This window comes from Ranitomeya variabilis, chromosome 2 (genome assembly GCF_051348905.1).
Source record: "Ranitomeya variabilis isolate aRanVar5 chromosome 2, aRanVar5.hap1, whole genome shotgun sequence".
NCBI classification, from domain to species: Eukaryota; Metazoa; Chordata; class Amphibia; order Anura; family Dendrobatidae; genus Ranitomeya; species Ranitomeya variabilis.
Window position 1 is genome coordinate 574,732,514 of NC_135233.1, and position 118,389 is coordinate 574,850,902.

The 118,389-nt window shown below is 44.8% G+C and overlaps 1 protein-coding gene across 1 annotated transcript; it reads right to left on the bottom strand.

Moving 5' to 3' along the window:
- Window positions 1-30,826: 30,826 nt before the first annotated feature.
- Window positions 30,827-117,824, bottom strand: LPCAT2 (lysophosphatidylcholine acyltransferase 2). The gene is made up of 15 exons (XM_077288260.1): window positions 117,715-117,824; window positions 89,718-89,839; window positions 81,091-81,230; window positions 80,319-80,536; window positions 79,987-80,099; window positions 78,824-78,884; window positions 78,126-78,184; window positions 77,157-77,191; window positions 61,344-61,398; window positions 61,156-61,238; window positions 59,715-59,840; window positions 58,781-58,934; window positions 56,735-56,833; window positions 35,873-36,014; window positions 30,827-32,703 (listed from the first exon to the last, which is right to left on the bottom strand). Exons 2-15 carry the CDS (start codon window positions 89,829-89,831, stop codon window positions 32,495-32,497), a joined length of 1,608 nt encoding a protein of 535 aa, XP_077144375.1. The 5' UTR covers window positions 89,832-89,839; window positions 117,715-117,824; the 3' UTR covers window positions 30,827-32,494.
- Between the last annotated feature and the right edge of the window lie 565 nt (window positions 117,825-118,389).

The window sequence follows — 118,389 nt, forward strand, 5'->3', positions numbered from 1 at the left end:
TCATTATCCTTTCAGGGGAGAAGTAATGTCATGTCTGAAGGTAATGAAAGACAACCACATTCAGGTATTATACACATGCAACATGTTCACACTCCAGACCAGAAGGGGGAGCTGGGAGCTCTAAGCATGTTTAGGGTGAACTCCCCTATTTAACATCCTGATCTGGGGGACAAAGAGGAAGACATAACAAATAGAACATCTACAACAGTTGTGAGGACCTTACCGAGAAGCTCAGCAGGGAGGTACTACAACACACAGGCGCTAGAGGAAGGCTACCGATTTCCACCTCTGGGGACTCTGGAATTGCCTTCAGACCGACCAGACTCTGCCTACCCTGTCATCTGGCGCTGAGGAAACCATCTGAAGTCTTCAGTAAACAAGGTAAAAGACTGCAAACCCATCTCCTCATTCTTTACTGCACCTTGCCCATATATAAACTCTTTTACTGGACACCCCTGAGGGCCACGGACCGGGTCAGCCACCGTGACATCCCCAAACCGGAGGACCCGGTACAGAGTACCCCATTGCCCTTATGTGGGGGCGATCCAGTGTCAGTAGAGAAGACATTCTGTGGGTAACTGCGTTCACTCACCGGACTTGCACAATCTTCACCTGTGTCTTTTCAATCTGTTCTGGGTTTCTTACAGGAAGTTTCTGGGCTCCTCGACTTTGGAGGACCTCGCCGAAGTGAAGGCACCTTGCCCTCCAAAACTGTCCAACACTGAGGGACAAGAGAAACGTCGAACTCCCACTCCCCACAGACATCATTCTGACGAGGGAGCTTAGAATCAATTTCAGCAAGTTCCAAACTCACCACCTCTGGGCTGGGGTAGAACCTTCTCGTGTGTATTCATGATTTCAGGAGGCTCAAGTTCCTCATTGAGGACTCTGGGACTGTAATTTGGGGAATGTCAAGAACAGCAGCAGGGGTCACTGGCGCCCCACCTGAGACTTCAGCATAATATCTAGGACTGTTGCTGGCCCTTCAGTCCCAATACTTATGGCCCTCCTCACCGCAAGCATTGCACATAATAGGATTTGTGCAGTCTTTCGCCATATGGCCAGAACCATTGCAATTCCTGCAAGTTGGCATCTCCCGCAACTATCCTGGGTATGCCTGATATTCTTACACCTCCTGCAGTACATCGAGGCATCCAGGAAAATCAAAAAAACATTATTCTTCCCAACTGAAAAATTAAGTGGGGGGTAATTGATGGCCTCCCGGACTTTAGGGATCCATCCCAAATCTCTCAAAAAATTGTACTTCCCGGTCTAGAGCCCTTCTCCATTCAGGGCCCTGTGGGAGTACAGAACATGAATGCAATGTCCCTTTAAAAATAAAGTAATGTCATCCAGGGAAACAAAAGGATGTGTATAGAAACTACAAGTGGGTACCTTAGGGTATGTTTTCACATGGCGTACCAGCAGCGCTTTGAACGCAGTGGATCCCTGCTCCGTCCAAAGCGCTGCCGACTTTTGTACACGCGGTGAACACATGTGGAATCACTGCATCCTATAAATAGAATGGTGCTATTTATCTTGAGGAGACCATGCATCTCCGCAAGATAAATAGACATGCTGCGGTCTATAAAGACACGCCGCATGTGCGTAAACGCAGGTCTGCCACCTGCGTTTTTGCACGCATACTGGAGATGGGATTTCATAAAATCCCATCCACTATGCTGTAACATCTGGGCGCTGCGGCTGTACACCACATGGAAACATACGCTTAGAGTAACGCACAGTAAGGCCATGTGCACACGTTCAGTATTTTTCGCGTTTTTTCGCTATAAAAACGTGATAAAAACGCGAAAAGAATGCTAAGATATGCCTCCCATTATTTTCAGTGTATTCCGCATTTTTTGTGCAAATGTAGCCTTTTTTTCCGCAAAAACATCGCATCGCGGAAAAAAAGCAACATGTTCATTAAAATGCGGAATTGCGGGGATTCCGCACACCTAGGAGTGCATTGATCTGCTTACTTCCCGTACGGGGCTGTGCACACCATGCGGGAAGTAAGCAGATTATGTGCGGTTGGTACCCAGGGTGGAGGAGAGGAGACTCCTCCACGGACTGGGCACCATATAATTGGTCAAAAAAAAAGAATTAAAATAAAAAATAGTCATATACTCACCTTCGATGGCCTCCGGAGTCTTCCCGCCTCTCCGCTGCATGCTGCCGCTTCGGTTTCTATAGCTGGTGTGCGGTGAAGGACCTGCGATGACGTCACGGTCTTGTGATTGGTCGAGACCGGTCATGTGACCGCGAAGTCATGGAAGGTCCTGAACCACACCGGCATCTATAGGAACGGATGCCTGCAGGTGAGTATAAACATTTTTTTTTATTTTTTTTTATTATTTTTAAACATTCTATCTTTTACTATAGATGCTGCATAGGCAGCATCTATAGTAAAAATATGGTCACACTTGTCAAACGCTACGTTTGACAAGTGTGACCAACCTGTCAGTCAGTTTTCCAAGCGATGCTACAGATCGCTTGGAAAACTTTAGCATTCTGCAAGCTAATTACACTTGCAGAATGCTAAAAAAACGCAAAAAAAAATGCAAAAAAAACCATGCGGATTTCTTGCAGAAAATTTCTGGTTTTCTTCAGGAAATTTCTGCAAGAAATCCGGACGTGTGCACATACCCTAAATGTAACTCCATTTTTCAGAGCAGTAAACCAATTCTGGCAAGCAGCCATAGAAAATAGCATCAGCACATACCTGCCTTCCCTCCTGAACTCCTACAGGCATATTATCTCAGACTTCTGAATCTTCAGGATGTCATAACACATCATGTTGACCAAATATCCCCGAGAAAAATGCAACTTATCTTATGTTCAGCTATGTCAATCCTGAATCCATTTTTGACCCGGATATCACCGGTACCAGAGAATTGAAGCTTGACTCCCATCATCCACATCTACAAGATTGACCCTTTAACGAAACTTTCAATATGACTTAGGATAAAAGCCAAATCAGAATCCCAATTTGCAGACACGGTGTATCGAGTTATTTTCCCTCTCCAGTGCATAGTATAAGAACTGATTTGGCTAGGTAAGAGGCTCTGGACTGACATCTAAGCGGTAAGGTTTCTCCTTGTGGAGAGTGAAATATCGGCCCTGGCATGTCAATGTAAGGAGGCTTATTCACCGTGCAACGTTGTGCAACGTTCCTCTGGGAAATGTAATATGCAAAATTACTCTTCAGAGAGGAAGAGGACTTGAACTCTATAGTGCCAACTAGGGTTGAGCGAAACGGATCGGACAAATTAAAAAATCGCCGACTTTCGGCAAAGTCGGGTTTCATGAAACCCGATCCTAGTGTGGGATCAGCCATGAAGTCGGTGATCTGCGCGCAAAAGTCGCGTTTCGTATGACGCTTTCAGCGCCATTTTTCAGCCAATGAAGGAGAACGCAGAGTGTGGGCAGCCTGATGACATAGGTCTCGTCCCCACCATCTTAGAGAAGGGCATGACAGTGATTGGCTTGCTTTCTGCGGCGTCACAGGGGCTATAAAGGGGCGTTCCCGCCGACCGCCATCTTACTTCTGCTGATCTTAGCATAGGGAGAGGTTGCTGCAGCTTCGTCAGAAGAAGGGACATAGTTAGGGAGGGAAGATTAACCCCCAAACTGCTTGTGCTGTAGCGATTTCCACTGTCCAACACCACCTTTTTTTTGCAGGGACAGTGGAGGGTATATTTTTGTGCATCAGCTCTGTAGCTTATTAGGCTGCCTTATAAGGCTCCCTGATAGCTGCATTGCTGTTTGCACCGCTGCTGTGCAAACCAACTGCTTTTTTAAAAGCAAATATCCTGTTGCTCCTTTCTGCACAGTTATCTTGTTTATTTGTCCACACTTGTGTGCAGCAGTCCTTTTTATTGCTGCCATACTTGTCCTGAAATCATTGTAGGGAGATTGAAATTGTACTACAGTCCTTGTACTTTTTCATATATCTTCCAGCCACTTTCTGCCACTTACATTGTGTTGTGTTATACACTGGGCCGGAGTTTTGGTTCAGTCTCCCAAAAAAAAAAAAAGTGAGATTCAAATTCTCACAAAGTGGATATACTACAGTCCTGTTAGTTTGTCGTATATCAGCCAGCCACTTTCTGCCACTTACATTGTGTTGTTTTATACACTGGGCCCGAGTTTTGGTTCAGTCTCCCCCCCCCAAAAAAAAGGGAGATTTAAATTCTCAACAAGTTGATATACACCTTCTACCTTGTTTTACAGTACCAGACAACGGTTGTTATTTAGGTTAGATTTTCCAAAAAATGAGGAAGTCTGGTGGAAGAGCCCGTGGGCGGTGATTCAACACTGACCGAAAAAAGGTCAGTGCTGCTGGTTCAATACTGACCAAAAAAAGGACACGTCTGGCTACCCAAAATGTTGATGATCTAACCTTCATTAAAATGAACCAATCATGGATTTCAAATTATTTTGCCTCACCTTCCCCTGCTGACACGTAGCTTGCCTGAAAAATGTCTTGCTTTTAGCCTCCTCGTACTGACTTCTCCAATTCCTCCATTTGCAGCTGCTGTATGTCCACCATAGGCCATTTTTATACCTCCCTAAATGGGCTGACTCCCCCCACAGGGCCGTGGTCACCACCTGGCGCAAGCACCCGTGTGAGTGCCATTTGCCTGGACAGGTGGGTGGGCCCACTCTTGGGCGACGGCACTGGGACAGGGTCCCTCATAGTACAATGAAGTGTCTCTGACGGTGGTGGTGCACAACCAACGTCAGACACACCGTCGTAATATGAGGGGCCCTGTGCCAGTACCACCGCCCACGAGAGAGTGTTCCCCCCAGCTCGAACAGTGCTCTACCACTTGCAATACTTACCTCTCCCTGCTCCACCACTGTGTAGTCTGTGCTGTTAAATCCTTCAATGGCACTGCCAATACAAATTTGTTGAAATGATAGTTAAAATATACAGGGGCCCTGGCCTCTGCTACTCAGCAGAGGAGCCCACCCCTATACCTAGCTATGCCACCTGTTTATTTATGAACAATTTTTTGGCAGACATTTAGCCCACTTTAATATTTGGGCCTACTAACTGTGTCTGCCACTCATTACAGTTTTCCTCCACTGAACAAAACAATGCCACCTGTTTAGTCCTGTTACCACATTTGAACTGCATTTAGCCTACTTTATTATTTGGGCCTATATCTGTGTTTCCTCCTCATCCTGCCCATTGCCCAGCCACTGCTAGATGAGTCTGCTGGTACATTGACCCAGACCACTACATTCCCCTTGCACTCTACACAGCCAGAATCTGACCCTGCTGAAAGTCAGGTTCCCCTTCCCACATACTATACCACCTTACACGGGGACAAAGAGGAAGGTGCAGATGAAAGTGCAGTTTCCTTCATCAGGTGGGGGGGCATACTTGTTGGCGACGTCACTGGCACAGGGCCCCTCATAGTACTCAAAAGTGTCTGTCAGTGGGAGGCGCCACCCGCAGTCAAACAACGCCGTACTATGAGGGGCCCTGTGCCAGTGCCAACGAGTGGGCCCTCACTGCTTGCTCAGGATCACAGCACTTGCAAAGTTGAAATACTTTCCTCTCCCTGCTCCACCGCCGTGACGTATTCTGCGTTTCCTGGGCCCACGAAAATTTTGAGCCAGCCCTACCCCCCCACAGCTTTAGCCAAATGACCCCCAGTTTTCAATGCCTAACTATTATTATAAAGTAAATTAAAATTGACAAGCTTAAGTAATAAGAATTGATGTTTTGGCATTAAAATGGGCACTGTAGGTGTTTTCCTGTCCTCCACTCACTGCCGACTTTGATTCCCCATTGACTTGCATTGGGTTTCATGTTTCAGTCGGCCCCCAACTTTTCGCAATAAACGGCCGATTTCACCTGACCAAGTCGGGTTTTGCGAAACCCGACTCGATCCGAAAAAAGTAAAAGTTGCTCAACTCTAGTGCCAGCTGTTGGAAGCAGCAATCCTACAAGTCCCTATCAATCTTTTAAGAAGTTTTGTAACATGACTTAGGATAAAAGCCGGTATGTCACTCTCCACAAGTAGAAAAATTACCCCTTAGACCTCAGTCCAGAGCCACTCACCTTGGGAAATCAGTTCTCATACTTTGTACTGATGAGGGGCAAAACACTAAAATACTTGTCTGCAAATTGAGATTGGCTTTTATGCAAAGTCATATTGCAAGAGTCGTTAAAGGGTCGATAGTGACTTGCAGGATTACTGATTCCAACAGGTGGCGCTATAGAGTTCAAGTTCTCTACCTTTCTGAAGAGGCAATTTGCACTATAACAGTAGTTCCTCTTTGGCCATTTTTATAATACATGGCTTCCCATTCAGTGAATGGGTGCTGTTGTGAAATAGTACACTTCTGCATGAGCAGATGCACCAGGATTAAAAGAGCAGGACAAGAAGTGATCAATCTTCAGGCAGCTTCATGACCAGCTGCGACAACTCCATAAGCTTTGGAAAGTCTTTTGGGAATTGTCATTAACAATTCCAGTAACAGGTAAGCAGATCCCAGACAATGTACAGTTTTAACATAGCCATCATTAGAATGTTCCTCTGCAAAATTTGAGGGATTTAGAGTGCATATTTTCTGGTTCTTAGCTGTGCCTCATGTATTCCTAGGTTTAAATTTGATGACAGAATTAATATACACTTTTCAACACAACTTACAACACCAAGGAGGAAAAGTCGGAGAATTATGGAAGGATGGATAGGCATGTTAATGATATGCAAATGATGAAAAATGGAAGCAAAAATGTCATCTATATATTCAGTATTGAGTATAAAAGCCACGAGCAGAGATCCCTGCACTTACATCCTTGGATAGTAATAAATGAAGTTAATAGTTGTCTGAGGAATGTTCTGAATTTGGGCAAATCATCAAGATCCGCTGTGAGCAGATCCCTGTGCAATTGCAGGAGTGGGACAGGTGGAGAAAGGAGGCTGGAATAGAGCAATGGGAGCGATGATAACAGGAGGCTGGTCTGGAGACCACGTGGGCAAAATCATGAAGAAGCCTTAATCCCTTTACCCCCAAGGATAGTTTGCACGTTAATGACCGGGCCAATATTTACAATTCTGACCACTGTCCCTTTATGAGGTTTTAACTCTGGAATGCTGCAACGGATCATGATTATGCTGACAGTGTTTTCTTGTGACATATTGTACTTCATGATAGTGGTAAAATTTCTTTGATATTACCTGCGTTTATTTGTGAAAAAAAAGGAAATTTGGTGAAAATTTAGCAATTTTCCAACTTTTAATTTTTATGCCCTTAAAGAGAACCTGTCACCCCCAAAATCAATGGTGAGGTAAGCTCACGTCATCAGGGGCTTATCTACAGCATTCTGTAATGCTGTAGATAAGCCCCCGATGTATCCTGAAAGAGGAGCAAAAGAGGTTATATTATACTCACGGCGGTCCCGGTCCGGACAAATGAGTGTCTTAGGTCTGCTCCGGCGCCTCCTATCTTCATTCCATGATGTCCTCTTCTGGTCTTCATGCCGCGGCTCCGGCGAAGGCGTACTTTGTCTGCCCTGTTGAGAGCAGAGCAAAATACTGCAGTCCGCAGGCGCCGGGCCTCTCTGACCTTTCCGGGCGCCTGCGCACTGCAGTACTTTGCTCTGCCCTCAACAGGGCAGACAAAGTACACCTGCGCCGGAGCCGCAGAGTGAAGACCAGAAGAGGACGTCATGGAATGAAAATGGGAGAAGAGGCACTGTACCGGACCTGAGACGCCCATCGGAGCGGGACCACCCCTGGGTGAGTATAATCTAATGTCTTTTTCTCCTCTTTCAGGATGAGGGGCAAAACACATTACAGAATGCTGTAGATAAGCCCCTGATGATGGTGAGCTTACCTCACCATCGATTTTGGGGGTGACAGGTTCCCTTTAAATCACAGAGATATGTCACACACAATACTTAATAAGTGACATTTCCCACATGTCTACTTTACATCAGCACAATTTTGTAACAAAAATTTATTTTTGTTAGGGAGTTATAAGGGTTAAAATATGACCAACAATTTCTTGTTTTTACAACACCTTTTTTTTTTTAAGGACCACATCACATTTGAAGTCATTTTGAGGGGTCTATATGATAGAAAATAACCAAGTGTCACACCATTCTAAAAACTGCACCCCTCAAGGTGCTCAAAACCACATTCAAGAAGTTTATTAACCCTTCATGTGTTTCACAGGAATTTTTGGAATGTTTAACTAAAAATGAACATTTAACTTTTTTTCACAAAAAATTTACTTCAGCTCCAATTTGTTTTATTCTACCAAGGGTAAAAGGAGAAAATGGTCCACAAAAGTTGTTGTACAATTTGTCCAGAGTACACCAATACCACATATGTGGGGGTAAATCCTCATGGCAGAGCTTGGAAGGGAATTGACTGGAATTGAGATGGGACGCCATGTCGCGTTTGGAGAGCCCCTGATGTGCCTAAACATTGAAACCCCCCACAAGTGACACCATTTTGGAGCGTAGACCCCCTAAGGAACTTATCTAGATGTGTGGGGAGCACTTTGACCCACCAATTGCCTCACAGAAGTTTATAATGCAGAGCCGTAAAAATGAAAAATGATATTTTTTCACAAAAATGATCTTTTTGCCCCCAATTTTTTTTCCCAAGGGTAAGAGAAGAAATTGGACCAGAAAAGTTGTTGTGCAATTTGTACTGAGTATGCCAATACCCCATATGTGGGGGTAAACCACTGTTTTGGCGCATGGCAGAGCTCGGAAGGGAAGGAGCGCCGTTTGACTTTTCAATGCTAAATTGACTGAAATTGAGATGGGATTGCATGTTGCGTTTAGAGAGCTCCTGATGTGCCTAAACATTGAAACCCCCACAAGTGACATCATTTTGGAAAGTAGACCCCCTAAGGAACTTATCTAGATATGTGGTGAGAGCTTTGAACCCCCAAGTGTTTCACTACAGTTTATAACGCAGAGCCGTGAAAATAAAAATAAAAATTTCCACAAAAATTATATTTTAGCCCCCAGTTTTGTATTTTCCCAAGGGTAACAGGAGAAATTGGACCACAAAAGTTGTTGTCCAATTTGTCCTGAGTACGCCGATACCCCATATGTTGTGGTAAACCCCTGTTTGGGTGCACGGAAGACCTCAGAAGGGAAGGAGCACGGTTTTACTTTTTCAACGCAGAATTGGCTGGAATTGAGATCGCATGCCATGTTGCGTTTGGAGAGCCCTTAAACAGTGGAAACCCCAATTCTAACTGAAACCCTAACCCAAACACACCCCTAACCCTAATCCCAACTCTAACCCTAATCCTAACCACACCCCTAATCCAAACATGCCTGTTGTGAAATTGGATTTTGGGCTCCCCCTGTGGCCACTGGTGGAATTGAACTGGTGTGCATCATCCTCTCTGTTCACCTGTTTCCATCAGGATGTGGGAGTCGCTATTTAGCCTTGCTCCTCTGTCACTTCCATGCCGGTCAACATTGTAATCAGAAGCCTTTCTGTGCATGTTCCTGCTGCTAGTCAACTCCCAGCTAAGTTGGACTTTTGTCCTTGTTTGTTTTTGCATTTTGTTCCAGTTCACAGCTGTAGTTTCGTTTCTGTGTCTGGAAAGCTCTTGTGATCTGAAATTGCCACTCTGATGTTATGAGTTAATACTAGAGTCTTAAAGTAATTTCAGGATGTGTTTTGATAGGGTTTTCAGCTGACCATGAAAGTGCCCTTTCTGTCTTCCTGCTATCTAGTAAGCGGACCTCAATTTTGCTAAACCTATTTTCATACTACGTTTGTCATTTCATCTAAAATCACCGCCAATATTTGTGGGGGCCTCTGTCTGCCTTTCGGGGAAATTTCTCTAGAGGTGAGCCAGGACTATATTTTCCTCTGCCAGGATTAGTTAGTCCTCCGGCCGGCGCTGGGCGTCTAGGGATAAAACGCAGGCTACGCTACCCGGCTACTGTTAGTTGTGCGGCAGGTTTAGTTCATGGTCAGTTTAGTTTCCATCCTTCCAAGAGCTAGTTCTTATGTTTGCTGGGCTATGTTCTCTTGCCATTGAGAACCATAACAGTTTGACCGGCCCAAAAAAGGGTTAAATTAATTGACAGAGAAAGGAGAGAAAAGAGAAGTCTGCTGAAGATTTTTTTTTTTTTTTTCTCAGTTCTGAGTGTGCTTGTAATTGAATCTCTTGCAAGTCTGCCTATATTGCAGCCTTTCTCTCTCTCTCTCCTTCTAATCCTGGAATGGCTCTGTGTTCACCTGTTTAAAATGGATATTCAGAGTTTAGCTGCAGGTTTGAATAATCTCACCACGAAAGTTCAAAATTTACAAGATTTTGTTGTTCATGTTCCTATATCTGAACCTAGAATTCCTTTGCCTGAATTTTTCTCGGGGAATAGATCTTGCTTTCAAAATTTCAAAAATAATTGCAAGTTGTTTTTGTCCCTGAAATCTCGCTCTGCTGGAGATCCTGCTCAGCAGGTCAGGATTGTGATTTCCTTGCTCCAGGGCGACCCTCAGGATTGGGCTTTTGCATTGGCTCCAGGGGATCCTGCGTTGCTCAATGTGGATGCGTTTTTTCTGGCCTTGGGGTTGCTTTATGAGGAACCTCAGTTAGAACTTCAGGCGGAAAAGGCCTTGATGTCCCTATCTCAGGGGCAAGACGAAGCTGAAATATACTGCCAGAAATTCCGTAAATGGGCTGTGCTTACTCAGTGGAATGAGTGCGCCCTGGCGGCGAATTTCAGAGAGGGTCTCTCTGATGCCATTAAGGATGTTATGGTGGGGTTCCCTGTGCCTGCGGGTCTGAATGAGTCCATGACAATGGCTATCCAGATCGATAGGCGTCTGCGGGAGCGCAAACCTGTGCACCATTTGGCGGTGTCTACTGAGAAGACGCCAGAGAATATGCAATGTGATAGAATTCTGTCCAGAAGTGAACGGCAGAATTTTAGACGAAAAAATGGGTTGTGCTTCTATTGCGGTGATTCAACTCATGTTATATCAGCATGCTCTAAGCGTACTAAGAAGCTTGATAAGTCTGTTTCAATTGGCACTTTACAGTCTAAGTTTATTCTTTCTGTGACCCTGATTTGTTCTTTATCATCTATTACCGCGGATGCCTATGTCGACTCTGGCGCCGCTTTGAGTCTTATGGATTGGTCCTTTGCCAAACGCTGTGGGTATGATTTGGAGCCTCTTGAAACTCCTATACCCCTGAAGGGGATTGACTCCACCCCATTGGCTAGCAATAAACCACAATACTGGACACAAGTAACTATGCGGATTAATCCGGATCACCAGGAGATTATTCGCTTTCTTGTGCTGTATAACCTACATGATGTGTTGGTGCTTGGATTGCCATGGCTGCAATCTCATAACCCAGTCCTTGACTGGAAAGCTATGTCTGTGTTAAGCTGGGGATGTAAGGGGACGCATGGGGACGTACCTGTGGTTTCCATTTCATCATCTATTCCCTCTGAGATTCCTGAATTCTTGACTGAATATCGTGACGTTTTTGAAGAACCTAAGCTTGGTTCATTACCTCCGCACCGGGAGTGCGATTGTGCCATAGATTTGATTCCGGGTAGTAAATACCCTAAGGGTCGTTTATTTAATCTGTCTGTGCCTGAGCATGCTGCTATGCGAGAATATATAAAGGAGTCCTTGGAAAAGGGACATATTCGTCCTTCGTCATCTCCCTTAGGAGCCGGTTTTTTCTTTGTGGCTAAGAAAGATGGCTCTTTGAGGCCGTGCATTGATTATCGGCTTTTGAATAAAATCACGGTTAAATATCAATATCCGTTGCCACTGCTGACTGATTTGTTTGCTCGCATAAAGGGGGCCAAGTGGTTCTCTAAGATAGATCTCCGTGGGGCGTATAATTTGGTGCGAATTAAGCAGGGGGATGAGTGGAAGACCGCATTTAATACGCCCGAGGGCCACTTTGAGTATTTGGTGATGCCTTTTGGTCTTTCAAATGCCCCTTCAGTCTTTCAGTCCTTTATGCATGACATTTTCCGTGATTATTTGGATAAATTTATGATTGTGTATCTGGATGATATTTTGATTTTTTCGGATGACTGGGACTCTCATGTCCAGCAGGTCAGGAGGGTTTTTCAGGTTTTGCGGTCTAATTCCTTGTGTGTGAAGGGTTCTAAGTGCGTTTTGGGGGTTCAAAAGATTTCCTTTTTGGGATATATTTTTTCCCCCTCTTCCATCGAGATGGATCCTGTCAAGGTTCAGGCTATTTGTGATTGGACGCAACCCTCTTCTCTTAAGAGTCTTCAGAAATTTTTGGGCTTTGCTAACTTTTATCGTTGATTTATTGCTGGTTTTTCTGATGTTAAGCCATTGACTGATTTGACTAAGAAGGGTGCTGATGTTGCTGATTGGTCCCCTGCTGCTGTGGAGGCCTTTCGGGAGCTTAAGCGCCGCTTTTCTTCCGCCCCTGTGTTGCGTCAGCCTGATGTTGCTCTTCCTTTTCAGGTTGAGGTCGACGCTTCTGAAATCGGAGCTGGGGCGGTTTTGTCGCAGAGAAGTTCCGATTGCTCCGTGATGAGACCTTGTGCTTTTTTCTCGCGTAAATTTTCGCCCGCCGAGCGGAATTATGATGTTGGGAATCGGGAGCTTTTGGCCATGAAGTGGGCTTTTGAGGAGTGGCGTCATTGGCTTGAGGGGGCTAGACATCAGGTGGTGGTATTGACTGACCACAAAATTCTAATTTATCTTGAGTCCGCCAGACGCCTGAATCCTAGACAGGTGCGCTGGTCGTTGTTTTTCTCTCGGTTTAATTTTGTGGTGTCCTACCTGCCGGGTTCTAAGAATGTTAAGGCGGATGCCCTTTCTAGGAGTTTTGAGCCTGACTCCCCTGGTAATTCTGAACCTACAGGTATCCTTAAGGATGGAGTGATATTGTCTGCCGTTTCTCCAGACCTGCGGCGGGCCTTGCAGGAGTTTCAGGCGGATAGACCTGATCGTTGCCCACCTGGTAGACTGTTTGTTCCTGATGATTGGACCAGTAAAGTTATTTCTGAGGTTCATTCTTCTGCGTTGGCAGGTCATCCTGGAATCTTTGGTACCAGGGATTTGGTGGCAAGGTCCTTCTGGTGGCCTTCCCTGTCTCGAGATGTGCGAGGCTTCGTGCAGTCTTGTGACGTTTGCGCTCGGGCCAAGCCTTGTTGTTCTCGGGCTAGTGGATTGTTGTTGCCCTTGCCTATCCCGAAGAGGCCCTGGACGCACATCTCGATGGATTTTATTTCGGATCTTCCTGTTTCTCAGAAGATGTCTGTCATCTGGGTGGTGTGTGATCGTTTCTCTAAGATGGTCCATTTGGTTCCCCTGCCTAAGTTGCCTTCTTCTTCCGAGTTGGTTCCTCTGTTTTTTCAAAATGTGGTCCGTTTGCATGGTATTCCGGAGAATATCGTTTCTGACAGAGGTACCCAATTCGTGTCTAGATTTTGGCGAGCATTCTGTGCTAGGATGGGCATAGATTTGTCTTTCTCGTCTGCTTTCCATCCTCAGACTAATGGCCAGACCGAGCGGACGAATCAGACCTTGGAGACATATTTGAGGTGTTTTGTGTCTGCAGATCAGGATGATTGGGTTGCTTTTTTGCCTTTAGCGGAGTTTGCCCTCAATAATCGGGCCAGCTCTGCCACCTTGGTGTCTCCCTTTTTCTGTAATTCGGGGTTTCATCCTCGATTTTCTTCTGGTCAGGTGGAATCTTCGGATTGTCCTGGAGTGGATGCTGTGGTGGAGAGGTTGCATCAGATTTGGGGGCAGGTAGTGGACAATTTGAAGTTGTCCCAGGAGAAGACTCAGCTTTTTGCCAACCGCCGGCGTCGGGTTGGTCCTCGGCTTTGTGTTGGGGACTTGGTGTGGTTGTCTTCTCGTTTTGTCCCTATGAGGGTTTCTTCTCCCAAGTTTAAGCCTCGGTTCATCGGCCCGTACAAGATATTGGAGATTCTTAACCCTGTGTCCTTCCGTTTGGACCTCCCTGCATCTTTTTCTATTCAGAATGTTTTTCATCGGTCATTATTGCGCAGGTATGAGGTACCGGTTGTGCCTTCCGTTGAGCCTCCTGCTCCGGTGTTGGTTGAGGGCGAGTTGGAGTACGTTGTGGAAAAAATCTTGGACTCCCGTGTTTCCAGACGGAAACTCCAGTATCTGGTCAAATGGAAGGGATACGGTCAGGAGGATAATTCTTGGGTGACTGCCTCTGATGTTCATGCCTCCGATTTGGTCCGTGCCTTTCATAGGGCTCATCCTGATCGCCCTGGTGGTTCTGGTGAGGGTTCGGTGCCCCCTCCTTGAGGGGGGGGTACTGTTGTGAAATTGGATTTTGGGCTCCCCCTGTGGCCACTGGTGGAATTGAACTGGTGTGCATCATCCTCTCTGTTCACCTGTTTCCATCAGGATGTGGGAGTCGCTATTTAGCCTTGCTCCTCTGTCACTTCCATGCCGGTCAACATTGTAATCAGAAGCCTTTCTGTGCATGTTCCTGCTGCTAGTCAACTCCCAGCTAAGTTGGACTTTTGTCCTTGTTTGTTTTTGCATTTTGTTCCAGTTCACAGCTGTAGTTTCGTTTCTGTGTCTGGAAAGCTCTTGTGATCTGAAATTGCCACTCTGATGTTATGAGTTAATACTAGAGTCTTAAAGTAATTTCAGGATGGTGTTTTGATAGGGTTTTCAGCTGACCATGAAAGTGCCCTTTCTGTCTTCCTGCTATCTAGTAAGCGGACCTCAATTTTGCTAAACCTATTTTCATACTACGTTTGTCATTTCATCTAAAATCACCGCCAATATTTGTGGGGGCCTCTGTCTGCCTTTCGGGGAAATTTCTCTAGAGGTGAGCCAGGACTATATTTTCCTCTGCCAGGATTAGTTAGTCCTCCGGCCGGCGCTGGGCGTCTAGGGATAAAACGCAGGCTACGCTACCCGGCTACTGTTAGTTGTGCGGCAGGTTTAGTTCATGGTCAGTTTAGTTTCCATCCTTCCAAGAGCTAGTTCTTATGTTTGCTGGGCTATGTTCTCTTGCCATTGAGAACCATAACACATGCCCCTAACCCTAATCCCAACCACACCCCTAACTCCAACACACCCCTAAACCTAATCCCAACCCTATCCACACCCCTAAATCCAACACACCCTTAACACTAATCCCAACCATAACCCTAACCACACCCCTAACCCTGACACACCCCTAACCCTAACCGTAAATGTAATCTAAACCCTTACCCTAACTTTAGCCCCAACCCTAACTGTAGCCCTAATCCCAACCCTAACCCTAGCCCAAGCCCTAATCCTAGCCCTAATCCTAGCCCTAAACCTAGCCCCAACCCTAACCCTAATGGGAAAATGGAAATATATACATTTTTTTAATTTTATGATTTTTTCCCTAACTATGGGGTGATGAAGGGGGGGTTGTTTTACTTTTATAGCGGGTTTTTTAGCGGATTTTTATGATTGGCAGCTGTCACACACCAAAAGACGCTTTTTATTGCAAAAAATAGTTTTTGCGTCTCCACATTTTGAGAGCTATAATTTTTCCATACTTTGGTCCACAGAGTCATATGAGGTCTTGTTTTTGTGGGACGAGTTGACGTTTTTATTGGTACCATTTTTGGGCACGTGACATTTTTTTGATCGCTTTTTATTCCGATTTTTGTGAGGCAGAATGACCAAAAACCAGCTATTCAAGAATTTTTATTTTTTTATTTTTTTTTTGGGGGGGGGGGCGTGACTATACCGTTCCGCATTTCGTAAAATTGCTAAAGCAGTTTTATTCTTCGGGTTAGTACGATTACAGTGATACCTCATTTATATCTTTTTTATGTTTTGGCGCTGTTATACAATAAAAACTATTTTATATAAAAAATAATTATTTTTGCATCGCTTTATTCTGAGGACTATAACTTTTTTATTTTTTCGCTGATGATGCTGTATGGAGGCTCGTTTTTTGAGGGACAAGATTACTTTTTCAGCGGTACCATGGTTATTTATATCCGTCTTTTTGATCGCGTGTTATTCCACTTTTTGTTTGGTGGTATGATAATATAGCGCTGTTTTTTGCCTCTTTTTACGGTGTTCACTGAAGAGGTTAGCTAGTGGGACAGTTTTATAGGTCGGGTCATTACGGACTGGGCGATACTAAATATATGTACTTTTGTGTTTTTATTTATTTAGATAAAGAAAAATTTATTTATGGGAGCAATATTTTTTTTGTTTATTTAGGAATTTTTATTTATTTTTATTTTTTTACACACTGATTTTTTTTTTTTACACTCTAACATTGCCCCAGAGGGGGGCATCATGTTATAGGGTCAGATCGCTGATCTGACACTTTGTACAGCATTGTGTCAGATCATCGATCTGACGTGCACTGCTGCAAGCTTACCAGCGCCTGCTCTGAGCTGGTGCTGGTAAGCCATCCACCTGCAGGACCCGGAAGTAGCCCCGCAGCCATTTTGGATCCGGGGCCTGCAGGGAGAAGGAGGTAGGAAACCCTCGGAGCAACCCGAGTACATCGCGCTGCTCCGAGGGTCTCAGGGAAGCACGCAGGGAGCCCCTCCCTGCGCGATACTTCCCTACACCGCCGGAACACTGCGATCATGTTTGATCGCGGTGTTCAGGGGGGGTAATGTGCCAGGTGCGGTCCGTGACCGCTCCTGGCACATAGTGCCGGATGTCAGCTGCGATAGTCAGCTGACACCCGCTGCGATCGGCCGCGCTCCCCTCATGAGCGTGGCCGATCGCATATGACGTACTATCCCGTCGGTGGTCATACGGGCCCACCCCACCTCGACGGGATAGTGCGTCCAATATCAGAAAGGGGTTAATGAAGGAATGTCACACTGGTCCGGCTCCTCTGATTATGATGTCGAATGACATAAGGTACAATATCTAGTCCTCTCTCGTCTTCACTCCAGGTTCACTAACAGCTTCATCTTAACATTGATTTGGTTGTGAATCCAAATATTTTTCTTCTTGTTTTAGTAATTTAGCTCAATGAAAACACTTTAAAAAAAAAAATAAAAATACCAACACTCTGCTGACTCAATAGTTTCAGAGTACTGAACTTCCTCTGGCATTAATATCAGCATAAACACTATGCAAAGAGGAGCTTCATGGCCGAGCATCTGCATGCAAATCTTACATCACCGAGACCAATGCCAAGTATTGGATGGAGTGGTGTAAAGTCGCCACCACTGGACCCTGGAGCAGTGGAATCGTGTTCCGTGGAGTGACCAATCACACTTCTCTATTTGGCATCTGATGGATGAGTCTGCATTTGGTGAATGACAGGAGAACATTACCGACCTAACTGCATTGTACCAATTGCAATGTCTGATGAAGAAGAAGTAATGCCATGGAGATGTTTATAGGGGTCATCCTAGACCCCTCAATTACAGTGAAACTTAACAACTGTAGCTTCTATCTTTGTGGGAACAGTTTAGGGAAGGCTCTTTTCTGTTTACAATGACTGTGAAACACTTTAGAAAGCAAGGTCCCTAAAGACATGTTTGGAGGAGCTTGATGAGGAAGAACATGACCAGCCGCACAGAGTTCTGAACTTAACCCCATCCAACACATTTGGGTTGAACTTTAGCAGAGATTGTGAGCCTGGTACTCTATTCCAACATAAGTGTCTGACCTCACAAATGGATGAATGGTGTAGGGATTCATGCTCTCAGTAACATGAAGCACTTGGAACGTGAAGCCACAACATTTTTTATATCACACATGGAATAGAGTTTATTTCCACTGGTTATACAGTACCAAAAACAAGACCAGAAACATAAAAGCCCTTATTCAGGCAGTAACTCAGAGACAGAGTGGCCTTCCGGAGATGGATCCTAGGAAAGAACGCCTAGCCACGAGACCTTGGGATTATAAAGCATAAGGTAATGGGTCTTAACAGGACTGAGGGACTGGGACTAGTGAAGATTCCCGAGTGGGAGTTTCAGGGCACCAGTAGTGAAAGAAATAGAATGTGGAACCACTGAACAAGTAAAGGTAACTTGTTAATCAGGACTGTAGCATTAAAGCCTGGTTGTGGTGAAGTAGGAAGGAACAGTGGTTGTAGAATGTCCTGGAATGTCCTACAGAGGAAAGATACTGTGTGGAGAAGGATTCAAACTGTAAAGTATCCGCTATCCCTTGTACATATGTAATCCTTGTTAAGTTACCGTTCAGTAAAGAGTTTATCTTTGGATGGTGGTCTGTCTCGTTGAACTGTGAACCATCTGGTCCTGGCAAAAAAAAATGTTGAAAATAAGCACCACATCGGCCTTGCGCCAAGCCCTTGGCACTTTACTGGTCACTAGTCTGTTTTTCCTCCGAGAATTTCTCCTTCCTCTTTTGTTCTCTCTCTCACCCTTTTCTCGCTGTTTTATTCTTCTTTTCTTCTTGATTTTCCTTGATTATTTAGCTGCACGGTTGGCCTCTGCACTATTTTAGTCTTTGCTAAGCAAAACAGAAAACTCCACAAATTATCGTTGACGTTCTCTTCACTCAACCACATTCAAAGGTCTTATTGCTCAAACTAAGTTTCCTTTTCTTTATTTAATAGAAAGTACATCATGATCTTATCTGTTATGCATGGAGGCTCTGCTCTGAATATATGTTGAATATAAGTAAGATTGATTGAAAAATAAAAGTGTTCATAGTTTATTTTAATCACTTGAAAATGCAAAGTGAATGAACAAAATAGAAATCTAAAATCACAATTTGGTGTGACTGTCCTTTGCCATCAATTGTTCTAGGTACACTTGTCACTTGCACACAGTTTATGAAGTAACTTAGCAGAGAGATTGTTCCAAACATCTTGGAGAACTGACCGCAGATCTTCTGTGGATGTTCATTGGATAAATCCTTTTGTTGCTTCATGTCATCCCAGACAAATAAAATGATGTTTACAGCAGGGTTCTGTGGGGCTGTATCATCACTTCCAGGACTCCTTGTTCTTCTTTTACACTGGAAATAGTCTTTAATGACGTTGGCTGGATGTTTGGGGTTGTTGAGAATCTGCAGAATAAATTTGTAGCCCATCAGATGCATCCCTGATTGTTCTGCATGTTGTATCTGAATATTTCTTAGAACAGAGGAAACCATTAGACCAGAGCACTTGTTGCAATTTATCAGCACCCCAGACCCTATGTTTTCATGCATAGTTGAGTCACTTGACCTTGGCCACTATTCTACCATGAACTGGCCAGACTTCTCCAAACGGTAGATGGTTGTAGTTTGGTTCCACTGGTTGCTAACAGTTCTGAGCTGATGGCACTATGGACATCTTCTGATTTCAACGTGAAGTAAGCATGATGTGTCTTTCATCCACTGTACTAGAGTTTCCTGGCAAATCATTGTGTCTAATGTCTTCAAAATTGCTTCTCTCTCGATGTTTCTCAAAAAAACCTGAACAGCACATCTTGAAACCCCAGTCTTCTTTGAAAACTTTTAAAGAAACACACCTTGCTGCTGCAGACACTCAATATTGTGTCTTGTTTATGCGATTAGTCTTGCCATGCTGTATGACCTGTGACATGTGTATTAGTAGTAATTTAAAGATCAGCACCAGTTCTGCTATAACGCGTTTGTAGATTGTTCTTCGTCTACATTGCTATCACTGTATTTACACATAGAGGTAAGGTGAGAGTCATGATGCGGAGTGCTGTGAATTGTGATTCTATAGGATTGATAAGAGCAAGATTTATATCAGCATCTTGTCAGCAGCTGAGAGTGAGGAGGAGACCGGTAACTGCTGTATGGAAATCCATGTGATGTAGAGATCTGACAAGTATGTTAAGAGTTAACTCCTCTCTTGCAATGCAACTACTGAGAACACTTGGCCAGGATCTGGTCACATTTTGGTGGTCAAGCTCCATGGAAACCAGTTGTGCATTATGAGGAATAAAAGCTCTCATTGTAAGAGAATGAAAGCAGATGGAAAAAAAACAAGTTAACTGCAAACTTCTTTTTTTTTGCAGGCTGCCTAGCCAATTAAAACAATTTAATAACTTTATAATATCCCTTTAAGTTTGACAACAGATTATTTTTACACTATTTTTGCTAATGTGTATAAGAAAAGTAAAAGACACAGCAACAATCACATTCAACATTTTTCAACCTCTATTACAAGTTAGGTGTCTTAACAATATTTCATCATTTTCAATAAACCAATCAAGAAAAATGTAAATAGTTCAACACAACGAATATAAAAGTGGTTTCTATAAATGCTGCACAAAATGTCATATTTACTAACATGCAGTCTCAGAATTATTCATCCCCTTCATTGTAAGAGTCTTTAATAGTGATGGTTGAACCTGAACAGTAAAGTTCGGGGTCCGTAACGAACACCTACTGTTTGGGAACAGACCCCGAACAAAGACTTCTCCATGAAGTCTGTGTTACTCATCGTGTTCAGCACCCCAAACTTCGGGTGTTTCCCACACTGTCATGACAGCATGAGAAACACCGATGGCTCTGATCAGCGGTAAGATCATTACCGCCGGTCAGAGCATCAGCAGCTGTGACTGGGTGGTAAAATGTTTACCTCCGGTCACATAGGCATCGGCTGATGAGACAGTACTAGTCACTATCAGCCTACGCCTGCTGCTGCTAAAAAGAGCAAAAACAAGCACAGCTGATGGGAGTATTCAGCAGCCGGCATCTGTGCCATAAATAAATAAATTAAAAAAAAAAAAAAATCAGTGGCGGTCTTTCTATTTTTGATAACCAGCATGGCAAAACTGACAGCTGTGGGCTGCAATCCCTAGCTGTCAGCTTGATCATGGCTGGTTATCAAACAGAGGGGTCCCACGCCATTTGTGCGCATTTTTTGCTTCATTTGTACTGCATTTTTGCTGCATTTTTATTGCAGTGGTTTTTACACCAATAATGCAGCAAAAAACGGATACCTGCGGTTTTGCCCATACTCATTGTTTCCTATGGGCAAAACAAACTTTGCAAATACACAGAAAAAACGCTGAAAGATGTGACATTAATCAGTTTTCAAAATCAGTCAGGAAAATAATACCAATGTGTGTGCATGGTATTTCTGAAACCTTAGACTTTGCTGGTTCTGTAAAACACAGCTTAAAAATTGCATCTAAGGGGTCTCCACCTGTTATAAAAATGAGGGTCATCATGCCATTATGCAACATACAGTAAGTGTACAGTATATACAGATGCAATCAAAATTATTCACCTCCAGTGCAAATTCAGTTTCTTAATAAAATGTACAAACTTTCTTGTTTGCGATAAACAAATGAAACAAGAACAATGTACCATAAGTAGCTCACCGCAACTAATGTAACAAGCGGTTTCTCAAAATTCAACACAAAATGTCACCTTTACTGACTTCTGCAGTCTCAGAAACACTAACCCTCTACATGACAGGAGTCCTTAGTCTTTAGTAGAGCCTCTCTGGCTGTCGTGACCTGCTGCAGACATGATAAAGGTGCATCTCAAAAAATTAGAATATCATCAAAAAGTTAATTTATTTCAGTTCAATAAAAAAAGTGAGACTCATATGTTATATAGAGTCATTACAAACAGAGTGATCTATTTCACATGTTTATTCCTGTTAATGTTGATGATTATGGCTTACAGCCAATGAAAACCCAAAAGTGATTATCTCAGTAAATTAGAATACTTTATAACACCAGCTTGAAAATTATTTTAAAATCTGAAATGTTGGCATACTGAAATGTGTGTTCAGTAAATGCACTCAATACTTGCGTCGTAATATTGAAATGTGAAGAAAAAAGGGTAGGTCTTACAAACGGGGATCACCACACAGATGAAAAAATGGAACACAGCTTTATTTCAAAAATACACAAAAGGCAAAGCACAAACATTTAAAACCATTTAAAAGAAGGGGAAATACAGAGTAACCCCATATAAACAACAGCCCCTAATAAGGCAAAAAAGCCAACACAAACCTACAGGGTGCAAAGTAAACATGCCCACCAAAAGATGTCCTGTGTGGACAGCATGGCCATCAATGTGTACAATGACTAGCACAAGTACCTGTGCAGCTAGCAAATCAATATACAAATATCAAGCAGCTTACATGGACTAATGCAAGCAACAAGGAATAAGTAACAGGACGAAGCCACAGGTTTGTGGCGACACGTGTTGGGCTTCCGCATAGCCCGCACTTTTACCTACCAGGGTCCTCATGCTCACATGGTCCTACCAGGGTCCTCATGCTCAGAGGTTTCTGCCCATGGCCGGCTACGGGAGGGTCATTTTGTAAGGCAGATCTGCCGCTCATGCACCTTATCCTCTCCAGTCGCCAGGTCTACTCTTAGGTGTGTATTTGACATTATTATATGTCTGCCATGGTGGTAATACTAGCCCTGTTTGCTTAGGAACTATATGTATTGTGTTCCTTTTACAGTGTCTTTTCATCACTTAACACTGTGTTACTTATTCCTTGTTGCTTGCATTAGTCCATGTAAGCTGCTTGATATTTGTATATTGATTTGCTAGCTGCACAGGTACTTGTGCTAGTCATTGTACACATTGATGGCCATGCTGTCCACACAGGACAGCTTTTGGTGGGCATGTTTACTTTGCACCCTGTAGGTTTGTGCGGGCTTTTTTGCCTTATTAGGGGCTGTTGTTTATATGGGGTTACTCTGTATTTCCCCTTCTTTTAAATGGCTTTAAATGTTTGTGCTTTGCCTTTTGTGTATTTTTTAAATAAAGCTGTGTTTTATTTTTTCATCTGTGTGGTGATCCCCGTTTGTAAGACCTACCCTTTTTTCTTCACATTTCAATATTGGTTTTCCAATAGGTCTTGGTGTGTATCCCACTGACCGTGGTGCCCCCATTTTCTCTATATACATATAATACTTGCGTCGTGGCATGGAGACGATCAGCCTGTAGCACTGCTGAGATGTTATGGAAGCCCAGGTTACTTTGATACCAGCCTTCAGCTCGTCTGCATTGTTGGGTCTGGTGTCTCTTATCTTCATCTTGACAATACCCTATATATTCTCTATGGGGTTAAGGTCAGGCAAGTTTGCCGCCAATCAAGCACAGTGATACTGTTGTTTGTAAACCAGGTATTGGTACTTTTGGCAGTGTGGACAGGTGCCAAGTCCTGCTGGAGAATTAAATGTCCATCTCCATAAAGCTTGTCGGCAGAGAGAAGCATGAAGGGCTCTAAAATTTCCTGGTAGATGGCTGCGCTGACTTTGGTCTTGATAAAACACAGTGGACCTACATCAGCAGATGACATGGCTCCCCAAACCATCACTGATTGTGGATACTTCACACTAGACCTTGGAAATCAAGGTCCCAAAGTCTGGAGGAAGAGTGGAGAGACAGACAATCCAAGCTGATTGAGGTCTAGTGTGAAGTCTCCACAATCACTGATGGCTTTAGTACATTAGAAATGTGGTTCAATTATATAGTTAGACATTTAGTATGAAATTCCCTGTTCGTTTCGGACAACCCCTTTAAACCAGTAGTCTAACGGCAGACGATGATATATAAAGATAAGGACAAGCTTAAGGCCAAATCTAAAGAAAGCCACAAATGAACTTTTCAATCCATAATTGGTATTTGTCATTTCGATTAACATCAGTGTCAGTGACCATGTACTCGGGGGTCAAAGAAAAGGAATCGATGCTTGAGGGTCAAAATGTAGAAATAAGGGTGGTTACAAAGCCTGCCTGCTCTGATTCCTTTGCCATAGGGATTGACAGCTGCCTGCTTACTGATATCATACATAAATTATATATTGGACATGCTTCTTGTGATTTTTTTTGGGAACCTTTTGTAGAAATTCAGTCATTTGCAATTTTTACAGCTTTAATTTAACATAAGTATTTAATAGATTTAACCCATTGAGAAAAAAAAATGTAGTTTTCCGACAAATGTGAAAAAAGCAAAAATAACTAAGTGTTTCGAAAGTTATGAGAACATAAGTATTTGTCAGAAATCAATCTGACTTATATTTTAATATGGACTATATCGAATTATTGCCCTTAACATAAAGGAATTATATTCATTCAGCCCGGTTGTGACAAGGAAAAATTGAATTAAGTTCTGCAATTACTTAGGAAGCATCAAGACAAGCTGTCCCTCAGGCAACGCTGTAACTGGCATATTAGGGTTTGGAAAAAACACAGAGAAGGTATAATTGATCTAAGGTGACCACACTGGCCAAAATTCAATAAAGACATGCTGATAAGCTGGAAGGTTACAAATAAGGAGCAGCAAAAAGAAGGATGGGAAGCTGAAATGAAGCAGAAAGCTTTTAAGGTCCCTTCAAGTCTGACAGCAACTGATAGTGTCACTGGAGACTGGACAGGAGAGATGGAACAGGCCGGTGTGCAAACATATACTTGGAAAAGTTTTAATAAAACTTTTTTCCAAACATAAAATATGGATTATTTAGATTTATAACAAGTCAATAGAATAATTGTGAATCAAGTCAATTTTTTTTTCCAAGCTTGATATTTCCTCTCCTTACCACCCGAGTGAGAATAGATTGACACGTCGTTGTATATTTACATTTCACCAGTTATCATCTAATTAATTTGGGCAATTAGCAATTAATTACCCCAAAGGCCGACATACAATGAGTTCCAGGTGCTTGTCATTTGTAGCAGACCTTTAATGCATGTGCAGCATATAAGTCTCCTTGTCAAGGCTTATGCCAAGTGTAAGGAGACTTATAGGCCATGCAATGCTTTTTTGGGATTTTAAACATGCAAATATCCTTTCACAGAGGAAGAGGACTAGAACTCTAATGTCACCTATTGGAAGTAACAATCCTAAAAGCAAATATCGACCCTTGTCATATGACTTAAGATTAAAACCACACCAGACACTGCATTTGTAGACTCATGTTTTGGAGTGCTTGCCTCTCGTCTGTGCAAAGCAGGAGATCATATTTAGGTCACCCTCTTACTGGGGGCCTAAAAAGAAACATTTGTGGAGAGTGACATGCTGACATAAAGAGACTTATAGGCTGTGCAATGCTTTTGTGGGAAATTTACTATGCAAATAGAGCCTTCAGATCTTTGGCATTGCACTGAAGAGGAGTAATGTCACTACCCACAAGGGTCGGTCCAGCGGATGGCACATCAAACACCAATAACGGAGATGGAAAAAAGGAGAGGAAGTCCCTAACAATAAGGAACAAGGGATGGGCACCTCCTAATACAGCCTGTGCCTATTCCTGAGCTCCCCTAATGCCCTATGCGTGTCCTTACCCCCGCCGCCGTCACGTGTCTAGTCCCTGGCTGTCACCTCCCTACACCCTGGCTAGTGCACTGGCCGGCAAGGATGCTAGCCTCATCACTGCAGATGGTGTAAACAAAGGGGGTAGTGATAAACACGAGACAAAGACAGGAAATAAGGAAACTTACCTTTCAAGCTCCATGCAAGCTCCATGCAGCTGAAGATATGGAACCAGGTCCTCAAGCAGCTGATACATGATGGCACCAGAGAGCTCCCAACTGCTCAGCTGCTCTCCAGAGAAAAACTCTATCACCAACAGTCAGCTGATATATGAGGTGACTATTTAAAGGATGGTGGGAGTGGTCACCACCCACATCAGCTGACCAGCAACACATCAGCTGCCTGCAAGGAAACTGACATTAACCCTTGCTGGCCTGAAATGAAACAAAACTAAATTTAAATTATAGCGGAACCAGAGCTGCAACGAATCCAAACATGAATCGTGACAGGTAAACACCATCAAGTTCACTTCCCCTCTGAAGAGGAAAATACAAAGTGTGAGAAACAAAAAGAAGTGCATTGGGGCATTAAATGGCATTACATGGGATTATTGGTGTACTGTGCAGGACCACTGCATAACACTCTTAGTTCTATTTTCTTGTCACTGTGTGGTATTTTTTATCTTGGGATTTTTGATACTGTCCAGATACTTTATGGCACTATTTATCGCGACACAGATATTGGATTTTCTGTTTATCTGAGCACTGTATGATCACTATTCAGTAAAAAGTGACTATGCACTAAGATAATGCTCATTATGTGAAATATATGGTTGAAAACAATGGGGCAGTATGGTGGCTCAGAGGTTAGCACTGGGGTCCTGGGTTCAAATCCCACCAAGGACAACATCTGCAAGTTTATATGTTCTCCGTGTTTGAGTGGGTTTCCTCCAGTTTCCCTGGTTTCCTCACACTCCAAAAACATACTGGTCGGGAATCTAGATTGTGAGCCCCAATGGGGACAGGGATGATAATGTCTGTAAAGCGCTGTGGAATATGATGGTGCTATAAAAGCCAAGCCTAATAACTAACCTACCTTTTTTGGCAATTTTTAAAATATATCATTTATTAGATGGATTTCAATTTCTTAGCATTTATTTAATGAGAGTATACAAGCCTGTGTAGATGATAGAAAAATACCTGCTACGTCAGGGACATTAGTCAGGGTCACAGAAGTCCCACTGTAGTGTCCAGGAAAGTTTCCATGATTTGGTAGCTTTTACATAAAAAGTTCCGGAGAGGAATGTCAACTATTTATGAAGCAGTTACATTTGTTACCAATTTTGTGACATTTTTCCATCCTTGCCTTCTTCCAAGGTTGAATCTGCACTAGTTCCTGACTTTGCAATTTTTTTTTTACATGGGTTTAAATGCATTATAAGGCATATTAGAAAGTGAAAAATTAGTGATAAAAATGTTATAAATGCATAAATACCAAGAGTTTAAAAAGCTGCAACTGACTGCAAAAATGGCAAAATAAAAAATAAATCAAAATTCAGACATATTTGCATTGTTCTGTAAATTACCCAATGGCCTAATTTTTGGCCAATATCAATATTGTAATATATATATATATATAAAATTATTTCCTATGAATATAGAATATAAGTATTCTTTTGATTTAATCATAGCAGTTAACACTAGGCAGCATTGCTTTGGTTAAGTAATGGATGGGTTAAACTATTCTGTATAATTAGGAGGGTGTGTGTGCATTTTAAGGGACAGAATCAATACTAAATAAATAAAGCGCTCCAAACGTATTTAACCAAGACCATGTTGTGCCTTAGGACATATATCGATCTACACAAGAAATATCAAACCTACGCTCCACTAAACAGCTCTATGAAGACACTGGGACATGTAAAGCTTGGATAAACACAAGTTTGGTTCAAGGTGAACCGGTTTTAAAAAAATTAAAAAAAAGAAGCGCAACAATTTTGCGATTGACTAATGTGTTTTTTTTTTACTTCGTCCAGTTTATGTCACTTCATAGCGGTCGAAAGGTTGTATAGGAAAACAGACCACCCTCTCTCCCAATCTCATTGTCAAATTTTATCTTCTGGAAAGAAAAGTGACCTTTCTAACCTGTGACTCTGCAAAAGCTCTTACTGTAGCTTTTATGCATTCACGTCTGGACTATTGCAACTCTGTGCTATTTTGTCTACCTTTTGCTAAACTCTCCCTTCTCAAATCTATCCTGAATGAGGCTGCCAGGGTCAAATTTCTGTCCAGCCACTACACCGATGCTTTCATCCTGTGCCAGTCATTGCACTGGTTGCCCAATTGGCTAGAGTACAATACAAACATCAATCTCACCCCTGCTTTTCACAGTTTTACACTGCTCTATATCTCCCTTATCTTTGTCTACCACCATACTAATTCTCTCCAGAGTTCTGCACCCCCAACATCTCCTCCATCATTTCTGTCTATCACCCTACCCATACTCCAAACTCTCTGTTCCGCTAATTACCTGAGACTAACGTCCTCTATAATCCGTACCTCCAAATCCCATCTTCAAAACTTCTCATGCTGCACCAGATCTCTGGAATGCACAACCCAGTTAATTCCCAGTATCCACAGTTAACCCCTTCACCACCTTGGGTTTTTCCATTTTTGAGTTTTCATTTTTTGTTCCCCTTCTTCCCAGGGCCATAACTTTTTTATTTTTTTGTCAATCCAATATGGGCATGTGAGGGCTTGTTTTTTGCGAAACGAGTTGTACTTTTCAACAAGACCATTGGTTTTACCATATAGTGTACTGGAAAATGGGGGGGGGGGAAGGAAAGTGCAATATGCAAAAGATGGCGCCATTTTTCGAGACCCGTAGCGTCTCCATTATTGTTAATTCTGAGGCTGAGCTTATTTTTTGCATACCATGCTGATGCCTTTATCAATACCATTGTGGCATAAATACAATGTTTTGATCACCTGTTATTGCAATGTTGTGGAGACCAGAAAAAAGTAATTCTGGCATTTTGATTTTTTCTTTCTCGTTACGCCGTTTACCGATCTGATTAATTATTTTTATATTTTGATAGATCAAGCGATTCTGAACCTGGCGATACCACATTTAGATTTTTTTTATTGGTTTAATTTTGAATGAGGCAAAAGGGCAGTGATTTGAACTTTTACATTTGTAAAAAACTGATTCAAATGGTTCAATTGATGGCCTATATAATAAAGGTGTATCATTACTAGGGAGCTACACTAGAAGCATCTCATTATGGGTAAAACCAGTGAGCTGTCTCAAGACTTTCGCAACCTTACTGTTGCAAAACTGTTGTGAATTTACCTTTTGGCTCCCTCTAGTGGCTACTAGTGATTTGACTCTGGGTATGTCATTCATCCCTTGTATGCTCACCTGGGTCGTTAGGTCAGGGGTGTTGCTATATAAGCTCCCTGGACCTTCAGTTCAATGCCTGGCAACATTGATATCAGAGCTAATCTGTAGTGCTCTTGTCTACTGATCCTGGTTCCTGCTTGATTAAGCTAAGTCTTCTTTCTTGCTTTTTGCTATTTGTTTTTGTTTGCATTTTTTGTCCAGCTTGTATATAATCTGTTTTCTGTCCTTGCTGGAAGCTCTAGGGTGGCTGGTGTTCTCCCCCCGGGCCGTTAGACGGTTCGGGGGTTCTTGAATCTCCAGCGTGGATTTTGATAGGGTTTTTGTTGACCATATAAGTCATCTTACTACATTCTGCTATTAGTAAGTGGGCCTCTCTTTGCTAAAATCTAGTTCATCTCTGTGTTTGTCATTTCCTCTTACCTCACCGTTATTATTTGTGGGGGGCTTGTATCCTACTTTTGGGGTCCTTTCTCTGGAGGCAAGAGAGGTCTTTGTTTTCCTCTTCTAGGGGTAGTTAGCTCTCCGGCTGGCGCGAGACATCTAGCGACCAACGTAGGCATGTTCCCCGGCTACTTCTAGTGTTGGCGTTAGGAGTAGTTATATGGTCAACCCAGTTACCACTGCCCTATGAGCTCGATTTTTGTGCTTCGCAGACTTGCTGATATCTCTGAGACCCTCGCCATTGGGGTCATAACAAAAACATACTGATGATATTGGTTACAGAAGAATTTCTAAACTGCTGAAGGTTCTAGTGAGCACGGCTGGGGCCATAATCCGAAAGTGGAAAGAGCCTAATTTCATCATAAATCGGCCACAACTAGGTGCTCCTTACAAGAATTCAAACAGAGGAAAAGAATTATCACAGAAGAGTTGTCCAAGAGCCAAGAACCACCTGTGGAGAGCTACAGAAAGACCTGGAATCAGAAGGTACAATTGTTTCAAAGAAAACAATAAGTAATGCACTCACCCTCCATCGTCTGTATTCACGCTCACCACAGAAGACTCCATTGCTGAACAAAAGGCATGTTCAAGTTCATTTAGAGTTTGCTCAATAACATTTAGACAAGCCTGTGAAATACTGGGAGAGTATAGTCAGGTAAGATGAGACCAATATTGCACTCTTTGGATGCCATAATACACACCATGTTTGGAGGTCAAAAGGCGCTGCATATCACCCCAAAAACACCATACCAACAGTGAAGTTTTGAGGTGGCAAAATAACGGATGTCAGAAAAGAGAGTTAGACAGCTGTATAACTTGGACAGGATTCATAAACGTAATGCTCAGATTGGCCAGCGGCACTCCCGATCTGAGCATGACACCATGTATTTCTATGCAGCTGTAACACTGGGGTCGGGAGAGGTGACAGTCGGTCTGACCATTATCTTACAATTCTTGTCCAAGTTATACAGCTTCTGACTCTTCACTCAAAGTGAATCTGACACCAAATTTCACAATATAAACTGCATTGCATGCATTACTAAAAATACATAGACCTGATGAAGCTAGTGTACTTATTTTGAAAATCCACAATGGCTCTATAATCATTTATGAAAGGATAACACCAATCTCATTCCACCTAGCCTTATTGAAGGCTCTTCAATGTCCTTCGGTCCTACTGAGGCCAAGATCTTACAAGCTGTTACAAGCTGCAGTGCTCAGCGAGGCTAGGTGGGAAGACACTGGATGTACAGGGACTCATATTTTATACACCAGTGTCATCAGGTCCAAATTCATTTTATCAATGTATACAGTTTTTACTGTGAAATCATACAAGAGATCCACTTTAAAGGGCACGTATCACCAAGTCAAACGTGGACAGTGTTTGCTTTTATTTTATTCCCTCTGCTCCCATGACTACAATTTTTTTGGTTTGTTTTTAAATCTGTCATATAAAATTCCAGAGATATGGGCCTTTTTATTTACTGGTAGTTTTTATGATCTTTATAAGAGAAGGGCGTGGCTCATGGGATCCTCAGGGGCGTGTCTTTCCACATTATAGAGCACCACCTCCTTTGCTAAATACAATAAAAACTCTAAATAAAAAGTGATATATATCTGCAAGGGTATGACGGATTTTTTAAAAAATAAATAAAAACAAAATACCCAGGAAAACATCGTAAATGAAATGAGAACAAATACTGGCCACTTTTTACCTGTTGGCAGGTCCTCTGAATGCAGCCTAAGAGAATTCATGAATACTTTAGCCTTCACAAAAGATATAAAGTACAGTACAAAGTTTAAAAGTATTTTTTATTGGAGAATTAGTAAGAAAAAGTAATATAAACAAGAATATATATATAATGAAAAGATGTCATAAGCATAAATTAGCATCACAATAACAGGTAGATTTGGGGCTTTAGTTCCAGTTGTCAGTCACTTCAACTGCTGATGTAGATTATTAGTATTGAGCGCTAATGGTCTTAGTTTGACTAAATCATGATTATGTTTTTATTGATGACTGTCATGGGAGGGATTGGACCGTGGCACATAAATATGTTAAAAGACAACTATAATTTTACATGTCATAGATTAATTGTAAATAACATGGTGAATATTGTACTTTGGCTTACCAATGTATTAAACGGAATCAGTTAGCAGGTGCTTCCTATGTAAGCCTAGAGCAGAAAGATATAGAGGCAGAGACCCTGATTGCAGCGATGTATCACTTACTGGGCTGTGCTTTGCTGTCTCAATAAAATCAGCAGGAGATTATCTCTACAGGACTAGGTGTCTCGTGCCTCCTGGTCCAACTCTGCCCCCAGCACTGATTGGCTAATTTCTCTGTACATGGATAGAAAGCAGCCAATCAGTGGTGTGGGCGGGGCTATACACCAGCATTCAGAGCTCTGCTGGATCTACAGCAGAGAAAACTATGATTGTATCACAACTGCTGCACCCAATAAAATAAGTGACAAATAGCAGGAATCAGGCTCTGTTCCTGCATTATACTGCGGTCAGATTATCTTTAACCCTTTATAGGGTTAGGACTATTTTGAGCCTAAATGGGGATTTCAAAGCTTGGGAGCCATTTTTTTTTCTTTTTTAACTATGTGTGTGGGGCTAAAAATTGTCATTAAAAATGTTTCACCGTTTGGTTTTTGCAGGCTCTTTGTATCCCTGGACACTCAACTTGGATGTGGTCTGTTGTCATAAAACAAGTTGGAATTGGTATTTGGTAGAAAATTCTGAAAAATTGAATATTCATCTTGAAAACAGCAGGATCAGACCACAGAGTTTGCTTGTAGTCTGTTACCATGGAGACATATAGTTCTAGATATAAAATGGAAGGATATGTTAAATCAATACTACACACAAGGGTTCTTCATTTCGGGTGCATCACAATAATAAAAGAAAAATAGACTGAAGCCACCCACAGGAGCCATGACATATCCGGTCATATATTTCCCCGCCATGTTGTTCAAATAATCAACAATCCATATATTGGAAGGACCAAGTCCCTCAGAGCAGAGATTTCCCTCTAGGAAAACCAGGTGTCCTAAAAGAGGCATGTGACAACTCCTTTAATGTCTTGTTGTTTTGGTGAGCATTTGCATGTAGCTTTCTTTTTGGTGGGGGAGAGGAATGGGGGCACCGTAAAGGTTGGCACCTAAAGGGTGGCAGATCTGTTGTAAACAAATTACCATAGCAAAAAAATGTATTCAATCAGTAAGTCTGGTTTATAAAAAAAAAAAAAAAAAACCATGCAGAAATGACTGAACACAAGGACAAAAAAAAAAAAAAAAGCAAAAAAACACATTAATATGGCTTTAATTAAAAAAAAAAAAATGCACCAAAAAATAAATTATTCACCACTAGGGCGAAGATTTTGGAAAGCCCTCCTCATCCAAACATAGAAAAAAACAAAACCTAAATAAAATCTCTAGAAAAATCAGTTCTGTTCAGTCTTCTTTTTTGTCAGATGAACTAGAAGATTCCTCTGTGCCGCCGTTGCTGCTGACGTCTTTGTTTCCCGCTATGAAGGTTTCTAGATTTCTGGTTTCTTCCTCCTCCTGCTGCAGGACGTGCAAATAATATTTCTGGTGGTCGAGGTAGGTTGTAAACAATTTCGCATATTCTGGATGATTTAGGAAAAAGTTTTTGAATTCCTCTACAAGAAATAGAAAATAAAAAAATAAAAAAAGATGAGCCACGAAGAATTGTGAAGCGCATCCGTTAACACATAAAAGCAAAAGCAACATTATAATTATTAGTGATGAGCGATAAGGTGTTATCTGAGCACGCGCAAGTGCTCACCAAGTGTCTCAGAAAAATATGTTTGAATCCCTGCAGGGATTGCCTAACAATCAGGGAATTCATGCAATCCACCACTCTCCTTATCCTCATGTCTGGCCGCCAAGTTGAATTCATGCAGCACTTCCAACTCTGAAGCATATCCCTGTTGTCTCCACATGGCTATAGGGAATCACAGCCAGATCCTGCAGGAATTTAACCCTGCTGTGTCCTACACAGTTTGGACTAACCAACCAATCACCAACCAGCAGGTGCTATATTAGTCAGCTCCTCCCACCACTCCTCACCTGATCAAGGCTCTAGTTCAGTCTCTGTCTAGATTCCTGTAAGGTGCTCTCTTCTATTGTCTTCTCAATTTTCTGACCTGGTTTGCCTACCCATTTATTTTGACCTTGGCTACGTACATTGAACCAGTGCTGCCTACCCTGATCCCGGGTTGCCTGACCACGTCTTTGCCTATACCTTGTACCTATTGTTCCTACGCTCCAGTCAACTGCTGCAGACTCTGGGACTACCCTGGAGAGGTACCTGGTGTCTACCAGCAGCCCAGCTCATCCTCACCATCAGAGGATCTAGGGAATACCCGATAGTCACTTAGTTATACTCCTCCAAGGTTAGCTCATCAAGTGAAACCGTGAGTCCACACCCACCAGCAATGAAACAATGAAAAACGGTCTTAGGAGCGCAGGAAAGAGTCACAGACGAGAGATGGGGTTAAACCACAACGCGTTTCGATGGAGGATCCGTCGAAACGCGTTGTGGTTTAACCTCTTCTCTCGTCTGTGTCTCTTTCCTGTGCTCCTAAGACTGTTTTTCATTGTTTCATTGCTCCCATCCTCCATTGGAGGTTTTTGGCTGGAGCTGCGGTGGAGACCCAACATCATGTCCATCCCTGGGCTGTTTCCTAAGCGATCCTACATAACCGCTCATCACTGAATCTTATTACACACCCTCCAGCGTCACACACTGGGACCTGGCTTCAGCAAAGTCTGGAAACACCCATGAAGAGCTGGCAGGTTCACTTGCAGTTATACACAGTCTTTTCTCACAACACTATATATCAATCTGCTCTCTTTCCCCTGCTCTATAACATGTTGCCTGGATGTTGGACCATATTTTCAATGTGACAAGTCCTGTTTAAGCAGAAGGATAAAATTTTAGCGTTATCATTGTTGCCCTTAAACTGGAGCAGTGTCACGTGTGTGTGTGTGTGTGTGTGTGTGTGTGTGTGTGTGTGTGTGTGTGTGTGTGTGTGTGTGTGTGTGTGTGTGTGTGTGTGTGTGTGTGTGTGTGTGTGTGTGTGTGTGTCCGGGATTGGCATCTGAACCGTCGCAGCTACTGACCAAATAACGTGTGAACGAGGTCTAATACAGGAGGAGATGACATACAGATATATACTATATACAGGAGGAGATGACACACAGGTATATACTATTTACAGGGGAGATGACACACAGATATATACTATGTACAGGAGAGATGACACAGGTATATACTATATAGAGGAGGAGATGACATACAGGTACATACTACATACAGCAGGAGATGACATACAGGTATATACACTATATACAGGAGGAGATGACACACAGGTATATACTATATACAGGAGGAGATGACACACAGATATATACTATATATAGGTGAGATGACACAGGTATATACTATATACAGGAGGAGATTACATACAGGTATATAATATATATAGGAGGAGATGACATACAGGTATATACTATATGCAGGGGAGATGACACAGCAGGTATATACTATATACAGGGGAGATGACATACAGGTATATACTATATACAGGAGATGACATACAGGTGTATACTATATACAAGGGAGATGACAAACATGTATATACTGAGGTGAAAATGAGAGGTGTGAGGTGAAAATGAAAAGGTGTGAGTGCAAAATGAGAGGAGTGAGGGAAAATAGTGGAGTGATCGGAAAATGACAGATGTGAGGTCGAAATGACAAGTGTTAGGGGGGAATGAGAGGAGTGAGGGGGAAAATGAGAGGTGTGAGGGAGAAAATGAGAGATGTGATGGGGAAAATGAGAGGCGTGATGGGAAAATAAGAGAAGTGAGGTGCTATAACTAACCACAGATATTTACTATGCCCAGGCAATGCCGGGCTCTTCAGCTAGTACTTGTATAAATTAACAATTTCGGGGCAACCTTTTTCCTAGATATGCATTGTGTTTTTCCGCTTAAAAATGTATGAATAAATTGACAAGTGGGTGTCTCCTTTATAGAGAGGTGTGTGCCTACCCATGCAGTCTGATACTGACAGCACTGATTGGACAGTGTGAGACTGTGCAGGGACATGCCCCAAACTGGTAACTCCCACTTGTAAATATAGTCAGACATTTCTATAAGGAATAACAAAGCAAGAATCATCAACTCATAACAGATTTCTCAGCAGAGTGTAATGTGTATGCTATGTAGTTATTTCATTTTTATCATGTATTCGTGACATTTTTTTATGCAAAGGATTTTGGAATAAATTTTGAAGCCTTTTTATGCTTAAATACTTTCCTGGGGCAGCCATATTGAAACCACGCACAGTCTTTGTATATTGTTTTGTATAGGCCATGCAATAGTAGTGGGCGCTTTACGGGCTTAATCACATGTTGCGTTTTTGCCGCATTTTGTCCAGCAGCGTTTTAAGGTTTTGGACCAGAAAAATCTGCTGAAAATACTAATCGTGTGCACATACCCTAGGGTTTTTACATCTGAGGATCACCACAGACTGACGGGGAAGAGTTGATGAACCTTACCTGTGTGTATAGACTTCAAGCAGTACATCAGAGCTGGGATGAGATCTACATCCTCTGCTAACTCTGTCAAAGTCTATACAGCAAAGCTGACAAGTAAATTACAGAAAGCAGGAAGTGTCAGTTCTAGCGGCCAGTATAAAAACTGGAATAGGAAAGTGACAAAAATATATTCATTTATAACAATCTAATTTAACTAATATTTTACTAATTTATAAGGAATATACGCATTTTCAGGCCTTTTTACCGTAGGAGAGCTTTCCCGATTCATCAGCATCCATGTCCTGGAAAAGTTTGGAAACATCAAGGTCTGGGACACCCAGCGAAGATCGTAACAGTGAACTAAATTCTTTCTCTGTGATGCTGCCATCGCCATCAATATCAAATAGCTGGGGTAAAAAAGATGTTGTAAAGTTATGTTTTCTGTTGTAAGCCACAGAACAAATTACAAAATTATCCATCTTCTCCATTCTGACAATCCATGAAAATCATACCGGACTCGGATTTCATTTTTTCATTGACCCATTGACTTGCATGGCCGATTTTGAGATGTCTCCGCGATTCTCCGTGAATAATCATGGACGGGAATGGCCTCAGACTATCACAAGTACGAGTGCAATCCGTGAAAATCAACAATTTGCCCTCATATGCAAAAATTAGATGGTAAATATAAAATCACTCCAAGGAAACACTGGAGAACATTTGCATAAAAATTTAGCAATTTTTAAAAAGTCATAAATAATGGAATCAGATGAAAACATCTAGAAACCACAATAATGCAATAATGAATTGGACCCTTAATGCTTGATAAATTATTTATTTATTTTATATGAGAGTCTTACCTTATGCCAGAAGGGTCTGAAATGGGAATACCCCTGTATTGTATCATTGTATAAAGTCAATTTTGGTTTTATTTATGTAATTTTTTTACCACATTTGTATTTTGGTGCCTAGAAATATATTTTTCTTTCATGCTACCGTTATTTATGCAGCAATAATAATTTTAGTTAACATTTGGGGTATAGACTGTATCCCTAATTGTTTAAACATCTTAATGGTTTTCTTTTATTTTACTTTTTTTTTTTTTTACTATAAAACAGTTTTAATAAAAAGTATGTACTGAATGCCAAAGAAACTTGACATTAAAAATAATCATATTTTTTTATTCTATTTTTACTATTATTTTGTTTTCTACTTTACTTCTTTAATTGAACTTAGAAATGCATTAGCATACAGAGCCGCAGTCACTACTGACCACAGCAATCAAAAATGGCCAGAATCGGAGGTTACATCAATTCCACCTGATCCAGGAGGACATCGGATACCTATGCGTGGCGCGAAGTCCACTTGAGGACAAGTAGAATAAATTACCTTAATAGCCAATGAAAAAAGGGAGTTATTAAGGGGTTAATGGTAGTTTTAAGAAGTTTTGTCCATGTGTTCACTTGCTGAACCTGACGGTCAACTAATGGATAGACATGTTCAAGTGCAGGAGTACAAATAAGAGTGAAGTGCCGCCTAGTGGAACCACCAAAAATAGCACTATTGACTTGGTATACATTATTAGGTGTTATCCGCTCATGCTCGGAGGCTAACTGAGTGACTTCGGTACGCTCGAAAAATATATTCGAGTCCCCGCGCCTGTTCGAAAGCCACAACATGTGCAGGTTAATTGCATCAAACATTTTTGAACAACACGATTAATAATTTGTGATAATTTTTTCAATCTTAATTTTTCAACCCTTGCCATAAAGGACTGAAGAAAAAATGCAAGACTAATAATGAAATATCCCCTTAACGTAAATTTTTAACTATCAGGGTAAACCTCTATAATGGAGAACATCATCTGCATAAGTTAAACTGGACTAGTCGAGATGAGCAAATTAATTCGATGCAAATTGAATTTGCGTTGAATCTTATAAAATTTGCAGGTCCACAGAATTTTAACAATTTGCAATTCGTTGACATTTTACACCATTGCAGATGATAGATTCAACCACAAAAGACTGATATGTCATCAGGTACAGCTGCATGAATTTCCCCATAATTTCTTGTAGCTGTCATATCACATGTCATTGTGCAGTTAATCAGGAGGGACCATCATAGCCTGTATGAAAGTCGAGGTAGGGAATGCAGCAGCCATTTTAGGTTGATTCAGGATAGTGAGAGGATGCCAGAGCTCACAGATTAGCAGTATATATCAGAATGAAAAGCCCTAAAATATTGCACAAATACTTTAGACTGTAATGTGTTGTACAACTACAGGACTGAAGAAGATGACAGTGGTCTGAATAATACAGAGCTAAAGAGAAAGATAGGAGAGGTGCCAACAGCCGGGTGGGGATGATTACTTGTTGGAAACGGGTTCCTGGCAGATTCTTCCCACCCACCTCCTCTAGACTAACAGGTCTCTCCTTACATGCACACATGGCGATAGACATCAAACTAGGAGAGCAGGACCGGGAGAAGCCACCAGGGACCAGCCTCGGGCTAGTCATCCAAGATGCATAGTCCCCTATCAGCTTTTCAAAGTATGTTTTCTCTGAAAGGCCAACGTTTCACAGTAAAACATACAGAGCTGGTATCTGATTCATGTGCCCATGGCTCAGGCAGCATGAATCTCCTACCAGGTTCCATTAAAGTGCCATGACAAAACAGGACTGTTTATACCATTCTCAAAGAATGGTTTCCTCAGAAAAGACTATACTGAAGAAACTATAGTTGTCCACCGAAGATCAGTGAAAACCGAAGAGCAAATAGAGGACCTCAATAATTTCTAGATAGAGAAGAAGATTGAGTACATCCCTTTGGATGATTCTCATGGTTGGTGGGCTGCAGCAGTAACCCACATGGTGGCAGCGACTAAGTCCCAGTTGGGGCAAAGTGTTGAGAAGAGCTAGGTGAACCAAAGCCTGTGGTACCATGTCAGCCCTGGAGCTCCACGCCATTTTTGGAGTCAAAGGCAAAAACACTACTCAGATTTTGGACTCCAACTTCTGTGGGGTGGTTGGTTTTTCCCTTCTCCTACAAAGGAGGCACACAACCTGGCCTGAAACCATGGATAGTCAAATCCAAGATATGAGTAGAGCCATACGGAGAGTAGCCAAAAGAAGGCATCCACCAGGCATTGAAATGGAGTGGAACCACAGTGTATGGTGACTGTATAGAAGTAGATTATTACTATGATGCACGGCCTGTTAATATTCAGCCTGTGATGCTTATGACCATATTTTATTGGGTGAGATTCATCAAGTTATACGCTCCAAAATTTTAGCATAACTTACACAAAAAAACTGCCTGTTATGACCTACATCATATTTATTATAGGCCTTAGACACTTTCCATAACAAAGAGGCATTGACTCGCTGAAAAGGAGTGTGGCTTTTGGGCAGTGGCGTAACTTGAAGCTCATGCGCCCCAATGCAAAAGCTCCAACGGGGCCCCCAATTATTGCAAATCTTTAATAGTATTGGTCTTTTATGCAGGCTAAAGGAACCTTTGGGGCTACCCCTGCACTTATTGTAGATACAGCCCTGTTTATCAGCAAGAGGCATGGGAACATCTACCGACCTGGCACCAACACTAGTTATTGGTCCCTGGTTGCTATTTTTCCTAATTGTCTAAAGTAAAAGATTTTGCTGTGCTAAATTCAAAATATATCGCCCTCATCTTTATCCTAAAAAACCTACCACCTGCCTCTGTCATACTCTGATATTTTAGCTTCTTGCATTATGGAATTTATATCAGATACCTCCAGACTGCGAACGCATCTACTGCCCTAAAGAAAAAGGAAAAGTGCATTACCTGGAAAGAAAAATAACCTACATTCATTATCCATCACACATTACAACAGAGGTGATGTTTATGGAGGGTTTCAATTGCCTCCCACCCTGAAGGCCTAAAGCCATGTCGCCCGGACAACAGATGGAAGGTCCAGGTATTAGCACATTAGAAGCAAAGGTCATCGAAACCTTCAGGTTATCATTAGGGATATTATATGGAAAACCCAGCTGGATTCTTCACTAATGAAAAGCTACATTGCTCTTAAAAAAAGTCCAATGGATTAAAGCAAAGAGATCGGGAAAGAGACTATACATGGACTCTACGGTAAAAATAAATCGTAACTACGAAACACGCACTACGCTGAACTTATCCTGTCACAGGAATTGGTTAGGACTAAAGATGAGCCACCTCCCTAGTGTTCGGGTTTGGTTCGGTTCGAACAGGGAGATGTTCGCCGAACTGTTCGACGAACACCGTCGAACCCCATTGAAACCAATGGCAGGCAAACACAAACACATACAAACACATGGAAAACACCTTAAAAGGTGTCCAAGAGCTGACAAACTGCTCAGAAGACACAACAAACACATGGAAAAGTCACAACTACATATAATCATGCGAAAAGAAAAGAGGTGGAGGAGTAAAAGGAGGAGGAGACACAGATATAGGCATGTCATGCCCTTCTAAAATCAAGAAAGGCTGGAGTAAAAATCTAAACTCACTCTACCAACACCCAGATGTCTTGACAAAAAAAAAAAAAAAAATCTTTAGGTAGAATGGCGGCGGGTCCATTCAGAACACTTTCCTTAGAAGACGTAGTGGTACCCCCATTGGGAGTTGTGCCAAAAAATGAACCCAATACATTCAGACTAATCCACAATTTGTCATATCCAAGGGGCAGGTCAGTAAACGACAACATCGAAGCGGAACCAAGTACAGTACTGTGTACTGTACCTCCTTTGACGAGGCAATCAGGTGGGTCAAGAAGTTGGGAAGGGGCACCCTAATGGCCAAAACAGACATTGAGGGGGCGTTCCGGTTACTACCTAGTGTCCTCCCATTGGGCTGCTTCTGTGAAGGAGCATACTACATAGATCGCTGTTTGCCCATGGGGTGCTCCATATCCTGCTCACTATTTGAGGCATTTAGTTGCTTCCTCGAATGTGTCGTCATGGACGTTTGTAAGGCGGCATATATTATCAATTACCTCGACGACTTCTTAAGCCTGGGACCAAAAGATTTGCCACAGTGTGAAAACTCGCGGTAGTCCACCTGTGAGAAGGAGAGAGCTGGAGGGAGAGTGGACACCCCAGAGCCGAGGGGTTAGATTGAGAAAGAAAGAAGGCGGTATAGCTTGCTTCATGGGTGGGGTACTCTGCTGAGTAGCACTAAATTCTACTAGGCCCAAAAGGATTTCCTTGGCCAAATACCATTAAAAAATAGTAGTTAGGTAAACAGGCGGTGTAGCTTGCTTCATGGGTGGGGTACGCTGCAGAGTAGCACTAAATTCTACTAGGCCCAAAAGGATTTCCTGGGCTAGATGCCGTTACAAAATAATACTTAGGCAAACAGGCGGTGGGTGGCTGGGCTACTCTGCTGACTAGCAGACACTGAAGCTTTGGAGCAGACCTCTGAATCCCAGGCCATAATATGAGTAAACAATTCTGCAGACAACCCCACCCACCTGGAATTGACGATGGCAACGTCATGTAAAACTCAGCAAGGAGACTAAATCAAAGAGTCTCCATTTTTTCCAAAAATTCAGCCACAGACACCACTTAAGTGGCACCAATTTCGCCAGAGTTTTTTAAAACGGTTGGTGAAGTGATTTTCAAAAATCATCAAGCTTTTAGTCTCCCCAACATGACACAGGGGTAGAAAAGTCCTTGCGGATCCAGGATTTGTTCATCTTGATGAACGTTAGTCTGTCTACATTGTCACTGGACAGCCGCGTGCGCTTATCTGTCAGCACACCACCAGCAGCGCTGAACACACGTTCAGAGAGAACGCTGGCTGCAGGGTACGACAAGATCTCCAAGGCGTGAGTGGCGAGCTCAGGCCATTTTTCAAGATTGGAAGCCCAAAATGAGCAAGGGTCCAGTTCCACAGTCATGGCATCGATGTTAACTTGGAGATACTCTTGTACCATCCTCTCTAGGCGTTGGCTGTGCGTCAGACTTCTTGTCTCCTGTGGCCTTGCAAAGGATGGTCTAAAAAAATCTTGAAACGATTGGAAAAAATTGCTGTTACCACCAGATACGATGTTACTGTTACGGTTTGAGTGATGACTCGATAGTCACACGGTTGGCAAGTTAGAACTCAGAGATTCACTATGTGCACCACTGGTGTTTTGTGGAAAAGCAGATGTTAGATTCTGTAACAGTCTCTGCTGATACTCCTGCATGCGTGAATCCCTTTCTATGGCAGGAATTATTTCACCAAATTTGCTTTTGTACCGGGGATCTAAGAGTGTGGCAACCCAGTAGTCGGCATTACTTCGGATTCTGACAATCCGAGGGTCATGTTGCAGGTAGTGCAGCAAGAAGTTGTCTTGCGCATCCAGGAGGACCAAGTCCTTGTTGTCTTGGTGGTGGCGAGGTGAGAATCATGCTTCCATCGTCTGCCCTCTCCCCCCAACCTCGCACAACAGAAATTTGATCAAGGTCTCCCTCATCTGATGAGTCTTCCATGCCCAGCGCCAGTTCGTCCTTCACTTCTTCCTCGCCTCCTGCACCTTCCTCAACAGTTTGGCTGCTACCATGCGCCCTCGGTAATCCCTCTCCCCCAGCCTCCAATGCCAGCCGCCTTGGTGCTGCCAACCTTCTTGACCTTGGAGATATGATCCCTTCCGCATACGACTCCTCCTGTTCCTCCTCCTCCTCCTCCTCTTGTTCCACCACCTGACTCCGAACACTGTGTAAGGTGTGCTCCAGCATGTAAATCACCGGAATGGTCATGCTGATAATGGCATCGTCAGCACTAAACATCTTCGTTGCTATTTCAAAACTGTGCAGAAGGGTGCATAGGTCCCTGATCCGAGACCACTCCTGCAGCATGATTTGCCTCACCTCTTGATCTCGTTGGCCCAGGCTATACGTCATAACGTATTGCACCAGGGCTCGTCGGTGCTGCCACAGTCGGCGCAACATGTGCAGAGTTGAATTCCACCGTGTGGGCACATCGCATTTCAGCCGGTGAACTGGCAGGCCCAACGACTTCTGTAGAGATGCAAGTCGTCGAGCTGCGGGATGCGAACGGCCGAAGTGAGCACACAGTGACCGCGGCCTCTGCAGAAGCCCATCTAGTACGGGATAGTGGGATAAAAATTGCTTGACAACCAGGTTCAAAACGTGAGCCATACAAGGCACGTGTGTGACATTGCCCCGGCGAAGGGCCGCACGCAAGTTTGCAGCATTGTCGCACACGGCCTTCCCTGGCTGCAGGTTGAGTGGAGACAACCATTGATGGAACTAGGTCTCCAGAGCTGACCACAACTCCTCAGCTGTGTGACTCACATTTCTCAGACATTTCAATGTAAACACTGCCTGATGCCATTGAGCCCTGGTGACAGCATAGTGAGGAGGTGTGCAGGATTCCTTCTGCGCAGTTACAACGCGGGTGGCATTACCAGACAGGCTTTGGGTGCAGGTGGAGGACCGAGAGGAAGTTGAGGAGGCAGAAGCAATGGAGGAACTTCTAGATACAGAGGATCGACGAGCAAATCGTGGGGACGGCAAGACTTGGACAGCAGCCCCTTCTCCTTATGTCGCCGTAGTTACCCAGTGCCCAGTCACCGACATGTAACGCCCCTGTCCATGTCTACTCGTCCAAGTGTCTGTGGTGAAATGCACCCTGTCACACACAGTTTCTCAAGGAAGCAGTGATGTTGTGTGCGACATGCTGGTGTAGCGCAGGCACAGCTTTCTTTGAGAAGTAGTGGCGACTGGGCATCTGGTACTGGGGCACTGCGACGGACATAAGGTCTCGAAAATCCTCTGTGTCCACCAGGCGGAAAGGCAGCATTTCTGTAGCCAACAGCTTGCAGATGGAGAAATTCAACCTCTTAGCTTTGTCATGGCTAGGAGGAAATGGTCTTTTACTTGTCCACATCTGAGGGACTGAGGGCTGGCTGCCGTGCTTAGACGGAGTTGAGTAGGGTGTCCCCGGCAAACTGCTGGTCTGTGAGGAAGGTGCAGGTGGAGATGTTATGTTGCCTTGATCAAAATGTGGTGTCGATGTCGGAGAGCGCTCAACACCAGCAGGTGTTTCCACTTGCAAATGTCCTGACGACCTGCCAATCACACTGGCTGTTGCGGGTAAAGGGGTGGAAGGTCTGCTTGCAAAACCATGTGCAACTGCTGTCCCCACAGTCACAGAGGATGAAGAGGACGCGGATGCACTTGATGGGGCTGATGGTGGTTGACCCGGCCCACTAGGCCGCATTGTAGCACAGTGAGCTTCCCACTGCAACTTATGCCTCATATCCATGTGACGGTTCATGCATGAAGTACTCAAGCTAGTGATTTTTTAGCCTCTACTGAGATTTTGTTGACAAATCTTACAGACAACATGAATTGGGTCATCCTTTGCGATGTCAAAAAATGCCCAGGCTATGCAAAGCTTAGAGCCCGTGCGACCTGAAGAGCCACCACGACTTCTGGTCTGAGGCACAATTGGGGTTGAGGATGCAGTTGTTGACGTGCTTCCAGTACTCCGTCTCTGTCCAGGAAGGCGCACCGTTACCTCATTGTCAGACTAGTCACTAGCATCCTCCTCCACCTCCTCTGCTGACCTCATGGACTGGCGGACTGAAGGTTGACAGTAAGTGGGGTCTACAACCTCGTCATCATTATCCTGTGTGTTCTCACACCCGTCATCCTCAGAGCCAACCTCTTCCTGCCCTGACCGAAAAGTCAAGTTTTCGTTCCAAATCAGGTATCTGAGTCTCATCATCATCTTCCTCATTGTCTCCACCAACAGGAGTTACAGTTTGGGAATGAGGGTCTACATTATGCTCAGAACCTTCTTCATCTGGGCCTGGATCCAACTCACAAAGATTCTTGGCATCAGTGCAGATCATTTCCTCATCTGGATTCACAGAAGCTCTGTAGCAGACCTCTGATTCCCAGGCTATAGTATGCGAAACATCTCTACAGACTCAACCATGTGTGCTACCCCATGCTCAGACGGGCAGCTGGAGACTTGGGAGCTGTGAGGAAGCAAGTGCGATTGGGGTGACAACTATGAGGACTGGAGTAGTTGTGATGTTGAAGTTGACATGGCGGAGAGCCCACTTGAACGAGCACTTGATATCCGTTCAAGCACCTGCTGTTTTTGTGCCTCATCTGGAATTTTTGGCGATGCTTGTAGTGATGGTCGCAAGAAAGGGATCATATCAGATTGTCCACGAAAAGAAGTAGACATCTTACTTTGGCTGGAAGATGGTCTTTCTTCTGCAGATGTTACTGTTGCTTTACCACCTACCCCACGGACACAACCTTTTTTTCCCTTTCCAACACGCCTATTCCCCTTTCCACCAGCAGCAGGCCTTTTGCCACTCATTTTAGTGCTTAATTGGCAACTCTGTATCTGAAGTTGTTGGCACAACAACCGATGGATGAAAACCAAGCAGAACTGAGTGGCCAAACTGTGGTACTAGGCCCAAAACTATCAACTGGATTAGATGCAGTGAAAATAGAGATACACAGGCAGTGTAGCTAGCTTCACAGTCGGGCTACTCAGATGACTATCAGACAATACTACTAGCCCAAAAGGATTGGCTGAGCTAGATTACACCAAATGCTGTGACTAAGGGTATGTGCACACGTCAGGATTTCTTGCAGAAATTTCCTGAAGAAAACAGGAAATTTTCTGCAAGAAATCCGCATTTTTTTTTCTGTTTTTTTCGCGTTTTTTTTTAGCATTCTGCGAGCGTAATTAGCTTGCAGAATACTAAAGTTTTCCAAGCGATCTGTAGCATCGCTTGGAAAACTGACTGACAGGTTGGTCACACTTGTCAAACATAGTGTTTGACAAGTGTGACCAACTTTTTACTATAGATGCTGCCTATGCAGCATCAATAGTAAAAGATAGAATGTTTAAAAATAATAAAAAAAAATAAAAAAAATGGTTATACTCACCCTCTGCAGACAGCCGATATCCTCAGCGGCATCCGTTCCTATAGATGGTGTGGGGTTATGAACTGGTGGTTTAGGAGCAACATGGGACGTGCTCTGGAGGAGGTGGTACCTGTACTGACCGCAGTTCCTGAGCTTAACACAACACTAGAAGTAGCCGTGGGATGTTCCTGTCACTCCCTAGACACCTCGTCACAGCCGGAGGACTAACTACCCCTAAAGATAGAAACAGGAAAGCTATCTTGCCTCAGAGAAAATTCCCAAAGGACAGACAGCCCCCCACAAATATTGACTGTGAGTGGAGAGGGAAATGACATACACAGAATGAAACTAGGATGTAGCAAAGGAGGCCAATCTAGCTAGATAGATAGATAGACAGGACAGAATGCTGTGCGGTCAGTATTAAAAACTAGAAAAATCCACCACAGAGTTTACAAAAATCTCCACACCTGACTAAAGGTGCGGAGGGTAAATCTGCTTCCCAGAGCTTCCAGCTTAACTGAATAAATCCATACTGACAAGCTGGACTAGAAAAAAAACATAGAATGTGCTGAACGATTAAGTCCACAACAAGTGGAAAGCAAAAGAACAAAGCAAGGACTTATCTTTGCTGAACTGGTCAGAATATCAGGGAAATCCAAGAGAGATGTGAATCCAAGCAGGAACCATTGACAACTGGCACTAGCTGAAGGATAGAGCCAGGATAAATAGCCGAGCCAGAATAGACGATTAGTGGAAGCAGCTGCTGACTGCTAAATCCAAGGAGCAGCAGTTCCACTTAAATCCACCGGAGGGAGCCCAAGAGCAGAACTCACAAAAGTGCCACTTACAACCACCGGAGGGAGCCCAAGAGCAGAACTCACAAAAGTGCCACTTACAACCACCGGAGGGAGCCCAAGAGCGGAATTCACAACAGTGTGGTTCAGGACCTTCGATGACGTCGCGGTCACGTGAGCGGTCACATGACCGGTCTCACGACCAATCACAAGACAGCGACGTCATCGCAGGTCCTTCACCGCACACCAGCTATAGGAACCGAAGCGGCAGCATGCACCGGAGAGGCAGAAAGACTCCGGGGGCCATCGAAGGTGAGTATATCACTATTTTTTATTTTACTTCTTTTTTTTTGACCAATTATATGGTGCCCAGTCCGTGGAGGAGAGTCTCCTTTCCTCCACCCTGGGTACCAACCGCACATAATCTGCTTACTTCCCGCATGGTGTGCACAGCCCCATGCGGGAAGTAAGCAGATCAATGCACTCCTAGGTGTGCGGAATCCCCGCAATTCCGCATTTTTAATGAACATGTTGCTGTTTTTTTCCGCGATGCAATTTATTGGCGGAAAAAATGCAACATTTGCACAAAAAATGCGGAATACACTGTAAATAATAGGAGGCATATGTTAGCGTTTTTTTCACTTTTTTTAGTGAAAAAACGTGAAAAAAACACGAAAAATACTGAACGTGTGCACATGGCCTAACACTTGCACAGCACTGGCTCAGACCTGTCTGGCAAACAGTGCTATGAACTGCTGTAACCTACCCTGAAAAGGGCTGATATTACAACTAGTCCCAACTCCTGACTCCCTAAACCTATCTCTCAGAAAATTCGCTGGCAAAAAAAGACTGACTGTATAGCGCCCACAGCAGCAGCGGTGCCGTCTAACACTAAACTGCAGCAGTGAGGAAATGGTGACGATGGGGCAAATGGCTGGTTCTCATTGGGCAAGGAGTGACATGTGACATACACAGCCAATGACACATGCCCTTGCTTGTCTGCATCACATGCACATTGCTGTGTGTGTGCGCACTGCTGATAGGCTGAGAGACTGCACCGCCCCTCTGTAAATGCGGGAAAGAAAAAAAAAAAAATGGAGATTGGCGTTATTTCAGCACAGATCTAGCCCCCCCCCCCCCCCCGCCCACTATACACTGAAACAGTCCATTAACAATGATAAACAGTTTTAATGTGCAAATCAAGCTAGGCTTTTGGTGAACGAACAGTTATCGAACAGAAACTCGAACAGCCGAATTTTAAGCAAATTGTTCGGGTTCGTCGAACGACTCGAACACCGCCCAAAACAGCTCGAATTTGAAATTGGCGAACAGTCCGACTCGAACACCGCTCATCTCTAGTTAGGACAGAACACGTGGAGCCCGTCTACCTTATTTTTAGGGTTCCATCTTTTATGATGGATATATGCCTACACCAGCCATGAATGTTTATTTGTGTTACCACCTTGGCAGTAACTCAGCAATGAAGGAACAACTCCCCATACTACTGTTCCTGATGGACATCCTGGGTAAGGAGCAATGACACTTAACCAAAGTGGAGGGTAGTATGGAAACATCACCTTTCCTGGGTCTTCTCCTGAGTTAACGCCGGGTTCACATGAGCATATTTCACGATCCGCTTGTAGACAAAAATGCCTAGACTGAACTTACAGCCCTCGAAGACACATATAAGGTTGTCAGCTCAGGGTAGGAAGACCTGTAAACGTGCCCAGGGTGGCCATGTGTCTGATACCTTGGCACGCTCCAAAGAAATGAGTGTTCATGTGCGACATTAGTCCTGCATCCGGTACCGCAACCGTCCATTTCGATGTACTTGGCGCAGTACCACTCCATTTAACCCTTTCAATCGGACCAATCCTTACAAAGAGTGTCCATTTTATGCACGACCAAACTGATGAACAGAATCTAACCGGTTATGCATTCTCCTTCGCCATCTTCCTTACAATACACCAGCTCCTTTCCTGGCATTACAGTTTGCATTTTGTTCCTGGCAGCAGGTACAGCAAAAGGAATGAAGAGAAATTGCAATTGCCTGCATTTTCCTTGGGGTACTGATGTGTCAATATGACCCTCATACCCAGAGTTCTTGCCTATTTTAGTCCCAGAGGCCCCTTGTAGAGACATTGTTCCCTGTTTCAGTACCCACAGCCAGGCGCTACCTAGGTTGTGACTAAAAAAACGGAAGTTTAATAATAATTTTCTGTAATTTGACATCTTCAATTAATCAGCAGCGTGGGAGGTATCCACAAATTCTCCAGATCCTGGCACTTACTGGTTTTGAGAACCTGTGGATCCACAGCAGCTGAATATTGACTTAAAGCGTAATACCATGGATCGGGTTAGCAAAATCTGACAAAAATACCCGTTATGGTTTGTCGGATAAGATCCTATTTGCGCTACCTTCTCCCTAGTGTTTTATCAATCCCTTAAAGGAGGTTTTTAGGAAATCTGTCCACTATGACCATCAGGAAACCCATAAATGGGGGTCCAGAACCACTACATTTATGAAGGCCCTGTCTTGAATGGAGAAGAGGCCTCCACTCCATTCATTGTCTATGGGATTGGCAGAGAAAGCCAAGTACAGTGTTCAGCTACTTCTTCAGAGCCCCTTCTACTGGATGACAAAGCCCTGTTCTCAGAATCAATGGGGGTCCCAAGGTTAGAACTCTAGCAATCAGCTAATTATTCCTATCCATTGGATAGTGGATAACTTAGAAAATAAATAAATAAATAAATAAATAAATAGTCAGCTGAACTGAAGTCACCAATGCCAGGCAGCTGCCTGCAAAGCTGCCAAATTCACAGGATGCATCAAACACAGTTTTGATTTTAGGATTTTTGCATTAATCACTGATGCAACTATATAAAACAGAATAATGTATATTTCGTCTCATCAATTTCAACCAAAACAACAAAAGAGAGATTTTTGGTTCTTACCGTAAAATCTTTCTTGGAGCCTTCATTGGGGGACATAGGTAACCATGGGTGTATGCTGCTGTCACTAGGAGGCTAACACTATGCAAATAAAGAAGAAGTAACTCCTCCCCGGCAGTATACACCCTCCGACAGGCACCAGGCAACTCAGTTGGTGCAAAAGCAGTAGAAGGAACAGGTAATATAAAAACTCAACCTATGTACCAACCCACAACAACGGCCCGTTGGCCAACATGGTACAACTTCAAGGGAGGGTGCTGTGTCCCCCAATGAAGGCTCCAAGAAAGATATTTTACGGTAAGAACCAAAAATCCCTCTTTCTTTCTCGCCTCATTGGGGGACACAGGTAACCATGGGACGTCCAAAAGCAGTCCCTAGGGTGGGTATTCTGCAGAAAAAGAGGAGTTAGGTCGGCCGGTGAGTATCCTCCTACCCAGGCTCGCATCCGCGGAAGCCTGAGTATGCACCTTGTAGAATTTGACAAAGGTGTGAATGGATGACCACGTAGCGGCCTTGCAAACCTGCGAGGCCGAAGCTTGGTGACGAACTGCCCAGGAAGCTCCCACAGCCCGGGTAGAGTGAGCTTTCACCCCCGAAGGGAGCTGTTTGTCTTGGACACGGTATGCCTCCAGAACCGCCGAACGGATGCAACGAGCAATTGTGGACTTGGAGGCGGGGAGTCCCTTTCGACGCCCATCCGAGATGATGAACAGAGGATCGGCCTGACGAAAAGAGGCAGTTCTGGCGAGGTAAATCCGGATAGAGACAAAGGCAGGGAGCCAGCACACCGAGGAAATGCAGAAAGCACGGATCTCCGTCCTGACGTGACGTAGCAAGTATCCAAAATGAAGAGATGATCCAGCTTCCATATAAAATGTAAAAGTTTAATCCAACATATTAAAATGAGGAGACGACTCCTGGGACGGCATCATACACATAGTAAGGCGAGCGACGCGTTTCGACCTAGCGGTCTTTATCACAGCTGATCTGCTAAATGACATATCCGGTAAAAGAAAGACCCGAATCTAGACCCATTTGAAGGAAGCTGAGAATGGAAGGAAGGGAAAAGGTCATAGGAAACAGATTGTTGTCCTGACACCACTGGAAAAAGGCCTTCCAACATCTGTGGTAAGTGCGCAAAGAAGCCGCTTTTCTCGCTCTTATCATAGTCTGGATGACGCTATGAGAAAAACCCGCGTTCTTCAGGACCGCGGCCTCAACGGCCATACCATTAAATTCAGAGACCGAGAATTCGGGTGGAAGAGGGGCCCCTGCGAAAGAAGGTCCAGAAGATCCGGAAGCCTCCAAGGAACGTCCGATAGCATGTTCACCAGCTCCGCATACCAGGCCCTGTGAGGCCAATCTGGAGCTACCAAGAGAACGGGGACCCCTTCTGTCTTGATCTTTTTTACGACCCTTGGGATCAAGGGGAGGGGCGGGAACAGATAGGGCATCTGGAAACGTACTGGGGGATCTTGTGGTTTGCCCGGGAGGCCATCAAGTCAACAACTGGAACGCCCCACCGCTGGCAAATCTGCCTGAAGATTGCGGGAAGAAGAGACCACTCGCCCACCATGATGCCCTGGCGACTTAGAAAGTCTGTTTCCCAATTGTCCACCCCTGGAATGTGGACGGCTGAGAGAGGGAACGTGACCCTCCGCCCAACGGAGAATTTTTGCCACTTCCGTCATGACTTGACTGTTGCGAGTCCCTCCCTGGTGGTTTATGTATGCCACGGCTGTGGCGTTGTCCAACTGAATGCGGACCGGCTTTCCCGAGAGGAGGGACTGCCAGCGGATGAGGGCTAGGAAGATGGCTCTGATTTCCAAGAGGTTGATAGGTAGGCACACCCCCTGAGCAGTCCAGCGGCCCTGGGCTGTGAGGTGGAGAAAGACCGCTCCCCAACCCTGGAGACTGGCGTCGGTGGTGATCACCTGCCAGCGGGGAGGGAGATATGACCTCCCGTGCAGAATGGAGGTGGACAGCGTCCACCAAGAGAGAGACTGCTTCACCTTGGAAGAGAGGCGAAATGGACGGTCCAGGGAAAGCGGGTTCCTGTCCCAGGCAGACAGAAGGGCCAGCTGGAGGGGACGAGAGTGGAACTGAGCATAGGGGACCGCTTCCATAGAAGCGACCATTTTCCCCAGAACCCTCATGACGAGGCGGAGGGACAGAGGGTTCGGGCCCATTAGCGCTCTTCTTGGGGAGGAAGAACTGAGCCTGAAAGGTGTCTTATTCCATGCCTAGGAACTCCAGACGCTGGGTTGGAACCAAGGAAGACTTCTGGTAGTTGATTATCCAGCCGAGGCGAACCAGTGTGTCCAGGGTAAGCTGGAGGCTCTGGCTGCAATCCCGACGGGATGAGCCCTTGATCAAGAGGTCGTCGAGGTATGGGATTACCAAAATTCCTTTTGAGCGCAGAATGGCCATGACAGCTGCCATGACCTTCGTAAAGACACTGGGAGCAGACGCCAGCCCGAGGGCCGTGAACTGGTAATGATGCTCTTGGATCGTGAACCAGAGGAACCTCTGATGCTGTACGCAAATCGGAACGTGAAGTTACGCATGCCGAATGTCCACGGAGCTCAGAAACTCTCCCGATTCCATGGACGCGATCACCGAGCACAGAGATTCCATTCTTAAGTGCCGAATCCGTAGATGGCGGTTCAATCGCTTGAGATCCAAAATCGGACGGAGAGAGCCGTCCTTTTTTGGAACCACGAACAGGTTTGAGTAAAAACCTGAAAACTGCTCGCGATAAGGCACCGGCACTACGACTCCTGAGGCGAGGAGCGAATCGACGGCCTGTAGAAGCCCTGTGAGATGAGAGGGCTGTTTGGGAGGATGAGAGAGGAGGAAATGACTTCCTGGGGGCGAAGAAAATTCTATTTTGTAGCCTGACGTGACGATCTCCCTGACCCAGGCATCGTCGACTACTGAAAGCCAAACCTCTGAGAACAGAAGGCGGCGGCCTCCCACCCTGGAAGGATTTCCAGGTGGGGCGACCCGTCATTTATTAGAAAACCTGTGGCCCCGAGATCCAGATGGTTTTGCGGGGCGGCTCTTAGCTCTCCAGCGCGGTGGAGGCCTGAAAGGTTTTCTTCCGTCCCCTTGTGAGGAGGAACGGTCCTGGTTGGGGTTTCCTGAGGTGGTAAAGGACCGAAAGGACTGGGGGCCCCTCCTGTTGAAGGGACGTTTCAGCTTGGACTGGGGTAAGGAGGTACTCTTACCACCCGTAGCGTCCAAGATCATTTGATCTAGCTGCGTGCCGAAGAGTCTGGAACCCTGGAAGGGCAGACTAGTGAGCGATTTCTTAGAGGCGGGGTCAGCGTTCCACGCCTTTAGCCAGAGAATCCGGCGAATGGCCACAATGTTGCCGTTAGCCCTGGTGGAGCAGGCCGCTGCATCAAGGGAAGCATTCATGAGGTATTTTCCTGCAAGAGAAATGTGATCCGCCAAATCAGACAGTTCCTCAGTAGGAGCAGAGGCCAAAATGCCCCTGCGCAGGGTCTTGGCCCAGGCTGATACAGCCTTGGCTACCCATGACGAGGCGAAACTAGGGCAAAGGGAGGCTCCGGAATCCTCAAATGCCGATTTTGCTAGCGCCTCGATCTGTCTGTCCGTGGGGTCCTTAAGGGAAGCCGCGTCCGGGATAGACAGAACTGTCTGAGGATAGCCTGGACACGGGCGGGTCGACCTTAGGAGACTCGGACCATTTGGAGACCAGGTCGGAGTGAAAAAGGTATAACACGTCTAGCCGTTTCCTGCCAGGGAAACGCTTACCAGGGTTTTCCCAGTGAGTGGAGGTAGTGTTGTCAAACTCCTTGTGATTAGGAAAAACCCTAGAGGGACGTTTAATCTGTTTAAATGCAACGGAGACGTCCTGAGAGCTTGCCTCATCCTCCTTAAGATCAAGCGTCTGAATGATAGCTGAAATAAGGCTATCGACCATATCCTGTGTTCCGGAAGTCTGATCTGCATCCGAGTCAGATTCCGACTGAGAGGTTACGTCAGACCCGAGGTCCGCCTGTGAGGAAGGGGAACGGGCAGATAGGGGAATCCCGATGTGGTCTGGGGAACTGGAGGAGGATCTAGATAAGGCCCTTTTTCTGTATCTTTTGTCCGGTCTGCCTCTGTGAGGATCTAGGACAGGTGCGAGCGAATCGCTGTGTGAGGCGTTCGTGGCACTGGTGGCAGACACTGAATGAGACATTGCAACAGCCCACTCCGGGGGAGGGGAGTGCACTCATCCTGGGACCTAGGAGCTTCCAGGGGAGCTGACATGGTGGGAGGAACGCAGGACAGGCAGAAAGGGGAAGGCTGACCTGAGGCCCACTTTTTCTTGCAGAGAGCGCAGGCGTAATGGATGGCCGTAGTGGCAAAGGCCGGGGTGGGGTCGGACATAGGTGGATATTACCTTGTCCAGGAGAGGAGAAATACTGCCGGGAGGAGTAGAGCCCAAGAGAGCAGTAGCGCTGAGCCTGCTCAAGGACAGTGACAGCGGTAGCCGCAGGAGTCTGTTCCTGTGTTCTTCCGAGAATTCTTTGTCCCACACGGTGAGCAGACGCTGATAGGAAGCAGGAAGACGAGGAAAGAGCGCGGAGACAGCGTGACGCTGTGGGCATGCACAAGCGCCGAAGGGGGGATGCATAAGAAACGCCCCCAAGCGCTGAATTCCCGGCCGCAATAATGCAGGCCGCCACAAGGGGGCACGTAAGCGCCGAATGGAGAAGGAAGCCGGGAGAGAGAGAAAAAAAATGGCGGGCGCGCGCGTGCCCGCAGGTTTGAATGAAAAAAAGGGAAATGCCAGCGTGTCTTCCCCCGCGGCGATTGCGCATCCCAGTCCCTGAAACTGCAGCCCCCTTCCTTATCATCAACAGGAGGCCCTTGAAAAGTGTATAACACATCTAGCCGGGTAAGATCTGGGAGATCGCTTGCCGGACAGGGTGGACTGTTGCTTGAAGGCTCCCTACCTGGAGATGAGGAATGCATCAGGATCCCTGGAAGAGTAGAGGGTCCTGGAAGAAGTCCTCCTTCCCGCACCGGGAGCTGCGGCGCAGAAGACGGCGTCGACCCCTAACCAGGGGAAGAGGGTCACTGGAAGTGACCGCCGTCTTCCTCTCAGCCATCTCCGAGGAGAGAGATGAGGAGGGGAAACCAGGGCCGGCCCGAGAGATTACAGCGCCCTAGGCGAAACTATTTTGTTGCGCCCCTACTATTTTTGGCAGTAGATGAAAACTTGGGATATAAATTTAGGAGCAAAATAAACCACAACAACAATGATTAATTAACTCTCTCCTAACTCTTTAATCTTCTGAGGAGTTGTATAGGACAAATATATACAAAGTAATCAATAACACAAAACAAAAACGACATAGGTAATTAAAATTTTTGTTTCCTTGCCTTTTTTTTTTTTTTTTTTTTTTTTTTAAAAGGATGACACTAAGTCACCGAGATTAATTTGTTTAGCAACTTCAGATTCTATCGAAATTGTTACCAACCCAACCAACCTCTCTTGCGTCATATTTGCCCTTAAATATGTTTTAATCAGCTTTAGTTTTGAGAAGCTTCTCTCTCCTGAGGCCACGGACACAGGCAGAGTCAAAAGAATTCTTAGAGCCACCACCAGGTTGGGGACACTTTCTTTCAAGTCAGATTTAAGCAAAAGTTCAAGAACGTCTTTTGGTGATGAATCTTCTGGAACACGTCTTGACATTGCCTGCAGTTCACCACATAGCTCTATGGCATCGATGTCTTTTACTTCGTTGTGTGTAAGAGACTTTTCCAGAGCTTTACACTTATCCAGAATAAATTGGCTTGGTTTTTCCTCAAGTGAACGGATGTGGTACAAAAATCCAAATTTCAATTCCATTTCTTTCAGCTGAGTGAACCGCTCATCAACTGAATTTATAGCAGTATCTAAGATCGCAACGTAAAAGTTAATTTTAAAACTGTTTCTCATCTCTTATGGGCTCATCTTTCCCTTCATAATAGAACTGTCTGGTTTTTTTCTTTAAACGTTTTGGCGCAGAACTTGACTCAAAATTAGCTGGTATGCCAAGCTCTTCTGCGATTTCCCTCGCATCAACTAACAGCTTCTCAAACTCTTCATCGCTTCTTAATGATTGCAGATATTTCTTTGTTTTGTCAAGGTGTTGAGAAGCAGCAGCTAAATCGAATTCTTTTGACTGAAGTAACTTACTTGTCAAATTGATTTCGTACAAAATGTTGAACCATACTAGAACAGATGTAACAAAAGAAAAGGTTCCAACTTGTTTAGCAAGACCTTGAGCTTCTAGCCGGGAGACATTTCCAGAGCTTCCTGTGAGACTAATATTTTCTGCTATGTCCATTAGGGCATCACGGACTTCGCTCAGTTGGTAACGGAGGGGGGCCAGAGCATCAATTCTACTTTCCCACCTTATTTCGCTTAGACACAGCAGCTAGAGCCAAGAGACTATCTAGAGGAAGGGGCTTTCCTGAAAATCTGGTGAGAAGGGAGAAATGAAAGTAGAAGAGCTGCGCCTGTCAGATCCATTGTTCCTGACGGAGGGTTAAGTATACATATTTTTTTCTCTCAGGAGCCCCCTTAGTGTAGTGTGTGCTAAGTGTGCATTTTTGGTTGTTTGCTTTGCCAACATTTGAAAACTTAGGAGCAAAATAAACGCGCGGTATCAAACACTTGTCAGCAGACGATGCAAACGACTTAGCGCCTCCTTTCCGTGTGTAAATTGAAGCTCAACGGTTTTTCTTTTAAATTTATGGTTAAAAAAAATTTATGTACACTTTTCTTTCCATCCCTAAAACTTTTTGCCTTTTGAAAAGATTTTTTTATAATTTTTTCTATTTTTTCTCTGGCGCCCCCTTAGGGTCGGCGCCCTAGGCGGCCGCCTAGTTCGCCTATACATTTGGGCCGGCTCTGGGGGAAACGGGCAGGACTGGCCACCGAGAAGAAGGTCACCCTGAACACCCGAAAGGGTGACAGAGGACAAAGTCCTGCCCAGCGGGTCCCAGAGGGTGCGATGTGGGTGATACCACACTGCTCTCTCAGTCGCTAAAAGTGGGGAAAACAGGGTGAGAAAACTGCACCCTGTTACCCTGAAGAAAGAGTCTGAAAAAGAAAGGGGAAAAGGCTAATAACACACAACAAATCCCTGTAAAAAATGCGGATCTGGTGTTAGATCCAGGTCCGCCTCCTACAGACACCAAGCAAAAACTGAGTTGCCTGGTGCCTGTCGGAGGGTGTATACTGCCGGGGAGGAGTTACTTCTTTATTTGCATAGTGTCAGCCTCCTAGTGACAGCAGCATACACCCATGGTTACCTGTGTCCCCCAATGAGGCGAGAAAGAAATATGCACTTGGGGCAAGATGGGCAAGTCTGCATCCACCTAAAGTCAATTATGTTTTATAGCTGGGAACTAGAATCACAACCAGACTTATGAAATATAAAATCTCTGTACCTTAAATGCCATTTGGATGGTATCCTCCGAATTGGCAGGATTGCAGAGAATTGCTATGCCGATTACATACTCTCTGAAGTCTATTGTGCCATCTTTGTCCTATACCAAAAAAAAAAAAAAAAAAAGAGAAGAAATTGAAAAACTATTGAGCTAAAAACATTTTTGACATCATTTGTGACTCATTTTCAATACCCAACTGTCAGGTTTATTTTTGGATTACAAGACGCACTTTCCCCCCCCCCCCCCCCCCCACATTAAGGAGGAATGTGGGGATGCGTCTTATAATTCAAATATACCTTGCTGGCAGAAGTGGAGCGGGGTCCCAGGGTCACTGCTGTGGAGGCAAGAGTGGGGCAATGCTGCAGGCCACAGGCTGGGAGCAGGTGGTGTTCGGAAGTGCACCGCTGCAGGTTTTCGATGGTGTGGGGCTATGCCAACATTTTGTGAAAGCCGATATCTCCATTTGCGCATGCACCACCTCCGGCAGCCACTTTCCTAGAGTCCACCGCGATGTAAACCATGGATGTGTGGGGGCTCTGGGCTTTCACAAAATGTCAGAGGATCCCCCGCACTACCAAAGACCTGCTGCGTCGCACCTCCGTTCTGAACAGCCCTTCCTTCCTGCCTGGGGTCCACAGCATCGCCTCGCTCTTGCCTCCGTCAGCAGTGACCCTGGGACCCCGCTCCACTGCAGCCGTCACCGAGGTGAGCTCTAAGACGCATGGATTATAAGAAGCACCACCAAGTTTTTTTCCTATTTTTCTCCCCAAAATTTGGAGTGCGCCTTATAATCTGGTGCATCTTATCAACCGCAAAATATGGTATCTGACTTTAAGATAACAGACACAATTCCTTTATAGTCTAATCCTGCAGTTATATTTCTTACAGGGAATCTGTCGGCAGGTTTTTGCTATGTAATCTGAGAGCAACATGATGTAGAGGCAGAGACCCTGACTACGGCGATGTGTCACTTACTAGGCTTTGTTTATCACTACAGGACTACATGGCTCGTGCCTCCTAGTCCAAACACGCCCCTACCACTGATTGGCTGTTTTCTGTGTGCACTGTGCATAAAGCTGCCAATCAGTGATGTGGGCGGGGTTACATATCTGCAGCAGAGAAAACTGCGATTGTATCACAACTGCTGCATCAGAGTGATTGTCCAAACAAGAAAAGCCAAGTCCTGCATTGTGCCATCAGTGAAGCAACCCGAGACCCTTGATGTGTGGGGGCTTCTCATCCATGGAGGGGGCTCACTAAACATCCTCCAAGAACAACTTCTCCCAACCATCCAGGAGCAATGTGGTGTTTTCTCCAGCATAATGAAGGCCACGTCACATGACAAAAAGTGATAACTAAGTGGCTCAATGAACAAAACATTGACATTTTGGGTCCTTGGTCACAAACTCCCCAGATCTCAAGCTTATTGAGAACCTGTGGTCAATCATCAAGACGCGGGACGCAAATATTATACCGAAATTGTGATAAACTCCAAGCACCGAATAGGGGAGAATGGATCATCAGTCAGGATTTAGCCCAGAAGCCAATATACAACCACCAGGATGAAGAACAAAAAGTCTTGAGAAATAAGGGACAACGCTGTAGACATTGAGTCTTTGCAGAAACTTAATGTATTTGTCAGTAAAAGTTTAATAACTTATGAAATGCTGAGAATTGTATTTCAGTAACCACAGAAACAGTCGACTTAAAATCTAACAACATCAAAGCAGTAAACGGTGTGAAAATTAAAATTGTGTCAGTCTCACAACTTTTGCCCATAACTAAATGAACATGGTTGTAGTCAGTTTTCATTGAGACCACTAGAGGGAGCACACTGCCTGCATTACACCGTGAGTGTACGATAAAGACATGTTTTAACCATTACGTTAACTGTTTCCATGGGGGCCTTGAAGCTTAGATCTGACTATTGTACAATAGGAAATAATCAATACATAATTTTCCACGTGGTTATTTTTAGGGTCCAAAAATTACCTCCCTAAATGGTGACATTATATGCATTACTCTGTTATAGGACATTATACATACCCGATCAAACAGCGCAAACAGCTCTTTTAGTACATCGGAAACCGGCAGCTTAAGATGATCAGCAAACTCTTCAATCCCAATTCTTCCTCCTTTTGATAGGTCAGCGATAGATGCATACTTCTCTAGCTGTTTCTGAAAATTGTCCCATTTTAAGCTTAAAAAAAAATATATATATATATATATATAAGAGTTATAAATACAGCCAAACATAGCGGGACACATTTCTATAAAATACGTTTCAGAGTTTTTAGCCATATAATTATTTAAAGGGAATGTGTCATCAGGTTTTTGCTATCCCATGTGATAACAGCAAGATGTAGCGGTTGAGACCCTGATCCCAACGATATGTCACTTACTGGGCTGCTTGCTGCAGTTTTGCCGCTCTGAATGCTGATCCCTGTATAACCCTGCCCACAACTCTGATTGGCAGCTGTGTAGACTGGATAGGCAGAAAGCACCAATCAGTAGTGGGGGTGAGGTTTTATAGAGCTCATGAATATGGAGGACTACCTGGCGGCACGGTTGCTAGTCCTGTAGTGATAACATCACTGTTTTATCAAAACAAGCAGCCCAGTAAGTGACACATCGCTGGAATCCAGGTCTCCCTCTTTATATCATGCTGTTCTCAGATTAGGTGGCAAAAACTTGTGTCAGATTTCCTTAAAAAGTTCAAGTATCAAATAGAAAATGTAAAAGATCGTCATTATCCCTTGGAAAAGTTGCAGCTAGGTAAAAATAGGGTGAGAGCCTCCGACACTTCTATATGATCCTTTTTAAAGAGGATACATTTTGATCAATCTTATTTTGCATATCTAAATAATAATAATCCTATATAATGGTAGATAATTTATGAAAAAAAAAATAATAATAATAAAAATAATAATATGATGTCAGAAGGCTTCCTATGATTGTGCATATTAATTATGTATCTCACTTTAACTTTCTGCTGATTTTTGTGAATTCCACAAGGCCGGCCTCCATAGGTAAGGTCAGATCTCTGGCGGTTAACATTAGTCTGCAGTCTTCATAGGTATGATCGGTCACTGGCATTCCTAGAGATCTGCAAGGCATGAAATGTACAGTACATACATATAATATATCCAGCACATATTTTTTTTACATATTTATACAGCGGAAAAAACACAGCTGGAGGCAAAGAACTATTTCCCATAATAACAAAAAGTTCAAAAGAATAAAAACTTAGCATAAAAAACAGAAGGCTCCTGAGCAACTTTGACTTTTGAGATTGAAAAAAGCCGCCCATTTCCTATGCGGTATAACAGATTTCACAAAACAATCGAAATAGATCTATTAGGCCTGATAATGATGCTGTATTTACCCGTGTCAGAATGACTGTATATTCCATTATGAGAGCTCACTTCATTCTCTATCTGACTGACAGCTCCTCAGTGTCCCTCCTCCCTGCTGAGATCTCACACTGTTCAGTACAAGCTGCAGCTGTCAGTCAGGCTGCATGGGAAGAACTTGAATACATTTTGACTCGTGATTTATTTTCCGCTATAGATGGAATCATAAAATGGTCATCTTCATAATCACGGTGGTTCGGCCATTCTGACATGGAGTTTGAAAGTAAATACGTTAGCTTTATCAGGTCTAAGAGCTATTTAATAATGCATACCTTTTGTGCTGTGAAATCTGGTGACAGACCCATTAATTTTATTCTAGTGGTCATTAAAGAAGTTGTCCAGGAAGATTTTTTTTTTTTTTTCCATGTGCCTAAAAACTAACAGGTAGAGGCAATTACCTGCCATTGACTGGTCCTGTCAGCGATTCAGATGCTCCACATCAGCAGGGCTGCTCTTCTTCCAGGCTGCTCTCCCTACAGGGCCATGACTCCCGGTGTCATGCCGATTGACAGCTGGCTTCCCACAGTCAAGCAGCGGGGAGCCGACAGTCAATCAGCACATCAACCTCTTGTTGATATAACATCAGTAAAAGCCACTGAATCACCAGCAGGAGCGGTCTGTGACCGCTCTGTATCAGCAGACATCGGCGCCGGGAACAGACAGATAGGTAGCAACTTCCAGCCTGTTGGTTCTTAGGTACATTATTAAAAAATAATACTGGATAACCCCCTTTAAAATTTGGGTAACACCAACTTTATATATTTTTTTAATACTTTTACATAAGAAAAACACTTGAAAAAATTGCTGTTGTCTAATCACATTTTAAGAATCACAGCATTTTTATTGTTCTTTCAATGCAGAAAATAAAACTTGTTTTTTTTGTGCAGGATCTCTGGTGGTCGGGCCAACATTTTTCATACATTTATCAACTACTACAGTGGATGGATGAGGAACATTATTCACGGAATAACCCCCTTAATCAACACAGTCATAGAGGTGGACCCATACCGTGCCATGACACTCCGAACATTGTTTGCATAGAGAAAATAATCGTTCTTCTCCTCTTCAGAGGGAACATAAACAGGCAGAAACTAAAAGATAAACTCAAAATAATAATCAGCAATCATTTACTAAATCCAATAATAAAAAAAAACTCGAGAACTATAACAATTTCAGGCTTTTTTGGCTTTTCCTACCTCCACTTCCAAATTGGTGCAGACTTGACACACGGTCATGAGTAGAAGTTTTGGCCTGAAAGTTGTAAGAAGAAGCAAAGATCAAGAAATAATTTTTGGTCTAATAAGTAATTTCCCAATAAACATTACTATTTCCACATCATCATTGAAAGGGAAACTGCCAGCAGGATTTTACCCAATGACACCCCATACTATTATATGTGCATGTAGGTCTTTCAAGGACAAGCCCAGTAATTCCTTTATGTGTCCAGTCCATTCCTCCGTTACTGAGAAATCAGCGTTTGTATTGATAAGCAAAGCAGGCTGAAGAGCTATTGTAGATCTGAAGCCTCTGTCACTCCAGCTCTATTCCCTGCCCAGCGCCACCTCCTCCTGTTTGACAGTTCCTTTGCCTGAAGTCACAGCATAGAGGCTGTCAGTCAAGCAGGAGAAGGCAGTGCTGGATAAGGAATAGAGCTGGAGTGACGGAGGCTTCAGATCTACAATAGCTCTTCAGCCTTCTTTGCATATCAATGTAGACGCTGATTTCTCATTAACAGACTGCCGATGTAAAGGTATTACTGGATTTGTCTTTTAAAGATCTACATGCACATATAAATAGTTTAAGGACTGAAATCCTGCTGACAGTGGTTAAACCCCCACTCAGAACGCACTTACCTTACATGTCATTCATCTATGGGTCAGCAAGAATAACGCAAGTCAGGTCAAACTGACCACTGTCACCTTTACCAGTAATATCATACACTCATGAAAAAAAAAAATAAATAGGTACACCCTCTTTGAATTCCATGGTTTTATGTATCAGAACATAATAAAGAAAGACATCTGCGTCACATCCGGTTCCCAGGATGCATAGTGTCAGGAGGTGTGACCGGAGGTACGTCACCACCCATTCTATTGTTACTTTGTTAATGCGTACCACTTCAAAGCCACAGTGGAACATACCAATATGTCACATCCGGTTCCTGACACACCAGTCAGGGAGGTGCCATCAGAGGTACAGCCTCATCAGTCTAAAGAGAACATTATAATGCTTAGTGCTGTGCGGTAGTTCTCCGTTAGTTTGGTGCCGAAAGAAAGTAACTCCGTCCTGCTTCTAGACCTACTTTCTTGAAAAACTTTCCGTGAAGCCCCTTTGTTGGAATCTGTTTTTCAAATCATCGGATTGTTTTTTGTTTTTTTTAAAAGGAAGTGTCATTGAAGCAATTCATGAGAATCCGAAGGTACTGACCTGGTGGGAAGTCCAAAGTCTGGACAATTACCGTATATAAAAGCAGTAATAGTACCACGTGGGTTGAGTATCACAACGAATCCAGGTGGTAGATATGAGAACCCCTCTTCCATTATTTGCTGGGAGAAAGAAGTGACCAATAGCGCCCTCTGACTTATGGAATTGCTTCTGGAGGAAGAAAAGCCCACCCTTTCCTTCCTTAATGATAAATTAAAAGAGCAAATCGAGATTACGAAGAAATTTGCCTCAGAACATGACTTTGGGACAAAGGAGGCCAATTTGTAGAATGAATTAGAACGGTTCCAGTTTCATTTTAAAGACAGAAAACAAAAGCAGTATATGAGAGATTTGCAGTTTAAATCATATTCAGTGGCAATTAGTAAAAACGTACATCCAAAACCAGAAACGAACCTGACTTCAACAGACACAGAAACATCTGATAATAAAAATGGGTATAAATTTCAGCAAGGTAGAAGCACGTGACGTGGTAAGTCACGATTTCTTTAGAGGCAACAAACATCATAGGGAAACAATTTTTTAGAGTCAATATTTCCTCAAACCAGCAGTATGCTTTGGGTCATTGTCTTGTTGGAAGGCGAACCTCCATCCCAGTCTCAAATCACTAACAGACTGAAAGGTTTTGCACTATCCATCTTCCCCTTGTCTCAGACCATTTTTCTTGTGCAGCGCCCCAGAGTCCTGGTCGTTGCAGTACTGTGGCTCCGCCACTATGGGGAGCTATGGTGCGTCTGATGGCACTGAAGGAGTTCATCTGACCAGGTATCATAGACACCAATACATTTCACAGCTGGGCCTCCGGGGGGAGCTAAGGGTTCTATTCATTAGGCCACTCCCCACCATAGTGGGTAAACTGGGGGTCAGGCAGGAAGTTAGATCAAAAAAAGCTGACTGGGTTGGAACCAGGCAACACCTTGTGGCAGAGGGTGTTGTGGGGGAAGATACAGTAGGGTCTCTGTCAAGGGTGGGATCCTGACAGAGGCTTGGCAACTTGAACGAACGTAACGGGACCGCGCCTGCTCCGGGTAGCGGCGGTGCCCAAGGAAGGACTAGAAGCGAGATAGATTGTGCTGAGTGAGAAACGAGATCAAGCAAAAGGAGAAATACCAGTAGGGGTCGTGCTGTAAGACCGGAGCAACACCCTACTGAGGCGCACTACCGGTGGCCGGAACGCCGAGGGGGTATCATAAGATTCAGCTTCAAGCAATACTCTAAACAGCGGCAGGACAGTCAGTCTAAGGCGGGCTGTCTAACTTAAATCACCTATGCAGTCTTGGGGGGCAACTTGTGGAGAGGGGCGACTCTAGGGTCCCGGAAGAGCTCCGAGCCTACCCGTCATACGGGTGCCGTCCCAACCAGAACAACAGGGAGGGACGGAGGATTAGAAGAACATCATTTAATCGAGTTGTGAGGGAACTTAAGAAACAGACACAACGGTTGTGGGGACTTTCCGTAAGCACAGCAGGGAAGGACCACAACACATAGCGCTAGAAGGAAGGCACCGATTTCCACCTGTGAGGAGAACTCCGGAGGTGCCATTGGACCGGCCGGACTTGCGCAGCCTGGTGAACCGTATTCCGGACTGAGGACCCAGAGATCTTCAGTAAAGAGGTAAAGAGACTGCAACCTGGTGTCCTCGTTATTTACTGCACCGCACCACTACAGCCTCACCCCCATCTACATCATCCACTCCTAGTAATCCCCTGTGCGCCCCACGGCAGGGTCACGGACCGGGGCCTAGCCGCCGTGACAACCCCAGAGCAGAGACACAGAGGCCCGGTACCGGGTGGACCTACTGTAGGACTACCGTTCGGATCTCCAGAGCAATGATCGGGTGAAGAGAACTGGCACTGGTAGTTACTAGTAACCATTGAATCAGGAGAAAGGCCCTGGATGAAGAAGAAGCTCAGAGACTATCGTCTGAAAGTCGGTTTTACTTGCTGAAAACGAGCGGAGCGAAGGAAACTGCTTCCATTGTCATCACCATTTTTCCTCAAAACCCTCCCAGCAAATCGAATGAAATGAGGGGAAGAGTGATCAAGTGCGCAAGCTCCCTGTTGAAGGGCCATGACCTTGTCTGGAGGGAGAATTAGCATCCTTCTGGAAGTGTACCGGATCATCCTCAAAAAGGATATCTGCTGGGCTGAAAATGAGGAGAACTTGTCTTAGTCTAGCCGCCAGCCCAGGTGAGAGGGTGATATAGACTACTTAGCATAGTCCTGGAAGGGCAGCTAGACAGTCTGCCAAACAGGGCAGGACGACCACGCCTCTAGGGTGCAAGAGGAACATGACAACCACTATGAGCCTTGCAAACACTCTGGGTGCGGTAGCAAGGCCGAAGACAAGGTCGTGACTTGAAAATGATGCTCACCCATGGAAAAGCGAAGGAATTTTTTGAAGAGGGTAAGCATCCCGAATGTTGATGGATGCCAGAAACTCCACCTTTTTGTGTTGAAGTAATGGCTGAGTGGAGGAACTCCATTCAAAGAAGGAGAACCTTGTGAAAGGTTGTTAGAAGTTTGAGGTCCAGGATCGATCCTACTTCTTGTTCCCCTTTTAGGAACCAAGATCCCTTAGAACTAGACTGTCCTGGACAACCCTTCCACTGCTGGTCGGGGCTGTAGGATCGTACGATCCTTTGTTAGTCTCCCGCTCAAAAGATTTGATTGACCAGTTGTACTGTCTTCAGGAAAGGGTTACTGGTGTGAATCAAAAGTAGTTAAGGTCTCCAGCCAGGAGACCATTGCTCTAGCAATCCATGTGGCAGCTAGGGAGGGTAGAGCGCTGGACCCGTAGCCGCAAAACGGAACAAACCAGATTTGCCATCTGACAGACCGTGGCATTTTCAAATGATGACACATCGGGCAGGGATACTGGTAGGTATACCACAGGAGATTCTACCCGGTTACTCTGCCAAGTGGCAGAATGTGCGGCTGCGGCGCAGCAGGTCAGTCTCTTGCAATCGCCGCTCTCTTTTGACGGTGCAGAGTTAAAAATTAGGAACCCTCGATCCACCATCATCTTAACAGGGAAGTGGAGAGGGATCATCTGCCTTCTTGCATCTTCTTTTAAATAATGGGGATGCAGAGGGGGGTGCTCAGACCCCCGAAAAGGGTGCCTCTGTACATCCACAGAGTTCAGGTCTCCGGGTGGACAGGATAGGTTGTCTGGCGTTAGGCCTGGATGCAGAAGAGGATACAGGGAGGCGACACTCCATGTGCCTGTCTGTTGATGGTGTGGGGAGATCGGTGCCCTTTAAAGGGCCCGTCGCCCTTAAAAATCAGACCATAAACATAAGGGTGAATGACCTCGGGGAGATCAAAACATCCAACACCGCGGAGACACCATCACGTGTTTCTCAACGCAGTGATCCAGAACACTGCCCCATCCCTAATGGGAAATATGCAAATGCATGTAGAAAAGCCGCAGAGACACCATCACGTGTTTCTCAACGCAAGCAATGAATAGCCAGGTCTTTCACCGGGAAGGAACAACCACGGGAAGGGCAGCATCCAATAAAGGAAAACCACCTATCCCAAAACATGGTATCCATCCACAGACAGCTGTTTCGGGGTATTTGCCCCTCATCAGTGTGGAGTAGGAAACTGGAGTAGGAAACTGGCTCCACAAAACTTCCGTTTTCTAGATGCCTGTACGTTTCTAGACGCCTGTACATTTCTAGAATACTCACGGCCCCTGCTAGCCGACAGATCCCATATAGGAGAGGGACCATGTATATCGGTCCCGCGAGCACTCCGAGCCACGGAGGGATTCAATCTCTTGGTCAGAGAAACCATGGGTAGCGGCAGTGACGAAGTCCACTGAGGGAACTAGTTACACTGTGATAAACTGGGATCAGCGGCGGAGGGCTCCTCATTTATGACCGGCTTCGGATTGGTCATGTGCCTTTAAGACCAGGGAATACTGGTCGTGTGCCTTTAAGACCAGGGAATACTGGTTGTGTGCCTTTAAGACCAGGGAATACTGGTCATGCGCCTTTGAATAAAATCTCACAAAGAGCGAGAAGCGCCAATTCGGGGGGGGGAGCCACAGGCACGACGTGGGCGGAGCCTCAAGACTTCCATGAATAGGCCCAAGCCGGGTCCTAAATTTCTGCAGCCGGCGCCAGCGTAGAAGTGAGGGACGTTGCAGTGGCCGAGAAAATTGAGCGCTTCCATGCCAGGCGAAAAGCGCCAGAAAAGCGTGCAGAGCCGCCTTAGGGCGCCATAGTGCGCTTCCGGGGTGCGGCCTACACATCGGCTGAAGCCGGGGGCTAAATTTTTGCAGCCGGCCGGAGCGTTACCTCAGGGAGGTGGACCACAGGGAAGCCTGAGACTGCCTGTGAATATCCCGCTGCAGGGGCCCATCGCTGACAGGATCCACTCACCATCGGTGCGCATCCCGGCATGGAGCCGCCGCAGATGTCGGGTATTGCAGCGTGGACAGTGCAGGGATAGAGGGCTAAACCTCAATCCATCATCCCTTTGTTAGGGAGGTGGAGAGGAACCGTCCGCCTCCTTGTGCCATCCGCCTCCTTGTGCCATCTGCCTTCACAGTGGTGGGTGTTCTGATCTGGTGGCCTAGGAACGGCATGAGACGTACTCTGGAGAATGTGGTAACTGTACTGACCGCAGACCCTGGACTTAACACCGCAATTAGAAGTAGCCGTGGGATGTACCTACTGATCCTAGACACCTCGACACAGCCGGAGAACTAATTAACCCTATAGATAGAAAAGGGAAGGCTATCTCGCCTCAGAGAAAATTCCCAAAGGATAGGCAGCCCCCCACAAATATTGACTGTGAGAGGAGAGGAAAAAACATACACAGGCTGAAAACAGAATTTAGCAAAGGAGGCCAATCTAGCTGGATAGGAAAGATAGGACAGAGTACTATGCGGTCAGTATTAAAATACTATGAAATATCCACCACAGAAAATACAAAAACTTCACATCTAACTAAAGACATGAAGGGTATATCTGCCTCTCCAGAGATACCAGCTTGACTGCATAAATCCTTACACAGATTAAGCTGGACAAGAAAAAACATGAAATGCACTAAACAATAAGGCCCACAAAATGTGGGCTGCAAAACAAGCAGGACTTATCTTGGTGAAAAGACCAGGAAGCAAGAGAGACCATGAAGAGATGTGAATCCTCCAGATACAATTGACAACTGGCACTCACTAAAGGGTGAAGCCAGACTAAATAGCCCCGTCCAGAGTGAACACACCTGATAACTGCTGTGAAGGACAGACAGCAGCGCTACCACTGATAACCACCGGAGGGAGCCCAAGAACAGAATTCACAACAGGTGGGATAGTGGGGGCTGCTCGGACGCCATAGAGAGAGGTGTTATGACCCCAATGGCGAGGGTCTCAGAGGTACGTGGAAGTCTGCAGAATACAAAAATCCAGCTCATAGGGCAGTGGTAGCTGGGTTGACCATATATCTACTCCTAACGCCAACACTAGAAGTAGCCGGGGATCATTCCTACGTTGATTCTAGATGACACGCTCCAGCCGGAGAATCTAGCTACCCCTAGTAGAGGAAAACAAAAGACCTTTCTTGCCTCCAGAGAAGGGGACCCCAAAGCTGGATAGAAGCCCCCCACAAATAATGACGGTGAGGTAAGAGGAAATGACAAACACAGAAATGAACCAGGTTTAGCACAGAGAGGCCCGCTTACTGATAGCAGAATAAAGAAAGGTAACTTATATGGTCAACAAAAACCCTATCAAAATCCACACTGGAAATTCAAGAACCCCCGAACCGTCTAACGGTCCGGGGGGAGAACACCAGCCCCCTAGAGCTTCCAGCAAAGGTCAGGATATAGATTTGGAACAAGCTGGACAAAAATACAAAACCAAAACAAATAGCAAAAAGCAAAAGGCAGACTTAGCTGATATAACTGGAACCAGGATCAGTAGACAAGAGCACAGAGACTAGCTCTGATAACTACGTTGCCAGGCATTGAACTGAAGGTCTAGGGAGCTTATATAGCAACACCCCTAACTAACGACCCAGGTGCGGATAAAAGGAATGACAGAAAAACCAGAGTCAAAAAACTAGTAACCACTAGAGGGAGCAAAAAGCAAATTCACAACAGTACCCCCCCCTTAGTGAGGGGTCACCGAACCCTCACCACGACCACCAGGGCGATCAGGATGAGCGGCATGAAAGGCACGAACTAAATCGGCCGCATGAACATCAGAGGCGACCACCCAGGAATTATCCTCCTGACCATAGCCCTTCCACTTGACCAGGTACTGAAGCCTCCGCCTGGAGAGGCGAGAATCCAAGATCTTCTCCACCACGTACTCCAACTCGCCCTCAACCAACACCGGAGCAGGAGGCTCAGCAGAAGGAACTACAGGCACAATGTACCGCCGCAACAAGGACCTATGAAATACATTGTGAATAGCAAACGACACAGGAAGATCCAGACGAAAAGATACAGGATTAAGGATTTCCAATATCTTGTAAGGCCCAATAAAACGAGGTTTAAATTTGGGAGAGGAGACCTTCATAGGAACAAAGCGGGAAGAAAGCCATACCAAATCCCCAACGCGTAGTTGGGGACCCACACCGCGGCGGCGGTTGGCAAAGCGCTGAGCCCTCTCCTGTGACAACTTCAAGTTGTCCACCACATGATTCCAGATCCGCTGCAACCTATCTACCACAGAATCCACCCCAGGACAGTCAGAAGGCTCCACATGACCCGAAGAAAAGCGAGGATGGAAACCAGAGTTGCAGAAAAAAGGCGAAACCAAGGTGGCGGAACTAGCCCGATTATTAAGGGCAAACTCAGCCAACGGCAAGAATGTCACCCAATCGTCCTGATCAGCAGAGACAAAACACCTCAAATAAGCCTCCAAAGTTTGATTGGTTCGCTCCGTCTGTCCATTAGTCTGAGGATGGAAAGCAGACGAAAACGACAAATCAATGCCCATCCTACTACAAAAGGATCGCCAGAACCTAGAAACGAACTGGGATCCTCTGTCTGACACAATATTCTCAGGGATGCCGTGCAAACGAACCACGTTCTGGAAAAACACAGGAACCAGATCGGAAGAGGAAGGCAGCTTAGGCAAAGGAACCAAATGGACCATCTTGGAGAAGCGATCACATATCACCCAGATAACGGACATGCCCTGAGATAGCGGAAGATCAGAAATGAAATCCATGGAGATATGTGTCCAAGGTCTCTTCGGGACAGGCAAGGGCAAGAGCAAACCGCTGGCACGAGAACAGCAAGGCTTAGCTCGAGCACAAGTCCCACAGGACTGCACAAATGACCGCACATCCCTTGACAAGGAAGGCCACCAAAAGGACCTGGCCACCAGATCTCTGGTGCCAAAAATTCCCGGGTGACCTGCCAACACCGAGGAATGAACCTCGGAAATGACTCTGCTGGTCCATTTATCCGGGACAAACAGTCTGTCAGGTGGACAAGACTCAGGCCTATCAGCCTGAAATCTCTGCAACACACGTCGCAGATCCGGAGAAATAGCTGACAAGATAACTCCATCTTTAAGAATACCAACAGGATCAGCGACTCCAGGAGCATCAGGCACAAAGCTCCTAGAAAGAGCATCGGCCTTCACATTCTTTGAACCTGGTAAATACGAGACAACAAAATCAAAGCGGGAGAAAAACAATGACCAGCGGGCCTGTCTCGGATTAAGGCGTTTAGCAGACTCGAGATACATCAGATTCTTGTGATCAGTCAAGACCACCACACGATGCTTAGCACCCTCGAGCCAATGACGCCACTCCTCAAATGCCCATTTCATGGCCAACAACTCCCGATTGCCCACATCATAATTTCGCTCGGCAGGCGAAAACTTCCTGGAGAAAAAGGCACAAGGTTTCATAACAGAGCAACCAGGGCCTCTCTGCGACAAAACGGCCCCTGCTCCAATCTCTGAAGCATCCACCTCAACCTGAAAGGGAAGTGAGACATCGGGCTGGCACAAAACAGGCGCCGAAGTAAACCGGCGCTTCAACTCCTGGAAAGCCTCCACGGCAGCAGGAGCCCAGTTAGCTACATCGGAGCCCTTCTTGGTCATATCCGTCAACGGTTTCACAATGCTAGAAAAATTAGCGATAAAACGACGGTAGAAGTTAGCGAAACCCAAGAACTTCTGAAGACTCTTAACCGACGAGGGCTGAGTCCAATCAAGAATAGCTCGGACCTTGACTGGGTCCATCTCCACAGCAGAAGGGGAAAAAATGAACCCCAAAAAGGGAACCTTCTGTACACCAAAGAGACACTTTGAGCCCTTGACAAACAAAGAATTTTCACGCAAAATTTTAAAGACCAACCTGACCTGCTCCACATGCGAATCCCAATCATCAGAAAAAACCAAAATATCATCCAGATAAACAATCAAAAATTTATCCAGATACTTCCGGAAAATGTCATGCATAAAGGACTGAAAAACTGAAGGCGCATTGGAGAGCCCAAAAGGCATCACCAAGTACTCAAAATGACCTTCGGGCGTATTGAATGCGGTTTTCCATTCATCACCTTGCTTAATGCGCACAAGGTTGTACGCACCACGAAGGTCTATCTTGGTGAACCACTTGGCACCTTTAATCCGGGCAAACAAGTCAGACAACAGCGGTAAAGGATACTGAAATTTGACAGTGATCTTATTTAAAAGCCGATAATCAATACAAGGTCTCAAAGATCCGTCCTTTTTTGCCACAAAAAAGAATCCCGCACCAAGGGGGGAAGAAGACGGACGAATATGTCCTTTCTCCAGAGACTCCTTGATATATGAACGCATAGCGGTATGTTCAGGTACCGACAGATTAAACAGTCTTCCCTTAGGAAACTTACTGCCTGGGATCAAATCTATAGCACAGTCACAGTCCCTATGAGGAGGCAGTGCACTGGACTCAGACTCACTGAAGACATCCTGATAATCAGACAAATACTCCGGAACTTCCGAAGGCGTAGAAGAAGCAATAGACACAGGCAGGGAATCCCCATGAATACCACGACAGCCCCAACTTGAGACTGACATAGCCTTCCAGTCCAGGACTGGATTATGGGTCTGTAACCATGGCAGCCCTAAAACAACCAAATCATGCATTTTATGTAAAACCAGGAAACGTATCACCTCGCGGTGTTCAGGAGTCATGCACATGGTAACCTGTGTCCAATACTGCGGTTTATTTGCTGCCAATGGCGTAGCATCAATACCCCTAAGAGGAATAGGATTTTCTAATGGTTCAAGAGTAAAACCACAGCGCTTAGCAAATGACAGATCTATAAGACTCAGGGCAGCACCTGAATCTACAAACGCCATGACAGGATAAGACGACAGTGAGCAAATCAAAGTTACAGACAGAATAAATTTAGGTTGCAAATTACCAACGGTGACAGGACTAACAACCTTAGCTATACGTTTAGAGCATGCTGAGATAACATGTGTAGAATCACCACAGTAGTAGCACAAGCCATTCCGGCGTCTATGAATTTTCCGCTCATTTCTAGTCAGGATTCTATCACATTGCATTAAATCAGGTGTCTGTTCAGACAACACCATGAGGGAATTTGCGGTTTTTCTATCACATTGCACCGAATTAGGTGTCTGTTCAGACAACACCATGAGGGAATTTGCGGTTTTGCGCTCCCGCAACCGCCGGTCAATTTGAATAGCCAGTGCCATAGTATCATTCAGACCTGTGGGAATGGGAAAACCCACCATAACATTCTTAATGGCTTCAGATAGGCCATTTCTAAAATTAGCGGCCAGTGCACACTCGTTCCAATGTGTCAGCACGGACCATTTCCGAAATTTTTGGCAATACACTTCAGCCTCGTCCTGCCCCTGAGACATAGCCAGCAAGGCCTTTTCTGCCTGAATCTCAAGATTGGGTTCCTCATAAAGTAAACCGAGCGCCAGAAAAAACGCATCAATATCAGCCAATGCCGGATCTCCTGGCGCCAGCGAAAAAGCCCAATCCTGAGGGTCGCCCCGTAAGAACGAAATAACTATTTTTACTTGCTGAGCAGAGTCTCCAGATGAACAGGGTCTCAGGGACAAAAACAATTTACAATTATTCACAAAATTCCTAAACTTAAACCTGTCTCCGGAAAACAGTTCAGGAATCGGTATTTTAGGTTCTGACCTAGGATTTCTGATAACATAGTCTTGTATGCCCTGCACACGAGTAGCCAGCTGGTTCACACTTGTAATCAAGGTCTGGACATTCATGTCTGCAGCAAGCATAGCCACTCTGAGGTAAAGGGGAAGAAGAAAGAAAAAAAAAAAAAAAACTCAGAATCTTCTTTCTTATAATCCCTCTTCTGCAACGCATTAAACATTTAATACTGGCCTGGCAAACTGTTATGACCCCAATGGCGAGGGTCTCAGAGGTACGTGGAAGTCTGCAGAATACAAAAATCCAGCTCATAGGGCAGTGGTAGCTGGGTTGACCATATATCTACTCCTAACGCCAACACTAGAAGTAGCCGGGGATCATTCCTACGTTGATTCTAGATGACACGCTCCAGCCGGAGAATCTAGCTACCCCTAGTAGAGGAAAACAAAAGACCTTTCTTGCCTCCAGAGAAGGGGACCCCAAAGCTGGATAGAAGCCCCCCACAAATAATAACGGTGAGGTAAGAGGAAATGACAAACACAGAAATGAACCAGGTTTAGCACAGAGAGGCCCGCTTACTGATAGCAGAATAAAGAAAGGTAACTTATATGGTCAACAAAAACCCTATCAAAATCCACACTGGAAATTCAAGAACCCCCGAACCGTCTAACGGTCCGGGGGGAGAACACCAGCCCCCTAGAGCTTCCAGCAAAGGTCAGGATATAGATTTGGAACAAGCTGGACAAAAATACAAAACCAAAACAAATAGCAAAAAGCAAAAGGCAGACTTAGCTGATATAACTGGAACCAGGATCAGTAGACAAGAGCACAGAGACTAGCTCTGATAACTACGTTGCCAGGCATTGAACTGAAGGTCTAGGGAGCTTATATAGCAACACCCCTAACTAACGACCCAGGTGCGGATAAAAGGAATGACAGAAAAACCAGAGTCAAAAAACTAGTAACCACTAGAGGGAGCAAAAAGCAAATTCACAACAGAGAGGCCTCTGTACATCCACAGAGTTCAGTCCCCGGGTGGACAGGGCCTGTTGTCCGGCATTAGGCCTGGCTCCAGGAGTGGATACATGGAGGCGACACTCCATGTGGTCGCCTGCTGCTGGTGTGGGGAGATCGGGACCCTGAAGTGAGCTGGGCGGGGCTCCGGCGGTTGGTGGGGATTTCAACTGCGGCCTAGTCCGGCTGAAAAAGCCGGGGACTAAATTTATGGAGCCTGCCGTTGGAGCGCGTCGGCGGGCCGTGACGTAGCGCCGAAAGATTGCCGCTGGTGTCCAGCCAGCGGCACCTCTCCCCAGAGACCAGGACCGCACCATCCCACGCAGGCAGCGTGAGGAAGGAAACTACTCACCACCACCGAGCAGAGATGCATCCTCCATTGCAAGGGAATAAGCTCAATTGATCCTCCCTTTGCCTGGGGATGGAGAGTCTCTGTCCATCTTCATATTGCCTGCCGCAGGGCACTTACGGCTAGCGTGGGGACTACATGACGCCAACAGGTGAGGGCTTAATGGCGGAGGAGCCCGGGAGATGCACATAAGAGGTATACTCTATGTGCTCGCCATCTTACAGGGGGGAGATCGGGACTGTATAAGAACCGTCGCCCTAGTGTAGATTAGTCGTCGCAGGAAAGGTACGGGGAGGTATACTCGCAGTGCTTGCCTGTTGATGGTTTGGGGGAGAGCGGACCCTAGAAAGGAATCCGTCACCCCCTTCACTCCTTTAATTAAAAAAATAAAAATTTACAGAAAATAAAAATAAAATAAAAAATGTTGGGGTCTGAAACCAGACCCAAGTGCCTCCTACAGATACTAAGCAAGAACTAGTTCTCTGGGAGCCAGCAGGAGGGTGTATACTGCAGGGGAGGAGCGAACTTTCTTTGTATCCCTTAGTGTCAGCCTCCTAGTGGCAGTAGCATACACCCACGGTCTGAGTCCCCCAATGAGGCGAAGGAGAAATAGCACAACAACGGTTTCTCACCCCCCTTACTTGCCCGACCTAGCCCTCTACTTCTTATTCCCAAGAATGAAGAAAACCTAAAGGGAAAGCGTTTTCAGGACAGAAGAGGTGAAGAAAAAAATAGCTGGAGGCACTTCACAGCATTAGTTCAGAAGAATATAAAAAGGGTTTAAAACAATGGAAAACTTTTGGGACATGTGCAGATCATCTAAATGGACAGTATTGTGAAGTGGATTAATGTTTTAAAAATGTTATCTAGAATTTAAAAAAAATGTAAATAATGCCATTTTTTTGTGGGGTACCCCTTTGTGTAACTTCTTTTACCCCACAAACTTTGTACCATAGTGGTTGTTTGCACAGTGCAGATGTAGGTTTTCCTTTAGGATGTATGAATATGTGCTGTTCCCCTGATGAACCTTTGCTGGAGAAACACGTTGGAAACACAGAAGGACTATGGTAGAGCTGTGGTAGATCTGAAGCCTCCGTCACTCCAGCTCTATTCCCTAGCCTGGAACTGCCTTCTCCTGCATGACTGACAGCCTCTATGCTGTGAGACTCCAGGCAAAGGAGCTGCCAATCAAGCAGGAGAATCATAACAGTTTGTGTTATATAACTCTTATATTTCATGTCATTCTGAAGACTATTTTGTTTTTTGGGGGGGCACTCCACACACACACACAAAAGAAAATACAAATTTATGATCCCTGATCTATGGGGTTAATATGTATTGGTGAAACAGACATTTCATAACAAGTTCTAACAAGTGTGAGAGCTCTGAAAATGTTATTTATTAAAAAAAAAAAAAAAAAACCTGCAAAACCGGCAATGAAATAAAGCTGGATGGCAGCCAGAACTGAGGATTGAGTGAAAAATCTGAGATCAGTTCCCAACTGCTAATACTGTACAATTGTCATACTTTCATCAGTAAAGTATTCCGTGATTCTTCTTTGATTTTTTTTCAGAACAATATTTAATAAATTCATTTTTTTTTTTTTAGAATGTCGAATAGAAAAATATTTAGAATTGAGAGTCCTCAGTGGTTGATAATGTCGAATATAAATTTATACATGTTGTAATATAGGTAAAAAGTAAACAGCAGCACTGTGCTAATAAGTGATGTATAAGTGTCTGCTATAATCCGCAATCTAGAAAATATTTGTTTAAAGGGGCTATCCAACCAATAACTTACTACTAGTAAAATGGATAAGTGATAATGAATGATGACTGGGGTTCTAACTGCAAAGACCCCACCAATACCAAGACCAGGACCCCAAAATGCTCATTGATCATACCCTTTGAATAGACGTCACAGCCCTACCAGAATAAAATTAAAAAGTTACTAAAAACTGTCGTTTTTTTCCATTAATGTGCCCAACAAGTTATGAAAGATTGCTATTGCCATCGTTAGGAAATTTGACTTCTTTCGTTGTCCAAAAATATAATCAAAAGTAGCCTCCAACCCCCGATCTTTCACCAGGTATTTCTCATGTCTATGGAAGTAGGACTCTGTCTGCCGAGCGCACAGCATGTCAGGTGCATGATGTGTAGTCTCTAGTGATGAGCGAGCATGCTGGGATAAGGTGTTATTGACCATGCTCAGGGGCTAACCGAGTGTCTTTGGCATGCTCGAAAAATATGTTTGAGTCCCCACGGCTGCATGTCTTAAGGCAATTTTTTTTTTTTTTTTTTTAACACAGGAAATTGTATTTGGTATTGTAAATTTTAATAACCCCTGATGTATAAAATCAAATTGGATACAAAAATTTAAAAAAAAAAAATTTTGCAGTAATTTTGTAAAATCACAACAACATGATGCATTTTTCCGCACTGGCGCAAAAAGAAAAAAATTTGGACGCAGGTGGTGAATGCAACCTTAACTGGCTTAGAGTCATGCCGCTGTGCCAGCCTCCGATTCATAGCGCCATACCTGAATACAGGAAGCAGTATTACCTTGCTTGGGAGCAACACGTCCATGAGGTGCCATCCTTTCTGCAGACAGAATCCATACTTTAATTACATAGACAAGGAGTACAGATGTTGCACAATAGGAAAAGTCTGTAGGAAGCTCGGGGGTTGGAGGCCTCTTTTGATCATATTTTTCGATCAGGAAAGAAGCCAATCACAAACTTTTGCAACTTACCATGGTGAGCGCAACATTGAAAAATGAAAAAAAAGTTTAGCTACTTTGTAAAAACAATGTAAGTTTCTTTACTGCGATAGTATGCAGGAAAACACAGATGTTGGGCGAGGGTTTGCCAGAACAGGCAACTGCAAAGGGCACTTTATTGAGAATGCAATTATGTGTTTGAAAAAAAACAACAACATTTTGCCTTGAAAGATGTATTTCCAATGGCCGAAGGATATAAATATATTTTAACTAGAAAGTCCATTATACTATCATAGTGTATTGTATGCCTAAATTTATGTAGAAAACCAGGTTATGTGCTGTTACCTTCTACAACTCGAAACTTACACAGTGTATCCCTGCCAAGTCCAGGTGACAGTGTCCTATTGGAAGAAGATATGAATTATACTATGATGAAAATTCCTAATACATTTTCAATGTTATAGATCATGATACTAGGTGCCATTATAGGGGAGGGTACATCAAATTTTATTCATTCCGAATAAATTTGCTCCGAAGCTAAAGTGCACTGATTGCCGCTCATTATGCGGAGGTCCACTTCAAAACATAATAAATTGGGAGCTCTGGAAAGGGGTTAAGAAATAAGGATTAGTTACCAACTTGCCCTAGAATGGCCCCTCACCAGCCCTGCCACTGATGATCCGAGCCCAGTCTTCCTCTCACTTCAGGTTATTGGTCTTCTCTTATTTGGTCTTCCACTCTTCTGGTCCTCGTTCTTCTTGAAGGATCTTCTGGCGCCAGAAGAAAAACGAAGACAAGAATAGCAGAAGACCAACAATACTGAGGGAAAAGACTTAGAGTGTCACGTCATGTCTTGCTTCGCACTCAAAGTCATAAGGCATTATCGGCACCAGAAGATCTGGGAAGAAGAACAAAGACAAGAAGAGTGGAAGTCCGAAAACAGGAAGAAAGAAGCAAAGACGAGAAGTTAACAGATACGGTAGGCAGTTGTGACAGCAAGGCAGATGAGGGTCAAACCTAGGTCAAGTGGTCAATTTTTATTTTTTTATAGCGCTTCATGGCCCCATAAAGTATCCAGTAAAATGGGGCAGGCTTGAATTCTGAAAACCTGAAATGTTTCACTAATTAAATTCGTCACAGATAAATTTGCCCAACGAGACGTAATTACCATTCCAGCAAATGGGAGAGACTGAATATGAAACAGTGTTCAAATCTTCAAAATGAATAAAACGTCACTTCTGGGTACTTATAACTTACTGCCAAAAATGCATTTAGGGAGATTCACTGATTTATAATACCAATATGACTTTTCAGGCAAAATCTTTCGCTTCTTACCAGAGTATTGGGGTATCGAAGAATAATGGGCTGAACAGCCACCTTGGGAAGAAAGGCACCTGAAAACACAAACATATAGCACAAAATTATAATCCAGAACTTGATTTTGGTCTGCAATTTCTATAACAAAAGTAACTCGAAAAATAAAAAAAATAAAAAAATTACAAAAGGTATATAAATACGTAATATGAGAAGTTTATGATTTGTACTGTAAAAGTGTAGCAGGTTTTTCCACAGTTTAATACCTATCCACAGAATAGGTGATGACTGTCGGAATTCTGAGAACCTCAATGTTGAGACTTCAACCGACTACTAGAACAGGGGTCCTCACCACCTGTTTTTCCTAACTGGACAATCATAGTGAGGAAGATTTTCAATTGAACCATGTTGCCCCAATACAGGTCTACTGAGCTGAGGAAATCGGCCAGGGGCTGTAGTCAACTGTCTCTGTCAGTCCCATAGACTTTAGTTGGAACATCATCAAGTGTCTCCATTCAGAGGTACGGCGTCATGAATGAAGACGTAGCTGGGAATTCCCATTCTTGAGATCAGTGGAGAATCCTTTGGTGGTCCAAATCCAATGGACAGATTATCAAATGTGTATCTGGGGGAAACTCCCTTCAGCCATAATAAAGAAAAATACCAAATTAAAAAAAAAAATTATAATATATATATATATATATATATCAGTATCCTACCTGGTTTAAAAGAAATCAAACAAGAACGATTTGTACAAGTTCCTTCAGGAAAGAGTAAGACCTATTAAGTAAAGAAATTTTAGAAACATAAAAACGTGAGTATACATTGTTATGTAAGTCAAAGTACAATTACCATGAAAAACACCGAAAAAAAAAAATATGGTGAATTCTTCTCCTCCATATTAAAGCATTAAAATAGGTCTTGGGTTACATGGAAAAGTGTTAAAAAGTGTTACTCCGATACCATATATTCTGGGCATATCAACAGGGTATGACATACACGTCTGGTAGATGCAAATCCCAACTACAGGTGCCACCATATGTTGCTCAGTCGGTCAGACATCTCTGGCTCAAAAATGCATCCTTGGATAGACTTGGTACAAGCCACTCTGTCTGACAGATTCCAGAGTAACCCTGGGCTTAAACTTTTAACCCCCCCGTACAGGGATCTGATCTTCTAATGGTGTCCACTAGATTGCATCCAGAGAAGGACTGCTGGCCGAAGGAGTGAACCAGAGGCAAGAAAGGTCATTACCAAGAGGTAACATCAAGGACAGAATCAGAACGCAAGCTAGTGGTCAAAATACAAGTCGAGGTCAGAAAGTGGAATAAATGAGGAGACACAACAGGAGAAAAGACTAAGGCTACAGACCAGGTAAGAAGAACTATTGACTGGCAGTGGAAGTCAGAGGCTCAAGGCTCAGGGGTGTGGGGTTTAAATAGCACACAAGCCCACCCAGGGTTCTCAAAAAGCAGTGATCAAAACCAAACAATTAACCCAATAGCTCCCTAATATAGGGGCACCAAAAGGAATAAAACAGGACTGCGGCAGTCTAACGACGACCGCAACAAAGGCGGGGCACCACACAAAAGCTAAAGCTGAAACAAATGGCATAGGAACTCGCACAGATGTTACATAGGTCATATCATGGGAATACCACTTTGAGCAAAAGACACTTCAATTGAAAGAAGAGTAAAAAATTGAGAAAGATTTGTATTATGTGTTTCTCACAATTGACTCAAAACGCATGTAACCTAGGGGATGTTCAGTAGGTGTATAACACGGTTTTATCATACATTAGTGACCTCTGCAGTATAATTGCATAAGGTATGATATGGATGTGCTAACGGTCTAACCGAAAACCAAGAGTAAAATGTCAAACCTGGGGCCATTTGCCTCCTGAAGATGCTCTCTTTGTTATCTCGTTTATAGTGTTTCGCCGAGAATCAGGGTCAACTCGTGACACTAGCACAGGCTGAAGAGCATGGAGAATACCTACAATGTAGAAATACTAGAATAAACTACAGCCAAGAGAAATACAAATAGCATGCAAAAGGACCTTTTGCTAGACGTTGACAATGTTGCAATGCCTGACCCAACTAATGGTTAAGAGTGGGTTTGCTTTGGGGTAAAACTAGACCCTTTCTAATACCAAACAAAAAATAAGTACAAAAATATGCTAAACAAAATTATATAAAGCCAAGAGCCTCTTACTGCCAAAGATCGGTACGGAAATATTTTCTGCCCTGGATACTGTAGAAGGCATGCCCGATGTGATAACTGCAATACCATCAAAGAAGGAAGAATGTGGGGCAACAACAAAAATCGGGGCTTCCGAAGAACTCGCAGGTTTTCCAATGACCCGAACATGAAATCCCATAGAAAAGAAAAGCAGGCGTCCGAGGCAGCTGAGAAAATGTTTTGCGACATTTCTGAAAGAGATTTTACAAAAATATTCAAATATTTTATGATCTAGACAAAAAAAAAAAAAATGACAACTGCTTAAATCAGATTTTTATATTGCATGTGTTTTAAAATTTGGGGTCATTTTTTTGTGTAATTTTTCATGATCTTTAATTAAAAGAAAAATCATGAGAAATCTTGCAATATTTACACTGGCCACTGGGGCTATTCTACACTCACACCTTCTGGTCTTTGAGGAAATGCACATGTACATTAGCAGCAACAGACTGATTATGAAGCATCTAATGAGTGTGTGCAAAAGTCATTATGAAGAGAGAGGAGCAGGGTCAGCTGTGACATCACCTATTGTGAACGTTGGATCTCTTTACCGTATATTGAACGGGGGATTTACAATTCTCGAAAGGGTGTGCCCCTACAGAAAACTGTCAGCACTGGTTGGGGCACACACCCCATTGACAAGACCAAAGGTAGTGCCCAGTTGTAGTCATGATAAACATTGTACTTTTCAATTTTTAGAAGGCAGACAATGTTAATCATTTTTTACAAGTTTGTCCAACATTACCTTCTCCATCCTGTTATTGGCACCGCGCTGTCTTTTGGAGCGCAGCAAGTGACTATAAATGCAGTTAACCAGGCTGTGACAAGAACAGTCAAGAAAAGAACCATTCGGAATGGTAAAATGAACAGACCACATATTACCATCTGCAAAATAAGAAAAAGATTACAGAAATGTAAATTGGGATAACAATTTTATAACAATTTTTTTTTGTTTTGTTTTTTTATACTGTCCATAATGAGCATTTAGAGTATGTCAGCACAGATTTTTTTACGTGGTTTTGGCACGGATTACAAAATACTGATTTAAAAAAACATTTAATCAGTTTGAAACATTGTAAGAAATGCCATTTTTGTGAACATTATTAATAATGGACACTGAACAATAACATGGCACATACTGCACTTATGATTTTTTTTCTTTTTCTTTCTTCTTTTTTTTTTTTTTTAAACATTTTCCACAAGTTTATAGCAAAATGTGACTTTGCATGCAGTTTCTTTCAGGATTTTGGCAAAGATTTTTACAGTAAAATACACACAAAAAATTAAAAATACACACCAACTTGATACTACACCATATTATTACTAAAAAACACATAATAAACCATACTGAAAATGAGTAAAAAAATAAAAAATATAATCAAAACAGCACCTTCATAATCCGCGTCAAAAATTATTTGTCTTTTAACATCAGTTTTTAGAAGCGGATTTTTCAGCCAGAAAAAAAAAAAGATCTGTGTAAACATACGCTTAGCCAATGAATGGTTAATATATTGGTAGATCCCCCTAATTAGTAATCATTTCCCTCCAGCTTTAGTGTAGGAGTTACCTGATAATCATCTTTTCACTGGTGGTTTATTAACCTATACTCCATTCTGTCTTTTGAAACAGCGTTAAAAAAAATAAATAAATAAAAAAATTGCATGATGAGTGTGGCTACTGTGCAGCCGCTATGAACCCATTTCATAAAAATCACGGCCTTTGCATCATTAGAAATAAATTGTAAATGGTCCACTCATTGTTAATGGTTTCTGCAAAACCATGTAACCATTAAAGGGGTTTCTGTTGTGAATTTGGATTCTGGGCTCCCCCGGTGGCTACTGGTGGAATTGAACTGGTGTCTTCATCTTCTCTGTTCACCTGTTCCCATCAAGATGTGGGAGTCGCTATATAACCTTGCTGCTCTGTTAGTTGCTTGCCGGTCAACAATGTTATCAGAAGCCTCTCTGTGCTTGTTCCTGCTCCTAGACAACTACTAGATAAGTTGGACTCTTGTCCATGTTTGTTTTTGCATTTTTGTTCCAGTTCACAGCTGTAGTTTCGTTACTGTGTCTGGAAAGCTCTTGTGAACAGGAATTGCCACTCTGGTGTTATGAGTTAATGCCAGAGTTTTAAAGTAATTTCTGGATGGTGTTTTGATAGGGTTTTTAGCTGACCATGAAAGTGTCCTTTCTGTCTTCTGCTATGTAGTAAGTGGACCTCAAATTTGCTAAACCTATTTTCATACTACGTTTGTTATTTCATCTTGATTCACCGCCAATACATGTGGGGGGCCTCTGTCTCCTTTCGGGGTATTTCTCTAGAGGTGAGCTAGGACTAATATTTTCCTCTGCTAGCTTTATTTAGTCCTCCGGCTGGTGCTGGGCATCTAGAATCAACGTAGGCATGCTACCCGGCCACTGCTAGTTGTGCGTTCGGTTTAGTTCATGGTCAGCTCAGTTTCCATCTTCCAAGAGCTAGTTCCTATATATGCTGATGCTATGATCTCTTGCCATTGAGATCATGACAGGTTTCCTCATCACCGTAAAGGGATTTATAAACGCCCTCATTCATTGTTTGTTGCTTAGTTAACGGCCAACTCCGCAGTGGCTGAACTACTAGGCAAACAGCACCCTTCCCTATAGCCCTTGAAGGTCAGTAAATCCTGCCAGCTTCAGTGACTCTGATCCTCCGATGCTGCAGAGCTAAAGCTTGCACTATGGGATCAACATAGATCATCAGGAGAACACTGCTCCCCTGCCTCCAGATTTTACTTTTCGTGAGAATGAGATATGCTCCTGATGATTCACAATTAAGACCAGTGGCCCAACAATGCCAGTGGTCTGAACTGTCAATCATCAGGAGCACATCGCCCCCAGGAAAGAAAAAAATCAGAAGGCAGGGGAGCTGTGTGCTCCTGATGATCTATGTTGAAAACAACCTTTTAACAATAAAAAAGCTTATTTGGGTGACTTATACAACTTTATTTTTTTGTGATACAACAGATTTGTGACTGACGGACATTAGGTCTCATGGAGAGGGATGGATTAGTAACCATGTCATGGCCAGAGTTTGCAGGAGAGATACACACCCAGGTGAAGAAACACCTCATGCAGGGTGTTGGGTTGTAGGTCAAGCAGGGTCTCATCACGATAATCACAATTTTAGCATTTGAAAAAAAAATTAAAAAATGAAGGGGCTTTAATTACAAAGTGGCTTAGGGTTGAATAATTTTCAATAAAGAGTTATTCCAGGAAACATTCTTTAACTTACGTAATTCCGGTGCCAGAAGAGGCAGAAGCAATGGTAAGAATTGAGGCCATTTCCTAGCGCACAACATTTTAGGTAGGAAAAACTAAATAGAGTTCAAAGGACATGTACTTTAACGAGTTAGGCTTTTTAATTCTGCACAAAGCTTCTGGGAGAATGTCCGTTGGACAGATGAGACAAAAGGTGAGTTTTCCAGGACGTCCCTCCTGACAGCACCACCAGGAGGTTGTACTTCTTATCCTTGATATGGACAGGAAACACAGAAGGGGTTAAATAGCCCCTCCCCACCTCCACCCCTCAGTGTTTTTCCTGTCCCTGTCAGGGACAGACGCAGAGGAGAGTTGGCACGGCTTACCGTGCTGAAGATTCCAGTTAACCGATCGAGCAGGGCTCCCGGAGCGGCCTCATCCCTCTCCCGAGGGCTCTGAGCTGGCGGAGCAGAACTCCGCATGATAGCGCTGACACCGCTGGAGGTCCCTCAGCGCCGGTTGAGCTGTGCTCCCAACTCCGGTGCATCCCTCTTCAGAGGGCTCTGCACCTTTTTGCTGCACCCGGATACCGGCGGTGATCCTCCCAACACACGCCAGGGAGCGCGCTGGGTTGGGCCTGCGGGGAGTGCCTCGGATCGGTGCACAGTGGGTGTGCCGCATCATCGGAGCGTGCCACATCATCAGGGTGCGCCGCATCGCGGCGCCTCATCGGGGCACGCCGCATCACCGGGGCGCACCGCGCCGGCGAGTACGCCGCGTCTCTGAGGTGCGCCGCTTCAAGGACGCTGCAATCACCTATGGGCGGACTTCCGGTCGCGTTCTGGGGCAGCTCGTGGCCTCGGGGATGCCAGAAGTCGGCGTCGGGCTGTATCATACAGCTGGAAAATGAAATTCCCGCCCAGCAGCAGTGGGCGTTACAGAGACCCGCAGGGATCACCGGCAGCTGAGCTCGGAAGGAGGACGAATCAGATGATTTGAAGACAGGTAAGAGTTCCTATTCAATCACGAACATCTGACTGCGCACTGATCCTAGAGAGATGGAGGGTGCAGATCGTCCAGAGATCCTGTCCTCAGAGCTCGCCCCCGATCATGTAAGTTATACATAGGGGGTTAATATCACATATTACAACACAAGCTATAGGGCCTCTCTGTATCTATTGCAGGATAAGGAGGCTTCCAAGCGCCCAGCGTCAGGCCAAAAGCGCAGGACAAGTAAATGCCCTCTAAGCTCCAATAGGCTACCAGAGGGGCATAGGAAGAAAGTGTGTGATAAATGTATGGCAGGACTGCTTAAAGAACAGACTTCCCTTCTGGATAGTTTAAAAACTATGATCAAAGAGGAAGTACAATCCACAGTATCAGCGCTGTTGCCAGTCGAATCTCCCCACCCTAAGAGACCTAGGTGGGAGCAGGATCTTAGTTCAGAGGAAGGGGAGCTTTCAGCTTACTCCGTATCTGATTCCATGGAGGGAGAATGCTCTTCAAATATCCTCCCAGAGGAAAAGAAGAGATATCTATTTTCTTATGAACACACAGAGACATTACTACAGGCAGTCAGAGATACCATGAGGTTAGAGGACGCCACGGAACCCCTTACAGTCCAAGACGAGATGTTTGGGGGGCTCAGAGCTCGTAGAAGCAGAGTGTTTCCTGTAAATCGCCATATTCAAGAAATGATCTTGGAAGAATGGGGTGATGTAGGGAAAAAACTGATAGTCCCAAGAGATTTAAAATATCGTCTGCCCTTTGATCCAGAGGAGACCAAAATCTGGGAATCCGTTCCTAAAGTGGATATACCTGTAGCCAAGGTCTCAAAAAAGAGCGCCATCCCTTTTTGAGGATTCCTCGGGTCTCAAAGATCCTATGGACAAAAGATCTGAAGATCTCCTCAAGAAGGCCTGGGAAGCTTCTCCGCTATCATGAAGACCAATATTGCGGCCACCTCAGTTGCCAGGTCAATGTCTCTGTGGGTAGAAAAACTAGAGACCCAGATTAACAATAAAACGCCTAGAGACGAGATCCTAAAATCTTTACCATTCCTGAGGATAGCAACAGACTTTATGGCTGATGCTTCGGCAGAGTCAGTGCGGTTTGCTGCAAGAAACAATGCCTTATCTAATGCAGCAAGAAGAGCTCTATGGCTCAGATCATGGTCCGGTGATACACAGTCAAAAAATAAACTGTGTTCAATACCCTTCTCTGGCCTTCATGTCTTCGGTCCGGTATTGGACGAATTGCTTGAAAAAGCAGCAGATAAGAAAAAGGGTTTCCCGGAAGAAAAACCGAAAAACACGCCGTCCTTTCGTAGGTCTCGATTCCATCCCAGGCAAGACTATAGAGGGAAAGGGAAGGGCGGAAGATGGAGCTACCCGAAAGGTGGTAGAGGCAGGGGTGCCTTTCAGGACCAAAAATCAAAAAACAATAAACAATGACGCCAACCTAGTGGGTGGAAGGCTTCAGTACTTCCTACAGGGTTGGCAAAACATCACTCAGAACCCATGGATCCTAAGTTTGATAGAACGAGGGTACAAAACAGAGTTCAGCCAAACACCTCCCAAAAGATTTTGCCTAACTCAGACCCAGTCTTTATCAGTTCAGCAGAGGCTTCTAAAGGATATTCAAGAACTTATCCAGATAAAAGCCATCAATCCGGTACCCCATGCCCAGAGGTTCAGAGGACACTATTCGAGTCTATTCTCCATAAAAAAAACAAGCGGAGAATTCCGTACGATTATAAACCTGAATCCTTTAAATCGGTCCGTTGCTTACAAGCGATTCAAAATGGAATCCGTCAAATCTGCAATACCTCTGATCCAGAAAGGATCAGTAATGAGCACATTAGATCTAAAAAGTGCCTATTATCAGGTTCCCATCTCCGCCTCACACCAACAGTATCTCAGATTCACCATAAAAGATCAGGGCCAAATTCTACACTATCAGTTCACATGTCTGCCATTCGGCATCTCGTCTGCTCCCAGAGTATTCACCAAACTCATGGCAGAAGTGATGGCATTCTTAAGAGAAAAAGGGATACTCACCGTCCCTTATCTGGACGACATCCTACTCATAGCAGACTCTCCACAACAGATGCAAGAGAACTTAACAACTATTTCACTCCTGGAAAAGCTAGGATAGCTAATAAACTTCAAAAAGTCAAGCCTCAAACCCGAAACAAGAAAATCATTTCTTGGGGTAATCCTAGACTCAGTTCAGGAACATACGTACCTCCCACATCACAAGCAGGAGTCATTCAAAAAAGAAATCCAAAAAATACAAAAGCAGAAGCAAACATCCTTAAGAAAGGCCATGCGGGTATTGGGCTTGATGACCTCTTGCATTTCCAGCGTCCAGTGGAGCCAATATCACTCAAGACCCCTGCAGCAAGAGATCCTCTCACTTTGGGATGGCAGGGACGTAACCCTGGACAACAAAATACGATTATCCCTAGATACAAAAAGTTCACTGTCATGGTGGACCATAACAAAAAATCTCGAGAAAGGAAGGCCTTGGAGAAAATCTCCATGTGTAAACATCACTACAGATGCAAGTCACAGCGGCTGGGGAGCCCACATAGAAGAGATTTACTCCCAGGGGACTTGGCCTGAATCAGTACAGAGCAGGTCTTCAAATTACAGAGAACTCAGGGCAGTCTGGGCGACCTTAAAGGTATTCCAGGGAAAGTTAAAAGACCAACACATCCATGTCTTTTCAGACAACTCAACAACAGTAGCCTTTCTACTTCACCAAGGAGGTCCAAAGCATCGTCACTTACAAGTCCTATCAGACACAATATTCTCTTGGGCAGAACAGACAGATCAATAACGGCAGTGCACCTGAAGGGAACCAAAAACCAGGTAGCCGACTTCCTAAGCAGGCAGAAATTATGTCCTACAGAATGGTCCTTAAAGGGACTCTGTCACCTGAATTTGGAGGGAACAATTTTCAGCCATAGGGGCAGGGTTTTCGGGTGTTTGATTCACCCTTTCCTTACCCGCTGGCTGCATGCTGGCTGCAATATTGCAGCCAGCATGCAGCCAGCGGGTAAGGAAAGGGTGAATCAAACACCCGAAAACCCTGCCCCCATGGCTGAAAATTGTTCCCTCCAAATTCAGGTGACAGAGTCCCTTTAAACAAAGATCTTCCTCCAAATAACCCAACGTTGGGGCTTCCCGGAAGTGGATCTATTCGCCTCAGGGAAGAACGCAAAGACAGAAAGATTCTTCTCACTAAACCCAGGCCATCAGGAATAGATGCACTGGCTCATAACTGGGACATGAAGTTGGCTTACGCTTTTCCTCCATTGGCCCTAATACCGAGAGTATTGAGGAAGTTTCAGGAGAGCCAGACATCAGTTATCTTAATAGCCCCTTACTGGCCCAAAAGGAGCTGGTTTCCTCTACTAAAGAAGATGTCCTGGGAGGATCCAATCCATCTACCAGCGGTACCGGACCTTTTGTCTCAAGGGCCCCTAGTCCATCATGACCCGGGCCTACTACAGTTAGCAGCATGGATCCTGAAAAAGAGATCCTAAGATCAAAAGGCCTCTCGGAGCCAGTCATTGCTACTATTCAAAACAGTAGAAAACCAGTAACTGCCGCAATATACAGAAAGATATGGAAAAAGTTCTGCTCTCAGAGTACAGTTCCCGTATCGGTCTCTCACGGTCCAAATATTCCAAAAATTCTAGACTTTCTCCAGTCGGAGTTCGATAAAGGACTAAGGCCTAGTACACTGAAGGTACAGATCTCGGCCCTCAGTTCCTTCTATGACTTCCAGCTAGCCTCCCATCCATGGATAGTGAGGTTCGTCAAGGCCATTCAGAGATTTAGGCCTACAATTCGCAGTTCAGTGCCTCCCTGGGACCTAAACTTAGTGCTAAATGAACTTTGTAAGGAACCATATGAGCCATTAGCTCAAGTAGACCTGAGAGCCGTAACATTTAAGGTTCTCTTCCTAGTGGCAATAACGTCAGCGCGTCGCGTTGGTGAGATCCAATCTTTCTCTATTAAACATCCATACTTAAAGGTCCAGGATGACTGTATCATCCTTAAATTAAATCCCGGGTTCCTTCCTAAAGTGGTTTCAGACTTCCACAGAAGTCAAGAAATTGTTTTGCCTACATTCTGCCAGAACTTCAGTAATGACAAGGAGCGGTTTCTTCACGCTTTAGATGTAAAAAGGACAATTCTACACTACTTGGAGATCACAGACAGTTGGAGAATTGACTAACCTCTTCCTCCAGATGGCCGGAAAGAACAAAGGGAAAAAAGCATCCAAAGCTACTCTAGTAAGATGGATTAAATCTACCATCACGGCAGCCTATATCTCGGCAGGAAGAACTCCTCCAGAAAGCCTCAGGGCACATTCGTTGAGAGCAATCTCAGCCTCATGGGCAGAAAGCGCTGGGGCGTCTATGGACCAAATATGCAAAGCTGCGACATGGTAAATGTGACGGTAAATCAACAGACTACATTTGGGAGGAAAGTCCTCCAGGCTGTAATCCCACCCTAAAAATGAGGAGTTATTTGGTATTTCTCCTGGTGGTGCTGTCAGGAGGGACGTCCTGGAAAGTAGGAATTAGTCCTACCGGTAAGTATGTTTCCAGGAGTCCATCATGACAGCACCCCTTATATACCCTCCCTTGAGTTCCTCTCTGATATGTGATGTAAACATGTGTAGAAGGGAATTTCAATAAAATAGAGTTGCATCCATCCTGGTGTGGTACTTGAAAAAAATCACTGAGGGGTGGAGGTGGGGAGGGGCTATTTAACCTCTTCTGTGTTTCCTGTCCCTATCAAGGATAAGAAGGACAACCTCCTGGTGGTGCTGTCATGATGGACTCCTGGAAACAGTTACCGGTAGGACTAATTCCTACTTTTTGGCAAGGCACATCAGCTCTATGTTCACAAATGCTAAGATGAAGCCTAGAAAGAAAAGAACATTGGCGGCGATCCATCAAGACCGTCGATTGTCTCCTCCCTGTGTAATATCAAATGCATCTAGTACTGATCATAAAAATAATTCGATAAACCAAATAGATTGAAGGAGTAATAACTATAGACAGCATGAAACAGCAAGTTCCGCAATAAAGAGGATTCTCAAAATACATTCTTACGCGTATCTTGTCGATTAGAGTCAAGTTGATTTCATGGATGAAAGGGTTTGGAATCTGTGGTGGAATGAAGGATTTTTGCCTTGGCAGTAATGGTGTCCGATATTGCAGTACCATTCCACCTGCTAAAAAAAATTAAAATCACAACTTATTTAAACAGATAAAATTTTTTAAGATTATTGGAAAACTTTATTTCAGCACTAGAGTCTCATGCACACAAGAGTAGAAGATCTTTAAAAAATAGAAAAAGATCAGTTCACACCGGCTCTAGGCGGATTGAAGCACGGTACCAATAGGACCAAATGTAGAAAGGATATAGAAAAGATCCAGCTTCTTAGAATTTTCAAAAATGTATTAGAAAAAAAGATTTTTCGATAAAGCCAACACCATCATAGGGATATATCCACACTTGAAGTGTTTGCCATAGAGAACCTTTTTTTCTATGTTGAGAGGTGGAGACACCAGAAAGTGGCTTCGTGATCGTGACGCGTATTGGATGTACAATCTTGATCCCTGTAGTCGCAATGGGCTTAATATGAACTCTTGTTCCCCTATTAGGATAAACCTAAGTAATTAGTAATTTTTGCAAATTATAAGAAGCTGCATCTTTGCTATATCCTTTACATATAGGATCTTTACACAATCTCCGAGTCGTATGGAGACGGAATACGGCACTTATAGATTTCTAGAGGTATACATAAAATCATTTTATATTATATTGCAGCAAAACCCCTTTACCAAAAAAATAACCCATCTGTTTACCAGAACGGTTCTGCTAACTACAGACCGGTCTTGTAAGCTCATTTCTAAACTCCTGGAACGCTTGGCGCATTGTCGTCTAATCAGCTGTCTTTATGATAACTCTCTTATTACTATCCAGTTTCAGATCTACAGAAACTGAAGTTTCCAATGATCTAATAAATCTATTGCTCATCATTCCCTGTTGATTCTCCTGGATCTCCGACTCCTCGCTAGGCTCCACTCGATCAGCCTCAAGGTCACTGTTTTTTCTTTTTTCTGTTCTCCTTCTACATTTTTGACTACCCCTTCACTGTATTTTTGCTTTCTTTATCTTAATCTTCCTCTCCTCTACTGTCTAGGTTCCTCAGGGTTCATTCATAGATCTCCTCCTGTGAGTGAGAGAGTGTGAGAGTGAGAGTGAGAGTGAGTGAGAGAGCAGAAACAGTTGGACTGCAGAGCAAAGAGGGAGAAAGTGCACCAAGATGTGGCAGATTTTTGTGTGGACCGCCATTCTCAGGACCGGGGCAAAATGGCAGAGAATGCCCCAATAAAGGGCAGAAATACTAGACATTGAGGGCACTGTGGGACCGTATAGTATGGACCATCCCGAACGCAGGCTTAGCGACAGGCAAGGCTCAGAGACACCGATGCTGTAACAGTGTGTGCCCCCTGGATGACAAGCTGCTGAATAAACATGTTGAAGCAAAACCTGACTGTGACTCTTTATTCTTGGAATCGTCTGCAGAGGAAACTGTACCGTGTTGGGAATAACCTGATGGCATAGAGGAGCAGCACCAATGTACTTTAAAGGGACGGTGCCAGAGGGTGATACAGGGATTACTATCGGCCATGACTACTGCCTTGGCCCCCGACCCCTACACTAGCATAGCCAAAACGTACCACTATGGCCTGCAGCATCTCTAGACTTGTCTCCCATCGAGCAAAGCTGAGACGTCATAGGTCAGCAATTGCAAAGAAAGTTGCCAGCAGAGGATCCTCAAGATTTCCAAGCCAAAGTGAATTCAGTGCAGTAGTACATTTCTCAAAAAATCATTAATAACCTTATTGATAGCAGTTCAGGCTGTAAGTGCGGGGATTTCTGCACGTGGCGCTCATACTCCATACATCGAGATGTTTAAAAAAATGTTATTTCTATTTTTTCCATCATTTGCATATCATTAACATATTTATGGATCAACCCAGTCAGGAGACAACCAAAGTGCCCATGTACCACCTTTCCCAACCTAGACTAGGATTTCAAGCGTGGTTGTGTGTTAAATATTAATTAATTGAATGATTCTTAATCTCAATGCAGTACAGAGCACATTGCTTCTTGCTGACGTTACAAAAGCTATTTATATATAGGAGCTCAGAGCATAAGTCAACGCCTTATAAAGGGTAACACGTGGTCAGTAGAAATATATTATATATATATATATATACACATACATATACACACACACGTCTCTTAGGAGGGTGGGGGGTCTTTTTGTCACGTGGGACTGTCACCTCCTGCCTTTACCATCATTCTCCATGGACATCTAACAAGATACACAAGAAGGAAGCAACAGCTGTTAGCTGGCAGCCATCATGATAACCTTCAGACTTCACACAGACAGACGACTTTTGCCATCCAAACTTTGGGAAAGAGGAGTATCAAGTGCTGATATCTACACATGGACAATCTATTCGTAACTATTTCGTCTATTTTTATGTTTCACTGCAAAGTGATTTTTCTGTGGACAATTCAATAAATAACTACCTTTTTCATGAGAATATCATGACATTTTTCTTTAAGAGTAATGCACCTGGTGAATAGTCTTGATTAAATAAATGTGCAAAATAAGCATATTTAACATTGTGCAAGAAGATGGACATATTGCCCACCTTCCCCCTTGAAGAAACGAGTCTCATGGTGACGTAAACTGTGATGTACAATGTGCATTGTGACTTGTTGTCACATACAAACTCAATCCAGCACTTACCCTCTGTTTTAGGCTATTAAGTGAGCAAAAAAAATAAATAAAAAAAAAAAAAAAATCACACCCTGACACATTCGGCACACCCTGGTTTCTTAACTCGCTACCACTAGGGTTGAGCGAAACGGATCGGTCATTTTCATAAATCGCCGACTTTCGGCAAAGTCGGGTTTCATGAAACCCGACCCGATCCCAGTGTGGGATCTGCCATGCGGTCGGCGATCTTCTCGCCAAAGTCGCATTTCATATGACGCGTTCAGCGCCATTTCTCAGCCAATGAAGGAGGACGCAGAGTGTGGGCAGCATGATGACATAGCTCTCGGTCCCCACCATCTTAGAGAAGGGCATGACAGCGATTGGCTTGCTTTCTGTGGCGTCACAGGGGCTATAAAGGGGCGTGCACGCCGACCGCCATCTTACTGCTGCCGAGCTGAGCATAGGGAGAGGTTGCTGCCGCTTCGTCAGAAGCAGGGATAGTGTTAGGCAGGGTACATTAACCCCCAAACTGCTTGTGCTGTAGCGATTTCCACTGTCCAACACCACCTTTTCTTTGCAGGGACAGTGGAGGCTAGATTTTTCTTCATCAGCTCTGTAGCTTATTGGGCTGCCCTAGAAGGCTCCCTGATAGCTGCATTGCTGTTTGTACGCCGCTGTGCAAACCAACTGCTTTTTTAAAAGCACAAATCCTGTTGCTCCTTCCTTTCTGCACAGCTATCTTGTTTGTTTGTCCACACTTTTGTGTGCAGCAGTCCTTTTTATTGCTGCCTGCCATACTTTTCTGAGATTATTGTAGGGAGATACTAGTACATTGTAGTACAGTCCCTTTTTTTTTTGTTTTTTTATATATCTTCAAGCCACTTTCTGCAACCCTGAAACTGTGTAGTGTAAAACAGTGGGCCTGTATTTTTCTGCACTGTCCCACACCTAAAAAGGGATATTAATATTGGCCAACCTGTGCATCTGTCTGTGGTATCTGTCAGTCATTTTCTGCCACAGAAACTATACTGTCATACAGTGGGCCTGATTTATTCAGCACTCACCCACACATAAAAAGGGAGATTTATATTCACAACAAGTTAACATACACCTTCTACCTTGTTTTTCAGTACCATAAAACGGTTGTTAGTTTGGTTACATTTTCCCAAGAATGAGGAAGGCTGGTGGAAGAGGTCGTGGCCGTGGGCGGTCATTGCCATCTGGTAATGCTGATGGTGGTGGTGGTGGTGCTGGTGGAGCATCGGGTGGTAGAGGGAAAATCAAAATAGCACCCAAGTCTCGAGTTGTTGAGCCAGCGTAATCGTCCGGATACACAAGGCCTTGAACGCTACCTTTCCTGGGAGTAGGAAAACCGCTGTTAAAGCCGGAGCAGCAGGAAAAAGTTTTGGCTTTCCTTGCTGACTCTGCCTCTAGCTCTTTCGCCTCCTCTTCGGATAATTCAAAATTGAAAAGTAGCCAGTCGTCGGTGGATGCTCCCGGTCAAGAACAAGTTTATTCCTTGTGTCCTTCCCCCAAAACAGTGAAGGATGCGTCAGGTGACACAACAGGTTACTCCACAGAGCTCTTTACACATACCGTGCCTGGGTTAGAAAGGGAAATTGTTAACAGGCCATGCCCATTACAAGATGAATCGGACATGGAATGCACAGATGCACAGCCACAGCTAGATTATTATGCTGTTCCATTGACTCAGATCACTACATTGCCCTCGCAGTATACCAAGCCAGAATCTGACCCTGATGAGACTATGGTGCCCCGTCCCGAACACTATAGCACCAGCTTACACGGTGACACAGAGGAAGGTACACAGGACATAGAAGAGGAGGTGATCGATGACCCAGTTGTTGACCCCGACTGGCAGCCATTGGGGGAACAGGGTGCCACTGGCAGTAGCTCTGAAGCGGAGGAGGAGCCGCAGCAGGCATCAACATCGCAACAGCTTTCATCTGGCAGGCCCGTATCTGGCCAAAAACGTGTGTCAAAACCAAAAACAGTTGTAGGACAGTGTGGCCATCCGGTTAAAGTAGCACAGTGTGCAATGCCTGAAAAGGTATTCGATAGTAGGAAGAGTGCAGTCTGGCACTTTTTTAACCAAGATCCGAATGATCAGCGCAAAGTGATCTGTAAGAAATGCTCAAGGACCTTTAGCAGAGATCAGAATGTCAAAAATTTAAATACAACTTGCATGCGTACATTTAACCGCCATGCACTTGCAAGCCTGGACTAACTACCAAACGTCCCGTAACGTTGTTGCACCCGCTCACAATGAAGCTAGTCAGCAACGTAACATTCCTTCCCTCACTGTAAGTCCACCGTTTACGACACCACCTGCAGCAAATGTGCAGGTATCGTAGCAAGGCCAAAGCAGTCAGGGAATCAACAGGTTCTTGGTAGGAAACACTGTATGTAGGCCAACAGCAAGAATACCATCACCAACCCTCTCTCAATCTGCCATGTCCACCACCACCCCCGCTAGTTCCACCATATGCAGCTCTCCAGTCCAGCTCACCCTACAAGAGACTCTCATTAGGAAAAGGCAGTATTCAGCCTCTCATCCGCGTACACAGGGTTTGAACACCCACATTGCTAGACTAATCTCGTTAGAGATGATGCCCTACCGGTTGGTTGAAAGCGAAGCTTTCAAAGCCCTGATGGCCTACGCAGTACCATGCTATGACCTACCCAGTCGACACTTCTTTGCGAGGAAAGCCATCCCAGCCCTCCACCAGCATGTGAAAGACCGCATTGTCCATGCACTCAGGCAATCTGTCAGTAGAAAAGAGCACCTCACAACAGATGCATGGACCAGTAGGCATGGCCAGGGACATTACGTGTCCATCAAGGCACACTGGGTTAATGTGGTGGATGCAGAGTCCACAGGGGACAGCCCCAGTGGGACAGTTCTGCCTAGCCCACGGTCTAGGAAACAGTTGGCTGTAAGCGTTCGCCACCCCTCCTCCTCCTCCTCCTCCTCCTCCAGCAGAAGCGAGAGCTCGTCCACAGACCGCAGTCGCACGACCAATCCATCCGCAGCTCACAGTGTTGCACACGAGGTGTCCCATTATGGAACAGCTTGTGGTAAGCGTCAGCAGGCTGTGTTGGAAATGAAGTGTTTGGGCGACAACAGACACACTGCGGAAGTTCTGGCCGAGTTCTTGCAGCAAGAAACTCAGTCATGGCTGGGCACTGTACATCTTGAGGCAGCCAAGGTAGTCAGTGATAACGGAAGGAATTTTATGGCTGCTATAGCCCTTTCACAACTAAAACACATTCCTTGCCTGGCTCACACCTTGAACCTGGTGGTGCAGTGCTTCCTGAAAAGTTATCCAGGGTTACCCGCCTTGCTCCTGAAGGTGCGAAGACTTTGCTCGCACATCCGCCGTTCGCCCATACACTCCAGCCGTATGCAGAACCATCAGCGATCTTTGCAGCTTCCCCAGCACCGCCTAATAATCGACGTTGCAACAAGGTGGAACTCCACACTGCACATGCTTCAGAGGCTGTGCGAACAGAGGCGTGCTGTTATGTATTTGTGGGAGGATACACATACATGGGCAGGCAGTTGGATGGCAGACATGGAGTTGTCAGGTGTGCAGTGGTCAAAGCTACAAGACCTGTGTCAAGTCCTTCAGTGTTTTGAGTAATGCACACGCCTGGTTAGTGCAGACGATGCCATCATAAGAATGAGCATCCCCCTAATGCGTCTGCTGATGCAAAGTTTGACGCACATTAAGGAGCAGGCGTCTGCAGCCGAGGACGAGGGAAGCCTTGATGACAGTCAGCCATTGTCTGCTCAGGGAAGTCTCCTGGACGAGGTGGCGGACGAAGAGGAGGAGGACGAGGAGGATGATGGGGATGAATATTTATGGGAGGAGGAAGCTTCTCAGGGGGCAATAGAAACTGGTGGCATTGCAAGGTCAGGTACAGGGTTATTGAGGGAGACAAGTGATGTTGATTTGCCAGAAAGTGCTCCTCAACCCAGCACAAGCAGTGACTTGTTACCTGGAACATTGGCCCACATGGCGGATTATGCCTTACGTATCCTAAAAAGGGACCCCCGCATTATCAAAATGATGACCGATGACGATTACTGGTTGGCCTGCCTCCTGGATCCACGCTATAAAGGGAAATTGCAAAATATCATGCCACATGAGAACCTTGAGCAAATATTGGCTACTAAACAAGCAACTCTTGTAGACCGCTTGGTTCAGGCATTCCCAGCACACAGCGGCGGTGATGGTTCTCACACGAGCTGCAGGGGGCAACATGGCAGAGGTGTTAGAGGTGCACAAATCAGAAGTGGCGTTGGACAGAGGGGTTTTATGACCAGGTTGTGGAGTGATTTCGCAATGACCGCAGACACGACAGGTACTGCAGCATCAATTCAAAGTGACAGGAGACATCATTTGTCCTGTATGGTTACTAACTATTTTTCATCCCTTATCGATGTTCTCCCTCACACGTCATTCCCATTTGATTACTGGGCATCCAAAATAGACACCTGGCCTGAATTGGCAGAATATGCATTACAGGAGCTTGCTTGCCCAGCTGCTAGTGTGCTATCAGAAAGAGTATTCAGTGCTGCTGGTTCAATACTGACCGAAAAAAAAGGACTCGTCTGGCTACCCAAAATGTTAATGATCTAACCTTCATTAACCCCTTCATGACTGTGGGATTTTCCGTTTTTCCGTATTCGTTTTTCACTCCCCTCCTTCCCAGAGCCATAACTTTTTTTATTTTTCCGTCAATTTGGCCATGTTAGAGCTTATTTTTTGCGGGACGAGTTGTACTTTTGAACGACATCATTGGTTTTACCATGCTGTGTACTAGAAAACGGGAAAAAAAATTCCAAGTGCGGTGAAATTGCAAAAAAAGTGCAATCCCACACTTGTTTTTTGCTTGGCTTTTTTGCTAGGTTCACTAAATGCTACAACTGACCTGCTATTATGATTCTCCAGGTCATTACAAGTTCATAGACACCTAACATGACTAGGTTATTTTTTACTTAAGTGGTGAAAAAAAAATTCCAAACTTTGCTAAAAAAAAAATAAAAAAAAAAAAATTGTGCCATTTTCCGATACTCGTAGCGTCTCCATTTTTCATGATCTGGGGTCGGTTGAGGGCTTATTTTTTGCGTGCCGAGCTGGCGTTTTTAATGATACCATTTTGGTGCAGATACGTTCTTTTGATCGCCCGTTATTGCATTTTAATGCAATGTCACGGCGACCAAAAAAACGTAATTCTGGCGTTTCGATTTATTTTCTCATTACGCCGTTTAGCGATCAGGTTAATGCTTTTTTTTTTATTGATAGATCGGGCGATTCTGAACGCGGCGATACCAAATATGTGTAGATTTGATTTTTTTTTTTAATTGATTTATTTTGATTGGGGCGAAAGGGGGGTGATTTAAACTTATGTTTTTTTTATTTTTTTCACATTTTTTTTAACTTTTTTTTTTTTTTTTACTTTTGCCATGCTTCAATAGCCTCCATGGGAGGCTAGAAGCAGGCACAACTCGATCGCCTCTGCTACATAACAGCGATCATCAGATCGCTGCTATGCAGCAGAAAATCAGGTGTGCTGTGAGCGCCGACCACAGGGTGGCGCTCACAGCTACCGGCGATCAGTAACCATAGAGGTCTCAAGGACCTCTATGGTTACAACACTGAAGCATCGCCGACCCCCGATCATGGACGGGGGGTCGGCGATGACGTCATTTCCGGCCGCCCGGCCGGATGCGGTAGTTAAATGCCGCTGTCTGCGTTTGACAGCGGCATTTAACTAGTTAATAGCGGCGGGTAAATCGCGATTTCACCCGCCGCTATTGCGGGCACATGTCAGCTGTTCAAAACAGCTGACATGTCCCGGCTTTGATGCGGGCTCACCGCGGAGCCCTGCATCAAAGCAGAGGACCTGACGTCGGACGTACTATCCCGTCCGACGTCAGGAAGGGGTTAAAATGAACCAATCATGAATTTCTAATTATTGTGCCCCACCTTTCCCTGCTGACACCTAGCTTTCCTGTAAAAAGGTCTTACTTTTGTGTCTCGTCTTACTAACTGCTCCAGTTTCTCCTTTTGCAGCTGCTGTATGTCCACCATATGCCATTTTTACACCTCCCTAAATGGGCTGATTTGGCCCACGGGGCCGTGGTCACCACTTTGCGCAAGCACCCGTACGAGTGCCGTTTGCCTGGACAGGTGGGTGTGCCCACTTTTGGGCGACGGCACTGGCACAGGGTCCCTCATAGTACAATGAAGTGTCTCTGGCGGTGGTGATGCACACCCAACGTCAGACACACCGTTGTAACATGAGGGGCCCTGGGCCTGTACCGCCGGCCACGAGAGAGTGTCCCCCCCCCAGCTCAAACAGTGATCTACCACTTGCAAAATTACCTCTCACTGCTCCACCACTGTTTAGTCTGTGCTGTTAAATCCTTCAATGGCACTGCCAATAACAATTTCTTGACATGATTGATGAGAGTAAAAATATTCAGGGGCCCTGCCCTACATTTACACCAGTTAATACTTTGCGCCAACTACCACTGTCTGCAAGTCAGCAGAGGAGCCCACCCCTGTACCTAGGTATGCCACCTGTTTATTTGTGAAATTTTTTTGTGGCAACACATTAAGCTCATTTTATAATTTTGGCCTACTAACTGTGTCAGACACTCCTTACAGTTGTCCTCCACTGAACAAAGCTAGGCCGCCTGCGTACTCCTGTAACCGATTTTTAACTGCATTTTGCCTATTACTTTTTTGGCCCTACTAACTGTGTCTGCCCCTCGGTGCAATCGGCCTCCGCTGACCACACCAATGGTGCCTGTGTACCCCTGTAGCCTATTTAAAACTGCATAGAGCCTGCTTTTTTATTTTAGGCCTAGGAAGTCTGTCTGCGGTCCCTCCTTGCAATAGTCCTCCGCTGACCACACCAATGCTGCCTGTGTACCCCTGTAAACAATTTAAAACTGCATAGAGCCAACTTTTTTATTTAACACATACTACCTTTGTCTGTCTGAGCCACTCAATACCGCTGTCCTCCACTGAAAAAGCTGAGCTTCAATCTTCAGGCTTTCGGCCTGTATTTAGAATTTTAAACTGCATTTGGCCGACTAGTTTGGGTGGGCCTAGTAACGTTGTCTGCCTCTCCTGGGTTTTCTCCTGTTTGGTTTTCCTGAGCTTCAATCTTCAGGCTTTCGACCTACATTTTAAATATTAAACTGTATTTGGCCTACTCGTTTGTTTGGGCCCTAGTAATGTTTCTGCTGCCCCTTGCTTGTCTCCTCCACTGAATAAAGCTGAGCTTCAATCTTCAGGCTTTCGGCCTAGATCAGATATTAAACTGCAGTAGGCCTACTAGTTTGGTTGGGGCCTACTAACGGTGTCTGCCGCGCCTTGGTGTTCTCCTGAGCTTGAATCTTTAGGCTTTCGGCCTGTATTTAGAATTTTAAACTGCATTTGGGCTACTAGTTTGGGTGGGCCTACTAACTGTCTGCCGCTCCTTGCTGTTCTCCTCCACTGAACAAAGCAGTGCCGCCTGTTTTCTACTGTTACCAATTTTGAACTGCATTTAGCCTACTTACTTATTTGGGCCTACTCACTGTGTCAGCCTCTCATTACAGTTGTCCTCCACTGAACAAAGCAATGCCGCCTGGTTAGTCCTGTTACCAATTTTGAACTGCATTTAGCCCACTTTATTATTTGGGCCTATATCTGTGTTTCCTCCTCATCCTGCCCATTGCCCAGCCACTGCTAGATGAGTCTGCTGGTACATTGACCCAGACCACTACATTTCCCTTGCACGCTACACAGCCAGAATCTGACCCTGCTGAAAGTCAGGTTCCCCTTCCCGCATACTATACCACCTTACACGGGGACAAAGAGGAAGGTGCAGATGAAAGTGCAGGTTCCTTCATCAGGTGGGGGGCATACTCGTTGGCGACGTCACTGGCACAGGGCCCCTCATAGTATGCAAAAGTGTCGCTGCCGGTGGGAGGCGCCCCCGCCATCAAACACACCGCCGTACTTTGAGGGGCCCTGTGCCAGTGCCAATGCGAATGAGTGGGTCCCCCCTGCTTGCTCAGGATCACAGCACTTGCAAAGTTGAAATACTTACCTCTCCCTGCTCCACCGCCGTGACGTAGTCAACGTTTCCTGGGCCCACTAAAACTTGAACCAGCACTACCCCCCACAACTTTAGCCAAATGACCCCCAATTTCCAATGCCTAACTATTATTATAAAGTTAATTAAGATTGACAAGCTTCAGTAACAAGAATGGATGTTTTTGCCATTAAAATGGGCACTGTAGGTGTTTTCCTGGCCTCCACTCACTGCCGACTATGCTTCCCCATTGACTTGCATTGGGTTTCGTGTTTCGGTCGATCCCCAACTTTTCGCGATAATCGGCCAATTGCACTCGACTCGACTTTTAAGAAAGTCAGGTTTCGCGAAACCCGACTTGATCTTAAAAAGTGAAAGTCGCTCAACCCTAGCTACCACCAAACACACGGGGTGAGGAGTAGAGATGAGCGGTGTTCGAGTCGAACTGTTCGCCAATTTCAAATTCGAGCTGTTTTGGGCGGTGTTCGAGTCGTTCGACGAACCCGAACAATTTGCTTAAAATTCGGCTGTTCGAGTTTCTGTTCGATAACTGTTCGTTCACCAAAAGCCTAGCTTGATTTGCACATTAAAACTGTTTATCGTTGTTAATGGACTGTTTCAGTGTATAGTGGGCGGGGGGGGATAGATCTGTGCTGAAAAAACGCCGATCTCCATTTTTTTTTTTTCTTTCCCGCATTTACAGAGGGGCGGTGCAGTCTCTCAGCCTATCAGCAGTGCGCACACACAGCAATGTGCATGTGATGCAGACAAGCAAGGGCATGTGTCATTGGCTGTGTATGTCACATGTCACTCCTTGCCCAATGAGAACCAGCCATTTGCCCCATCGTCACCATTTCCTCACTGCTGCAGTTTAGTGTTAGACGGCACCGCTGCTGCTGTGGGCGCTATACAGTCAGAGTCTTTTTTTGCCAGCGAATTTTCTGAGAGATAGGTTTAGGGAGTCAGGAGTTGGGACTAGTTGTAATATCAGCCCTTTTCAGGGTAGGTTACAGCAGTTCAAAACCCTGTTTGCCAGGCAGGTCTGAGCCAGTGCTGTGCAAGTGTTAGGCCATGTGCACACGTTCAGTATTTTTCGCGTTTTTTTCGCGTTTTTTCACTAAAAAAAAAGCGAAAAAAACGCTAACATATGCCTCCTATTATTTACAGTGTATTCCGCATTTTTTGTGCAAATGTAGCCTTTTTTTCCGCAAAAAAATCGCATCGCGGAAAAAAAAGCAACATGTTCATTAAAATGCGGAATTGCGGGGATTCCGCACACCTAGGAGTGCATTGATCTGCTTACTTCCCGCATGGGGCTGTGCACACCTTGCGGGAAGTAAGCAGATTATGTGCGGTTGGTACCCAGGGTGGAGGAAAGGAGACTCTCCTCCACGGACTGGGCACCATATAATTGGTCAAAAAAAAATAATTAAAATAAAAAAAATAATGATATACTCACCTTCGATGGCCCCCGGAGTCTTCCCGCCTCTCTGGTGCATGCTGCCGCTTTGGTTCCTATAGCTGGTGTGCGGTGAAGGACCTGCGATGACGTCACTGTCTTGTGATTGGTCGCGAGATCGGTCATGTGACCGCTCACGTAACCGCAAGGTCATCGAAGGTCCTGAACCACACCATCTATAGGAACGGACGCTGCTGAGGATATCGGCTGTCTGCAGAGGGTGAGTATAACCATTTTTTAAATTTTTTTTTATTATTTTTAAACATTCTATCTTTTACTATTGATGCTGCATAGGCAGCATCTATAGTAAAAAGTGGGTCACACTTGTCAAACACTATGTTTGACAAGTGTGACCAACCTGTCAGTCAGTTTTCCAAGTGATGCTACAGATCGCTTGGAAAACTTTAGCATTCTGCAAGCTAATTATGCTTGCAGAATGCTAAAAAAAACCGCGAAAAAAATGGAAAAAAAAAACGCAAAAAAAAAAAAAATATGCGGATTTCTTGCAGAAAATTTCCGGTTTTATTCAGGAAATTTCTTCAAGAAATTCTGACGTGTGCACATACCCTTAGTCACAGCATTTGGTGTAATCTAGCTCAGCCATTCCTTTTGGACTAGTAGCATTGTCTGATAGTCATCTGAGTAGCCCGACTGTGAAGCTAGCTACACCGCCTGTGTATCTCTATTTTCACTGCATCTAATCCAGTTGATAGTTTTGGGCCTAGTACCAAAGTTTGGCCACTCAGTTCTGCTTGGTATTCATCCATCGGTTGTTGTGCCAACAACTTCAGATACAGAGTTGCCAATTAAGCACTAAAATGAGTGGCAAAAGGCCTGCTGCTGGTGGAAAGGGGAATAGGCGTGTTGGAAAGGGAAAGAAAAGGTTGTGTCCGTGGGGTAGTTGGTAAAGCAACAGTAACATCTGCAGAAGAAAGACCATCTTCCAGCCAAAGTAAGATGTCTACTTCTTTTCGTGGACAATCTGATATGATCCCTTTCTTGCGACCATCGCTACAAGCATGGCCAAAAATTCCAGATGAGGCACAAAAACAGCAGGTGCTTGAACGGATATCAAGTGCTCGTTCAAGTGGGCTCTCCGCCATGTCAACTTCAACATCACAACTACTCCAGTCCTCATAGTTGTCACCCCAATCGCACTTGCTTCCTCACAGCTCCCAAGTCTCCAGCTGCCCGTCTGAGCATGGGGTAGCACACATGGTTGAGTCTGTAGAGATGTTTACGCATACTATAGCCTGGGAATCAGAGGTCTGCTCCAGAGCTTCTGTGAATCCAGATGAGGAAATGATCTGCACTGATGCCAAGAATCTTTGTGAGTCGGATCCAGGCCCAGATGAAGAAGGTTCTGAGCATAATGTAGACCCTCGTTCCCAAACTGTAACTCCTGTTGGTGGAGACAATGAGGAAGATGATGATGAGACTCAGATACCTGATTGGAACGAAAACTTGACTTCGGTCAGGGCAGGAAGAGGTTGGCTCTGAGGACGACGGGTGTGAGAACACACGGGATGATGATGACGAGGTTGTAGACCCCACTTACTGTCAACCCCCAGTCCGCCAGTCCATGAGGTCAGCAGAGGAGGATGCTAGTGACGAGTCTGACAACGGGGTAACGGTGCGCCTTCCTGGACAGAGACGGAGTACTGGAAGCACGTCAACAACTGCATCCTCAACCCCAATTGTGCCTCAGACCAGAAGTCGTGGTGGCTCTTCAGGTCGCACGGACTCTAAGCCTTGCATAGCCTGGGCATTTTTTGACATCGCAAAGGATGACCCAATTCATGTTGTCTGTAAGATCTGTCAACAAAATCTCAGTAGAGGCCAAAAAAATCACTAGCTTGAGTACTTCATGCATGAACCGTCACATGGATATGAGGCATAAGTTGCAGTGGGAAGCTCACTGTGCTACAATGCGGCCTAGTGGGCCGGGTCAACCACCGTCTGCCCCATCAAGTGCATCCGCGTCCTCTTCAACCTCTGTGACTGGGGACAGCAGTTGCACATGGTTTTGGAAGCAGACCTTCCACCTCTTTACCCGCAACAGCCAGTGTGATTGGCAGGTCGTCAGGACATTTGCAAGTGGAAACACCTGCTGGTGTTGAGCGCTCCCCGACATCGACACCACATTTTGATCAAGGCAACATAACATCTCCGCCTGCACCTTCCTCACAGACCAGCAGTTTGCCGGGGACACCATACTCAACTCCGTCTAAGCACGGCAGCCAGCCTTCAGATGTGGACAAGTAAAAGACCATTTCCTCCTAGCCATGACAAAGCTAAGAGGTTGAATTTCTCCATCTGCAAGCTGTTGGCTACAGAAATGCTGCCTTTCTGCCTGGTGGACACAGAGGATTTTCGAGACCTTATGTCCGTCGCAGTGCCCCAGTACCAGATGCCCAGTCGCCACTACTTCTCAAAGAAAGCTGAGCCTGCGCTACACCAGCATGTCGCACACAACATCACCGCTTCCTTGAGAAACTGTGAGTGACAGGGTGCATTTCACCACAGACACTTGGACGAGTAGACATGGACAGGGGCGTTACATATCGGTGACTGGGCACTGGGTAACTACGGCGACATCAGGAGAAGGGGCTGCTGTCCAAGTCTTGCCGTCCCCACGAGTTGCTCGTCTATCCTCTGTATCTAGAAGTTCCTCCACTGCTTCTGCCTCCTCAACTTCCTCTCGGTCCTCCACCTGCACCCAAAGCCTGTCTGGTAATGCCACCCGCGTTGTAACTGCGGAGAAGGAATCCTGCACACGTCCTCACTATGCTGTCACCAGGGCTCAATGGCATCAGGCAGTGTTTACATTGAAATGTCTGAGAAATGTGAGTCACACAGCTGAGGAGTTGTGGTCAGCTCTGGAGACCGAGTTCCATTAATGGTTGTCTCCACTCAACCTGCAGCCAGGAAAGGCCGTGTGCGACAATGCTGCAAACCTGCGTGCGGCCCTTCGCCGGGGCAATGTCACACATGTACCTTGTATGGCTCACGATTTGAACCTGGTTGTCCAGCAATTTTTATCCCACTATCCCGGACTAGATGGGCTTTTGCAGAGGGCATGGTCGCTGTGTGCTCACTTACGCCATTCGCATCCCGCAGCTCGACGACTTGCATCTCTACAGAAGTCGTTGGGCCTGCCAGTTCACCGGCTGAAATGCGATGTGCCCACACGGTGGAATTCAACTCTGCACATGTTGCGCCGACTGTGGCAGCACCGACGAGCCCTGGTGCAATACGTTATGACGTATAGCCTGGGCCAACGAGATCAAGAGGTGGGGCAAATCACGCTGCAGGAGTGGTCTCGGATCAGGGACCTATGCACCCTTCTGCACAGTTTTGAAATAGCAACGAAGATGTTTAGTGCTGACGATGCCATTATCAGCATGACCATTCCGGTGATTTACATGCTGGAGCACACCTTACACAGTGTTCGGAGTCAGGTGGTGGAACAAGAGGAGGAGGAGGAGGAACAGGAGGAGTCGTATGCGGAAGGGATCATATCTCCAAGGTCAAGAAGGTTGGCAGCACCAAGGCGGCTGGCATTGGAGGCTGGGGGAGAGGGATTACCGAGGGCGCATGGTAGCAGCCAAACTGTTGAGGAAGGTGCAGGAGGCGAGGAAGAAGTGAAGGACGAACTGGCGCTGGGCATGGAAGACTCATCAGATGAGGGAGACCTTGATCAAATTTCTGTTGCGCGAGGTTGGGGGGAGAGGGCAGACGATGGAAGCATGATTCTCACCTCGCCACCACCAAGACAACAAGGACTTGGTCCTCCTGGATGCGCAAGACATCTTCTTGCTGCACTTCCTGCAACATGACCCTCGGATTGTCAGAATCCGAAGTAATGCCGACTACTGGGTTGCCACACTCTTAGATCCCCGGTACAAAAGCAAATTTGGCGAAATAGTTCCTGCCATAGAAAGGGATTCACGCATGCAGGAGTATCAGCAGAGACTGTTACAGAATCTAACATCTGCTTTTCCACAAAACACCAGTGGTGCACGTAGTGAATCTCTGAGTTCTAACTTGCCAACCGTGGGATTATCGAGTCATCACTCAAACCGTAACAGTAACATCGTATCTGGTGGTCTTTGCAAGGCCACAGGAGACAAGAAGTCTGACGCACAGTTAACGCCTAGAGAGGATGGTACAAGAGTAGCTCCAAGTTAACATCGATGCCATGACTGTGGAACTGGACCCTTGCTCATTTTGGGCTTCCAATCTTGAAAAATGGCCTGAGCTCCCCACTCACGCCTTGGAGATCTTGTCGTACCCCGCAGCCAGCGTTCTCTCTGAACGTGTGTTCAGCGTGCAGCGCCCCAGAGTCCTGGTCGTTGCAGTAACGTCGCTCTGCCGCTAAGGGGGGGCGATGTTGCGTCTGATTGCACTAAAGGAGTTCACCTGACCAGGTAACACTTACACTACACTTCACACTCCGGCCACCAGGGGGGGTGGTTCTATCTAGTAGGCCACTCCTCACACTCTGGTAAAACTGGGGGTTGGACAGGAAGACAGTGAGAAGTAACTGGGAAGAGCTAGAGAGAGGACCTGTCAGGGATGGGATCCTGACAGATTCCTAAGAAAGGACAAGAAGCGAGGTTTATTGTGCTGAGTGAGAAAAGCAGGAATACAGCAAAGAGGCAATAGGACCAGAAGGAGTTGTGCTGTAAGACCGAGGCAACATCCTTGTGAGGCGCAAACAGTCGGTGGCCGGAACGCTGAGAAAGTAAGAGACTTTAAGTACTACTTCAAACCACGGCAGGGCAGCCAATTATAGGTTGGCTGCCTCACTTAAACACCTAAGCAGACAACGGAGGCAGCTGTGGGAGAGGGGCGACTCTAGAGTCCTGGAAGAACTCCAGGCCTACCCCGTCATACGGGTGCGTCCTAGCCATATCATCTGGGGGACGGAGAGAACGAAGATCAGAGACAGACAGAATAAGTTGTGAGGACCATCCCGGGGTGCTCAGCAGGGAAGGACTACAACACACACAGGCGCTAGAAGGTAGACGCTGATTCCCACCTGTTAAAGGGGACTCCTGATGTGCCTTCGGACCGGCCGGTCTCAGACAGCCCGGTTAACAGTGCCCTGGATTGGACACCTCAAGACCTTCAGTAAAGAGGTAAAGAGACTGCAACCTGGTGTCCTCGTTATTTACTGTGACCAGCACTGCACCGCACGACCACCACCATCCACACCTTTCATTGGGCGCCCCTCAGCAGGGTCACGGACCGGGTCTAGCCACCGTGACAACCCCAGAGCAGAGACTCAGAGGCCCGGTACCGGGTACCCTTCGGCCCTGCGACAGTGGGGGCGCTACAAGCGCTGCTGGTGGTGTGCTGACAGATAAGCGCACGCGGCTGTCCAGTGACAATGTAGACAGACTAACGTTCATCAAGATGAACAAATCCTGGATCCGCAAGGACTTTTCTACCCCTGTGTCATCTTAGGGAGACTAAAAGCTTGATGATTTTTGAAAATCACCTCACCAACCGTTTTAAAAAAACTCTGGCGAAATTGATGCCACTTAAGTGGTGTCTGTAGCCGAATTTTGGGAAAAAATGGAGACTCTTTGATTTAGTCTCCTTGCTGAGTTTTACATGACGTTGCCATCGTCAATTCCAGGTGGGTGGGGTCGTCTGCAGAGTTGTTTACTCATACTATGGCCTGGGATTCAGAGGTCTGCTCCAAAGCTTCAGTGTCTGCTAGTCAGCAGAGTAGCCCAGCCACTCACCGCCTGTTTACCTAAGTACTATTGTAGCAGCATCTGGCCCAGGAAATCCTTTTGGACCTAGTAGAATTTAGTGCTACTCAGCAGCAGCGTACCCCACCCATGAAGCAAGCTACATTGCCTGTTGATCTAATTACTAATTTTTAACTGATCTAGCCCAGGAAATCGTTTTGTACCTAATAGCATTTTGTGCTACTCAGCAGAGTACCCCACCTATGAAGCAAGCTACACCGCCTGTTTACCTAACTACTATTTTTTAATGTAGAGTAGCTGCGGAGACACCATCACGTGTTTCTCAACGCAAGCAATGAATAGCCAGGCCTTTCCCCGGGAAGGAACAACCACGGGAAGGGCAGCATCCGATAAAGGAAAACATCCAGTAAAGGAAAACCACCTATGCCAAGCATGGTATCCATCCACAGACAGCTGTTTCGGGGTTTTTGCCCCTCATCAGTGTGGAGTAGGAAACTGGCTACTAGGAGCAGTGCCTAGTAAAAAGGCTATGAAGGTACAGATGATTGACCTCGTGGAGACCAAAACATCCAACACCGCGGAGACACCATCACGTGTTTCTCAACGCAGTGATCCAGAACACTGCCCCAATATGCAAATGCATGTAGAGTAGCTGCGGAGACACCATCACGTGTTTCTTAACGCAAGCAATGAATAGCCAGGCCTTTCCCCGGGAATACCAAGATAGGTGCTTTTATTGATTTATTTTTTACACTTTTTACCTGCTTTAATAGTCTCCATGAAAGACTAGAATCTGCGATCATCCGATTGCCTGTGCTACACAGAGCAAGGCTTCGGCCCTTCTCCAAGTAGCCAAAATGCTCACTTGCTATGAGTGCCGACTGCAGGGTGGTGCTTATAGCTATCCAGCAATGACAACCAAAGGGGTATCTTGCATTTAACACAGCGGCATTTAACACAATCGAGCTTCCGGCATGATCATGTAAAATGCCGCTGTCAGAGATTGACATTTAACATGTTAACAGCTGTGGGTGGATCGTGATTCCACCCGCTGCTGTTAGGGGCACATGTCAGCTGGTCAAATCAGCTGGCATGTGCCGGAAAGGCTGCGGGCTCATAGAAGCCCGCAGCAAACAGGGGGAGGCCACCTTAGAAGTACCTAAATGTCTAAATTAAAAATATACAGGACTTACAATAAATATATAAAAAAGGTACAAATAAAACTACACACAAATATGCAAAACAGTTATAAAATAAAAAGGGAGAAATAACAGAAATACCTTTAACGTTTCCATCTACAGTTATCGTCTGCTTTCCTGAGGGACGGAGAAATGATTTATGGATCGCATCAGCCCTTAGGCTGCCCTCACATGTGAACCCTTCTCTTTGTGTAACCCAGCTTTTTATAGTCCGGACCATAGGCTCGTATTTCCAGGATGACCTGGAATGGTCCATTTAAACGATGCTGTCTGTGAATGGACGACGAGCCACGTTGTGCCCTTCCAAATATGTGTGTCTTCATATACAGACAATGGGAAATATTCCTTCTATTACAGAGCATTTGTTAACCCCCCTCTAAGCTCAGAATCCAGGAATGAGCTTAATGTAACTCTACTGCTGTTATGATTTCCCTTATTGATTTTCCTTCATGCCTCCACCCTTCTGAACGTGCATGGGAGTTTGACTTACTTGTCAGCTCCACAGCACATATCCAGTCCCGGCCCCCCTTGGCGAGAAACTCTCTGCATTGCCATGATCAATTCCTTTCTTATGTTGAATTGAAAACTAATATTGCTGCAAAATCAGGCTCCATCTGAGCAATTTTCCATTATCCCCCACTATGTTGAGCCAACTCAGTGGGTTATGACCTGTGATCACTTGAGTTGCGCTCATAGAGGTAGGGTTGCAGTTTCTGTAGAGTTCACACAATTGCCAAATGTTCCTTTTCAATGGTGGCAAAAGCAACCACACTGGGCAGGAGTTTCCTGCTTAGATAGAGAATTTGGTGCTCTTCACCTTGTTGGTTCTCCTGGCTGAGGACCGCACCTAGCCCATAAGTGTTGGTATTAGCCTGTGCCACAAACCTGCGAGTGAAATCTGGGGCATGAAGAATAGGTGAACTAACCAATTCTGACTTTAGGACCCCAAAGGATTCCTCACATTGAGAAGTCAAGAAATAATTTGGGAAAGCTTCTTCCTGGTCAGATCAGCTAACGGCTTAGCCAGAGCACTGTAGTTCGGAACAAACTTCCTATAATAATTGGCCGTACCAAGGGAAGACATTACCTGCCACTGGGTTTGTGGGATAGGCCAGTCCGTGATGGCTTCTGCTTTCCCTTGTTCAGGTTTTAGCACCCAACCCCCTACATGGTGTCTGAGGTATCGTACCGCCAACATGGCTGACACTTATCTTGCTTAACAGTCAGACCTGCTATGTTAAATCTCTTCCGCATGTCGCCCCTCTCCTCAGGAATGCTGTAGACGGGTAAAATACAAGTCTCCCCATCATGATGAGTTTCCAGCCTATCGATGTGACAAAATTTTCGACGTTTTGTAAGTTCATCCAGTGTCACAACACACTTACCATCATTTAAACAATTAGATAAAGTATACGGTCCCTCCCCTGCAGCCTGTCATTTGTTTTGCAACATAGGAACCTACACCCAAACCTTCTCGTTCATTTAGGCCTTGGTCACATTCTCATGAGCCAAGTCGCTCAGTTTCTGCTTTCTCTCCCAGAGTCTCAGTACATATTCCATCACAGAAACTCCTGGAGTTTTAGGCCGAAGTCACACTAAACATATGAAAAAATTGGTCCGAGTCTCCCTGCCGTGAGTCGCACCAGTGTAATGCAGGTGTCATGCGAGTACAATCCGATTTTTCACACCTAGCATCCGATTTACATCCGAATGCAGTGCGATTGCTATCAGATTGCAATGCGATTTTAACATGAGCTTTTACATAGAGAATTGCTCTATGTGATTTACACATCATATTCAAAGGAAATGTTCGTCAAAACATAGATTAAAAGCCGGCAATTCATGTGCCACATAAAGTAAAATCACACTGACAGGATAGAATAGAGTATATATATATATATATATATATATATATATATATATATATATATATATATATATATATATATATATTTTACATACACATACACACATAGGATGCATAGGTATATAGATGTCAGTGACACACATATATGTGTATTTAAATTGCATAGATAGAAAGATACAAGAAAAGCCAGCAATTCATGTGCCGTGTACTGTAAAGTCACAGCAGGAGCCGACAGGATAGAAGAGATGATACATACAGTAAATACACATAGGATAAGTAGATATATACATGTCAGTGACGAACAATTAATACAGTGTGTAGCTTACTGTACATGTATTTAGTAAAAGATTATTTTTCGAAAAAAAAATGGTGTGGGTTCCCGTGCAATTTTTATATCCAGCAGAGGGAAAGCCGATGGCTGGGGGGCAGATGGTGATAGCCTGGGAAGGGGGTAATACCCATGGAGCTTCCCAGGCTATTAATATCAGCTCACAACTGTATACTTAGCCTTTACTGGCTATTAAAATGGGGGACCCCCCAAAAAAAATGACGTGGGGTTCCCTATAATTAATAACCAGCAAAGGCTATCCAGACAGCATCGGGCTGATATTAATAGCCTAGGAAGGGGCCATGGATACTGCCCCCCCAGGCTAAAAACATCAGCTCTCAGCCACCCCAGAAAAGCGCATCTCTAGTTCTGGCACTTAGCCTTGCTCTTCCCACTTGCCCTGTAGCGTTAGCAAGGGGGTGATAGTTTTGGGGGTTTGATGTCACCATTGTATTGTCAAGTGACAACAAGCCTCGAGGTTAGTAAGGGAGAGGCGTCAATAAGCAGCCTGTCATCCAGTAGACACAGAGCACCTTGTGCTCAGTGTCTCCCTATGAACTGCTATTCCCTGTCTGAGAGCACAGCAAGCGTGAGAAAGTTCTCATCTGACAAGTCCTACGAGTTCACAGCTAATGACCTCACTTCACTTATGTGACATCGGCGTGAGCGCTGGTGGAAATTTTTCCATGGCGCTCGCGCTGACATCAGAAAGGTGAAGTGAGTTCATTGGCCATAATAGCAAGAGTTAATGGTTGAGATTAGCCCAGAGTGAGTGGGGATAAAGCCCCCGTCTCACTAAGCGAGATCGCTAGCGAGATCGCTGCTGAGTCACAAGTTTTGTGACGCATCAGCGACCTCAGTAGCGATCTCGCTATGTGTGACACGTAGCAGCGACCAGGCCCCTGCTGTGAGATCGCTGGTCGTGTCGGAATGGCCTGGACCTTTTTTTGATCGTTGAGGTCCCACTGGGTAGCACACATCGCTGTGTTTGACACCTTACCAACGACCTCGTTGACGACTCAGACACTGAATCGTCATAATAGCTCCCATGTGACATCGTTGTACAGGTCGCTACAGGTCGCTGGTGAGATGTCAAACAGTGAGATCGCAGCAGCGATCGTTGGGAAGATCTCACTGTTTGACATCTCACCAGCGACCACATAGCGACGCAGCAACGATCCCTGACAGGTCGTATCGTTGTCGGGATCGCTTTAGCGTCGCTAAGTGAGATGGGGCCTTAAGATGAAGAGGGGACAATAGACTTCCTGTCAGGAAGGCAGATAGAACCCGGAGTGCATAGAGGAAGGACATAAGGTTCAATGTGAGCAGTGCTGCATCCTTGTATGTTCCTAGAAGCCAGAGGAGACTGGGAGAGAGAGATAGCACGATCCAGAGCAGAAACGAGGAAGAGTGACAGAGTGATTCACCGGAGATTGGTCTTGGGAGAGGATACCCCAGAGTTTATAACGGGCTTAGACAGGACAGAGTACACAAGACTAAGAGTGCACCAGCAGGAGTTCCAGAACGTCGGTAGAAGAAAGGATAAGTATCAGCCATACTGGCACCAAAGTTCCCCAGAGGGGATAGAAGATGTGGAACCGAGGCTTGAATAAAGGACTCTTGCTAGCTGAATTGTAATGTCGAGTTGAGTTGTGGTGAAGTAGTAAAGACAGAGAACAAGTAGCGAGAGAGAAGAGAAAGGGACTGAATTTCTGTGAGTTATTATCAAGGAAACATTTGAGAAGATATGTACCTGCTATTCACTGTAATCCTACCCAAATTAATGTTCAGCGAAAAGATTTATAATAAACTTATTATCTCCCTTGTCAAACTGTCAAACATCTGGTCCTGGCCAACCAGCAACATTGGTTACATGTGGCCTGCACAGGCATAGCATCCTCACAACTAGCCCGGACCACCACCTTCAAGCATCATGCCGGGACGAAAGAGACAAGTACCTCGCCCCCGGCTAGCGCCCCACGTCATGTTACACTTGCATCAATCATTGAATATTGATCTGTGCCTTTGTGAACCCTCATTGTTTTAAAGAGCATTAATTGATTTTCTGACGCCCAATCTCATCCAACACTCTACAGAACAGATAAAGGGTGGTAAACACGGTCCTTGATTAGTAATAGGTATTTAAACTGGTTGTTCACGTTCGGAGGCTTTTTTTTTTTTTACTTAAATACATATATAGTTGGGACTAAAAATAATTTTTGCAGTTGGGTTTCATTTTTTGCTTTTGCAAAATCTTTGTTTCCCTGAACATTAAACATTGATGTGGTCTATGGTGGTAGGCCAGATAGGATGCTCAGGAAGGGACAAATGATAGAATTACAAACTCCCTTGGCAGACCATCCTAGGAGGCTCACTGATGGATTCTCAGTTAACTCATTCTGCAGCCAGCAATAGATAGTGCAACACAGAGGCTATAGATGGCAAACTGTGCAAAAATTTAATGAAACTACCGTAATCTGTAAAAATGATTGTTAGCCCAAAATTCATGCATTTAAAAAAAAAAAAAAAAAATCTCCCAAAAAGGTAGACAACCGAACATGGTTGGATAAGGTGTTATCTCAGCATGCTCGGGTGCTAACCGAGTGACTTCAGCATGCTCAAGGAAAAAAAAAAAAAAAAAAAAAAAAAAAAGTACTAGGACACATTTAAAAACACTGAAAAAAAAGTATTTCCAGTAAATGCTTAGGGGACAAAGGAGGAAAATGACAGTGTCAAAAATAAGGCTGCAAATTTTCATTTGAAAAATTTCATTTTCCAAAATAAGGAAGTAAAACAGAAAAAAGTATACAAACTAAAAAAAAAAAAGAGTGGTAAACCGAAAGAATCTAAAAACGTCAGTGCAGCGCGGCGTGAATCGAGATACATTCAGAGATTGCTGCATGTACAGATGATGTAGTACAATTTGCAGTAAATCCACAGTGACAGCTCCTCGTCATGCAATCATCCAGGATTATGCAATGTATGGTACTTGCCTTACATCATTTTTACAAATACAAGAGTTAAAAAAAAAAAAAAAAAAAAAAAAAAAGAAGAACTTCCCCAATTCACATGTGAGAATTAACACATTGCAAAATTCCCAAATGCTGTGCAAATGTCCGACTTCTACATTTCATATCACACGAACTGTATTGTACGTGCAAAAAAATGCACCATTTGCAACTAAAGGGAATCTTTCACCATCTAATCTAGGAGGAGCATAATGTAGAGAAAGAGACCCTGATTCCAGCGATGTGTCACTTACTGGGCTGCTTGCTGTAGTTTTGATAACATCACTGCTTTATTAAAGAGAAGATTATCGCTAGAGGACTATTAAACCTGCTGCCATGTAGTCCTCCATATTCATGAGCTGTGTATTATACCACAGCTCCTGGGCAGGGGAGGGAGCAAAAGAGAATACAGACAGGACAGCAGGGGATAACAGCTGCTGCTTTCTGGGAGATAAAACATGTTTTACCTCACAGTAAGATAACCCTTCTACAGCTGAAGCTACAGGTCTCGAAACCAAAAATCACAGTGTAATCTCTAGTGTACTGCGACTATGACAAGCAAGTTGCAAAAAATCCACCCAACTAGGTGTGACTTTCTGCAACTTGCAGATAGTGCTTATTAGGCCGGAGACACACTGGTGCGAGATACGGCCGAGTCTCGCTGGTTAAAAGCAAGCTGTGGTACCTGCACTCCGGAGCGGAGCGTGCGGCTCCATGTATTGCTATGCAGCTGCACGCTCCGCTCCGGAATGCAGGTGCCACAGCTTGCTTTTAACCAGCGAGACTCGGCCGTATCTCGCACCAGTGTGTCTCCGGCCTTAGCCATGCGATCTGTGTCATGGACAAAGTCACCAGATAGCCCCAGATTAAGAGGGGTGTGCACAAACAAATGGCCACAAACCTCAATGAATTTCAAGGTTGTAACGAAGGGTGGGGACGATTCCTCCAAAACAATGGGAGATGCCGATTACTTCCAAGTTATTGCTGTTAAAGATGGTTCTATAAACTAATGATTCATGGGGTGTGCCTAACCATATATTTACTTTCCTCAGGACTGTATACACATCCATTGTCTATATAGTACTGGGTCCCAAATAACGTTGTGTGTTTACTGTATTAGTCAGTTATTCGATGTGATCAGCCGATCACTTTATTAGTCACAGTATTTTGAGGTCAGGTAATCGGTTGACCAGCTCCTATGATCTCATGAATCAAACAGTAAAGGGGTTGTCTGGTCAAAACAGATAAGTCTGCAGTCCCTCTGTGTGACTGGAGACGTAGGAATCCCACGAGCTTACGCATTCGCCAGTTTCAGACTCAGGACCGGAGCGTATGTATGAGATATACATTGCGCCCACGGACCGGAACGTATGTATGAGTTATACATGCCCCGGTCAGTGGGCACGGCCTCGCTATCCAAAGACTTGTATTGATCGAGGCAGCGCCTTCCAACTGGCTATCCATGTCACTAGAAGATGCACAGACTCGCTCAATGCAAGTATATGGAGAGCGAGGCTGCACCCACCGGCCGTGTTAAGTATAAGGCCGGCGTCACACTGGCATATTGCATCCGATGCGAGATGCGATATGCTAGTGACACTCGGCTCCTGCTCGCAGCAGAGCAGGAGCCGAGTGTCATGCGTCTGTGCTCCGATTCTCTCGCACAGGGAGGATCGGAGCACAGCTGCGGAGGAGGCGGAGAAATTAATTTCTCCATCTCCTCCATTACTGGGGTCCGCTTATAACGCACAGCACTCGGATGATATCCGAGTGGTGTGCGCTGTCTCACTCGCACCCATAGGCTTATATGGGTGCGAGGGAGCCCAGAGTTTTCCTCGGTCCGAGACAATCGAAGCATGCTGCGATTGTCTCGGACCGAAGAAAACGGCCGACAAAAAGTCGGCTGCTGGGAGCTGCCCCATAGCTGAACATTGGTCCGAGTGCAATGCGATTTTTTATCGCATTGCACTCGGCCGTTTAAAACGCCAGCCTAACTCACACATACCCTCCAGTCCCAGGTCTGAAACCAGCGAATCCCCGCACTGTGTGCTATTCATAACTCAGAGTGACTGCACACTTATCTGTTTTGAACGGACAACCCCTTTAACAGGGTTTTCCAGTTTTCAAACAAAGCCTTCTCAATTTCCATACTCCCTCATTAAAAATAATAACAGCCTGTACTCACCTCCAGTATACCGGTATCAGATTTCCCGGGGGGGTCGGGTGACGTTGCTATATCTCATGCAGTCAATCAGCAGCGATTCACTCTCACTACCTTCTAGCTGCTTCTCTCTGACTTTCTCCGGATGTCAGTTCGGTCCCAAGGAAGCAAAAGTGAAGTGGACCATAAGAGGCCACACTAGTCAATACAACTATACCAAGCCTGGCCAAAAAAAAAAAGTTTATTTTTTGCGCATTTTCTGATTTTTATTTATTTATTTAAATTTTTCCCCCAGGTGGATTCCATCTGAAAAAGACGTTGTGTGCACCCCCTTACAGAGATTAGCAAATAAAGCAGATGCATGGTCCAGGGGCCACGTCGGTATTCGGTGGTCACCAGACGAGAGCCATGGGAACCGCCTCCTACTTGCTGGCGCAGTGTCATCACGCCGGGCCTACTAATCAGAAAAGGAGCAAGGGAGGCAGTTCACAGGGATCCCTTCCGGCGACCATTGAATACTGACAAGGCCGCGCGGCCAAGGTGCTGTGCATCGTTTCACTCATCTCCACTGTTTTTGTTTCCCATAGCAACCAATCATGGAGCAGCTTTCATTTTACCAGAGCTGTTTAAAAAATGAAAGCTGTGCTCTGATTGGTTGCTATGGGCAATAAAGACAGCTTTACTTTTGGACAGTTTTCACAAATGAGGCCAGCTATGCTCCGTATAGATGGAGAGAGTCAAAGGGAATCCTCGGGTGACACCGTGTGCACATCTGTCCGCCTCACAACAAGTGAAAAAAATCCATCATGTCAGATCTGGTCTAAAGTCTCAAAATCTGACGTTATGGAAAGCATAAGGCAGCAGAAATGGTTGGACAATGAGAATTAAACTGTGGTGAAGACCAAAATTTTGGGATCAAATCTGTGTCAGTCAGAGAACACAAGGTCTGCGGCTAGTGATGAGCGAGCGTGCTGGGATAAGGGGTTATCTGAGCATGTTCGAGTCCCCGCGGCTGGTCGACAATTCCTGCACGTGTTAAGGCTGTTGACCAGCCGGGAGACATGCAGCCGCAAGGGCTCGAAAGTAGTATTCGATCACGCCGAAGACACTCGAATAATGCCTTATCTGAACACGCTCACTCATCACTATCTGCCTCCCATTTACATCTGCTTACAAAATATTTGATTATTTTACCATAATTATGTCCCCAATGTGATACACATATATTCTTGGAGGAAGCTGTGTCCACTACAGGAGCAGGGCACACAGACATTCACCGACTTACGTAACGTGTTTGTTACAGCCCCTAAAATTAGGAAATCTCAGACACACCCAGAGCAGATACAGATAAGCTAATAATACAGGGAACGCATAACACTGACACACAGACACACATAATACGCATATGATAAAATCCGCGCATTGCGGCACTTACAGACAGATAACGTCTTGGAAGGAAGGATGTAACACAAGTGAGGATTTGTCTGTACATACAAAGCTTCTTCTGGTCTTACTTTCCTCCTCCGCCTTCTACTTCCTATTAAGCTCCAGCTCTCCTCCCATTTAACCTGCTCTTTACCTCTTAATCCACAGCAGAAATCTTCTCCCAGCTATCTATTTCCTGATGGTTTGTCGAGATATTAGGCCTCATTCAGAGGTCAGTGATCCACCAGTGTTTGGTCAGTGTCAGATTTTTACCCTACGGTCACAATCAGTATTTAGTCAGTATTTTACATCAGTATTTGTCAGCCAAAACTAGGAGTGGGTGATAAATGCAGAAGTGGTGACGTGTTTCTATTATACTTTTCCTCTGATTGTGGCTTACAAATACTGATGTAAAATACTGACCAAATACTGAAAGTGGGAACGTGGCTTTGGGACAGGTGCATTGTTTCCTCCATACTGTGACCTCGCACTGTCCACCCATGCTGTACCTTTTCCATACTAGACCGCCTCTTCACATTGCCCCCTCTCTATACTGTGCCCTCACACTACTGTATGTTCCCCTATACTGCCCAGTCCTTATTCTGTGCCCCCGCTTCACACTTTCTCCCCTCTACATACAGTCCCTTCCATACTGTGCTTTCACACTGTCTTCCCTCGTTACATC

Bases quoted from the DNA above. Each gene is read 5' to 3' on its own strand.
- LPCAT2 (XM_077288260.1), bottom strand. From the start codon at position 89,831: ATGGTACTGCAATATCGGACACCATTACTGCCAAGGCAAAAATCCTTC. The intron at 61,399-77,156 runs GTAAGTTTCGAG...TACAACTTTCAG, and splicing joins ACTTGGCAGGGATACACTGT to GCCAAAACTTCTACTCATGA. The intron at 61,239-61,343 runs GTAGGAAAAGCC...TTTATCTTTTAG, and splicing joins GCACCAATTTGGAAGTGGAG to TTTCTGCCTGTTTATGTTCC.